Source organism: Myxine glutinosa, chromosome 10, assembly GCF_964187855.1.
Source record: "Myxine glutinosa chromosome 10, kmMyxGlut1.1, whole genome shotgun sequence".
Lineage (NCBI taxonomy): Eukaryota > Metazoa > Chordata > Myxini > Myxiniformes > Myxinidae > Myxine > Myxine glutinosa.
Window position 1 is genome coordinate 106,999,910 of NC_136270.1, and position 144,179 is coordinate 107,144,088.

Consider the following 144,179-nt stretch of genomic DNA (forward strand, 5'->3'; position numbering starts at 1 on the left):
TCGACACCTCTTATACGTGTCACCCTCCCTTCAGTTATATCAGAACAAGCTGATTCGTCACAGGGTCACGGATTGTTTAACACCAATATTTCAAATTCAAAATTTCAAGTTCAAAAATTACGTATTGCAATTTTTTTTGGAGGTACCTACCGTGCGTGCTGACAGGCTTGATTAAACCTTACTAATATTTTTTATTCGACATTGATTCTATTTTTTGCGGTTTCTCATTGTAACACTCGACCTAAACAAATCTGACACACAAACCCGGGCAGTGTATAATCGGCAGAGGCGCAGGCCAAATGTCTTAGGCCCAACAGAAAACCAAAAAGGCGGCCATATTATTTTGTCTGGGTGCCATAATGGGTGGAGTCAGGCAACAAATGTGGGTGCAGTCCAGCAGCTGTCTGACCAATGGGTGCACAATTCAAAAATCTACCCCCAACAAGAACCACAACAACATCAACAACAACAATGCGCACTTCTTGTAGACTTGCGACATATTGCAGGTAAAAAAACATAAATGGTAGTTTAGTACTAGTAGGGGTAACTGTGGGATACGTTACCATTAACATTGGGGGCACCAATCCTAGAACCAAACCCTGCCTTATACTATTGAAGGAGGACTAATAATAATAATAATAATGAAAAGATGATGAAGAAGTCAGGCCAGGATTCAGATTAGAAATCACCGAGTGATACTCATATGTGATGAGGCAGTTGAGGGTCAATCATGGAAACGTCGCATTAGATGGAAATGTAACGAATGATGGTCTCCACAAAAGTAGATTTCATGATTAACGTTACAATAGCGAGTGACCAGTTTAAGCAGATGTCAAAAAACCAACAGACACTAAGAGTCAAGAGAAGAGACGTCATCAACCGTAAAACACACCAATTTCATTGTCATGGTTACTAATGTCAAAGTCAATTGGCCGTAAGGTGATATTTCACCCTTCGAGGCAACGGAAGAGTTTCGCTTTGAACTAACTGAGGCTGTAGGCAATCTTGTTCTTTTAACACAGTAATTTTGGCTCCTCATTTTGTGAAGTCTTTGTTAATTAAGAGTTAATTAGCTATATCTGATGAGAACATTTATTTAAATAATTAAAACTTTTAACATAGAGCTACCCACTTCATATAGTGAGACTGGTGGATTAAAGGTTAGAAGTAAAGGTCTTGCTTTTTGAAAAAAACATATTTGGCTTCACCTTTCTAAGCCATTCTCTCTTGTCTTATTTTAGCTATTAGATGAGAAGTATTATTAAAATTAGATTAGAAGAAGAAGAAGATTCCATTTTCACTCTTGTTCCGACCATCTTATTTGAAGTAATGCTGACCCAAGACCTGGTAGTGAAAAGGAAATAATGAAAAATCACTCATAGAGCGACACTTGGCAAAAGCAAACGAAGTAGAATGGCACTCAGTCGAGCATCCCTTTGACCTCACAAATAATTTGTGGTAGAATTCAGTGACCTGATATGCAAATCGTCTTCAAAGTTTAAGTTAATTGGATGAAAATTGACAATTTTAGAAATTTGGCCTGTGTTGACCTTTTGGCCTATGTTGACCTCAAAAATAGTTGGTGGTTGGTTTCAGTAAGCTGATATGCAAATCCTATTCACATTTCAAGTCAATCGGATGAAAATTGAGAATTTTAGATATTTGAAAAAGTTTGGTTTGACCTTTGGCCTATGTTGACCTTGCTATCTATGTTGAACTCAAAAATAGTTGGTGGTTGAATACAGTAAGCTGATATGAAAATCCCATTCAAATTCCAAGTCAATCGGATGAAAATTGAGGATTTTAGAAGTTTGAAAAAAGGGGTTGACCTTAGGCCTTTGTTGACCTTTTGACCTTTTGACCACAAAAATAAATATGATTCTGTCGAACCACCAGCTCTACCATTTAGTGAAGTTTCGTGAAGATTAGTTAAAAATTTACTGGTACTTTTTGCAGGTATCAAGGCGCCTTCGACTCTGCACCTAAAAATCATTTTATTTGGACAATAACACTTAAGTCTAAGCTACAAACACAATTCACAAACACAAGCTTTTCCGGTGCAACTTTTATAAAGATCAATTTCAACCCCTTCACACTTTACAACGTACAAATGGATAAAAAGGGAGAAAAAAAAAGGAAACCACCAGATATCAAATGAATGGCCAATTGAAGGAGCCTCACCGGGCCACTGAACTTCTCATTTGCACCGCGAGGCAGGAAAAAGGGCTTCCTCCTCCCCGGATGTACAGTCAAAACCTGCAAGATAAAACAAATTAATTTCACAACAATGACAGTCAAAATAATGATAGTTTAAAGCAATTATGTATTGTGCACGAATATACTCTACAACTACTTCTTTAACAGCCTCAATTATTTCCACATTCTTGTGGGGTCAGCTGGAACGAAAGGCCAAATGATTCACGTATCGACTGGCCAGGCCTGAAGATGAACTGAAATGGCAGGAATTTGGAATTTCGCCAGGATGCAGGCGGGAACTCAACTACCCTTTGTGAAGGACATCGTGCGATCTTTAACGTCCACCAATTATGACAGCAGATGGATCATCCAATTAAATGTTCATCCAAGGGACGGCGCATTTTGTGATGCAACTGCCTGCAAAGCACCAATCCGACAGTTTATCGTCAGATTGAGACTGAAACCCAGAGAAGTCAGCTTAGAGGTAAACACGCTATTTCTGCAACATATTATTCTCCCCTCTCCCTTAGGGAGCACTCTCAGGACACTTACAACAAAAATGAACACTTAGGGCTCACAGAGTTAATGAGCTAATCAGTTATACCCTAACTGCATGTTCAAGACAGGCATATTGCAAACCCAGATTTAGGTCTGCCAAAGAGTGTTCAGCAGGGCCTGCCCCCCTCACTCCCCCTCAATTAATCCCTTTGTATCTTTCACTGTCAAATTTTAGAAACATGAAAAAAAGGCAGATGGTTTGGCGGATGTGTTGGTTTGGCGGATGTGTTGGTTTGGCGGATGTGTTGGTTTGGCGGATGTGTTGGTTTGGCGGATGTGTTGATTTGGCGGATGTGTTGATTTGGCGGATGTGTTGGTTTGGCGGATGTCTTTGTTTGGCACATGTGTTGGTTTTGGCGGTTGTGTTGGTTTGGCGGATGTGTTGGTTTGGCGGATGTCTTTGTTTGGCACATGTGTTGGTTTTGGCGGATGTGTTGGTTTGGCGGATGTGTTGGTTTGGCGGATGTCTTTGTTTGGCACATGTGTTGGTTTTGGCGGATGTGTTGGTTTGGCGGATGTGTTGGTTTGGCGGATGTGTTGGTTTGGCGGATGTGTTGGTTTGGCGGATGTGTTGGTTTGGCGGATGTGTTGATTTGGCGGATGTGTTGATTTGGCGGATGTGTTGGTTTGGCGGATGTCTTTGTTTAGCACATGTGTTGGTTTTGGCGGTTGTGTTGGTTTGGCGGATGTGTTGATTTTGCGCCTGTGTTGGTTTGGCGGATGTGTTGATTTGGCGGATGTGTTGATTTGGCGGATGTGTTGGTTTGGCGCATGTGTTGGTTTGGCGCATGTGTTGGTTTGGCGCATGTGTTGGTTTGGCGCATGTGTTGGTTTGGCGCATGTGTTGGTTTGGCGCATGTGTTGGTTTGGCGCATGTTTTGGTTTTGGTGCACGTGTTGGTTTCGTGGAGGTGTTGGTTTGGCGCATGTGTTGGTTTGGTGCATGTGTTGGTTTGGCGCATGTTTTGGTTTGGCGCACGTGTTGGTTTCGTGGAGGTGTTGGTTTGGCGCATGTGTTGGTTTGGCGCATGTGTTGGTTTGGCGCATGTGTTGGTTTGGCGCAGGTGTTGGTTTGGCGGATGTGTTGGTTTGGCGGATGTGTTGGTTTGGCGGATGTCTTTGTTTGGCACATGTGTTTGTTTGGCGGATGTGTTGGTTTGGCGCATGTGTGGGTTTGGCGCATGTGTTGGTTTTGACGGTTGTGTTGGTTTTGACGGTTGTGTTGGTTTGGCGGATGTGTTGGTTTGGCGCATGTGTTGGTTTGGCGCATGTGTTGGTTTGGCGCATGTGTTGGTTTGGCGCATGTGTTGGTTTGGCGCATGTGTTGGTTTGGCGCATGTGTTGGTTTGGCGCATGTGTTGGTTTGGCGCATGTGTTGGTTTTGGCGGATGTGTTGGTTTGGCGGATTTGTTGGTTTGCCGGATGTGTTGGTTTGGCACATGTGTTGGTTTGGCGGATTTGTGTGTGTTTGGCACATGTGTTGGTTTGGCGGATGTGTTGGTTTGGCGGATGTGTTGGTTTGGCGGATGTGTGGGTTTGGTGCATGTGTTGGTTTGGCAGATATGTTGGTTTGGCGGTTGTGTTGATTTGGCAGATGTGTTGATTTCGTGCATGTGTTGGTTTGGCGCATGTGTTGGTTTAGGCGGATGTGTTGGTTTGGCGGATGTGTTCGTTTGGCGGATGCCTTTGTTTGGCACATGTGTTGGTTTTGGCGGTTGTGTTGATTTGGCAGATGTGTTGATTTCGCGCATGTGTTGGTTTGGCGGATGTGTGGGTTTGGCGCATGTGTGGGTTTGGCGCACGTGTGGGTTTGGCGCATGTGTTGGTTTGTTTTTGGTGCACGTGTTGGTTTGGCGGAGGTGTTGGTTTGGCGCATGTGTTGGTCTGGTGGATGTGTTGGTTTGGTTTGTGGCAAACCTGCCACAAAAGAAGTTGTGTTCTGCAGCTTAGTTGACTGTGTAAAAACACACTGTCGTCACCGTGAACAACGCCAGATGGAGATACTGCACGTCACTCAACTACTGCGAGAAAACCACTACCCAAATACATTTATCAAATCTTGTCGCCGGAAACCCAACCACATCAGCAACAGTCCAGCCACATCAACACACACGTTGGTGCTTCCATACATACAACATGTTTCCAAAACCACAAGACGCATACTACTTCAGTACAACGTTAACATCACCCACAAACATCCTTACGAGCAAAACTGTCAATGCCTAAGGACCACGTGAACAAATTTGACAGCAAGAACATCATCTACAACATACCATGTGAAGATTGTGAAGTCAGGTATGTTGGCCAAACATCCAAACACAACCACACGGCTAACCAAACACCAATGTGCTGTGAGGCGACAAGACAGGCTGTTCTTGGTTTTGACACATGCCCACACAAAACACAGAATGACGGCATGAGAGAGGTGGCATGACTTGCCGGTCGTGCCGGCTTCCTCTCGTCGGGTAGAGAAGACTACAAGGAGCTGTGTCGAATAGATCCGTTTTGAAGAGAGTAAAGACTGACCTGAAAATGGCAGCTTTGATGGGACTGGATGCTAGTCAGTGTCATGCCATTCGACGTGCGTTTGGGCGGCCTGGGTCTGTAGCTTGCTGGGACTTGTGGGCCCCTTGCTACTGGGTGGGAGGGCTTGGGATTTGATGGACCTCATGTATTATTTTACTGCACAGTGTGCTACCTCTTCCTAATACATATACAGTCACGTGAAAAAGTAAGTACACCCCATGTAAATTTTTGACTTTTTCAACATATTTCAACATACAGATATTTGATCTTCATTTCAACAATATTGATAGATAAAGGTGATATAATATAACAAATATCATGAAACATTTGCATTTTGCATTTGCAGAAACAAAGTACACCCCGACATTTATCACCACTTCAAATACCTAAAATTAGAATCAGGTGCACCAGCTCAGGTGCAAATGATTAGAACATCGTGAGAGAGGATCTTGGAGGAACCTGTCTTATTTAAACGTCAGACATTCAGTTTGGTTTGCTCTTTCTTGTTGAAGTGTGCGGCGTCACCATGCCTATATCAAAAGAGGCCTTCAGAAAGGCCTGAGGCCTTCAGAAAGAAGGTTATAGATGCCTACGAGTCTGGGAAGGGATTAAAAAATCTCCAAACAATATAAAAATCAATCATTCGACTGTCCGGAAGATCATCTACAAGTGGAGAACATTCCAAACAACTGCCAACTTGTTCAGGCCAGGCCGCCCCAGCAAGTTCAGCCCGAGAGCAGACCGCAAGATGCTGAAAGAAGTCTCTAAGAACCCCAGAATGTCACCACGGGACCTACAGGTAGCTCTTGCCACTGCTGATGTCAAAGTGCACGAGTCTACCATTAGAAAGAGGCTGCACAAATTTGATCTACATGGGACGAAACTTTTGCTGTCCAGAAAAAACATCAGGGCAAGACTAAAGTTTGCCAATGAACACCTTGGCAAAGACCAGCACTTCTGGAACAATATGCTCTGGACAGATGAATCAAAGGTAGAGCTATTTGGCCACAGTACCACAAGACATGTTTGGCGAAAACCAAAGACAGCATTTGACCACAAGAACCTGATACCAATTGTAAAGCATGGTGGTGGAAATATTATGGTTTGGGGCAGCTTTGCTGCATCAGGGCCTGGGCAGCTCACCATCATAGAATCCACTATGAATTCTTCATTGTACCAGAGGGTGCTTGAGGATAATGAGGCCATCTGTCGGAAAGTTGAAGCTCAACCGAAGGTGGACCTTGCAACATGACAATGACCCTAAACATACCAGTAACTCCACCAAGGAATGGCTGAAAAGAAAGAAATGGAGGGTTCTGGAATGGATAAGTCAAAGCCCGGATCTAAATCCCATCGAGATGTTGTGGGGGGATTTGAAACAAGCTGTGCATGCAAGAAACCCCTCAAACATAGCACAGCTGAAAGAATTCTGCATGGAGTGGGCAAAGATTTCTCGCAGTTGATGTCAGAGACTGGTAGACAGTTATAATAAACGCCTACTTGAGGTTGTTTCTGCCAAAGAGGGCAATCCCACCTATTAGAGCCAAGGGTGCACTTCCTTTTTCCACATGCGAAATTTGCATTTATGTTTATTTAAATTATACAATGGACTACAAAATGTAAATGTTTCATGATATTTGTTATATTATATCAGCTTTATCTGTCAATATTGTTGAAATTAAGATCAAATAGCTGTATGTTGGAATATGTTGAAAAAGTCAAAACTTTACATGGGGTGTACTTACTTTTTCACGTGACTGTATAAATATATATGGAGTAATACCCCGGCCTACATCATTAATTGGTTCCATAAGCCGTGACGTAACTCGGTTTTTGACGTAAACCGGGCGTAATGTCTTAAAAATGCCTTAAAATGAAGACAAACACCATAATTCGTAAAACTAGAGTAAATAACTGGAGGAGGCTGCGGCTTTGTCCTGAATCTTTGCCGCGCCCCCGTCGGGAGTCCCTCCGTTGTTTTCTATCGGTCGGGTTTTCTCCTCAAACGGGGTGACTGACACAGAAGTGTCGACCGTGAGCTGGCTTGTGTGCCGAGTGGCTCCACGGCCCGCTTCACCACGGCGTGCTTTACCCAACGTGGCCGAGCAGTTTCACCGGTGGTCGTGTCGTGTCGTCTGTGACGAACGAACGAGCTCAGGGTTCCGTGAACCTGGCCGCCCCGGGGATCGACGCTCGCCTCCGAGTTGCAGGCGTGCCCCGTCTTTCCTCGAGCGGCCGAACTTGCGTGCTTCTTTTTTTTTTGGACGATGCGATATATGCAGAAACGACGACGTACAGGCAGGCATTTGCAAATCCATGCACATGTGCACATGCACATGTCGATTGGTTCTTTACAAGGATATGCATCAACAACTTGCTACTCCCTGCACCACAGATGTCAATTTCCAAACAATTTGCCTACTCCCTCTACCTAACTTTAAACTACCCTCCCCGGGTATTTGCGAAGGGGGTCCATCCTCCCCCATCCACTCCTTCACACCATGCACTCCACACCACTCAATCCACACTACTCACTCCACACACCATTTATTCCCACACACCAAGTATTCTCTCCATTTATCCACTTGCACCCCATGAAAGTCAATCACTCAACACCATTACACATGTCCTCAATACACCACTCATACACTTTCTCCAGTCATCCCAGACCATTGCCTCATTTCACCAAGTTCAACGATAACCAGATTCTCACACACACAACCATTCTCGACCAATGCCTCATTTCACCAGGTTCATTCCAAAGACCCTCATTCAATTCCTCATTTGCGCCTAAAGCTCATCCTCATACTCACACACATGATACACCAAGATACACCAAGAGCGGCTTCAGCTTGAAGTCGCCGGTGCAATTACCCCCAAGCATTAGCGTTAGCCGCTCCTTCGCGACTTTGTAGCCTGGCATGGTCTTCTCCTCCTTCGAGATAAAGGAGATGATGATGTAGGAGTGACGTAAAGTCGCACATAATGACGTTCGCTGAACTGAAATTTACTCTAGAAGAGTGGCGTAAAGTCGGATTTGACGTAGGTCGAAATGGCGTAAAACGGGGTATGACTGTATATGTATACATATATATTGTTGCGGTTCTCCTCGCCAGCTTTCTACCCTTATAAAGGGGGGATTAATCCTCTTGTCGTTACTGCCCTGGCGGAACCGAGACTTATTACGTCCTTTCCGGGCGAGCACAAAATAGGGTTTCGGGAACAAATTCTCGCTTGGACCTAAGTACTCGCGCCGCCACGGAAACGAGGTAGCAAGCCTCGCACGAACCATGTGAGGTTGGAGTACGCCGAGCGGTTTGCGTACACGTGATCCTCGCAGTCTCAATTAATGGACCCCGATTGGAGCGATCTTATTCGTGCCATGCTTATTCAAATGGAGAAATCACGGGAACGATCGAATCAAGAAGAAAGGAAGAACAGATGGGTTTAATGATTCCCACACATATTTACAGTTCCAGGACGAAGAGACACAGAGAAATCCTTATACAGTCTTAACTTATCCCTCGACAACGGGCCCGTCTCACTCACACTCACACAGGGAATTGCAGATGTCGATGTTCACCAACGCGCCGATGTGGTCGTCCAGGATTGGCCCCGTCCGGCTCTCCGTGGTCCATGTGCGTCCCGCGAAGATGGTGATCGGCGAAGACAGGGACTCGTAGCGCGTCTCTCGAATGAAGGAGATATATCGGGTGGAACGGCAAGGGGCGGACTTTTACGGCAAAGGGCGGACTTTTACGGCAAAGGGCGGACTTTTATGGCAAAGGGCGGTTACTCAGCCGTTCTCATGCAAGTGCGGCAAGGCGCATCAAGCTCATAGCACCGCACGTTCTGGCTGTAAGTTCTCTTTAATGTCTTCCTCCCTCCCGGCAAGTCCTTTGTTCATTTCTCTCACGCAGCAAGTCCTCCTCTGCAAGTCCTTCCGAGGGCTTTGTGCATCGGGTTATATCGGTACGCCCCGCGAACCTTCTGGAACTCACCAGACTCTTCTCACCACGCCCTCTGATGCCACCACCCTCAAGCGCTGATTTGCGGCTCATGCTTACCATCATTGCTCCTGCCGCTCCGCCTCGACTCCGCCCCGATCCTCCTCCGCCTCCCTCGTGTTAACTCGCCCAAAATGAACCAACGTTAACAAACTGTATTGAGGTTACGGACGTAGGATGATCGGTGGCAGTAGGGCCTTTTTTCCTGGCTTTACACAATGCAGAACTAACATAGGAAATGGCCTATTCTCACACATACTAAGAAATAACTATACTACAAATGAGGCTACATGTTGCTTGTGTGACTATCTATGGGGGGCAAACCTTTAACATTTATTGAACTCACTGTACAAACCTCAAAACTGTAACACTGCCCCCCCCCCCCTCCCTCGTCAGACTCGTCCCCGAGTCGAACCAACTAACACTGGAACGACCGGTTTTGAGAAAGACTTGGGACTAACTTTTAATTATGTGTGACATGTAGGTGTGGTTCCCCCTAGCGTTTAATCTAACCCCGTGTATGCGAAAGTTTTACAACACTAGATATGTCCCACCTACTGCGTTGTGTAACTAACTCTAACAGACTCACGCCCACAACTAACCGAATTGCGGAATTATCTTCAAACTACACATAAAGCCGGTGGGCAGCATCTATTATTTACAAGCACAAAACCTACTTATTTACAGTTCTATAACCCAGGACCTGTTATTTGTGGAAAGAAGATTGGAGGGGAGAGAAAGCACATCATAGCACCAATACACAAAACACATTTCAAAAAGTTCACATTTGCTGCTGTTGGTGTCTGCATCTTCTGTCTTCCTGCATCTTCTTGCTTCCTGCATGTCGCATCTTCTGTGTGCAATAGAACTTACTGTTCTTCTTTCCTGGCACACCAAGAATAAAATGTACAAAAACCCGTGTTCGTTTTATTAATTCCTGGCCAAGCAGGGCCAACCTTATGTGGTCCGTCTGCGTGACATTGACGCCACTCCAAACACGTGGTCCGAAGATGCAAGGTAAGTTTGCAGCAAAGTACTGCACAGCAAAGTGTAAGGCCACACAACCTGTGGTCCATAATGTGTAATGTGATGTGCAAAGTGTTTGTGGCAGCAGGGTGCTACACACGTGCCGCACAGTCACAACAAAGGATAAGGAAACGGCAGCAAAGTGCCGCGCCGTTCAGCTGCACAGGTGTAGCAAAGTGTAGCAGGGGTGCTGCCAGTTGTAGCGAAGTGCAGCAGAGATGCTGCACTGTTTGATGTTTCTGCACAACTCCACCTCCAAAGTGGGTCCATGGGTGGGGAGGAGAGACAAAGCACAGTCAGCAAACGGAAAGGGCGCAAAGGTACACATTAACACAAGGTAATGCAACGCGAGGGGCGCGTAGGAGCGAGCAGAGCAGACTCGTCCCTAACGTCCGTGCCCCCCAACGTCAGCTTACACGACCCTTGCCCTTCCCTGTATTTACAAATTCGTCACTATTTTGTCTCCCATATCCCCCTCTAATTCCAAATTCGTCTTCCAATCCCTCCCAGGAAGGAAGAGATGGAACCAACACAATGTCACTCTACGTCGTGATGCGTCTTACTCACTCAAACAGTTTCAAAGCCCTGGTGCGGAGTTCCGTTTCCCTTGGTGAATGGATGTGGATGGCATGAAGGGAATTATCTTCCTAACTACTCTAATGACATTAACTCACTTACACTACCCAGGGTCATGCCCTGCCAATTGGCCATCTTTACACTATGTGGTTATAAAAACCAATTCCCATTGACCACTCTGCGGCGCCCCTGAATTTGGGTCTCTCCCCAATTTTTCACACTGTGCCCTTGCACAATTTCAGGGCTGGGTTGTGTGGCTCCACTAGCAGGTCTACCTACCTGAGCACCTCCGCCACTGAAGTCGCCACCCGAGTCGCCACCTGCTCCTGCGACTACCGAAACCAGGGAAGACCCCTCCTAGCACTCTACCCCTCTGATGCCCTCTCTGGCATTGGGCTACCCGGGTCCTTCTCTTGGATCCTCGGGCCCCATTGAACAACTACTCACAACTCTAACTGGCTCCCGGAGCCTACCTGCAGCCTCACCTGGCCGACAAACTACCAGTGGCGGAGTGCTCCAATAACCATACGCACCAACAAAGCCCACACGCCCAGCCATTTCATAGACATGCACCCAACCAAGCACTTCTTGCTACTTCCCGCACCACAGGTGTCAATATCCAAACAATTTACCTAAGCCCTCTACCTGGCTTTAAACTACCCACCCTGGGTATTCGTGAAGGGGTCCATCTCCCCCCATTCACTCCTTCACACCATGCATTCCACACCTTTTACTTCACACCAAGCATTCCACACCAAATTTTCTCACACCACTTATCTTGCACTCCACGTCTCTCGCACACCTCTTCTGCTTACACACCACATATCTGGCACACCTCTTGTGCTCACACTCCTTCTGTCCATACACTCCAAACACATTTCCATTTATCTCAATACAAGTCCTCGTTATTCTTAATCAATTCCTCATTTGCTCAATACCATCCTCACACACCTTTCTCAACCAATTCCTCATTTGCTGAATACCATCCTCACACACCTTTCTCAACCAATTCCTCATTTGCTCAATACCATCCTCACACACACACAGCATCATCTAGCTAACTACTTCCCCTAAAACACGTGCTTCCCCATCTTCCCTTACACTAAGCACACCCTCGTCATTATCATCCATCTAATCTAACTACGTCCCCTCTACATGTACAAATGTCTCGACTTAAATCTTGTCATCTACTGTCATTTCTAAATCCCTAGCAATTAACCTAGCCCGCCCTTGGTGAGCTTTCACTGCCATCCCCCTACTCTAATGCTCATGAGCCCAAATGTGAGGAATGGTGAAACTTCCATTCCTACACGCAGGGTACCATTCGCCAACACTATCGCTATTCGTCCACTCCTGTACTCGAGCCTCCCCGTGCGGAAATACATTTTCACAGCTCGGCTTCGAAAAGCCGAGCGATGCATGCGGGTGGTTGGTCACCTGTAGGTTGGGTCCGTCCGGCATTTTCGATTCAGGGGAGGAGGCTTGCTTTGGCCAAGGTTCAAGGTGCCATCTCTGCGCGATGCCTTGTGGTCCCACGCACGATGGCCCAACCGCCCATGGTCGGAGCACCGCAGCCGCCAGGGGGTGCGGCTCCGACCTCTCCTACCCCCCCTTGAACCGTGCCGATTGCCTCTTTCGCCTCGGCCCGGCACCGACCATACAGGGCGGGGCCCGGCGCGAACCATGCACAGCGCTCCTTGTGAGACCGCCGTGCAAACGATCCCCGCAGCACACAAAGCACACCACACACCGAGGGCTCGCATCGGCTATACGTCGCGCTAAACGCTACCTCAGTCTGCGTCGATGCTTGGGCCGCGTTCTCACCCCACGTGACCTGTTCCTCACTCGCACAACGCGGCGCTCCAGCGCCTCCCATACACTCCCTGCATTATATTACAGCACTCTCCCGTGCATTCTCTTCCCTTACACACGCCGTTACACAATCGGCCATCGCACACCCTCGCGTACACTCTCCCGTTACGTACTCCGTAACGTCCACGGGTGTGCACTCTTCTGGTACACACCCAATCACGCGCTCTGGTGTGTACTCCTGCACACTCTCTACAACACGCTCCGGCATGCATCCTCTCTCACTCTCCTCGGCCATCGCACACTCTGTTTCACACTCATCTCCGACACACTTTTCCCACTCACATTCCGGTGTACACTTCTTTCTCACACGCGCGCCAGTCACCCTCACACATCGGACCTTCCACGAGCGCCCGGGCTCCGTCTACACCCCAAGCGCGCCAAAAATCTTTTCCCGCCATACATATTCCTGCTCACCTTAGGGACCTTCTTCCGCGGCAGCACCACCTGCAAGCCTTCATTGGGGTTAGCAAGCCCGACATCATGGTGCAAACACAGACTTTGGGTACATTCCATTTCTTCCCTCTGCGCTATATCCTCTATTCCTGCCGTCTCTTCGGCCCCAATTTCAACGATAATTTCTTTTTCCTCGACGACCGCCGGCGCCCAAAAAATTTTGTCTTTCAATTCGACCTTCCCCGGCGCTCCTGACATTTCTTTATCCAATTTGACGATCGCCGGATTTCCTACACCCCGAGTCACGATTTCTATCCCCTCGGTCAACCTAGCCACGCTCCGCTCTACCCCGCTCTCCACGCGTTCCTCGCACCGTGTTAGCTCGTCGCATACCAATGCGACCTCTTCGCTCAACATGTGCCCAATGTTCTCACCCATTTCTTTTATTCCCCAGATGTATTTGTCCACCATTTCTTTCAATTGGTTCTTTTGAGCATCCATTTTGTTTTCCAACCGCTCACTCCGAGCTTCCATCTTATGCTCCGACTTTATCATATAGGCCCTCATTTGTGCCATGAAGATGCCCATATAGGATTGCATGTCCATAATCCCCACTTGCGCAGCGGGCGCGGCCCTCGTCGCCACGTGCGAGGCGCCACCATTTTCTTCCCCTGCTGCCGGCCCCTCGTCACTGTCCTCCTCTTCTCTCAATTCTTCCCGTGGGTCCTGGGTCATTGATTCTATCTCCTCATCTATCTCATCTTCTATCCCCACCGGCATTCGATCGCTTTGGCTAGCCATGGCACGAACTTAAAATTTTTGATTTTAAAAACGACATTTCGGTCGCTCGTAATTTTGGAGTGCATTAAGCGCACTTCGGGTCCTATCCCAAACTCCTGACACCAATTGTTGCGGTTCTCCTCACCGGCCTTCTCTCCTTATCAAGGGGGGATTAATCCCCTTGTCTTTACTGGCCTGGCGGAACCGAGACTTATTATGTCCTTTCCGGGCGAGTGCAAAATAGGGTTTAGGGACCAAATTCTCGCTCGTACCCAAGTACTCGCGCCGCCAAGGAAACGAGGTAGCAAGCCTCGCACAAACCACGTGAGGTTGGAGTACAACGAGTGGTTTGCGTACACGTGATCCGCGCAGTCTCAATTAATGGACCCCGATTGGAGTGATCTTATTCGTGCCACGCTTAGTCAAATGGAGAAATCACGGGAATGATCGAATCAAGAAGAAAGGAAGAACAGATGGGTTCAATGATTCCCACACGTATTTACAGTTCCAGGACGAAGAGACATAGAGAAATCCTTATACAGTCATAACTTATCCCTGGACAACGGGCCCGTCTCACTCACACAGGGGATTGCAGATGTCGATGTTCACCAACGCGCCAATGTGGTCGTCTAGGATTGGCCCCGTCCGGCTCTCTCTGGTCCACGTGCGTCCCGCGAAGATGGTGATCGGCGAAGACAGGGACTCGTAGCGCGTCTCTCGAACGAAGGAGATATATCGGGTGGAACGGCAAGGGGCGGACTTTTACGGCAAAGGGCGGACTTTTATGGCCAAGGGCGGTTACTCAGCCGTTCTCATGCAAGTGCGGCAAGGCGCATCAAGCTCATCAAGCACCGAGCGTTCTGGCTGTAGGTTCTCTTTAATGGCTTCCTCCCTCCTGGCAAGTCCTTTGTTCCTTTCTCTCATGCAGCAAGTCCTCCTCTGCAAGTCCTTCCGAGGGCTTTGTGCATCGGGTTATATAGGTACGCCCCGCGAACCTTCTGGAACTCACCAGACTCTTCTCACCACGCCCTCTGACGCCACCACCCTCGAGCGCTGATTGGCGGCTCATGCTTACAGTCATCGCTCCTGCCGCTCCGCCTCGACTCCGCCCCGATCCTCCTCCGCCTCCCTCATGTTAACTCGCACAAAATGAACCAACGTTAACAAACTGTATTGAGGTTACGGACGTAGGATTATCGGTGGCAGTAGGGCCTATTTTCCTGGCTTTACACAACGCAGAACTAACATAAGAAATGGCCTATTCTCACACATACGAAGAAATAACAATTCTACAAATGAGGCTACATGTTGCTTGTGTGACTATCTATGGGGGGCAAACCTTTAACATTTATTGAACTCACTGTACAAACCTCAAAACCGTAACAATATATACAGTTATGTTAACGTTCTGACTGCCCAATGTTTTTTGTCTTTTGTATGCAGCTCCAGGTTGCAGGTAACAACACTTGCTGGGAGTACAGCTCTGCCCATGATTCAGTGCCTCCTGTAGGTTTCAGCAGGAATTTGGGATTTGGCCAGGATGCCGGCCACAGTTCGCCAACACTTCGTGACAGACATTCTGGGATCTTTACCGTGCACCGCTTAATTCTTGCAGTCAGGAGTCACAGTTTAACATCCCTTCCTCCAAGGGATGGGCTTCACAATGATAAATCACTCTGTCTCAGAATCACCAAGGTGACAGTTTATAGCTGGATCGAGATTCAAAACTAGGCTAGACAGCTCAGAGGTGAGTGTACATACCTGTCTGCTATCTTGTCAGCCCCAAAACATCCAATCTCGCTCAATATTACAGGTATTCCTAATTCATCAGATTCTTTGATCAGGAATGTGTAACTACCTTTCTCAATGGCCTCCCTTGTATGTTGTGCTCCCACCATTCTCATGCCACACTTAATACTACAAGGGTGAAGAACCAAAAAGTTGGCACGTTGCTCGTTCTTCTTGTGCATCGCCTGCATAAAGCAGTAAAAAAGATTCTGACATAATTTACAGTTAGTGTGAACATGCTGGGTTGTTGAAAGGCAGGTAGAATATGAAGGTCAGCGAGCTATCGGCTGTTCCAAGCTGGCTGCAAATAAAGGAATTCAGCACCCAAAGGTATCAAGCTCCAAAACAGTCATCACCAAATTGGTAAGTGGCCAACACAAACTCGTTTTTGAGGAGCGAAGGTTAAATGAGGATTCTAATGATTGATATTTTGCCAACATGCATCTCAGAAACACAATGCATCGTGCCAGGTGCACCAATATATCTATGCAGACTCTTGTAATCAACATCTGCTTGCCAATCTGCAGGTATACCTACATTGCCAAAGCACAGGCTGGAAAGACTGGCAAAGTGTCAAGGTTATTGGCTCTGGATCAGTTGAGCTTAATGTAATGTTTTCAGAGGAGTCCCTGGAGACATCCAGAAGAGCTGTACCTGTACGAGCTGGAATAACTGCAGGTGAACAGAACTTAATCATTATCAAGGAGAGTGATGTGGCTGTGTTATTAAAGAAGAACATACTTCAACCAGATGCTGTGCCATTCGGAAGACATAATAGACACAAGTACATTTTCCGTAAGAATGCACGAGCCCACTGAGCTGTGCTTGGGAGATTGTTTGTTTCGACAAATGGCATTCACACACTTTAATGTCCTGCAATGTCTCCAGATCCATCTCCAATGCAATAACTCATAGTGTGGTATGAAGTGTAATCCCGTGCGATTTGCGTGCTAAAATTGATTTTTTTGCATTGTTGGATTAATTTCGAGGTCAAAATATTGAAAAATAATGGGGTTCAAATTTTCCGACCCCCGGACCCCCTTTTATGGGGTGTTTTGTTTCCAGTGACCCCCGGGACTGACCATGCGACTTTCTCCCCTAACAACTGAGAGATTTTATCGATCTCGGGGTCGTTAGAGAGGTTTTCGATGACGCTAAATCCATTTATGATACTTTCGAAGCGACCGGAAGTGGCGATCCCAGATTTCCGTTCACCAAAGATGCTAAGGTCAAGGTCATTTCAATTGTAGCAATAAACTTAGGCATGTAATACCTCTTTTTTTATGGTTTTCAGGCACAGGAAGACGTTTGGTGCAGTTATTTTTGCGATCTAGATGCCCTGTCGCGAGATAAGGACAAAAAAATATTGGTAAAATGCTCAAGGCTTTTTTTTGTTTGTTTTTCAGAAAGAAGGCTGACAGAGACTAGTACAAAACCATCTAGAGGTCATGTCTGAGAAGAACAGCATGTGCATCATCTGCAATGAGGGAGCTACATCAAAGAAGAGACTGATAAACAATCCTGATATGATTGGCGAACTTATTTATTGTGCTAACGAGCGACTGTCTTTGGGTCAGGGTGATATTAAGCGACTTACAGATCAGTTAGCTAGCTTAGGTGAATCTGAACGGAAATCAGTATGGTATCATAGCGAATGTCGAAAACCCATCGTCAGCACAAGCATGATTGAACGGCTAAGGGTTAAACGAGTCCGGTTTGATTCTCCTGCATGCCCTGCGCGTGGGCCTGGATGACCTTCCGGTGTGGCTGACTCTACCCGACCTAAAAGAACAAAAACCATCCCGAAGGAAAAGGTGTGTCTGTTCTCGTCATGTAGCTTTTGTTCTAATAACATATCAGAACCTCTCCATCGCGTTTACTCTGACAAGATGGGTGAAAACTTCCTCGAGATAAAGCTCAAGACTCAGGATGACCGCATCAGAACTTGCGTGTCCGAGTTAGAAGATGCTGGGGATGCCTCTGCTCTTGAAAAATACTATCAAAGGAAATGTTTACGATACGCGCAGCGCACTTTAACGCGAAAAGATCGTAGTAATACCCAGCTTATTGGCTCTCTATGTGATGAACAGTTGCTTCTCTCCGTCCAAAATACTCTTACGGTGGACGATCTTACTCTGAACATGGCTGAAGTGAATGGTGCATATTTGTCCATTTTGAAGAGGTATAATGTAGAGATCAATCAGACAACCAACTACCGCAAGCATTTGAAAAAGCTCATTACTGAACGGCTTCCGAATATCCAGTTCGTCCAATCACTACGCAAAAATGAGCCCGACAACCACGTTCTTTCACTGGCGGTTAGGAAAGCCATGCAATTGAGGTCTGCACAGCTGGATAACGACGACACAGTTGGCAACTTGAAGAACATGGCAAACATTCTAAGGGAAGAGATAATGCAGCATCGAAGCTGGTCGTTCAGGGGAATGTTTGAAGACTTTGAGAATCCTCCACTTCTCCAGTTCTTCCTCACTCATCTCCTATTTGGCCGTCATGTTCTCAAAGTTTCTGAAATGCGCAATGCACAAGTGGACAAAACTGTTGATGTTGCTTGCCAGTTTCTCGTCCAGAATACTCGAACCGATCGCCAGGTAAAGCATCAGCCAAAACAAAACGAAATCTTTCAGCAAACTGCCCAGACGCCCCTCTCAATAGGCTTGCTGCTCACCATTCATTCCAGAGTTCGTGACAAAAACCTCGTCAATAACATATCAGAAGTTTACATTGGGAGCGACTACCAGAGGCTCCTTGATCTCGAAAAGCGCATAGAGCAAGGCGTTCTTCAGCGAATGAAGGAGGCTGGTGGATTTTGTCTGCCTGATTTCATCAAGAAGGGATTGAACATCTGGTTCGCTGTTGATAACATCGACCTCTTAGAAGACACACCGACTGGACAGAACACATTCCATGGCACAGTGATCGTGATCAACCAGCGAGCAGAAGATGGCGAGCCCATCAACCAACCACTTGTCATCCCAGAGAAACTTCTCACACCGGCACCACTCGCGTTCGAAGTCAAGTACCTGCAAGAGCCAATCATTAAACCTAAACCAATTCGATTTGAGGTCTACCATCTAGAAAAGCGGTGGAGTAATATTTCCAAAGACTTCACTCACACCTGGGCGCTTGCCAACTACTACGGTACTGATGACAGAGGTGGTGAAAAGCTAAATGACCAACGTGTGGAGAATATAGAGCAGCAAGAGACTGAAGAACTGCAAGATCAGACCGCAGGTCAAAACCCCAGATATTCCGACGATCCTATTCTTTCAGTGACAAAACGAATCCTTAAAGGTAAGGAGTTAGCAAAGGAAGAAGTTATGCCAACATGGGGTGCTACTAAATCTCTTCTGTTATCACGCTCCTGTCAGAGTCTGAGCCCGACTAACACAGAAGTGATCGCTCTGCTATTCAAGACTTCTCCAACGGATTACTCGACCCTCTATACTGTTCTGATGTTGACGCAGGGCATATCTGCTTTTGTGGTTGGTCCTGAGAGAAGAACCCTCATAACGCTCGATCTTGATCTTTACAGCCGCGCCCTCAAGATTCAGCAGTCAGTGAATAACACCAACTGGATTCTCCGAGCGGGCGTTCTGCATATTGCGTTTGCTGCCCTGCACGCTCTTGGCAAAACAATCGACGGAAGTGGCATTGACACGTGTGCGATTGAAAGCGGCACATACACTTCTGCAGGTCTTCGTGGGGTCTATGGTGGCAAGGCATACAAGCGAGGAGTTGAGTACCACATCACGACTAGCCTGGCGATCATGATGATGAAGTTTGACGCCATTTTCTCTAATCATCCACCTGAACCACTTCGTGACCAATGCGTTGCTCTCAATAAAGCTCTCCATGACCGTAGCCAAGACATGGTTGATATCTACAACGACATCCGGTCCTCGTACCCAGAAAATCCCCATGAGAAAGAAGATGACAACATCGGCGAGCTCGCTCAATTTCTCAACCAGTACCTCGAGCAAGTGGAAAGTCTTTTGCATCTCATAGGTGCCTGCCGTTCAGCTGACTGGGAAGGTTACTTGGCTGCCTTAGAGAACCTCATCAAGTATTTCTTCGCGCGCGATCTCCTGAATTATGCTCGCCTAATGCCAGTCCATCTTGCACAAATGAATGCTCTGGAAGAGGATGATCCAGTTACGTGGGAGGCCCTGAAATCAGGAGACTTCGTTGTGGCAAAATCAGAAGTTCCCTTCACTCATCTTTTCACCGACCAGGCCCTGGAGCAAGAGATCAAAGGGTTGAAGCGTCACGGCGGGATGGTTGGATTGAGCCAAGACGAAGCTGCCCTAGACCGACTTCTTACTACCACACCTCACCTCACTCGTATAGTGAAGCAGTATCTCAACAGTTTCCCTCAAGCCTCTAAATCTACTGAGCGAAGTGAACATTACCAGCTTTCGGGACAAGTTGCAGCGAGATCGAGAGAAAACGCTCTGAAGATCCGTCACTCCATCGAGTTGCATTGCGCGGGCAATCCGTTTACAGTAAAGCCTGCTTTGAAGAGCCTGGTGTCTTCAGCCCTTGTTCCAGAAGATGCGAAAGATGATATCTTGCGATTTTCAGGGAAGGGACAGAAATGTTTTAACGATTTCGTTCAAGACAGATTACTGCCCACATCAACACTTTCGGTTTGGGACCCAATGAAGAAACTGAAGCTAAAAACCTTTTCGAACTTGATGGAGAAAACTAAAGTTCGCGTTGGTGATAAGGTCATCAAGTTGCGCGAAGATCGTGAACTGCTCGGCAGATTTCTTATCATCCAAAGAAGCCGGCCTCAGCTGGTGCCAAAACTAGAAGAGACAATCGCGACAGAGCATCTAGATCGCAAAAATAACTGCACCAAACGTCTTCCTGTGCCTGAAAACCATAAAAAAAAGAGGTATTACATGCCTATGTTTATTGCTACAATTGAAATGACCTTGACCTTAGCATCTTTGGTGAACGGAAATCTGGGATCGCCACTTCCGGTCGCTTCGAAAGTATCATAAATGGATTTAGCGTCATCGAAAACCTCTCTAACGACCCCGAGATCGATAAAATCTCTCAGTTGTTAGGGGAGAAAGTCGCATGGTCAGTCCCAGGGGTCACTGGAAATTCAACACCCCTTAAAAGGGGGTCCAGGGGTCGGAAAATTTGAACCCCATTATTTTCGAATAAATTGACCTAAAATCAATCTAACAAAGCAAAAAAATCAATTTTAGCACGCAAATCGCACGGGAGCTGTTTTTCATGACACCTCATACCACACTATCAGGTGCACCAGGTATGCAGAATGGACATTGGATTTATCTCGGTGACCGGCTGGGGTAAACCTTCAATACTGCCGCTGTATTTGCGGATGTTATGATAATGGCACTGTAGGGTCAGTACAAGCCAACCAATGCTTTCTCAAAACATTATAATCTATCTATAATTCCAGTAATCTCTGTCTGTCTGTCTGTACGTTTGTTTGTTTGTCTGTGACCGCTGTTTCTCGACAACTACCGGTCCGATATACTTGAAACTTGCCAGGTATATTGCTGGGGACCCGAGGATGTGCCTTTTCAAGGTTTCATATTAATCGGACAATTACTTACCGAGCTATGTCCAAAAAACGATTCAACCAATCAGAGAGCAGCGAACGATCGCGTGTGCCGAACGTGGCGGACACACTCTGCCTCGGATGGCACATTTGAGAGCGTATTCATTTATTTCACGTTTGCAAACTATGTTGGCGTTAAACTATGTTTTAATAAAGTTTTAAAACTAATAAAAACGAATTTGCGATTCATTCGCTTTCCTGCGCGTTTGTGCACGCGATGGCGATTGCTTTACCAAACTCCGGAAGCCGTTCGCTTTGGACCAAACCATTGCATGTAAATAGAGGGGGGGGGGGGTTCTGTGGTCGTTGCGAATGGACCAAACCATTCATGTAAATAGAGGGGGGGGATTGTCACTGTACTCGCAAGCCGTTCGCCGTTCGCTTTGGCGTTGCGAATGAACCAAACCATTTCATGTAAATAGAGGGGGGGGATATAATTTTAGATAGATATATAGTACGGGCATATATATAGTACGGGCATGCCCTAGTCTATCTATAATTCCAGTAATCTCTGTCTGTACGTTTGTCTGTGACCGCTGTTTCTCGACAACCACGGGTCCGATATACTTTTAACTTGCCAGGTATATTGCTGGGGACCCGAGGATGTGCCTTTTCAAGGTTTCATATTAATCGGACAATTACTTACCGAGCTATGTCCAAAAAACGATTCAACCAATCAGAGAGCAGCGAACGATCGCGTGTGCCGAACGTGGAGGACACACTCTGCCTCGGATGGCACATTTGAGAGCGTATTCATTTATTTCACGTTTGCAAACTATGTTGGCGTTAAACTACGTTTTAAAACTAATAAAAACGAATTTGCGATTCATTCGCTTTCCTGCGCGTTTGTGCACGCGATGGCGATTTCTTTACCAAACTCCGGAAGCCGTTCGCTTTGGACCAAACCATTGCATGTAAATAGAGGGGGGGGTTCTGTGGTCGTTGCGAATGGACCAAACCATTCATGTAAATAGAGGGGGGGGATTGTCACTGTACTCGCAAGCCGTTCGCCGTTCGCTTTGGCGTTGCGAATGGACCAAACCATTTCATGTAAATAGAGGGGGGGGATATAATTTTAGATAGATATATAGTACGGGCATATATATAGTACGGGCATGCCCTAGTATCAATAATGAGCTATGCTACATGGAATATGAATGCAACAACCTATCAATAATGAGCTATGTTATATGGAATTTCAATGCACCAACATATCAATAATGAGTTATCTTAAATGGAATTTGAAAACCATGTAATTCCATGTAATACCGGTGTGTACCCTGGTTAGAATAGGTACACCGTATCCCTGCATGTCGTAAGAAGCGACTAACAGGGTTGGCGTCAGGAAGGGCATCCGGCCAGAAAAAACATTTCCTCAAAAAGAGAACCATGACAATTACAACTACATATGGGCAGGGTACAGCCCGACGTGGAGATCGGTTTCTGAGGTTTGGGACATGGAATGCAGGGACAATGACAGGGAGATCAGGAGAAGTGGTGGAAGTATTGGTCAGAAGAAGAGTGGACATATGTTGTGTGCAAGAGACGAGATGGAAGGGAAGTGGTGCGACAATGGTGAAGGATAGGCAGGGACAGAAATACAAGTTTGTGTGGCAAGGGTGCCTGGAGGGCATGAATGGTGTTGGTGTCCTGTTTTCTGAGGAGTTTGTAGACAGTGTGGGGAGTGTGACGAGAGTGAGTGATAGGTTGATGATGGTGAAAATGATGATTGGAAAGCTCTTGGTGAACGTCATCTTGGGATATGCTCCACAGGTTGGTCGGAGCGATGAAGAGAGGGGCGAGTTCTGGTATGCAATAGAGAAGCTGATGGAAAACCTGAAAGATGAGGAAGTTGTTGTGGTATAGTAGGAGGAGACCTAAATGGACATGTGGAAAGGAGTATGGATGGTTTTGAGGGAGTTCATGGGGGGTTACGGATATGGTGTGAGAAATGGAGAATGTGGAAGGATTTTGGAGTTTGCTGATGGAACTGGTTTGTTGATTTGTAATACTCAATTCCAGAAAGAGGATAATAAGCTTGTTACATACACGTCAGGTGGGTCGACGACAAGCGTTGACTACCTGATGGTGCGTAGGCGAGATAGGGGGCACTTCCGGGACACAAAGGTGATCCCGGGGGAGGAGGCTGTTTCACAGCACCACTTGGTTGTCTGCGACATAAGGGTGAAAGGTGCGAGGAGAGCTCGGCGGGTGAAGTACCAACCGAGAATGAAGGTGTGGAGGTTGAAAGAGGTGACAGTAAGGGAGGGATTAAAAGAGAGGCTGAGTAGGGTAGAGGATGATGTGGTTGCGCTTGAACGTGGTTGGATGTCAATGAAAGATCGTCTGTTGGGAGCCGTTGGTGAGGTATGTGGATGGACAAAAGGACCACCGAGGCACTCGGAAACATGGTGGTGGGATGAGGAAGTTGGAAAGAGTATTGACGAGAAGAGGAAGAAGTTCAAGTAGTGAAAGAAGTCGAAGGGTACGGGAGCAGAAAAAGCAGAGCATGAAAGTTATAAGGCAGCCAGGAAGGTTTTTTTTTTTTTTTTTTTTTTTTTTTTTTTGTATACAAGATCGAGGCTCGTGAAAGAGCGAACATTAATCACACAGAAAGACAAACCGACACATAAAACATATAACATAGGGAGCGGTAGACAAGATGGGGAGAGAGGGGGAAGGACACAAACACAACATTTGAGAGCAGGGACCGAGAGACATGGAGACATCGAGAGATCTGAGAGAGGGCGAGTGCTTTGGGGGGGGGGGGGGGGGCGTGGGAAGGGGGCAGTGGGAGAGGTATAAAACATATGGACACTGCCAGGACTTCCAGGAAAGAAGTTGGAATTTCAAACAAGGTGGATCTGGGGCGAATTAGCGGGGGTAGAAAATATCAAGGTTTTGGATGGGGGAAGATAAGAGATGGTGGTGAACAGCTGTTTTAAAGACCTGGAGGGAGGAGTGGGATTGAAGGGAGTGAGGGAGTTTGTTCCAGAGGCGGGAGAAAAGAGGAATGAAAGAGTGAAGGTGAGCGGAGAGCCGAGATTTCGGCAGTTTAACCATCAGAGGGTTGCTGGCAGATCTTGTGCGACCTGTAGGAATATTTGGGGGACAGAGCACAGAGAGAGCTGGGGGTGCAAGGCCAGAGAGGAGTCGGTAGAAGACAGAAAGACCACCTACCTGCCTGCGGTGAGTGAGTGAAAGGCCCTCAGAGATAGCTTCATCGCGGGAGATTCCAATAATTCTGAAAGCTTTGGTTTCAACAGCGTGAAGCCGAGCTAGGTGTGAGGCAGGAGCACCGGCCCATAGGGGAGAACAGTATTCCATTGAGCTGCGGATGAAAGCCTTGTATGTGGTGAGGAGCTCAGGTGTGCCGAGGAAGGACTTCGCACGACGGAGGATGCCCAGTCGGCGACTGGCTTTGGAGGCCAGCTTGGAAATGTGGTTTTCCCAAGAAAGATCATGGCAGATATTGAGACCCAAAATCTTGAGCGACAGAACTTCTTGGAGAGGATTGTTGAGAAAGTAGATGGGAGGGTTGTCCAGTCGATCTTTTCGGAGAGACATAGTAAGAGTGTGAGATTTGTCAGGATTGAAAGACATGTTCCACTTGTTTGACCAGTCTGTGATTTTGTCCAGGTCTTCAGAGAGTGAGGAGGCAGCAGACTGCCGATCTGAGGGAAGAGGAATGGAGCGGCAGAGAGTGGAGTCATCAGCAAAGAGATAGAGAGGATTTTCGAGAGAGTCAGAGAGATCATTGATGAAGACCAGAAAAAGCACGGGGCCCAGAACACTGCCTTGGGGAACTCCAGCCTGAACAGGAAGAGGAGATGAGAGAAACCCATTCAGGGCCACACGTTGACGACGACTAGAGAGGAAGTCCGCCAGCCATGCGTGGAGATTTCCATGGATACCAAAGTAGGAGAGTTTGGTGAGCAGAGCGGGGTGCCAGACCGTGTCGAAGGCACGTGATATGTCGAGGGAGACAGCTCTAATTTCCTGTTTGGCATTGAGGACCTCCATCCATTGTTGAGACAGCAGAAGCAGCATGTCCAGAGTAGAGTGACCTGGTCTGAAACCAAATTGATGATCAGAGATCAAGCCATTGGAGAAGAGGAAAGATTTCATATCAGAAGCAATGATGGATTCCATGACTTTGCTGATAATTGGGAGAAGGCTGATTGGTCTGTAGTTGCTAGGATCTGTTTTTGCACCTTTTTTGTGCAAAGCGGTGATGTTGGCTGATTTCCAAGCAGATGGCAGTTGACCTTGAGCAAAAGAGAGGGTGAAGAGAACAGAGAGAGGGTGAGATAGAGCAACAGAGCAGGATTTTAGGACCCGTGGGCTGATGCCGTCGGGTCCAGTTGCAGAATCAGAGTCGAGGGTTGACAGAAACTTTTCCACCTTGTCAGGAGGAAAGGACACGGAGTCCAGGAGCAGCAGGGTACGACTGGGTATGGTGGGTACAGAGAGGGATGGGTTTGGGACACAAGATTTAGAGGCAAACACAGAGTTGAGGCATTCAGCTTTTTCACGTGCGGAGTCAGCTGTGTAGCCGTTTGAGGTAAGGGAGGGGATGGAGGGGGAACAAACACCAGAAACGGATTTGACCAGACGCCACCAGGATTTGGAAGAGGGAGACAGATAAGAGAGTTCGGTCTTGAGAACGGAGAGATATTGTTTCCTGGCTCTCCTGAGGGTGGACACACACTTGTTTCGGGCTTTGTGAAAGGAAATGAGATTTCCTTCTGTTGGATTTGCTTTCCAGGAGACGAAGGCAAGTTGTTTCTGGGCAACAGCCTCACCACAAGATTCCGTGTACCATGGACGGGAGGAAGGGTATGACAACTGAAGGCTGCAAAGAAAGAGGTAGCAAAGGCGCAGGAGGCATGTCGGAAAATGTTCGGAGAACGCTTGGATTCGGAAGAGGGTCAGAGAGCGGTATTCAGGATTGCAAAGCAGATAGCGAAAGAGAGGTGTGATGTGATGGGGGTGAGCTGCTTGAAGGATGAAGTGGGACAAATCGTTGTGGACCCAGATGGAATTAAAGGAAGATGGAAAAGATATATGGAAATGCTGTTGAATACAGAGAATGAATGGGACGGCAACATAGAAAGTAACCCAGTTTTAGGACCGGCAGAGAAGATAACTGAGAAGGAAGTTGAGGAAGCGATAAAACCAATGAAGAGTAGAAAAGCGGGAGGGCCGACGGGAGTTGTGCGAGATATGTTGAAGGCAGCAGGAAGTTGGGGTGTGAAGAAAATGACAGAGATCTGTAATCTGGTGGTGAAATAAGGCTGCATTCCAGTGGATTGGGAACTGAGTACCCTCGTCCCTCTATACAAGGGGAAAGTTGACCCTCTGGAGTGTGGCTCGTACCGAGCGATAAAGTTATTGGAGCATGGAATGAAGGTATTGCAAAGGGTGTTGGAGAGGAGGATAAGGTATAAGGTGAAGATCGACGAAATGCAGTTTGGATTTATGCCAGGAAGAGGAACCACAGGACGCGCTCTTTATTGTGAGGCAGTTGCAGGAGAAGTACATGGAGAAGAGGAAGAAGTTGTTTCTTGGGTTTGTTGATTTGGAGAAAGCATTTGATAGGGTTCCACGCGAAGTATTGACATGGGCATTGAGGAAGTTAGGAGTGGAGGAATGGTTGATCAGAGTAGTGATGGCAATGTACAAAAGAGCGCGCACAGCTGTAAGGATGGATGACGGGAACAGTGGTGAGTTTGAGGTGAAGATGGGAGTGCATCAGGGGTCAGTACTAAGTCCACTACTATTTGTAGCTGTGATGGAGGTCCTGGCTCAGAACGTAAAGGAGGGTTTACCATGGGAGTTGTTGTATGCAGATGATCTGGTGTTTATTGTGGAAAGTATGGATGGACTGAAGGAAAAGATGAACAAGTGGAAGGAATGTATGGAGCCAAAAGGTCTGAAGGTGAATATCGGAAAGACGAAGGTGATGGCAAATGGTAAAGCATGTGGTGAGGTGGAAAGAACTGGGAAGTGGCCATGTGCTGTGTGCAGGAAGGGTGTCGGAGTGAACTCCATTCAATGTACAATGTGCGCTGAATGGGTTCATCAAAAATGTAGTGGTCTGAGAAGGTCATTAACCAGTGTGGCAGCTACATTCAAATGTAAGGTGTGCACAGAGGGAGCTTCAGATGGAGGAAATGTTGAGTTGGATCTTGGAGACGGCATGAAGCTGGAAGGTGTGAAAACATTTTGCTACCTCGGAGACATGCTGAATGGAGAAGGTGGATCAGACTCGGCAACGGTTGCTGGAGTGAGATGTGCATGGAAGAAGTTTCGGGAACTGAGTGGCGTGCTGACGAGGAGGGGAGTGTCGTTGAAGCTGAAGGGAAAGGTGTATGCTGCATGTGTGAGAAGTGTTATGATTTATGGGAGCGAGACATGGGTAATGAACGTAGAGCAGCAACGAAGGCTGGAAAGGGTGGAAATGCGAATGTTTCGGTGGATGTGCGGAGTATCGTTGAGAGAGAGGAAGACAAATGATGAATTGCGAAAGATGATGGGAATAGAGCCTGTGATTGATGCTGTGAAGAGGAACAGGTTGAGATGGTTTGGTCATGTGTTTGGGAAGGATGAAAGTGACTGGTTGAGAAGAGTGATGGAAATGAATGTGGAAGGAAGTAGAGGACGGGGAAGACCAAGAAAGACTTGGCTAAAGATGGTGGAAGAAGAAATGCGGGCAAGGGGGTTAACAAGGGGAGATGCAGAAAATAGGGCAAAATGGAGAAGATTGTCATGGGGACCGCAAGGCTAACCCCCGCTCTCGCAGGGAAAATGGCCTTAAAATGCATGTTGTTGTTGTTGTTGTAATTCCATGTAATGTTTCAACATCACATGGAATTTTCATTGTAACAACATATCAATAATGGGCTATCTTCATTGGAATTTCAATGCAACAAGATGTCAGTAATGAGTTTTCTCACATGCAATTTCAATGTAACAACATATCAACAATGAGTTATCTTACATGAAATTTTCAATGCAACAAGATATCAATAATGAGCTATCTTATATAGAATTTCAATGCAACAAGATATCAACAATGAGCTATCTTATATAGAATTTCAATGCAACAAGATATCAATAATGAGCTATCTTGCATGGAATTTAAATGCAGAAGAAGACCATCAATCCCATCAAAGCCATGATTACCAATTAATGGGTGTTTGTCCGAAATTTATCCTTTATAAATGATGAGGTTCAAGCAAGGACACAACATATATGTATGACAGCTCAGCATCGAACCACCAACCTCCCATATACAGAGTTTTATTGAAATAAAAGGTAACCGTGACGTCACCGGGTCTGGCTGATATTATTCGACCTGTTAGGTCCCTTCATCGGAAACATACAAGGGGTGATCAAAAGTTATCGGAACAAGCTACTCATGGAAGTCCAAGGAACGAGAAAAAGTTGCTATTATTTGGTTGATTGCATCTTGTGCCGATGATTTTTTGAACGTCTCAAGTAAATAGCATCTCATTTGTGGGCATGTTTTCACGCGAGAATTACTCGACTTTGCGGTGTTTAAAACAAGAAAAAACCTCTGTAACTGTGACAATGAATATATAACATCCCCACATGGTGAAATATGATAAACCATTTTTGTACAGGATGATACCACAAGGGAACGAAACATGTCTGAAATTGAAAAAAAAACTAACCAAATCAAAGCATTACACAATTTACAAAAGAAATGTACTCGTCTTGTATGTTATTCTTAATCAACACCCTTTAAGAGCTTGTCAAATGCTACAAATTTCCTCGGTCACCAAGATACGAGGATGAAACTGCGAGAATAACTTGAATCAATGCTTTTCCCATTCCAATAAATGCCGTGGTGGAAGTGGTTAATCAAATTATCATGCGAATCAACAATCATGCACAAATTATGTCGTGCATAAACAAACTTTATTTTTGTATGCATCGTTGATGCTCATGGAAGAGCTACAGGATGAGTCATAAGTCCCAGGACATGTAATGGTTTGAGCTGCTTATACAAGATTTGTTTATGCAGCACCCATGTATTTATACTGTTTTCTTTTTCCTCAGATCATACTAATATACGCCATTTAGTGTCTGTCTGTCAGTCTGTCTGATGAATGTTGACGCCAATACATTCCGTCGTTACTTATCCAATCTCAGCCAAACTTGACAGGATGACGAAGGGTTACATCATGAAGGTTGTAGCGCATTCATTTGACCCCCTCCCCAAGCGGGTTTCCCCCCCCCCCCCCCCCCCCCTGAGCGGGTTTTCCCCGCCATTGCCGTCAATGGTGTTGAGGTGTTTATCAATGTTAAATTAGCTTTATTGTGGCGTTTGTCCAAAGAAGAATATTTATCGTGGCGTTTTTCCAGACGCTTTTAATAACAAAATTAATGATAATCGCATATTGTTAATGTTATTACAAAACAATATTAATACTAATAATGTCCCAATTCCCCAAGGCGTTTTTCCTGCAGTGATAACGTGTATAAATAGCTTATCTTACTATAATTCACCAAATGTCTGTCCGTCTGTGTCCGTCCGTTCGTTCGAAGGTACCTCAAAAATGGCTGAACCGATCGCAACGATATTTTGGGTGGGTAATCCTGGGATCCCCTAGAGTAAAATAGGCTATATTGTTTTTCCAATTTCAGCTTTGGCCTCCAGCATTTTAAGGTTTGGACTCCCGCATAATGTTATTTTCCCGGGTGCAGCACAAACGGCTGCACCGATCCGACTCAGTGACCTCGGACGAAGACGTTTTATAAGGAAATGGGTTGAATCCCTGATTGAAAGAATGCCAACCCCCTCCACGCCATCACGGTCGTCTCTCCAACTCACAATCCCATGAGACATGCGGAAAGGACGACCCAAAACCAATTATCTTCTTCGTATATAAACATCATTATAAGTAAATAATGACCTAGGCCAAACTTCAAACGACGTCAGTTTAATCTCTACATGAGAGAATTCCACATAGCTATTTGGGCGGTGAATACGCTTACAGATCGCCGTCTCCATCGATCTTGCCAAGGCCGTAACACCTATCGGCTCAAAATCCTTTTAACTGTTGACTTGGTAGTTTTTACAATGAAGGAAACACGTATGGGGAGTACATACGACATAGCGATTGTGAATGTGACAGCTCTGAGGCGTCTTTCACTTCGCATCGCAGTGACGGCGAGCACCAACATGGCGGCTGTAAGATTAAAATCTGGCTTCAAGCCCCCTCACCGCCCAAAGCCTTCAACCAGACATATTAACACGCTCCTCCCCCTTCATTCCCGTTCTTCAAAGCAAAGCGGTAAAAATTGTTGTATCACCATTATATATTACGAGCAACAGTACCGCCCTAAGGGCGGGGCTTCAATTGGGAGGCGTGATTTATATAAACATCCGTTAAATATCACACACAAATCATCAAAATCAAAACAGTATTTTTAGAATTTCAATTTTAAAAAACCACTGTTCATATCGGTAAATATTATTCCATCGTGTTTCAAATCGTGATATGAACTGTACGCTTTTCTTTAGGAAAACAACCGTTACGCCTAGGTCCCCCGTCGGTGAAGTGATGCGAGTTGACAAAGTGGAAGATGCAGAAAACATGGAAGAGTCGATAATATTTGTGAGTGGGTTGGAGACGCACCCACACACCAGATTAGAAGTGAGTAGTTGGTTTCTTTTTCAAGATATTCCGCTCACAAGGTTCAGACATTTACTTTTCTAGATATCACGCTCACAAAGTTTGGATATGGTGACAGCCATCTTGGATTTTGATGTGGCGACCTAATTTTCAATAGGGTTCTGCCATATGCCCAGTTGCACCCACACACCAAATTAGAATTCGGTCCTTCGCTTACTTTTATAAAGATATTGCAGTGCACGTACGCACGCACGGATGGACGGAAGCACGCACGGATGCACACACGGACGCACACACGGACGGAGGGTAAAACCATAGTCCCCCTTTTGCTCTGCGGTGTGATGGGGGCCAAAAAAAAAGGAATGATTTTGTACCTCTTCTTCAGCTTAGAACTTCAGGATAGACGATATTGCTGATGAAAGTTCCTTTTCTCTCTTTGAAGTTCTTGGCAAACATTTTTATATTGTCACTGCTGCCAACGCGACGCCATGGCATTATTCATGACATTCATTCATTCATTCATTCATTTAATGATCATTAAACATTATTCTTACGGTCATTAAACGTTCATTTAACATTAAACGTTCATTAAACGATTACAAAAATAAAAACAAAAAATATTACGAAATTACGTTCACACCATCACATCAAACACTACCGTGAACACAAACATCGTCACAACATGGTCACAATGAAAACATCGTCACAAACGTTATGTTACGTAATTCAAACCGTGAACACTTCGAATATTGGAGAGCCCATTGCCCAAACGATTTGTTTTCTCTGGTACGTGTTTCTGGGCGGGTACCGTTTCAGATAAACCGGTAAAATGCCTCCCAAACGGAAAGCCTCATTAACGAAAACGTCCAAGGAAGCTGTTGCAAGAAAAAAGGCTAGGCTAGACGAGGACTATCGGAAGCAGGAACAAGGATGTAACACAGCTGCACACCAGTCTCGGAGGCAGTCCGAGGGGCGATTGTTACCTTTCCCGCGTTAAATTCAGCAATTGTCGAAAATCATATGAAAACGTAGAATTATAAAACAACATATATGTCACAACAACAAAACATGATAATGCTTATTGTTACGACCTGGCCCTTGTGTGAAGGGCTAGGGGTACTGACCATTGCTCCGGAGATCCTAATCGATGTGCACAGGAGACCAATACGTTCCCCATGGGTGGGTCGCGCCGTATGAGCAATCAGAAGTGACCGAGCGAAACTACCATCGAAATGCTGACGCAATTTTACACCCCCCCCCACCCCCCAATCTTCAACGCACAGTATGCAATTCAGAAATGCAATGCAAATTCAAAACAGGGAAATAAATGCAAATACTTTACTCAAAATCAAGAAAAAACACAGCGTACAACACCAAGGAAAAGCTAAACCATAAGGAAAAGAAATCCCGCTGATATGCAGTGGCAAAGATCATGTAATTAAAAGACAGACAGGCGCCAAGACAAAACAGACAAGACAATTAAACAACCCACCCGGTATCCCGAGCTAATCCCAAACGGGAGGGAGAGGGTAGCAAAATAACAAAGAAATATTCGCCAGGATATAAAGGGAAATAAAAGGTAAAATAAAACTGGGAAGGGAGGAGGGGAGGGGAGGGGAATTCAGGCCTGTTTCAGATGGCGTCCTGGCTGCCTCGCCCCAGCCACGTGTCCCGAGGGTGGAGCCTCCCCTCCACTCTTCTCTTTCTCAGTGGGTGTCCTCAAACTCCACGAACGACTTGCCCAGAGCAGTTCATGCAAAACCATGAAGCCGCACGTTGCCTCCGGCCGGCTCAGACGAAACTTGATGAGGAGCACAAGGCTTCTGGCTCCCTCTCCCACTTCCTCACGATCGATCCCACGTGCACCGAGAAAAGCCTCCTCCACCCAAATCTCTCCTGCACCGACTGTCCCTCCAACAGGCAGCCCTCAGAGAGATTAATCAAAAATCCTCAAAAAGCTCACAAAGGCCGAGTTTCTCATCAAAACTTGGACCGTACGTGCTGCGTTCGGTTTTCGCCTTTCTCCACCGATCTGACGCACTCTTCTGCCTCCTCCCTCTCCTCTTCTTTCTTTCTTCCCAAAGGTTCTTTCTCTATTCAATTATGTGGAGCTCCGGTGGGAGGGAGAAAGTCGATAAGGAAGATCTTTGTTTTTCTTTTAACAAAAGAATAAAAATAAAGTCGATAGGGGAGGAAGAAAGAAAAGGGCAAATCTGGTTTCACAGCCGGCCCGGAATTTCACATTAGGTACACCCCAACGATTACAGCTTCTCATCATTGCAAGCCCAGACCCATGAGTGTACAATCATTAAACAATCCACCCCACGAGTGTAACACTGCTCCCATCCTTCTTCCAGAGCCGTCCCGGCTCGACTATATAATCGAATCTAAGCAAATGCGGGTTCTCTACTCTGCACCCCTGTTTAGTCCTATAACACAGAACATATATACTTACACAATATAATCAAAACATAGGGAGCATGGTCCTCCATCACAATAGTCGCATGGCACAGTTAAAAATAATACTAGCCGTTCGCTTTGGACCAAACCATTTCATGTAAATAGAGGGGGGGGATTGTCACCGTACTCGCAAGCCGTTCGCTTTGGACCAAACCATTTCATGTAAATAGAGGGGGGGGGGGGGATTGTCACCGTACTCGCAAGCCGTTCGCTTTGGACCAAACCATTTCATGTAAATAGAGGGGGGGGATCTATAATTCCACGGGTCCGATAAAAAACACCGTACTCGCAAGCCGTTCGCTTTGGACCAAACCATTTCATGTAAATAGAGGGGGGGGATTGTCACCGTACTCGCAAGCCGTTCGCTTTGGACCAAACCATTTCATGTAAATAGAGGGGGGGGATATAATTTTAGATATATATATAGTACGGGCATGCCCTAGTAATAATAATAATAATAAACAACAACAACAACAAAAAAAACAACTGTTGCATCCTGATGGTTTACAGGATTCAAGCGACAGCAAGCAAGGTAACCAACTTGCATCCCTCCCTCTCTCTTCCAAGCTTGAGGCGAAGATGGGGAACGCCACGCAGAATATTGCCAGTAGCTTCCGCCGAATCTAGGGGAGGGAAGTGGGGAACAAGGACAACAACCCCTCCCGATAGACCTATCCCCACATCCTCTCAAATGAAGTCATAGTCGTGGAGATAACCTGGACGCTGAACATTGCGTTTTCCCCTTCCACTTTGGCCGGCCAAATTGTTATTACCGATTCCATCCCCTGGGTCATGCTGTTGTGGGGTGCAGTTATTTGGGGTGTGGGTTTTCAGTCTTTTCTCCAACTTCTTTTGGCCGAGTCGTACCCACTCAGTGATGGAGTCCCCATTATATTCCCTCAGCCTGTTCCGGTGGAGGACGCGTGGCGCAACTCGCTGTCCCTGCCGCACGCGATAAATGACGTCATTTTCTTGCTTCATCACTAGACACGGACCCTGCCAACGATCGGCAAACTTGCGACAGAGCCCTCTCCGCCGCCTCATGTTGCTCACCCACACCAGGTCTCCCTCCTTAAGGGGGCATTATACCATTGAAGGCAAAAAAAAAACATTTTTTTACAAATATACAAATGCATCAATTAAAATGTTTGTTTCCTAGTATTGTATATATGTACCAAGTTTGAACGTAAATGGACTTGTCATAGAGAAGATATAAGCTCCCCATTACACTGAACACAGTAAAAACAACACTGAATCACAGTAATGCACTTTTTGATAAAATGTCTTGATTGAAAATATGCAAAACTATATATGTACATGTTGCTTGATATATGAACATTACATTGGTATACATTACATAGCATTATATTATGCATGGTTACCATGGTAACCAGATGCATACAAATGATGAATTACCACTTTACAGCTTATATCTTCTCTATGACAAGTCCATTTACGTTCAAACTTGGTACATATATACAATACTAGGAAACAAACATTTTAATTGATGCATTTGTATATTTGTAAAAAAATGTTTTTTTTTTGCCTTCAATGGTATAATGCCCCCTTAAACTGCTTTCCCCAGGCTTGTGTGTCGTACCTAGTTTTCATGCGCTGTCCGGAGCGCTGCAACCTGTCCCAAGCAAACTGATGCGCCTGTTCAATATCACGTTGTAGGCCTTCGACATAGTGGGGCCAGGTCTGGACGTGTTGATAGGGTGGTCCTCCGTAAATCAAATCTGGGGGGAGTCTTAATTCTCGACCATACATCAGGAGTGCGGGTGTGCAACTGGTGGCTTCGCTCACCGCCGCTCTGCATGACAGTAGAATCAGCGGTAACCCCTCATCCCAGTCGGTGTGAGTATCATTCACATACATTGCCAGCTGGGTACCTAGGGTTCGATTGAAACGTTCTACCATGCCGTCGGATTGAGGATGGTAAAGAGTGGTTCGAGTTTTCCGTATACCTAGAAGATCGCACATTGCTCGAAAAACCTCAGACTCAAAATTGCTTCCCTGATCTGAATGTATCTCAGAAGGGATGCCGTACCGGGTGAAGAAACCGTCCACAAGTGCCCGCGCAACTGTATTCGCATCTATACTTGCAAATGCATAAGCCTCGGGCCACTTCGTAAAGTAGTCCATAGCGACTAGGATGTACCGGTTTCCCCGGGCGGTTTCTGGAAAAGGTTCTGTAATATCCACGGCTACTCTCTCCAGGGGTGCGCCCACTTGGTATAATTGCAACGGGGCTAATTCTTTCCTCGAGGGGCCCTTCTTAGCAGAACACTTATCACAGTTGCGACACCAGGCCTCCACGTCTCTTTTGCAATGGATCCAATAAAAAAATTTCCGAATCTTCTTTAGCGTTTTATTTACCCCAAAGTGACCCAATGCCTTTGGTCCGTGATAGTGCCCCAATATTTCAGACTTCTTCCGCTGTGGTGTTACCAGTAACCACACATACTTGTTCGTGGCACCCACTGCCCACCTCCGGTAAAGTATTCCATCACCCAAGCAGAGACTGTCCCATTGTCCCCAGTACACTTTCAAGTCTGGCATAAGAGTTGGTACCTCTTCCCAGTCCGGTCGTCGGTTCGCCTCCTTCCAGGTAATGACCATGTTCAAGTCAGAGTCTTCTCGTTGTGCCACACCAAAGTCTGTCAGCAAATCATTATCACTCTCTATGGGTTGCACACGTCCACGCATTACACACACATGGTCATTCTGGTTGTTCTCCTCCTCATCCTCCTCCTCCTCCCTCTTGTCCTTTCTTTCACAATAGCGGCAACCTTGCTCAATGCACGGTCTTCTAGACAAGGCATCGGCGTTGGCATGAAGCCGACCCGGATGATGCACAATGTTGAAATCAAAAGCCTGTAACTTTTCTAACCAGCGGGCCACCTGACCCTCCGGCGACTTGAAGTTCATTAGCCATCTTAGAGACGCATGGTCTGTGCGAAGCTCAAATTTTTTCCCGAGAAGGTACAGTCGGAAGTGATCAACCGTGGTCACCAACGCCAGCAACTCTTTTCGCGTCACACAATAGTTCCTTTCTGGTTTAGACAAAGCCCTGCTGAAGTAGGAGATTACCTTCTCTGTGCCCCCCTGCTCTTGGGAAAGTATGGCGCCCAGGCCCAAGTGGCTCGCGTCTGTATCCAGGATAAACTCTCCCTCACTTTCAGGGAATGCCAGTATGGGGCTCTCTGTCAATGTATCCTTTGTGGCTCTAAACGCATCCTCACAATCATTGGCCCAGACAAAATAGGTGTTTTTCTTTTCTGTCAACCTGTGTAGGGGTCGTGCGATGTCTGCAAAGCCTTTTATATATCGTCGGTAGTGCGAGCATAACCCAAGAAAGGCCCGTACCTGCCGTACATCCGTGGGAGTAGGCCAATCTTGCACTGCTGAGATTTTGTCCGGGTTGGTCGACACATCCTCTCGACCGATAATGTGTCCCAGTTAGGCGACTCTCGCCCGAAATAGTTGGCACTTCCCGGGGTTCAATGTTAACCCCGCCTCCCGAAAGTGTGAAAAACCTGTTCCAGTTGGGAAATAGCAAGGTCAAATGTTTATGAATGGACTAGAATGTCATCCAGATAGACGAGACAGGATTTCCAATGCCACCATTCCAAAACTCTGTCCATAAGCCTTTCAAATGTGGTGGGAGCATTGCACAGACCAAATGGCATAACCTTGAATTGCCATAGACCTGTTCCCACTGAAAATGCGGTCTTTTCACGACTGGCTGGGTCGACTTCAACCTGCCAGTAGCCACTCTTTAGGTCCAAAGTGCTATACCACTTTGATCCAGCTAACGCATCAAATGTCTCATCGATTCGAGGAAGAGGGTATGAATCCTTTCTGGTCACATCGTTCAATTTCCTGTAATCCACACAAAATCGAACTGTCCCATTCTTCTTCTGCACCAGGACCACTGGTGATGCCCATGCACCATCAGAGGATTCAATTACATCCTCGGCATACATTCTGGCAATTTCCTCCTCAGCAGTGTTCCTTTTTCCAAATGGTAGCCGTCTTGGCGGTTGCTTAATCGGTCTTGCCGCCCCCTTCTCAATCCGATGGTTTACCATTTTCGTGCGGCCCAGCTTCTTACCCGCTAGCATGAACAAGTCTCAGTTATGGGCAATTAACCAGTGGACTTGTTTGGCTTGATCTCACTGAGTCCTGCAATACTGCATTGTTCCAGATCTGCAAGTTCTTCAGGCCACTCACCATCATCGCGCCCTGTGGGATCCTCTACTCCGGGCCTCCCATTACACTCTACCACGTCTATCCCCGATGTCCAGGTAGCTAGCTGGGTGCCTGCTCTCACAACCCTTGGCTGATCGGTGGCATTTAGCACCTGTACTGGTACCCGTGTTCCTTCGGACCCTGCTAACGTTCGTACTACTGCGATTCCGTAAGTCATTGGCTCTTCCATCGGTTCCACTAGTCCCAACGGGGATGATTCACACCTGATGACAGCTCGCTGAGCGATGATCAGCATTTCTGAGTTTCGTGGTACAGTACAGTGACAGACACAGGCGCAATTACACTTGCATCCTTTGGATCTTTTTCTCTCTGCTCCTCAAATAGAACCATGTCCTTTCCAATCTTCAAGCACATCCGATCAAAATCCAACTGGCAACGGTTCTCGGCCAGGAAATTCAGTCCAATCAAACAAGGGTCACAGAGTTTCGCCACCCACACCTTTGTGTTATACTCCATCCTAGCCAACCGCAAGTTGATGACTCCACTCCCGAGTATTGGAACTGTCTCCCCATTGGCCAATTTCAGATGATACCCTGCTCCAGGGGCGAGTGGTTTCCATCCCTTTGTGTGTCGCAGCATGTCCGGATGTACAACGGTTGCATTCGCCCCCGTATCCACAATTGCTCGAATCTGTTTCCCCTCTACTGTACAAGAAACTGCGACATTCTGCAGCTGTTCCCCAACTCCACTCAAACCAAGCACTATGACTGAGGCTTCCCCATTCACAGCCGGCTGTCGCCCCCACACGACCGGCTACGTCCGTTTTCCCGAATGGCTAGCTCCATCTTGTCTTGGGGCCTCTGATCTCCCTTCTGCGATATGGCTTAACGCCCCCCCCTATCGGAGCAACTGCCATGGCTGTTTCATTTACATCCCGTCTCGGTCCCCTTCCTCCTGTGAACTCTTGTTGACGTCCGTGCCACATACACTCCGACTGCAAGTGGCCCCGTATTTCGCACCACCAGCATGTGGGGTCCCTTCCCCGGGGATCAGAAAACACCCCGTTTCCTGGTGGTCCCCCCCCCCCCCCCCCCCCCAAGGTTGCTTCCCTAAGGCCCCAAAACCTGCTGCATCACCTCACGAAGCCTCTGCACATCCTGTTTGGTGGCGTAACCTTCTCCCCTTTCAATACCATCAGCTGGTCCTTCATACCGCTTGGGAGTCTCCACCTCTTCAGTTCCTAGGTGATGTGCCTGACAAATTACTGCCCGTTGCGTATGGGGCGACTGCTGTGTATGAATGATCCGCAATTCAGAGGCAACCTCCGCTGCCTGATACAGACTCTGAGGCCGTTGTAGACGAACTTGTGATTGCAATTCCCCACCTATGGCTGCTATGAAATACTCACGAGCCAGATTTTCAAATCCCGGTCCCTTCACCTCCGGGTAAACCAGCTTTACTAAGCATTCAATGCCACACAGATTCTGGAACATCTCCGGGGGTCGCCACTTCCGCTGCGTGAGCTGTACCCGTGCCAACTCAACCTGATGTGCTGTCCCGAAATGTCTTGCGAGGCATTTTACCACATCATCATAGCCCAGCGGGTCTTCTAGCTGGCCATTCAGTATCCCCAATGCCCTTCCTCTCAATGACGCCACCAGCATAGCCGCCTTTTGACTAACTGTCCAACTGTTCAACGCACTCAAATTGTGCTAAATACGCCTCTAAGTTTTCTTCCCCATTATAGGGGCCACATGCGATGTCTCGACTGCATGCGTTACCCGCCATCGGCCCCATGGTAACGGAAGCATTAAGCCCGCTTAGCCCTACAGCAGATTTGGAGGCAGTCCCGGGTTGCGATATGTCCCCCATACACCACATATTCTGTTCTTTAATTTTATCTGTCCTAATCCCTTCCAACTTCCTCTCCATTACTTGGAAACGAGTTTCCATTTCTTCCTTAAGTCCAGTCATCTGTCCTTTCATATTTTTGGCCTCAGCCCTCTGAGCATCAATCTTCTTGGTCATTTCAGCTCTTTGAGCATCCATCTTCTCATATATTTCGGCTTTCTGACTGAACATCTATCTTCATATTTATTTCACTTATTTCCACTCTCTGAACATCCATCTTCTCATTTATTCCGGCTTTCTGAACATCTATCTTCTTATTTATTTCACTTATTTCCGCTCTCTGAACATCCATCTTCTCATTTTTTTCAGCCCTCTGAGAATCCATTTTCCCAGTTTACATCCCCAGTATGGCCAAAATGGAACTCAACTGCTGGCCGATGTCCATTTGGCCGACACTCATTTCCCAATTTGGGCTAAAATCCCACTCCTGACACCACTTGTTACGACCTGGCTCTTGTGTGAAGGGCTCGGGGTACTGCCTATTGCTCCGGAGATCCTAATTGATGTGCTCGGGAGACAAATACGTTCCCTGTGGGCGGGTCGTGCCGTATGAGCAATCAGAAGTGACAGAGCGAAACTACAATCCAAATGATGACGCATTTTTACACCCCCCCCCCCCCCCCCCATCCCCCCCCAATCTTCAACACACAGTATGCCAATTCAGAAATGCAATGCAAATTCAAAACAGGGGAATAAATGCAAATACTTTACTCAAAATCAAGAAAAAACACAGGGTGCAACACCAAGGAAAAGATAAACCATAAGGAAAAGAAATCCCGCTGATATGCAGCGGCAAAGATCAAGTAATTAAAGGACAGAAAGGCGCCAAGACAAAACAGACAAGACAATTAAACGACCCACCCAGTATCCCTAGCTAATCCCAAAGGGGATCGAGAGGGTAGCAAAATGACAAAGAAATATTCGCCAGGATATAAAGGAAATAAAAGGTAAAATAAAACTGGGAGGGGAGGAGAAGGGAGGAGAGGGGAGGGGAGGGGAGGGGAGGGGAGGAGAGGAGAGGAGATGAGATGAGAATTCAGGCCTGTTTCAGATGGCGTCCTGGCTGCCTCGGCCCAGCCACATGTCCCGAGGGTGGCGCCTCCCCTCCACGCTTCTCTTTCTCAGTGGGTGTCCTCAAACTCCATGAACAACTTGCCCAGAGCAGTTCCTGCAAGACCATTAAGCCGCACATTGCCTCCGGCCGGCTCAGACGAAACTTGATGAAGAGCACAAGCTTCTGGCTCCCTCTCCCACTTCCTGACGATTGATCCCACATGCACTGACAAAAGCCTCCTCCACCCAAATCTCTCCTGCACCGACTGTCCCTCCAACAGGCAGCCCTCAGAGAGATTAATCAAAAATCCTCAAAAAGCTCACACAGGCCGAGTTTCTCATCCAAACTTGGACCGAACATGCTGCGTTCGGTTTTCGCCTTTCACCACCGACCCGACGCACGCTTCTTCCTCCTCCCTCTCCTCTTCTTTCTTTCTTCCCAAAGGTTATTTCTCTATTCAATTATGTGGAGCTCCGGTGGGAGGGAGAAAGTCGATAAGGAAGATCTTTGTTTTTCTGTTAAGAAAAGAATAAAAATAAAGTCGATAGGGGAGGAAGAAAGAAAAGAGCAAATCTGGTTTCACAGCCGGCCCGGAATTTCACATAAGGTACACCCCAACGATCACAGCTTCTCAATATTGCAAGCCCAGCCCCACGAGTTTACAATCATTAAACAATCCACCCCACGAGTGTAACATTATTTTTAAACAGTTTTACATGATTGTAAACAGTTTTAAATCATTTTAAACGTTATAATAATGCGAGTTATAATAATGATACATGTCAACGACAGCTCTGCAGCAACCCCGATACCTTTGGTCCAGCAGCATGTTTTGCTGGGGACGTGATACCTTTGATACCTGATACCTTTGGTCCAGCAGCATGTTTTGCCGGGCAGTCATACCTGCAGGTAAAAAACACAAGGACACCAAGGTCGTCCAGGACAGAAGTTGGTATTTCAAAAAAGTGGATTTGGGGTGAAATTAGCGGGGGTAGAAAAGATCAAGGTTTTGGATGGGGGAAGATAAGAGATGGTGGTGAACAGCTGTTTTAAAGACCTGGAGGGTGGAGTGGAATTGAAGAGAGTGAGGGAGTTTGTTCCAGAGGCGGGAGAAAAGAGGAATGAAGGAGTTAAGGTGAGCAGAGAGTCTTGATTTTGGCAGTTTAACCATAAAAGGGTTGCAGGCAGATCTTGTGCGACCTGTAGGAATATTTGAGGGACAGAGCCCAGAGAGAGCTGGGGGGGCAAGGCCAGAGAGGAGTCGGTAGAAGACGGAAAGACCACCAACCTGCCTGCGGTGAGTGAGTGAAATGTCCTTGGAGTTGGCTTCATCACGGGAGATTCCAATGATTCTGAACGCTTTGGTTTCAACAGCGTGAAGACGAGCTACGTGTGAGGCAGGAGCACCAGCCCAGAGGGGAGAGCAGTACTCCATTGAGCTGCGGCTGAAAGCCTTGTATGTGGTGAGGAGCTCAGGTGTGCCAAGGAAGGACTTCGCATGACGGAGGATGCCCAGTCGGCAACTGGCTTTGGAGGCCAGATTTGAAATGTGGTTTTCCCAGAAAAGATCATGGCAGATAGTGAGACCCAAAAGCTTGAGTGACAGAACTTCTTGGAGAGGATTATTCAGAAAGTGGATGGGAGGGTTGTCCAGTCGGTCTTTTCGGAGAGACATCGTAAGAGTGTTAGATTTGTCATGATTGAAAGACATGTTCCACTTGTTTGCCCAGTCTGTGATTTTGTCCAGGTCTGCAGAGAGTGAGGAGGCCTCAGACTGCCGATCTGAGGGATGAGGAATGGAGCGACAGAGAGTAGGGTCATCAGCAAAGAGATAGAGAGGATTTTCAAGAGAGTCAGAGAGATCATTGATGAAGACCAGAAAAAGCACAAGGCCCAGAACACTGCCTTGGGGAACTCCAGCCTGAACAGGAAGAGGAGATGAGAGAAACCCATTCAGATGGGTTTCAGATGGGGAAAAAGAGGAACAAATGAGTGGAGGTGATCAGTGACCCTGCATTTAGGTAGTTTCACCACAAGAGGGTTGACTGTGGACCGAGTATGTCGTGCAGAAACTGGGGGGAAAAGTACAGAAAAGAGCAGAGGGTGCAAGACCAGAAAGGAGGCGGTAGAAGACAAAGAGACCGACCTGTCTGCAATGGCGAAGTGATAGGCTCATAAACTCAGCTTCATCGTGGAAATTCCAATAATATTGAAGGCCTTGGTGTCCACGATGTCAAGCTGAGCAAGAATTGAGGCAGGAAATCCAGCCCAGAGGGGAGAGCAGTATTCCATCAAGCTGCTGATGAAGGCCTTGAAGATAGATAGGAACTCAGGTGTGCCAAAACAGAACTTTGTAAGAGAGAGCATGCTGTTTTTTTTGTTTTTTTTTGCCCAAGAAAGATCATGGCTGATAGTGAGACCAAGTAGTCTAGTAGGAAGACTAGGTCCCCCTGCACCCCCCGGAGATATACTTCTAATCAGTGTTTCTAGATTGGACAAAATGTGTAGAAAATGACTAGCTATGGCCCCAAGCTGAAAAAATGTCCCACATACCATTTTTATGCAAATTACTGCTGCAAATTTTATGCAAAATTATGCAAATTTTATGCAAATTTTTGATGAGGAGTAGAGTTGAGGGGTCTTTGAGGGCTTCATCGAGGTGCTCTCGGTTGCAAGACTGGGTCATTCTGAGAAGCACAGCAGGGTCAGAGATCATGATGTTCTCCTCCTCAGTGAATCTCTCCATCAACAGCCTCTCCATTGCCTCACACACTGTTTTGAGGCAAAAGAGGGACTTTGCGTAGGCCTTTCCACTGAGAACACCTTTGAGAGATCCACTTGTTACTAGTTGTGCCTCAAAGAGAATCTCTGCATATCCAGAACCACGCATCTTGTGTCCAGTGAGCATCCCGATGTAGTTCATGGATGTGTGGAAGGGTCCAATCGTTACTACATGACTAGCAAATTCATTTGGCCAGCGCCAGATGATGGGAAGGGCTTTCATGCAGACACCCAGATCAAATGTATTCAGGACCCATCTCTGACCCACCTCAGCAGTTGCTGCCTCGGAACGCTTCAGTAGCTCACGAACAACTGCGTTGTCTGTGATCGGTCTGTGCCTGGTGCCTGCATGGCATGGCAATGGCCTGCAGCCTGTGCCTGGGCTAGGGGGTTTCACCTCTGCAACTGGTTCTCCCCCACCCAGCAAATCAACAGTCGACTACTGCACGCCTATCCACCAACCGATCACAGACAACGCAGTTGTTCGTGAGCTACTGAAGCGTTCCGAGGCAGCAACTGCTGAGGTGGGTCAGAGATGGGTCCTGAATACATTTGATCTGGGTGTCTGCATGAAAGCCCTTCCCATCATCTGGCGCTGGCCAAATGAATTTGCTAGTCATGTAGTAACGATTGGACCCTTCCACACATCCATGAACTACATCGGGATGCTCACTGGACACAAGATGCGTGGTTCTGGATATGCAGAGATTCTCTTTGAGGCACAACTAGTAACAAGTGGATCTCTCAAAGGTGTTCTCAGTGGAAAGGCCTACGCAAAGTCCCTCTTTTGCCTCAAAACAGTGTGTGAGGCAATGGAGAGGCTGTTGATGGAGAGATTCACTGAGGAGGAGAACATCATGATCTCTGACCCTGCTGTGCTTCTCAGAATGACCCAGTCTTGCAACCGAGAGCACCTCGATGAAGCCCTCAAAGACCCCTCAACTCTACTCCTCATCAAAAATTTGCATAAAATTTGCATAATTTTGCATAAAATTTGCAGCAGTAATTTGCATAAAAATGGTATGTGGGACATTTTTTCAGCTTGGGGCCATAGCTAGTCATTTTCTACACATTTTTTCCAATCTAGAAACACTGATTAGAAGTATATCTCCGGGGGGTGCAGAGGGACCTAGTCTTCCTACTAGACTAAAGGAGTTTAAATGATTGAACTTCGTCAAGAGAATTGTTAAGAAAGTAGATAGGAAGGTTTGCCATACAGTCCTTTTGGAGAGAGATAGTGAGAGTGAGATTTTATGGCTTTTCTTCCTCATGAACGTTATTTTCTTGCTTTTTCTTTGCCTTTATTTTTATCTTCTTTATACTCCGATAAAGCTCAGTACACCCCACGAGTGTAACAGGACAGACAGGTTCCAATTTTTCGTACAGATCCAAAGTTCGATGAAGTCCACACAACAAGTTGTTGAATGTATCAGCTGAGTTTTCATTCATTTTTAAGGTATGGTGGAATATAAATGCATTGTGGATATCTAAAATTATATTGAGAAGAAGAAGAAGAGTACTCATTTTTTGCATCTTCAGATACATCGGGCTGCTGAAGCAGTTTCTTGGCTATTGGGCACAATGGGTCACCACCCCCAACGCAGGATCTTCAAATGGCTAATTCATCCCAATTAGGTCATCCAACCACGGAGGTATATAATATGGAGAGCCAATTGGCCACCTCGCAGCATTAGCCGCCGTGAAGCCACCGGAAATAGTCTGGCGGCCATATTGGGAAGCCGATTGTTTTGTAAACAAAGCCTGTCAAAGCAAACGCGTGGCGCACTGATGATGCAGCTGGAGCGAATTTTAGGACCGCCGACTATTTAATTAATATAGAATACTAATATTTGAACTGATATTCGGGCTCAGAATCCCGTTCTTTAAGGAAATGGTGTTCATTAAGTTTGAAGTTGGTTCTAGACGCATTTTTCCTGGGGAATCCAATGGTTTAGAGCTTGTTTGAAAAAAAAGTGCCCAAAATTACCGCTCGGTGTTCTTTATCGTCCTTCTCATGACCCAATCACCCACTAGTAGGAATAAGAATCCTGACATGTTACACCCCTGTTTAACTCCTGTCTTCACCTTGAACCATTCTGTTGTTTCACCTTGGTCGACGACCGCACATTGAAAGTCTTGGTAAAGGGCTTTTACAAGGTTCACTAATTTTCCAGGTATGCTGTATTTCTTCATTATGACCCAGACTTTCTCTGGGCAAGGAGTCGAAAGCTTTCTAGAAATCTATAAAATTGAGGTACATCGTTGTTTGCCATTCTTTGGCTTGTTCTATAATATTCCTCAATATAAAGATCTGATTTGTTGTCATGTTATATGATGTTACTTAATTCAGTCATTATATTGTAACTAAGATGTGTATGTTTCTATTACCGAGATGTTAGAAACCAGTCACATAAATGACATGAAACGCTGTCATGTAGTTAACCCACACAATTCTTGGGTTTCGGAAGTTTTTGCTATTCATAACATACAAGACTTACATGTTGCAATGGAACGTTCAGCAGGACATGGTAATTGTTACATGAATAATGGAGCGGAGATATAGACATCTCATGCAACACATCTTTTACAGTTTAAATATTTACATGAAGTGTTGGTGAACTCGCCATATCAGACAAAGGGCAACCCACTTGCCGACTTGATGTCATGTCGCATCAAGAGGCGCTTATATGCGGCAACAAACTGCCGGGCCGTTGGGTTATTCCCACTTCCACATGCAATGCGGACCGCTCCAAAGAAAAGTTCAATGTGGTCTTGGCTCATTTTGTACGTGAGCAGGTATCGCAGGGGAGATGAGGCAGGTTTGACATATGTGAAATACAAAATTGTGACACTCTCTATGCAGATCATGAAACCAATGAAGGGGGTTTTCAAACGCGTATTGGTCATAACTTGACCATTCATGTTTTTGATGTTGGACAAGTAACTGTAGGCAGTATCCAGGAATGGCAGGAAAAGTCCTTCTCGTGATGTCATGAGTGGTGCCTTGTAGTTTCGTGCCAATGGATTGCGAGAATTTAGAATGTCAAACAGTTTGTCCAATGTTTCAATGTATTGGCAGGTAGCCTCACTGCCCTGAAATTCTGATAGTTGCAAAGTGTCCCTGCAAAACCGAATTGCATCTGCCACACTAGTGCTCAATGTCTGAGCGGCTGTGTCCACCTTCATGACATTGCTCTTCCACTCGATGTGTTTCCGGGAGAGCTTATTCCCCAGACGCAAGCCTTCCCTCTTCTGCAGATCAAAGAGTGCCTGGATGTATTTCCACGCGATGACTTTTTTGTTGCCATCCTCCATCATTTTCATGGATCCAAGACAGTTTCTTGCAAGTTTAAGCATGTGACATGCATCGAGTACTTCGAGTACTTCGGCTTCAGTCGGACGGTTTGACCAGTCTTGTCGAAGTCACTCTCATTGAAGTGATCACTGCACAGAACTGTGGTGCCTGGGGTGGGGTAGAAGGACTCCCTTCTCAGGGCAGATGTCCATCGAGAGCACAAGTCCTTATCCTTTGGAAACCTTGAAACAAAATACATTGTGGTCACAAAATGTGGTTGCGGGTCAAAACCTCAGAGGGCAGTCAAAACATCTGAGTCAAAACGACTCCATATCAAAATAATATTTTGAGTTTCATATGTATAGTTAAATACAACTTCATCTGCTAATGTTTGCCATGTGTCGGACTTTCGTACCTTCCACAAGTAACCCCCATTTGCTCTTTCTGCTCACGAGTGACACAGGAGGGCATGGAAACCCTGACAGTAGTAGACTGGACAATTAAGTTAAGCTCATCACAAATTAAATCACTTGACAATGATCACGAGCTGACGAGTCAATCTCGATACTTCAATCTGAATCAATGAATGAGTCAATCAGACATCAGTCTGACATACTCACATAGCCCTAGTGAATACACAATACAGTTATATTTGAGATCTGTGTCGTATTGCACACCCTGCGGTGGTCTAACATCATCAAATTCAAACACAGTGTTCAAACTTCATTGAAACTTAATTGCCTAGCCCCACCACCGTGACCACGCCAAAAACTGAAAAAGCAGAACACCCGCGATCGCGGTTTGTCACTTACTTGTGAAATGTGCATGTGGAGGCCTTCCCTGAGGTATTTGTGCAGTCAAATGCAACACACTGTGGCATTTTGAAACAGCACGTTCACAAATAAGACTCCTTACAGTCGGTAAGCATCCAAAATGAATCAGAAATTGTGAGATCAGCTGATTGTGAGATCAAACATGGACGCAGACACAATCGGCTTCCCAATATGGCCGCCAAGCAACTTCCGCTAGCTTCAGCCGACAGCCATCATTGGCTCTCCAGGTTTATTATATACCTCCGTGCATCCAACCTGGTGGTAATTCAATGGGTCTATGAACTCAGGACCCTGGGATTTTAAGCCAGCCACCTTAACCCTCAAGCCAACACATTTAATCATATTAAGCATGGCTCCAGCTGATAAACCGACCTGTTTCTTTGCTTTATAAATGACTAGCAGAAGTACCCGGCATTGCCGGGCGGGGGAGGGGAGGGGGAGGGGGAAGGGGAGGGGGAGGGGGAAGGGGAGGGGGGAGGGGGAGGGGGAGGGGGAAGGGGAGGGGAACGGGGGGAGAGCGAGCCCCTTGGTAAAGCGAGCGATTTTTTTTTTCATAGCGTCATAGCGTTCATAGCGTTTCATAGCATCTTTTTTTTTCATAGCATCATAGCGTCATAGCGTCATAGCGTTCATATCGTTCATAGCGTCATAGCGTTTCATAGCGTCTTAGCGATTTTTTTTTTCATAGCGTCATAGCGTCATATCGTTCATAGCGTTTCATGGCGTCATAGCGTCATAGCGTTCATAGCGTTTCATAGCGTCATAGCGATTTTTTTTTTCATAGCGTCATAGCGTTCATAGCGTCATCACGTGATCGCTCTGAGCGAATCAGCGCCCACCTGCTCTGATTCCGTGCGCTGAAATGCGCTGAGGTAAATATGAATAGAAAATATGGATCGTCAAATATTTTGAGTTCGGCCATGTTCGTCCCAGGCTCAATGGCCATGTCTATGCGAAATATCAAGTACGTAAGCCTCTCCGTTTAGGAGTCTATCGGTAACATTACACACACACACACACACACACACACACACACACACACACACACACACACACACACACTGTGTTTTATATATATAGATTAAAAATAACTTTTCCTACTATCATGTCATTTATCTTGTCTGTCCATAAACTCAACCACCCATGTAAAGCTCAAGATCTCATTCATGGAATATAATATGCAAAACAATTCACTAATTACACGAAGGACAAGACACTTTTTTCATAATGAACTAATTCATGTTTGCAATTAAATAAAAGCTTCTATTTCGAGGAGTGGAAGAAGTCAATATATGATATCTATAGATAATTTCTAAATTACTTTGTTGACATACACATTCCACTCATACAATCTTGACGATATTGTTACAGACACGACTTTGATGTTAAGGTGGGCCGAGCGGAATGGCCGTCGTGTCCGCACAAATTACCCGACTATACTCGACGTTGACGAAGTCGCGCTACGCTGGCTCAATAAGAAAAAGAAGACACCCGGCTGGATTACAATAACACAATACGACACCAAGGGTTCAGTTCTCAAGACCTCCGGAGGAGATTATATTCGTACGGAAAGGTCAGATTACAGGGGCTAGAGTTATAATCACAGAAAGACAGGCACTTAGACACACTCTTATATTAACCCCGGACAGACGACAGACAAACGGGACAAGGCTGACTCACACGGGGGTTGATGAAAAGGACAGCGGGTATCGATGGCTCAAGGTGCACTCTTGGCTCAAAGCAGAATCGACTCGGTCCGGTCCAGAGATGCAGGGAGGTCACAGCGCTCGGAAGGCGACGTTCTTTCTCCAAGCTGAGGCGCATCTGACGTCACATCCGGCGCGGGGCCGCGTATATCCGGCGGGGAGTGACACGCCCTCGGCTCGTTAGCTCCGCCTCGTGGAATCGGCACGTTGCTTCTCATTGGGTGCGTGCGGGGGGCGTTACTGGCTCCGCCCCTGACGAGGAGCTGACAGCCAGCCCCTTCGGGGTAACCCCGTGGAGCGCATGGTCTGGAGCTAATCGAGCCGGTGTGAGGACGCATCCTCCCCCGCTCCGCCGCCATCTCCTCTGTTGTTGTTGTAATTGTTGTTGTAGTTGTTGTTATTGTTGTTGTTTGGGGAAGAAGATGGGAGGAGGTATGGGAAAGGTCCTAAACTCACTACTGATGCCATATAATCACATTCTGGTGCAACGAAGAGTCATAATTAATGGAAACGAGGCCTTAACTGACATAGATTAAGAATAACTAGGAAGATGTCCGAAAGTTGTCTACCTGTGGTGCGGTGGACCTGGGCACGACATTTAATGGGGGAATAAGGGGAAGGTCGGCTCTACTGATTGTTATTTACATGCAATGGGACTAGGGAATGGGGGATCGGGGAAAGTTGGGGAGTATTGGAGAAAATAGGGGAATATTTACAAGCGGATATGGAGGCCAAATTCCATATTCGCAACATTGCACCCTTCTCTACCCTCGGGGCGTCCCGACCCGATAAATTTTTACCTACTTTAGTGTGGCACGCAATGTAGTTCCCTCTACTATTAACTCTACCCTGAGTGCGACAGTTTTACAGATATTCACAAATGAGTAAATATGTCCCCCTGCGACGTTGCACCCTTCTCCTCACAGAAACACACCCACAGGATAACCGAATCCGGAAAGAATTCTCAAACTAAACATACAGCCGGTAGGGAGCATTATTTACAAGATTACGCTGATATCTACACTACGATCCAGGACCTGTCTTTGGAGGAACACATGCAGATGTTATGCATAGAGAGAGCGCGCTTGCCAGCATCGATACACCAACCCACGAGTGCTCTGTGGCCGACGGCCTTTAATAACGTGCAGAGCACCCTTTCCCAGCATCAAAAGCACCACCCCACCACCAATCGGTGCAGTCACCATTGTTCATTGGAATAAAAATAAATTCGACAACCCCTAACCCTGCAGGTGTCTCTTGCTCTTCTTGTGGTGCACTTGGTGGTGTTAATTAACAGTGGTTCACCTTTATGGCATAGGTGCCACGTTGACCCATAGGTCCATCCCCGGGTGGTGCTTGGCCGCAAACGAACTGCGGTCCATTGTGGGTGGCCACAAACATTGCGGTCCATATGGTGTACCGATCCAGGCAGCGAACAGCGAAAGTGCAGGCCCACAACTGCGTAGCCAGCACCTCTCTCTCCTCTCTCTCCACCCCAAAGCCAGATCCTCGGAGGTGGGAGACAAAAGAAGAAACAAGTGAGTAAGGTGGTAAGGGCGCAAAAGTGCACGCAATGTAAGGTGATGCACACTGGGGGCACATGGGAACCAGGTGAGACAGGTACGTTCCTATCGTACGCCCCCCCCCCCCCACCAGGTAACCTACATGGCCCCTCCCTTACCCCTTACTGTATCCACAAAACACAACACTACCCATAAACATCTACTTTACAAATCAACAGACATCCCTACCGTCTTCCCCGTTCCTCCCATAAACCAAATTCGTCTTCTCTCCCTCCTAACCAATCAAATTTGCCATTTCCAACTCTCATCAAAATTTGCCATCTCCAACTCAACATCAAAATTTGCCATCACCAATTCATCATCAGTCCCTCCTAAGGAGGGAGAGATGGAATCACCCCAATGTCTCATCCACGTCGTGATGCGTCTCACCAATCCTCACAGCAATTCTCATTTCTGCGACACAAACAAAGAAAACACAGGTGTGGAGTCATCATCATCACCACAGGTAAGTGGCTGCGTATGGTGCGACAGGTTCATCAATCCTAACTATCTCCTAAATGACTTTAACAACTTTACACTACCCGGGGTCTTTCTCCGGCCAAACCATTGGCCCTCTTACACTATGGGTTCTAAAAACCAATTCCCATTGGCCAAACTGTGGTGCTCTTCAATTTGGGGTCTCACTCCCCCCGATTCATCTCCCGGTGCCCTCGCACAATTTCTGGGCTGCGACGTGTACCTCTCCCAGTGGGTCTACCCACCTGCACACCTCCACCACTGCAGTTGCCTCCGAGCTTACCTGCTCCTTACCCTAACCTAACTACCAGGGGAAGGCCCTCTGGCTCTCTCCCCACTCCGTGCCCTCTCTGGCACTGGGCTGCCCGATCCACACCCGGGATCCTCAGGCACCCACTCACAACTACCGGCTCCCAGAGCCCACCTGCGGCCTCACCTGGCCGACATCCTCACAGTGGTGGAGTGCCCAACCAACTACACACACTAACAGGCTACACGCCCAGCCATTTCCACAACACTAATGCACCCATTCACAACACCATTCTGCAACCGCACCACAAATGCCAATATCCAACCACAATTTACCTGTACCCTCTACCTAACACTTACACTACCCGCCCCGGGTACTCGTGAAAGGGGTCTACTCTTCCCCCATCCACACCTTCGCACCATGCACACCACTCCGTACCACTTACTCCAACTCTCTCCACACACCTGTACCTGCACACCTGTGCTCTCACACCTGGTGCCACCTGCACCCTTCTCTCCCCAAGCGCATTCGCGCTGATCCACAACACTCACTACTCATACACTGCTCCACACACCTGTCCAGTTGCACACCTGTGCAATCACACCTGTTCAATTCTCACACACACAGCATCATCTCAGCTAACTACTCCCTTCTGAAACTTGCGCTTCCCAGTCGTCCCTTTAAACTATTGCGCTCCCACGTCATTAGCATTCATACTAATCTACCTGCGTCCCCACTACAGGTATCAGTCACTAACTAACCTTAACGTTACCTAAGGTCATCTTCTCTAGATCCCTACACACAATATCCTAACCCACCCGGGCTAGTTTTCACTGCCATACACCCCATAATCTAGTGCTCCTTTGCCCCACCATGGGAAGGATGGTGGATTTGCCATCCCACCACATCGGGGGTCTCTCACTACCAATTTTGCACATCAAATTTCAACAAATTAAAAATTTGCCAATCATCTGCCAATCACTGTACCATTACCAATCATCACTCTGCCAATCCTTTGCCAATCATCAAATTTCGCCTTTTTCTAATTTCGGGGCCAAAACACTAACCTCATCACCCAGTCTACTCACTAATACCTCTCGGTGCGCCAATCCCTGTCCAAAGCCCGGCTTCGTAAAGCCAAACAATGAATGCTGGTTGTTTTGTGCCTGCGGCTGGATGCGTCCGGCACTCGGTGCAGGGACGGGGGCTTACCCGGGCCGAGATCCCACGCATCACCTCGGCGTGGAGCCATCCAATGTCCCGATCTCGACCTGCCGGCATGCCTCAACAAAACGTGGTCGCCATGACGACTCTTTCTATCGGGCCGCCCGCTCCGCCTAGTGGAGCACGGACGTGGCCGTTCAAAGCGAGGCCCGGCACGCACCGAGGGCCTGCTTCGGCTAAAAGTCGCTCTAACCTCTAACCCGTGTAACGTCGATGCTTCACCTGGACGCTTACACCCCGCAGCCCGTTCCTTGCTCACACATCCAGCCGTGCCCATGCTCCTCGTACCTTTCCTTACACACCCAGGTACACTCATTCCACTCACAGCCTTGGTCACACACCTGACCACCGAACATTTTGGCACACATTCGTTGGTCGCACACCTCACCAATACACCGCTTCGCACCCCCTCCTCGGTCACCTCCTCTGTGACAATCACAGGTGTGCCCTCATTCGCACACCCAACCACGTGCCTCACCACCAATTCCAGCGTGCATTCCCACTCACGCTCTACCATTCCAGGTGTGCATCCTTCCATCCCAGGTGTACATCCTCGCTCACCTGTCACAACTAACTCACGCTCCATGTCACTCTCACTACTTTCACCTCCATTCCTGACAGCGCACTCACCCTTACTCTTGACAGCGCACTCTTTCCTCATGCACCTGTCCGTCACACACCTTTCTCGCGCACACTCCTGCGCACACTCTCCCGTCACACCCTCTGTAACACTCACCACACCGCGCTTCCACGTGCTCCCTCGCACACACGCTACGACCGACTCACTCTCGCCAGCACACTCACTCCTTGGCACGCACTTTTTCCTCACACACCCCAGAGTCGGATTTTCTCGCACACCTCCTTTTTCGCACACCAGATCTGTCGCACACTTCACCCACGGCCTCTCACGAACACCCGGGTCCATCTCGACCCCCAAGCTTCTTAAATCCCCTGGCGCATCATACGCACGACCATATTGGTCACCACTTACACCGGGTCCTCTTCCTCTTCGCTTCTCCTCCATCACCTGCGAATCCCTCATCCGGTTAATGAGCACATCATCACGATCCAAACACAGACTTTGGACCAATTCTTTTATCTCCTCTTTTATCTCTTTCTTATCCCCTCTCCGTCGCTTCTGAATTTCGCTCATCCCTTCTTCCACTTCTTCTAATTTGTGCTTCACCTCTTTTATTCCCCGGTACGTCTCCTCAAGCTCGTCCTCCAAGGCTACCTTGACCGTTTCCATGTGCGTCCTTACCTGTCGGTCCTTCGTCTCCATTACCTCTATCACCTCGTCCAGCCTCGTTGTCAGTCCCTCACGTACCATCTGACATTCTTTTTTAATTACCCCTACGTCCTTTTTCATCTCCTTCTGTGTCGATTTTAAACCCTCTATTACCGCTGTGTTCTTCTTTACCTGGCCCCCCAACTCCTTTTGTCCCACTGTCAGTTGTTCTACTCCCAGCGTCAACTCCTCTATACCACCTTGCAATTTTACAGTCCCCTTTCTCACCTCTTTCTCCATGCGCTCCTTACAGTGCCTCACCTCCTCGCGCACTCCTCCGACCTCCTCACTCACTCCTCTTCTGATCTCCTCTCCCATCACTTGCATCTCCTGCCCAGATGCCACCCTCATCTGCTCCATTTCCTCCCTGTGAGCATCCAGTTTGGTTTCTACCCCCATTCTGACCCCCTCTATCTGCTGCTCCATTTGTTTAACTTCCCTTTCCGCTTGGTCCCTCATGTCCCTCAATTTGCCTTCCATACTGTTTTCTAACCCCTCTAACCCAGTTTTCACTCCCTCTATTTGATTCTCTTGAGCGGCCATTCTGTTTTCCACCCCCGTTAACCCATGTCTCACCTCTTTTATCCCGTTGTCTAACCCCTCAAAATTATTGTCTAACTTCCCAAATTTCTTGTCTAACTCCTCAAAATTATTGTCTAACTTCCCAAATTTCTTGTCTAACTCCTCAAAATTATTGTCTAACTTCCCAAATTTCTTGTCTAACCCCCCGATTTGATTCCCTAGTCGCTCCCCCATTCTGTTTTCCATTTTCTCCATTTCCCTGGCTCTTTTTTCGTTGTCGCTCTTCGACTCTGCCATGTATTCGCTAAACCGTGCCATGAACTGCTGCATGTCAAACGGCTGCATGTTAAAGCCCGCTGATACAGCCGGCTCGGCTACCGCGCGCTCGTGCGAGGCGCCTTTTTGCGCGCCCGCTACTTCGTGCGTGACGGCGCTATTTTGCGAACCTGCCGCCCTCACTGCTTCGCTCTCCTCTTGTCCCTCAATTTGGTCCTGGACCGACCCTGCTTCACTCTCCCCTACCGGACCCCAGCCGTCTTGATCCGCCATAGCGCGACTTTCAAAATTCGAGTTTCGTAAAACAAATTCGAAATTTCGCCGTTATACTTTCGTCGAGCGCAGTACCCGCGCTCCGGATCGATTTTGTCGAGCGCCGTACGCGCTCCGGATCGATTTTGTCGAGCGCAGTACGCGCTCCGGATCGATTTTGTCGAGCGCAGTACGCGCTCCGGATCGATTTTGTCGAGCGCAGTACGCGCTCCGGATCGATTTTCCCTCCCAAAATTTGGGCCTAACTAATTTAGTCCCGGGTCCGAATCTCACTCCTCGACACCAATTGTTACAGACACGACTTTGATGTTAAGGTGGGCCGAGCGGAATGGCCGTCGTGTCCGCACAAATTACCCGACTATACTCGACGTTGACGAAGTCGCGCTACGCTGGCTCAATAAGAAAAAGAAGACACCCGGCTGGATTACAATAACACAATACGACACCAAGGGTTCAGTTCTCAAGACCTCCGGAGGAGATTATATTCGTACGGAAAGGTCAGATTACAGGGGCTAGAGTTATAATCACAGAAAGACAGGCACTTAGACACACTCTTATATTAACCCCGGACAGACGACAGACAAACGGGACAAGGCTGACTCACACGGGGGTTGATGAAAAGGACAGCGGGTATCGATGGCTCAAGGTGCACTCTTGGCTCAAAGCAGAATCGACTCGGTCCGGTCCAGAGATGCAGGGAGGTCACAGCGCTCGGAAGGCGACGTTCTTTCTCCAAGCTGAGGCGCATCTGACGTCACATCCGGCGCGGGGCCGCGTATATCCGGCGGGGAGTGACACGCCCTCGGCTCGTTAGCTCCGCCTCGTGGAATCGGCACGTTGCTTCTCATTGGGTGCGTGCGGGGGGCGTTACTGGCTCCGCCCCTGACGAGGAGCTGACAGCCAGCCCCTTCGGGGTAACCCCGTGGAGCGCATGGTCTGGAGCTAATCGAGCCGGTGTGAGGACGCATCCTCCCCCGCTCCGCCGCCATCTCCTCTGTTGTTGTTGTAATTGTTGTTGTAGTTGTTGTTATTGTTGTTGTTTGGGGAAGAAGATGGGAGGAGGTATGGGAAAGGTCCTAAACTCACTACTGATGCCATATAATCACATTCTGGTGCAACGAAGAGTCATAATTAATGGAAACGAGGCCTTAACTGACATAGATTAAGAATAACTAGGAAGATGTCCGAAAGTTGTCTACCTGTGGTGCGGTGGACCTGGGCACGACATTTAATGGGGGAATAAGGGGAAGGTCGGCTCTACTGATTGTTATTTACATGCAATGGGACTAGGGAATGGGGGATCGGGGAAAGTTGGGGAGTATTGGAGAAAATAGGGGAATATTTACAAGCGGATATGGAGGCCAAATTCCATATTCGCAACAATATAATCTACTAGCAGGAGTACCAGGCGGGGGGGAGGGGAAGGGGAAGGGAGGGGAAGGGGAAGGGAGGGGAAGGGGAAGGGAGGGGAAGGGGAAGGGAGGGGAAGGGGAAGGGAGGGGAAGGGGAAGGGAGGGGAGGGGAAGGGAGGGAGGAGAGGGAGGAGGCAGGAGGGAGGAGCGGGAGAGGGAGGGGTGAGGAAGGGAGTGGGGGGGAGTGGAAGGGGGTTCATCACCTTTTCGTTGAATATACAGTAAAACTTCCTCCAATGCGGGGGATACGTTCTGGGATAACTTCGTGTTGGAGGAATTCGCGTTGGAGGAATCATTAAGCGTATGGGGAAATTGGGGATATGTTCCAGGCTCCCAAAAAACTGACCCGAAAACAGCCTTTCTTGCATTTTTTAAACATGTTTCTTTGTATGGAATGGTGCAGCATTATTAAATAAACATTAAAATAAGTGTTAGTATCATAATAGTACTGTATTATTGCAAAATAACACCTTATTGTGAGGTGGTTGTTGTTGGATGGTGTTGAATTGCTGGTGGATGGTGTTGAATTGCTGGTGGATGGTGTTGAATTGCTGGTGGATGGTGTTGAATTGCTGGTGGATGGTGTTGAATTGCTGGTGGATGGTGTTGCGATGGAGGCTCCTGCACGAACGCTGCAACGGATTTCATCTTTGGCCTTCCGTACCGTCCTAATGTAATGGTCGATTCATTCACGCCATATTGCCTGGCCAAAGATGAAGCAGAAACTCATGATACGTCAATTTCAGGATATCAAGTTTGATCTCCATGGTCATTGTTTTCCTCCTCTTCTTGTCTGGTTGGTTCAAATTGGGTCTTTTGGGAGCCATAATGATCGACGTAAGCTCACTTGATGGCGGCAGGCGGCAGGTTCGGAGATGGCGACAGGTGGCAGCTCGTGCCGCGCGTGTATATAAATTAAATAATAATTAAGCAAGCTAATGAGGAATAAGGTGAAATAATAAAATCTTTGTGGAAACGCCGGCCGTTTTGTCGCAATTAATCCAGAATGTAAAATCGAACTGCGAGCGATGACGGCAGGTGGCGACTCGTATCATCGTATGCATAAATTAAATATTAATTAAACCTTGTCCACACAATGGGGGTCTTTTTAGCCTTGTATTTAGCCGAAGAATACCTGCCTTGTGTGTACAAGTTGTGTGTACAAGGCAGGGGCGGATCCAGGAATTTCAAGACGGGGAGGTGCATGAAACTATAGCGCCGGGGGGGGGCACAGGGGGGTGTGGGGGTCCTCCCCCAGAATTTTTTAAAAAATTGATCTTCAGAAACGGCATTTCGTGCGTTCTTGGAAGTTTCTGCAGTTCCTTGTGTTCTTCCCTGGTCCAACAATTCAGTAGATTCGCGATGACTAATGGTCAGATAGAGGAACTGGTGAAACGACTTGCCCAGCTGTTCCTTCTGCTATAAATTGATGAATTGTGTGTGTGTGTGTGTGTGTGTGTGTATATGTATGTGTATGTGTGTGTGTGTGTGTGTGTGTGTGTGTGTGTGTGTGTGTGTGTGTGTGTGTGTGTATATGTATGTGTATGTGTGTGTGTGTGTGTGTGTGTGTGTGTGTGTGTGTGTGTGTGTGTGTGTGTGTGTGTGTATATATGTGTGTGGGGGGGGGGGGGGGCATGATTTTGTGTAGTTCTACTGGAGCTTTCTGATATGGAATTTCTGATTTGTGTTGTTCTCGCGAAATGATTGTTCTGATCTCCTGAGTTAATTCGGCTCATTAACTACAAAGAATCCAGAAGAATTCCCATGTTTCTAAACGCACGCCATGTTAAGGTGTATAGAGCAGCTTAATAGGTCCTTCCACGGCATGTCATTCTCATTACTAAATAAATAACAAAAACAATGATAATATTTTACAAAGCATTTATTCCAACTCGAGCACTACAGCAGGCGGGTATGCTGCAAGGCCATGAAAGCCGATGAAAATTTGGTCCATTTGGACCAACGGGCTCACCAGTAGTTATAAGACCTGTGCACTCCCATAGTGTGAAATGATGGCGATGACAGACTGTGTGCTGGTCAAAGTCCACGTTGTGAAGCTCAAGGCAGGGGGTTCTCCCCACAAAAGAGATCAGATAGGTCAGCGGAATGTGAATTATTATATTAATCGTACATTTTGCTATTTTGTAATAGACGGCGCTTGTGTTTCTGAATGAAAATGTCACACACATCATGTGGGGATATGGTGACGTCATGGTGTATGTTCATGAGGGCCAGAGATGCCATCCGACTTTCTCCCATGGAATATCTTAGGTCGGTCTTCAGACGACGCAGGCAAGAAAATGAGCGTTCGGCCTCACAGGAGCCTCCAGGGAGGGTGCATCCAATATGGAGTAGGACTTTGATGGATGGAAATTCGTCTCCATCTACTGCGCAGAAACAATCCATGAATGTGCTTGGAAGCGTGTTGTTGGGCTTCCTTCTCCAAAACATCTGCCAGTCTCTAAGCTCATTTATCAGTCCTGCGGGATGTTCCATGTCGTTTTTCCAACGCAACAGCTTCTGATGTCGGGCTGGAATGTCGCAGGTATCGGCGATTATTGCGGATGGCATCAGCAGAAACAGATCACGACCTTCTCGATTTTCAGCACAGAATCGGGTGTCCATTTCCGGGTGTCACCAACAAAACCCCCTGCACCCCCCCTGGATCCGCCCCTGCATGGGTTAAGTAAAGTACAGTACTGTAACAAGGAATAAGAATAATATAAATCTTTGGGAAAACACCAGCCACGATCGCGTAAATGCGAAACACATCCTCGCGTTGGGGAGGTTTTGATGCATTTAATTCAGCGCGGAAATTGGAAACCGAGTTGGAGGAAGTTTTACTATATGCTGGTGAATGTGCCGTTCATGACGTTTGAGTTAAGTGTGATACCGACCAGGAAGAAGAAGAAGAAGCCGTACTACCAACTTCGTCCACTTCCGGAATTGTTTGATTTATTTGAATTCAAATGTCTGGTGATTGTTTTGTATTTATTTATACGAATGTGTACTTGTATATAACTGTCATTAATTTTAAAAGGTTTAGGCCTTAGAGCTTAGAAAAAGGCTTAGAGCGATTTTTTAAACTAAAAAAAAACGAACCTTTTTTTTTTTCAAAAAATGCTTTTTGCCTGAAACACTCCCAGGCACTCACTGATGAACCTATGAAAGTTTGACGAAGATCCTTGAGCCATCTATCTCTGAGAAAAATGGCGACACATACAGACACACAGGCACACACAGACAGACCAACAGCTCTCTTATATCGTAGATTACCTGTGTACAACAAAGAAATATTTTTTTAAACACTATTTACCTATGTTAGTCATTCCTGTGAACAAAAATATTGCGCACCTATTCCCTTTTGAAACAATGGAGATTATCCAAAATGCAAAACATTGGGAAAGATCGGATTAATCAGTTCAATTAACATGCAATCAAAAAATGGTGAATAAATTCGTGTATTTAAAGTGTTTAAAAATGACAAAATGATCATTTCAAATTGGTCAATGAATAGAGATTAACTTTAGTTGTATAGATATGTTGTTATAAATTAAGCTTCAAATACGAATAACATGACATACATTTCAGATCGAGCTATTCCATGAGCCGAGACTTTTCAGAACCAAGGGTGTCTGTGTGTCTGTCTGAGTGCCTGTCTGTGTCTGTCCGTATGTCTGTCCGTCTGTGTGTCTGTCTGTCTGTGTGTGTCTGTCTGTGTGTTTGTCTGGACCATAACGTTTTTACCATTTGAGCTTTTGTCATAAAATTTTCAACAAACATTTATTTGGAGAATATGGAGAAGGCAAATTAATAATCATACTAAAATATGCCATTTGTGTCTGTCTGTCTGATGAATTTTTGACGCCAATACATTCTGTCCTTACTTATCCAATCTCAACCAAACTTGACAGGATGACAATGGGTTACATAATGATGGTTGTAGCGCATTCATTTGTCCCCCTCCCCAAGGGGGTTTTCTCCCCCGAGCGGGTTTTCCCCACCATTGCCGTAAATGGGGTTGCATGTTGAGATGTATATCCATATTAAGTTAGCTTTATCGTGGCGTTTTTCCAAGGCCGCTTCGAATAACAAAACTAACGATAATAGCATAATATTAATGTTATTACAAAACAATATTACAACTTATAATGTCCCAATTCCCAAGGGGTTTTCCGGCGAGTCAACATATATAAATAGCTTATCATGGCGTTTTCTTGGGAGCAACCACGGAGGTATATATAGAACCTGGAGAGCCAATGAGATGCGGCGCAGCATTAGCAGCCGTGAAGCCGAGCGGCGGCCATATTGGCGGGCCGAATGTTTTGTCAACAAACCATTGCGCCCATCGGTGACTAATACTAGTAAAAGCCTCGACAGAAGAAGTAAAATTTAAAATTGTGCAGTTGAAGTTGAAACCAGTATATCAATGGTCATTGAAGAGAATGGAATACTTGTTGCACTTTTCTTTTTGTCTGTTTATTGGACACATTAAAGAATAATATATTTACAATGATTATGTCACACTGCAAGTCACTGCCTGAAGCAAGATACTTTTCAATGTAAAATCTGTCAATAGTTTGTGTATGAAAACAAATGATACCAACCAAAAGCACCTTTTTTTTTAAATTACAAAAAAGGCATACAAAACATTGTACAATTTACATCAAAGTACATCAGCTGTTATAATATAGTTCCTCTTTGGAAAGTATCAACTAGGAGGGCAATGTGTAGGCTACAACTGATACACACCCACCTGCAAACCCACAATTATTACAATGCACCTAACAAAAATGAGCACAAATCCTGACAAATTATAAATAGTACCAAGTCAATAGGTTGAAGACAGACTTGCAAACAGAATGTTGACAGCTTTTTCTGAAGTGAACACTGCTTTAAATGTATGTGGTCATAATTACCCAATGATGAACAGAGGCGTGGATCAACGGTTGATTCACTGGTGAGCAAACAGTACCAATTTACTGTATTTCTTTCTGATCTGCTTGTCCTTTACATCCTCATTCATCATTTTGACCACGTGATGGAAGCGTATCTTGCAATAACATTGTGAGACAGAGCGAATCAAAGTAAAGATATGGTTGCTGTCATGTCATGTCAGAATGTCACGTCGAGCATTTCAGCGCAGTTGTCCGTGACCAAGCCATTCTCTTTCAGGTCATGCACAATGGTCTTCAGTGACTCCACCTTCCTGGCTAGCCTTCTGTTACACTGGTGGCTCAACTTTAATTTCTTTTGAAAATTGTTGAGTTTGGCACTTGCATCATCCAACTTTCGTTTCAGTGAACGTGGGCTAGTGACAATGGTGTACGAGTGATCCTCATTCTTACATGAAGGTCCCTTCTTGGGATGAGTGTCTTCAGTCTTTCCTAGTTCATCCTCAGTAGGGGCTGGCTCGTATTGTTGAACAATTGACCTTGCTGCTGGTGATTCCCTCTCAACTGTAGCCTATTTGCAAAAATATAATTTGACACATAAGTGAATGGTTCATACATTTGAATAAATTGATAAATTAACGATTTAAAGTATGTATGCATGCATGCACATGCATTTGTATGAATGCTGTGTGTGTATTTGAATAGCACAACAATAAAAATAACTGTCACTTATGAAAAACGTGCTTGAGATTATTAAATAGCATGATTTTAAAACATCAAAACAACTTGGACTTAATTGAAAATTGTTCGAATATCAATGTATACCTTTGTCAAATGTGCTGGGAAGTTGAAACAGCTTGGGACGGTGTTTGGCTTGAGTCGAACTGTTTGACCTGTTCTGTCAAAACTGCTGTCTGTGAAGTGATCACTGCACAGGACTGTGGTGCCTGGAGTGGGCTGGAAGGACTCTCTTCTCAAAGCAGCACTCCATCTGGAGCACAGGTCTTTGTGCTTTGGGAACCTTGAAATAAAAACTTCACTGATTAGTTCCAATTCACTGTTTTGACTATTTAGGTCGATGAGTTGCGACACAAACTAGTTTATCCAAAACTTGAATTTGAAATGTAAATGAAGGTTGTAGATTTCGAAATTGAAAACAATTTCTGGCAATGCTTCAATTTTTCACAGAAAGTCAAAATTTGGACTTATAATTCCAGTTTATTTCACCAGAACAAACTTTTGTTTGAGCTCAAACACTTAAATGAACATCCACCATCCACAGAGGCATATATGTGGAGTGACGTAAACAAAATCACATCTGACTTACAAACGATGTACACAAAAAATACTGTGACACTGCCAATTAGCCAAAGCCAGTGCCGGATTAACAATGATACGAATGGTACGTTCGTACAGGGCCCCCACAATTTGGGCCCCCCCCACAAACACCTAATATTTTGTTTTAATGTTGGTGCTTACGACAATAGAAGAATCTCGAGGTTTTCCCAAATGTGTCTGACGTTGATGATAAGTAACTGTAGAGAGGAGAGTTCAGGCTCTAAGGTCTAAGCGATCAGAGATGACCATGTGTATATCGCTCTACAATGTACGTAACAGCAACATTTCACTGTGCTTAGTTCTCCGATTTCAGTGCTGCTAAAACGAGAAGGGAGTGTTCATAAATTATGTAGTGGATGGGGCGGTGAATTGGAAGTAGGTCAGCGTAAAACTTTCGTGACCCCCCATGTACCAAGGGCAAACTTTTTCTCCCCCACCCATCAGCAAAACTTTATTGCCCAACCCCCTCACCTAACTTAGTTAAGAGTATCCCTAACCCTAACCCTTCACTGTCTCGTATATTGTATATACTAGGGCATGCCCGTACTATATATAAGCGAGGACGTGCCCGTACGTGGGTGCCCGTTCCTTGCCAAAAAAAAAAAAAAAAAAAAAATTTGTGTAGGGGTGTGTGTGTGTAAACATCCTAGGGCGTGCCCGTACGTGGGTGCAAAAAATCATGCGTGCAAACAACAACAACAAAAAAAAACTTTGAAACCACGTGGCAGTAACGACCACAGAACCCCCCCCTCTATTTACATGAATGGTTTGGTCCATTCGCAACGACCACAGAACCCCCCCCTCTATTTACATGCAATGGTTTGGTCCATTCGCAACGCCAAAGCGAACGGCGAACGGCTAAATCGCCATAGCTCGGTAAGTACTTGTCCGATTAATTTCAAACCTTGAAAAGGCACATCCTCGGGTCCCCAGCAATATACCTGGCAAGTTTCAAGTATATCGGACCGGTAGTTGTCGAGAAATCGTTGTCGCATACATACACACAGACAGACACACAGAGATTACTGGAATTATAGATAGATATATGTGTTTTAATCAAGCTGCCTTTTAATATGTGAAGTCTTTTTTGTGTCATATACTGACTTAGTTAAGGCACTCAAATTTACGTTAAATGACACACAAAAAAAGACTACACAGATTAAAAGGCAGCTTGATTAAAACAAAAATATATGTATTTAATATAAAAACATTGAAGGGTATTTAGTAGATAAACTCTTCAAATTTGAATAATTCCCCCCCCCCACACCCCCTGCCCATACCGAACATGGAAAATTTCATGATATTGACCCCCTGCCCAAAACTTTTTGTGCCCCCCCTACTTGACGACTTTCAGCAGTCCGTGGCACTGCCCATCCCCCCCTACATAAATTATGAACACTCCCTAATAATTGTATCACCGCATAAAATAGATTTGTCTCGCTGTTGTAGTCACTAGCCAATATTCTAGCTTGGTGGCAAATATTGATTGATTTTGTGCATTTATAATATATTGTTGCGGATTCGGGGGTCGGTGCTCCCCTTATCAAGGGGGGGTTAATCCCCTTGTCTTTTAAGCTGGCCGTCCCCCAATCCTGGAAGCGATGACGCTCCTTCCGGTCGGAATTAGCTAGGATGATTGGTCAATGAAGTCCCAAATACCTACTTACTAAACCGACCGTAAAACAGGGAAATAACTCCCGCTCGAACCATGGATAAGATGGAATATTGCCGAGCGGTTAGCAATCCGCGATCTGAGCCGTTCACAAATGACTAAACCCGATTAAAGCGGTTCCGAAATCGTGCCACAGGTACTCAATCGAGAAAAGACTAAAACGATCGGATAAGAGGAAACCAGAGTAAGGGAAGAAAAAAGAGTGGGTTTATTAATTATTTACAAGCCAAAGAAGAGGAAACGAAAGCATGTACAAGAAGAAGAAGAAGCAAAAGGACACAGGGCAGGCTTACCTATACAGTCTTAACTTAACGACCCCAGATGAAAAGACACACTCACACGGGATTGTAGTGGTAGGGGAGGAAGGTCCAGGCAGATGGTCAGGCTCCTCGTCCGGTCCCGACCGTGGTGGTGATGGAAGCAGGCCGGCAGCGCGCCGCGTGTCGTTGACCACAAGCGGACGTTACATATATCGGGGGGACTGGGGTGCAGCGTATGTAATACGTATAGCATCCCAACGCTCTCCCTCTCTCCCAATCAATGTTCATATCACAAAACTCTCTCTCTCGGCGCAGTTTGTGCAATCAGCGCCTTTCCTCACAAGTCCGTATCATCGACGGTCCCCTGCGCAGTCCGTTACAATAAGCAGTTCGTGGCGCACTTCTCATCAGAATGTGCTCGCTGGCCAGACCTCCGCGCAGTCCTCGAAAGAAATCCTTGCAAAAGGAGGCCGCCGAATGAAGTCCCCGCATGAAGTCCGTTACAATCGATGGTCCCCTGCACAGTCCTATACAATCAGCAGTCCATGGCGCATTCCTTATCAGAATGTGCTCGTTGGCCAGACATCCGCGCAGTCCTTCAAAGGGCTTGGCGCGTGTGCTTATATAATGCGCTCACAGATCAATGCGTGCTTCATCAAACCACGCCCGCCGGTAAGCTCACCTCAGCCCTGGTTGGTTGGCAAGGGCTCACCGTCACCGCCCTTGATGGCGAGTTGACAGGGCCACGCCTCGTTCTTGTGTCCCGCCCCCTTTTTCCTCGGCCTGAGACCGCATGTTCAATGGTGTTTGGAGCGAGCGCTAAGGCGTTGGCGAAGGCTCAATGCAGCGAACGCAGCTGGCAAGCAGAGGCGCGTAATAGAATTGGGAGAGAGAGGTTGGCAAAATGGCTGGAATGGATTGGGACCTATTCTTATTTAATTGATACAACGCAGATTCAACTATTGGGAACACAGCCTTATCTGACACATAATAAGGAAATAACTAAAGTTACTATGGGGGCCTACGTGTTGCATATGGACTAACTAAGGGTGCAACCTTTAACCTTTTAAATGATGGAATATTATTTACAAGTATTTACAAAGTGAGGGGTTCTCAAAACCGCAACACTGCACCCTCCTTTCCTCCAGGCCCGGCCCGGGCCGAAACAACTTCAACTTAGTGTGACATTTAGGTGTGGTTACCCTCTACTTTTAACCTCACCCTGAGTGTGACAGTTTTAACACTAAATATGTTCCGCCTGCTGCATTGCATCCTACCTAACAGACTCATGCCCACAGACTAACCGAATTGCGGAATGGTTCTCAAACTATGCATTTAAGCTGGTGGGAAGCATTATTTACAAAAACACTAATTTATTTACAAACTGTCACCCAGGACCTGTCTTTTGTGGGAAGAGAAGAACTTTTGAAAAGGAGAAATGCCATTGCCATGCACTGCACTGATACACCATACCATATGCACCAATAATAAGAATGCACCACTAAGCACCAAAAAGCATCAAAAATAGTCAATGCACCAAAAGCACCATGAATGAAAAAGGCACAAAAACAAACATTTTTAAAATAATAAATGATGCCTTGTGATGTCTTCTTTGCTGGGCTGATGCTTCTGGTCATCTTCTTGATTGCTGTTATTTATAATAAAAGGACACACAACGCGTCCGCTTTTTATTACTCAGGGCCAGCAGGGCCAACTCCGGTGGTCCACCTGCATGGCATGGAGGCCACTTTGAAAACAGTGGTCCGCAACCAGATACCGCTGGCAACCATGGTCGGTCCCAGCAGAGACGCCAGGCCACAGAACATGTGGTCCATGAGTGGTGCTAGGCCACAGAACGTGTGGTCCATATGGTGCATCAGTGCAGGCCGGAGGCAGCAAAGGTGCGGGCGCACAACTGTAGTAACCTGCACCCCCCCCCCCACCACTCCCCCTTCCCCCCTGGGCACAAAAGAACAATGGTCCGTGAGCGGGGAAGGAAGGACAAGCAGATCAGCGGGCAGGGGCGCAAGGGTACACATCAATACAGAGCAATGCAACATGAAGGGCGCGGGAGAGCGAGCCGAGAAAGCTCGTCCCTAACCGTTCGTCACCCCCCATGTCACCTACTCTACCCTTGCCCCTCCCCATATTTACACAACCTACAAATTATAAATCCGTCGCTACATCTTGTCTTTCCCATCCCCTCTAAACCAAATTCGTCCCCAATCCCTCCTAAGGAGGAAGGGATGGAATATTAAACAATGTCTCACCCACGTCGAGATGCGTCTTTCATTCCAAATGCTTGCCAAAAAATGTGGTGTGGAGTTATTTCACCTTGTTAAGTGGATGCGGATGGTGCGAAGAGATTTTCTCCTATCTACCTTCTAAATGACATTAACACTGTACACTACCCGGGGTCTTACCCTGCCAATCCATTGGCCATCATTACACTATGTGGTTCTAAAAACCAATTCCCATTGAACATACTGTGGCGCTCTCCAATTTGGGGTCTCACTCCCCCGAGTTTTCAACCTGTGCCCTCGCACAATTTCAGGGCTGGGACGTGTGGCTCACCAGCAGGTCCGCTCACCTGCACACCTCCGCCACTGCAGTTGCCACATGAGCTTACCAGCTCCTCACCCTAACCTGGGGAAGGCCCTCTGGCTCCCTTACCCCACTAATGCCCCCTCTGGCATCGGGCTACCCGGGTCCTTCTCTGGATCCTCGGGCCCCATTGAACTCTAACTGGCTCCCAGAGCCTACCTGCAGCCTCACCTGGCCGACAGACTACCAGTGGCGGAGTGCCCATTTAATCATTCTCACTAACAGGCCACACGCCCAGCCATTCCACTTTACTCATGCACCAATCAAACAGTACCCTGCTACTTCCGCACCACAGATGTCAATCTCCAACCACAATTTACCTACTCCCTCTACCTACTTTTAAACTACCCTCCCCGGGTACTCGTGCGGGGGTCCATCCTTCCCCCATCCACTCCTTCGCACCATACACTCCACTCCACATATTCCACAATCCCACTCACCACCATTCATTCCATACTCCATTTACTCCAGACCATCTATTCCATCCAACCATTCTCCCTTGCCACCATGCAAGCCAATCACTCAATGCACAATCACACACATCCTCGATACTCTGATCAATACACTTTCTACACACACACACATCATTCACGAGCAATTCCTCTCAATACCTCATTTCATCCAAAACTTAAAGCTCATACACACACATACAGCATCATCTGGCTATCTATTGCCCTTCTAAGATTAGTGCTTCCCTGTCACCCCTTATACTATTGCACATCCCTCGTCGTTATCAACCATCTAACCTGACTACGTCCCCACTACTTGTACAATTGTCACTACTTAAATCTTGGTCACCTATAGTCATCTCTAGTTCCCTATACATTATCCTAACCCTCCCGGGCTAGTTTGTACTGCCACCCCATAAACTATAGCTCATGTGCCCAAAAAAATGAATGGTACAACTACCATCCATCACCACTGCTATCATTAATCGTCCATTAAACTTGAGCCTCTCGTGCGGGAATACATTTTTCGCAACTCGGCTTCGAAAAGCCAAGCAATGCATATGGTGGTCTGTCTCCTGCAGGTTGGGTCCGTCCGGCATTTACGATTCTGGGGAGGAGGTTTTGTCGGCCCGAGATTACATGGTCCATCCCGGAGCGGAGCCTTGCGGTTTCCGGCCCGATGACCCAACCTCGCCCGGTCGGTGCACCGTGCCCGCCAGGGGGCGCAGGTCCGACCTGGGCCTTCTCCCCCGGAATCGCGCTGATCGCCTGAACGACGCGGCACCGACCATACAGGGCGAGCCCCGGCCCGAATCGTGCACGGCGCTCCGTGCAGGAGCGACGCGGCTATGATCCCGGCTGGCCCCCGCAGCACACAAAGTGCACCACGCCCCGAGAGCTCGCGTCAGCTAAACGTCGGCCTAACCGCTGCCCCGGTCAACGTTGATGCTCGATTCTCTCACCACGTGTTCCTTTTCTCACTCGCACATCCAGGCGTCTCCATACACTCCATGCATTCCATGCATTCTGTCAATTCCGCCACCGCACTCTCTCGTGCACACCACCCAGGCACACTCACACACTCCGTTACACACCTCTCTCGCCCACCTTCTTGTGCACACTCTCCCAGTACGTACTCCATACCACTCACGGGTGTGCACTCTGTTGCACACCCACTCAGCGCACACATACCCATGGGTGTGCACTCTGTTGCGCACCCAATTACGCGCTCCCATGTGCAATCCAGGACACTCTCCACAACCAACTCAGGTGTGCATTCTCGCACACTCGCCACAACCAACTCACTCTGTATCACACTCACCCTCACACATACACTCCGTCGTGTATTCGGTTTCACTCTCTGTAACACACCCGCGCTTCGGCGCCATTCGCACACGCGCGCCATTCACTTTCACGCAGCGCACAAAGGACCTTCCACGAACGCCCGGGTGCCGTCTGGATCCCAAGCGCGTGAAAAATCCTTTCGCGCCAAACACTTTTCTGCAAAATCTTTTAGCACCATATACTAACCTACTCACCTTGGTGCTTCTTCTTCTTCGCTCCTCCACCACCTGCAAACTTCCATTTTGGTGATTAAGCACAGCATCACGATGCGAATTCAGACTTTGAGTACATTCCATCTTTTACTCCCGCGAGTGCTTTTCTACGTTCGTTGTCTCTCCAATTTCCACTATTGCTTCGGTTTCTTTTCTTAGCCCAACGACCGCCGGCGAGCTCAAAAAATTTTATTTTAATTCTGCGGCCATTGGCTTTCCCATACCATGGGTTGCGATTTTTACCCCGGTCCACGTGACTTTGCCATGCTCATCTTCACTTTCCCCACGCTTCTCAGGTCGCGCTACCTCGTCGCGTACCCCCGCAACCTTTCCACCCGATCTGCGGTCAATGTCTCTCCCATATTTTTCTATGTGGCCACCCATCCTGTTTTCAAACCCCATTAACCCATCCTTCATTCTTTTCATTTGATTTTCCCGGGTGTTCATCTTGCTTTTCACCCTCGTTAACCCCTCGTTCATTTCGCCACTCACGTCCTCCAATCGGGCCCCTAATTTACCTTCTAACCACCCTATTTGGTCTCCCATATCATTTCTCAATTGTTCCCTGGGGTCCTGGGTTGCCTCTAACTCTTCCTCTACCCCCTCATTTTCCCCCACCGGCATCCGATCGCCTTGATCATCCATGGCACGATTTTAATTTGGTTTTTAATACTACATTTTGGCCGCTCGAAATTTGGACCAAATTTTTCAGATATATTTAAATTTGGTTCGGGTCCAATCCCACTCCCAGACACCAATTGTTGCGGATTTGGGGGTCGGCGCTCCCCTTATCAAGGGGGGGGGGGTTAATCCCCTTGTCTTTTAAGCTGGCCGTCCCCCAATCCTGGAAGCTATGACGCTCCTTCCGGTCGGAATTAACGCGGGTGATTGGTCAATGAAGTCCCAAATACCTACTTACTAACCCGACCGTAAAGCAGGGAAATAACTCCCGCTCGAACCACGGATAAGATGGAATATTGCCGAGTGGTTAGCAATCCGCGATCCGAGCCATTAACAAATGACTAAACCCGATTACAGCGGTTCCAAAATTGTGCCACAGGTACTCAATCGAGAAAAGACTAAAACGATCGGATAAGAGGAAATCAGAGTAAGCGAAGAACAAAGAGTGGGTTTATTAATTATTTACAAGCCAAAGAAGAGGAAACGAAAGCATGTACAAGAAGAAGAAGAAGCAAAAGGACACAGGGCAGGCTTACCTATACAGTCTTAACTTAACAACCCCAGACGAACAGACACACTCACATGGGATTGTAGTGGTAGGGGAGGAAGGTCCAGGCAGATGGTCAGGCTTCTCGTCCGGTCCCGACTCGTGCCGTGGTGGTGATGGAAGCAGGCCGGCAGCGCGCCGCGTGTCGTTGACCACAAGCGGACGTTACATATATCGGGGGGACTGGGGTGCAGCGTATGTAATACGTATAATGTGCCAACGCTCTCCCTCTCTCCCAATCAATGTTCGTATCACAAAGCTCTCTCTCGGCGCAGTCCGTGCAATCAGCGCCTTTCCTCACAAGTCCGTATCATTGACGGTCCCCTGCGCAGTCCGTTACAATAAGCAGTTCCGTGGCGCAGTCCTTATCAGAATGTGCTCGCTGGCCAGACCTCCGCGCAGTCCTTCAAAGGGCTTGGCGCGTGCGCTTATATAATCTGCTCACAGATCAATGCGCGCTTCATCAAACCACGCCCGCCAGTAAGCTCACCTCAGCCCTGGTTGGTTGGCGAGGGCTCACCGGCTCCGCCCTTGACGGCGAGTTGACAGGGCCACGCCTCGTTCTTGTGTCCCGCCCCCTTGTTCCTCGGCCTGAGACCGCATGTTCAATGGCGTTTGGAGTGAGCGCTAAGGCGTTGGCGAAGGCTCAATGCAGCGAACGCTGCTGGCAAACAGAGGCGCATAATAGAATTCGGAGAGAGAGGTTGGCAAAATGGCCGGAATGGATTGGGACCTTTTCTTATTTAATTGATACAACGCAGATTCAACTATTGGGAACACGGCCTTATCTGACACATAAGGAAATAAATAAAGTTCCTATGGTGGCCTACGTGTTGCATATGGACTAACTAAGGGTGCAACCTTTAACCTTTTAAATGATGGAATATTATTTACAAATATTTACAAAGTGAGGGGTTCTCAAAACCGCAACAATATTTTCACATGTCAAACTTTAATTCGATTTTATTTTTACAATAATTGCATATGCAAATTATGTCATATATTTTGTTTCTGTACTTTATTTTCACCAGCATTTCCATTTCATTTGTATTTTTTTTAGCTATTTAAAAACAATAGAATTAAGCAAATGTTCCACTCAGACATGCGTTGGTGAACAGTGTATCTGCATAGAAGCATGCTATGATTTTGGTCTCTCAAAATAAAAGGCACCCAACAAATAATTGTACCAGGCCCCCCACAATGTTAATCCGGCACTGGCCAAAGCCACTCCCCCACCCATACACCTATCATCTGGTTTTCCCCTGACGACTCGTCGTAAATAAGACACTTTTTTAGTACCAGTAATATAATTTATCAATTATAATACATAAATATTCATAAAATACGTGTCAGACGGAGGACACGGCAGGAAAAGTTCGTTGCAAAACAATCACTAACTTCCCCAGTGACAAAAAGACGAGTTGATCGCAATTTGCAGTATTGGATAATCTAATTTATCAATTATAATACATAAATAATCATAAAATTTGTTGACCGCAATACCACAATTCGCGGTATTGAATAATCTAATTTATCAATTATAATACATAAATAATCATAAAATACGTGTCAGACGGAGGACAGTTTGGTATTGAATTTGCGGTATTGGACTGTCCTCTGTCAGTAGTGGTAGTGGAACTGTCGGTAGTGGAACATTTGCTGTCCAATTTGCGCAATTTGCGGTATTGGATAATCTAATTTATCAATTATAATACATAAATAATCATAAAATTTGTTGACCGCAATACCGCAATTTGCGGTATTGAATAATCTAATTTATCAATTATAATACATAAATAATCATAAAATACGTGTCAGACGGAGGACACGGCAGGAAAAGTTCGTTGCAAAACAATCACTAACTTCCCCAGTGACAAAAAGACGAACACATGCTAAACCTTTCTCGTGTCTCTGTTGTGCAATAATCTGTTGTGCACAATATTATTCCACTTCCCTATGAAATGATACATTGGAGCTCTTCCCTGTGGCATTTGTGCAACCAAATGGAGCACATTGAGGCATATTTTCAGCGTGAGACTTATGCAGAACTGTCTGTGTCAAAAAGTTCGAAACAGCTGACAATCGGCCCTCCAAGATGGCCGTCTCATTACTTCCGGCTGCTTCAAAAGAGAGGCTTCATTGGCTCTCCAGATTCTATTTATAACTCCGTGGGGAGCAACGGGTTTACCAGAAGTAATGAACATCAATGAACAGTAATGAATATTATGAACCACAAACACGTATGATTAACTTTTTAAACAGTCGCTAATGCTGTTTATAACACTAAATGAAGAAATTTGGAGGAATCCCGACATGCGTGAGGTACGTTTTACTTACAGAACTGAGTGAAGATCTACTGTAATCTAGATTATACCCCACAAGTATTGGAGGTGTGTTCATTTACCAAGCAGCTAGCTCTTGCCAAGCCAGCCGTTCCTTAACGGTTTTGAATGGAGTGCTTGCTCGAATGCTTAAAACCACTTGGCGATCTCTCCACAAGGCACTTGGTAAATGAACACACCCAATGTTCTTGAGACCAGACCATAGATCGACTGTAATCTATGTACCCCAAAGAGGAATGACCATTTCTGCCCCTCCCGTAGTTAGCGGGTGTACTAATTTGGTAAAAACGTCAAAGGTCAACGTCACGTAATATCGTCAATTTTCATCCATTTGAACTGAAACTTTAAGAATTTGCATTTGGGTCACTGAATTGGTTCACCAATCAATAGCTAAAACCCGATTGTTTTTTTATCAAAAGGTCAAAGGTCAAGGTTGCATAAAATTCCAATATGTCAGTGACTCAATATGAACCAATTCCTCGTGTGAACCAATCTCACACAAGCATCTGGCTCCAATCATGGCTGACTTCATTGAAAGGACAAAATACAGCCAATCTCATTCTTCATTCTCAATCGAGTATAAATTGCAATGTTGATCCAATTCAGCTGTTCCTGGTAGATTGATTTTTATATTGGATAATCTATTAGCACTTCTTTAATGATTCCAACTAATCCAACCTTCTGGTGAGGTTGGTCATGGGGGAAGTTTGGTCCAAGCCTGTCATGAACTGGCTTGCCATGCCCAAAGTTTGACTGGAGCCCATTTGGGCAGGGATTTGAAATGCACTACGATAATGGTTTTTGCGTCATCAAAAGGACGTGAAAGGGACAGGTGAACAGGTGTGAGGAAATCTGAGTGTAGTTTTATCCATCGCACTGATGGTGCTAAACTAACTAATTGTGTGAAATGTACCATTATGAATACTAGTGAGATACCCGTGCTATGCACTGGTGGGAGGCCAGAAGCAAACAGGCAATGCAGATACGGCGAATTCCAAAGCATGAAACCAATAAATTCCACATTCCTGTAGCACCCTCAGTCGCACGTCAGACATGGACAGCAAGTTCGTGAAGGACTTCCATGAAAAACGTACCCGTTCGCAAACAAACGGGCACGTTCACATATTGAAACATCGATCGTGGGTCCGTGGTGAATCTGCATATGGCGATCCGCGAAGTTCACGTTGAGAAAGTAGAAACCATCACGGCATGTCGTCATTTACTTGAACTTGATATCTCTTTTTTCATTCCAAACAACATAACTCCAATCACAAATTAATCACAAAATAAACTTTTAACAACACTATTGATGTTTCCTTCATTGTAAAAACTACCAAGTCAACAGTTAAAAGGATTTTGAGCCGATAGGTGTTACGGCCTAGTCAAGATCGATGGAGACAGCGATCTATTAGCGTATACACCGCCCAAATATATATGTGGAATTCTCTCATGTAGAGATTAAACTCACGTCGTTTGAACTTTGGCCGAGGTCATTATTTACTTTTAATGATCTTTATATACGAATCAAAAAGAAGATAATTGGTTATAGGTCGTCCTTTCCGCATATCTCATGGGATTGTGAGTTGGAGAGACGACCGTGATGGCTGGGAGGGGGTTGGCATTCTCTCAAGCAGGGATTCAACCCATGTCCTTATAAAAGGTCTTTGTCCGAGGTCACCAAGTCCGATCAGTGCAGCCGATCGGTGCAGCTGTTTAGCGATCGGTGCAGCCGTTTGTGCGGCACCTGGGAAAATAACGTTATGCGGGAGTCCAAACCTGAAAGTGCTGGAGGCCAAAGCTGAAATTGGAAAAACAATATAGCCTATTTTACTCCAGGAGATCCCAGGATTACCCACTCAAAATATCGTTGCGATCGGTTCAGCCGTTTTTGCGGTACCTTCAAACGGACGGACAGACAGACGGATGGACATTTGGTGAATTATAGTAAGATACTACACATCTGATAAAAAAAAACAAATTTGAATTCAATGTGGAGGAAATTTACCGTTGTTAATTAATTCATTAAAAATCCTCAAAGTCAAACATGTTTTCATTCAATAAACTTTAAACGCTATTGACCAATTTCTCAATGGTGCTGGATTTTGGACATCCTGATGTAATTAAGAACATTTTGGTAAAAATCTACATAATAAAAAATTGTTAAATCTGAATCAGCAGCACATAACATTAAGGTGGAAAATAATTGGAATGGAGATTTTTCTTACTTTATACTCGTAGTTATTCTTGTATTTACTTTTTAAAATAATGATATTACCAAAAGTGTTGGGACTATCCACCATATAAAAGACAATGTCAGTTTGTGTGTTTGTACAGATGTCTGTCCCCCTTCGAAAAAGGACGATTTGAGTCGTGTTTTAAAGGCAAATCTTTTAACACGAATGTTTGTTCACTACGGTCTATTTTTGTGGATAAAACAAACTTGTAAAACATTTTCCATAAAAGAGTAATTATGTCTCTTTTATTGGAATTGTAGACGGTGGCTTGCAAACCGAGCCTCAAGGGCGGTGTACAAAATCGTTTTTAAAAATAACAATAAATACAAAGCGCAGGGAGGTGAAATTTGTTGCACGTGATGTACAATGCACGCAGAGTAAAACAAGTGTTCATTTACATCCGTATGATGTCTAATAAATGAAAAAAGATATAAGCACACCTGACACTAGGCCGAGGCTTCAGACTTTGGCACTCTCACGAAGCTGCACTGTCGAATAAACTGTTCCAACCCGTCAGTTTTGACGGGCTTTATATTAGTAAGGAAAGATTATTTCATGGCCGTTTATTGGATTTTTAATAAGGTGTTGTCACAAACTCCACACAAAATGTTGGTAGTTGTCACATTTCATTATAGCACAATCTCTCCTTCAAAGCAAGTGCAAGTTCAGTGATTATGTTGTTTTCTGTTTATTCTGGCTCTCAGACAACATTTCTAGATCTCCCAAGTACATTCCATTGGTTTAAGTTTCATTGTTGGGCTGGCTGATGCAGATTTTCAACATTGGTGTCCTCAAACCAATTCCTCAATGGCCCATAGCACGAATAAGAAAAGTGAGCTTTCTTGCTCTTCATCGTAGTATTGAATTAAAGCTGGTCGTGCGGCAATGTAAAAAATGGCAAAAACATCTCAATAAAGCACATGCTGCTTTGCATCATGGGAAAAATATGCCCCTACAACTTTCGAGGGGTCATTTAAAATGTGTGTGTACTGCCCCATTACTTTTAGGTCCGGTGTATAAAAGCCTACAGTAAAAATGGGATAGCAGCTCTCTCTTTTGGACAAGAACATAAATGTTTTACATTGGAATGAAGTAAAATAATTTAGCACATGCATGACATGGTAAAGAGCATGGTATACTGGTATAGACTGTAAAGATAGTGCGCTTATCTTTGAGCTGTCTAGTCAGGGTTTGATTCCGGATCAGACTATAAAATTTCCATAGAGTCAGAATGTGATGATGATTAGGAAAGGGGCTGGGCCCAAGACACTGCCTTAGGGCACTCCAGCCTTCCCAGGGAGAGGAGATGAGAGGATCCTGTTGAGAGCCACATGTTGGCTACGAGAGTAGAGAAAGTCAGTAAAAACCATGAGAGGAGGTGACCTCGGATACCATAGGTAGAGAGTTGAAGAGCAAAGGCGGGATGTCAAACTGTGTCAAATACTCGACATATGTCCTGAGGACATGTTGGTGAAAGAACCTTCTGGTATGTTTCCCGTTTGTAATGATTGTAGTTCTTCAGTTATTACAATTTATTCAAATGTTACGGTCAATAGTATTCGCCAAAAGGATCTTTGCTAGCGCACCCGCTAGCTAGGCCGCAATGGGTTTTTACTAATAAATGTGGCCAAATGCATTTTTCAAAACAAATGATGCATCTCATCACATGTCTGACCTGTGTAGCAATTCGATTATACAAGGATGGCGTGTTGCATGTATGGCTTATAATTTGTATTGTGGGACGAAATATGTTTGAGAATGAATTAATGCGTTTACATTTGTTATTTTGTATGCTTAGCTATGGTACAGACTTGTGGAAGTCCTAAACAATGATTTATTCACTTATATAAGGCTTGAGGTGACAAAGGCTGACAAATGAGATAACAGAGCACGGAAAGTCACAGATAAAAGGTGGATGACGTGAGACATCCCTATAATGTGGCAGTCAATGGCTAAAGGAGTAGAGCTGGATGGATTGGGGCAGTCATTACGTAAAATGAATGAGAGAATAACTGATAGGATCTGAGCTTAATAGCTTGAACATAAAAAGGAGATCTAGAGCAAATCTTTAATTTATGAGATCCTCAAACATTGGATTGCTGCCTATGATGTGGGCCCCTTTGTTTAAAGATGGCCATAAATGATGCAACTTACACATTACATGCGCCAAAAAAACGAGTAATTGTAACTAGAGGGCGAACGTAAACATCCACCCTGTGTTCCTGTGGTCGTGGTTGGTTCTTTGCAATGCCCATGGTAGCCCCAATGCTCTGTGAGGAGTGTGGGCATACCACGACCTTCACTTCTGTGGATTGTTTCACTGTGTGTGGCTTCAATGGGTTTTATACAGGTGTGGCAGATTGAATGGTTGGTTCATAAATGAATCACTGTGCAAAGTATAAACATGTGTTCCGGGGATGTGATAGGGGTAAAAAAAAAAAAAAAAACCTTTAGAGGCCATTTTTCCCCGCAATGCGGGGGTTGGCCTTTTTCGGGAACCGTGGTTGTTGTTGTTTTTCGGTCCCCTTTTTGAAAGCAATGTTTTACGGCCGGATGCCCTTCCTGACGCCAACCCTTTTTGCCGCCTTTAACGACAAACAGGGAATTACCAGTGAACTGGTCCTCAATTAGCCGACCTCGGAAGGATGACAGGCTGAGTCAACCCCCCTGGCATTAATTCAGCGATCTACTGGGATTACGAACCTAGGATCCTAGGATCCTAAGCCGGCACCCTAGCCGCTACACCAACACCAGGCTAACAGGTATAAAATAGATTAGTTATGCTATTAGTACATGTTCAGCATAAGTGTGGTTTCTGTATAAAAATGATGTGTTGTGGATTGTTCCGAAGGTACTAATTGTGACCCCTTCTCTCTGTAATGTGTCTACAAGCTTTCCTCATCGTCGTGAGGTAAGAATAAGCGACGCGTGGGGATAGGTCATGGGAGCTCTGGATGTTGAGTTAGGTATAGAGTTGAGTGCGAGTATCGTGGTGAACGGAAATCTTGTGATGAGCAGCTCAAGGCACAGATTAGCAGGAGTGAGACGGGGTTCAGCGACACTAAACATATGCACAGCCCTGAAACACTACGAAGCTGGATGCGGTTACCTGACCATCTCCTGTCTAAGGTCCGCCACCACAGCTCTCCCCTCTCGAACCATACCACCGACCCCATGCAAGTGTCGTATGGACACAATATTTACTTTGTGTGTTGTTACACCTGCCTGTCTGAATATCTATCTTATGAAAAAGATAAGGTAACGCGATAAGTCAGCCAATCTCGTGGGCAGGTGAGATTAATTGTATAAGAGTGATAACTATATTTATGTTTTCTCCTCATTCTCCCCATTCCTTTCCAAAAGATTTATTAAACCTGTTACCATGCTCAAAGTGGAAGTTGGATGTGGACAGATTCTCACAAAACTATGTGGATGAGTTGGGTAGGTGACAAGAACAAGCCGATTCGATTTTGGTTCAGGTCCGAATCCAGATCCGGCCTATCAGTGGGATGCAAAATGTAAACAGTTCAGCCTGGTGGAAGTTTGCGCTCTACCGAGTGCCGATCTAGTTCATTCGTGTCTTTGTCAAGGATGACGTCAGTGGTGGCTCACCAGTGAATTGTGGCTTGGTATTTGGCATGCTTGACATGCAGGCACAGTGTTCTTCGTAGGTGGCAAAGATCGATCATTGACTGGGTGAAGGCAGAACAACTTATAGTCAGGTTCACTTTGTTTTTTTTCGTTCAAAATTTTTGGAGATTAGCAAAACTATACATTTTTGGAATACTCAGAGCATGGGGAATCCAAAAATTAATGTTTACATTTGCGAAGACACCTTTGCGAAAATGACACTCAGGACAGTGATGAAGATCTGTAAAAGCATATTCCTGAACGGTATAGACCTCGTAGATCCTGTGTATAAATAAAAAAAATAACCACCTTTAGAGGCCATTTTTCCCTGCAAGCGGGGGTTGGCCAACCGTGGTTGTTGTTGTTTTTCGGTCCCCTTTTTGAAGCAATGTTTTACGGCCGGATGCCCTTCCTGACGCCAACCCTTTTTGCCGCCTTTAACGACAAACAGGGAATTACCAGTGAACTGGTACTCAATTAGCCGACCTCGGAAGGTATGAACAGGCTGAGTCAACCCCCCTGGCGTTAATTCAGCGATCGACCGGGATTTCGAACCCAGGATCCTAGGAATCCTAAGCTGACACCCTAGCCGCTAGCCCAACACCAGGGATAATCCTGTGTATAGGACTTATAGTTCAATCTGATACTACCTATAACTTCCTATAACAACTTATAACTTCAAAGGACTTGCAATATCATGTATTATGTAATACAGTTATATCACAAATATAAAGACAATGGTTTTCAATTACCTTTGTTTTTGTTTTTCTATAATCCTGAGCACTATTTTGAGGCCTTTATTGGATTCCTTGACCCAGAAAACATAGGATTATCATATTTAACTAAGTTTCTAAGTTGACTAGAAGCCGAGATCGCGCAAAATATGTATTTTATTGTGGCCATTAAAAAAATCCAAAATGGCGGCCATGCAGGTGTCTGTGCAAATGCCAACATTGATTTTCGGATTCTCCATGCTCTGATGATTCCAAAAATGTACAGGTTTGCTAATCTCCCAAATTTTTGAACAAAATTATATTTGTTAACATAGTGAACCTGACGATTACAGCAAGCCTCGCTCACGTCTTCCCACTTGCAGTTGTACAGTTCGCAAAAAAAAGGCTTCCAAGCCAACCACAACTTCCGTAGGTAAATAAAAACTAATCAGCCTCAAAAACATAACCTTTTAATTGCTCATTGGCCTACACAATGTCCGAAGGCTTCCTTTTCCCCCTTACCATGATACACACTTATAGTGTCACACCCATTGAAGGTGTGCAAGCCAATCAGGGCATGGCACATTTAAACACCAATACTGGTGGCTAGACTGTTGAGAGTTATGAGACAACTGTTCCCTCTAACTAACACCAGTTATTACAGTGCCTTCAGAAAGTATTCGCACACCTTGATATTTTTTCATGTTTTTTGTGTTACAGGCTGAATTTAAAATGGATTAAATCGAGATACTTTTGGCACTAATCGGCACATAATACCCCATAATGTCAAAGTGGAAGTTGTTTTCTTAAAATCTTTCACAAATAGAATAAAAAATAAAAAGCTGAAAGATCTTGAGTCAATAGGTATTCAAAGCCTTTGCTATGACACTCCAAATTGAGCTCAGATGCACGCAATTTCCTTTGATCAACCTTGAGATGTCTCTACAATTTCGTTAGAGTCCATCTGTGTCCAATTCAATTGAGTGGACATGATTTAGAAAGAAACACACCTTTTTTTTTTCTTTTTTTTTCTTTTTTTTGTATACAAGATCGAGGCTCGTGAAAGAGCTAACATTAATCACACAAAAATACAAACCGACACACAAAACACAAAAAACAAGGGGAGCGGCAGACAAGATGGGGAGAGAGGGGGAAGGACACAAAAGAGAGGGGGAAGAGGGGGAAGGACACAAACACAACATTTGAGAGCAGGGACATCGGGAGGACTTGGGGGGAGGTGGGAGAGGAATAAAACATATGAACACTGCAAGGACTCTGGGGTGAATTACCGGGGGTAGAAAAGATCAAGGTTTTCGATGGGGGAAGATAAGAGATGGTGGTGAACAGCTGTTTTAAAGACCTGGAGGGAGGAGTGGGATTGAAGGGAGTGGGGGAGTTTGTTCCAGAGGCGGGAGAAAAGGGGAATGAAAGAGTGAAGGTGAGCAGAGAGCCTAGACTTTGGCAGTTTAACCATAAGAGGGTTGCAGGCAGATCTTGTGCGACCTGAAGGAATATTGGGGGGACAGAGCACAGAGAGAGCTGGGGGAGCAAGGCCGGAGAGGAGTCGGTAGAAGACAGAAAGACCACCAACCTGCCTGCGGTGAGTGAGTGAAAGGCCCTCGGTGTTGACTACATCGCAGGAGATTCCAATGATTCTGAAAGCTTTGGCCTCAACAGCGTGAAGCCGAGCAAGGTGTGAGGCAGGAGCACCAGCCCAGAGGGGGGAACAGTATTCCATTGAGCTGCGGATGAAAGCCTTGTATGTGGTGAGGAGCTCAGGTGTGCCAAGGAAGGACTTCGCACGACGGAGGATGCCCAGTCGGCGACTGGCTTTGGAGGCCAGCTTGGAAATGTGGTTTTCCCAAGAAAGATCATGGCAGATAGTGAGACCCAAAAGCTTGAGCGACAGAACATCTTGGAGAGGATTGTTGAGAAAGTAGATGGGAGGGTTGTCCAGTCAGTCCTTTCGGAGAGACATTGTAAGAGTGTGAGATTTGTCAGGATTGAAAGACATGTTCCACTTGTTTGACCAGTCTGTGATTTTGTCCAGGTCTGCAGAGAGTGAGGAGGCTACAGACTGCCGATCTGAGGGATGAGGAATGGAGCGGCAGAGAGTAGAGTCGTCAGCAAAGAGATAGAGAGGATTTTCAAGAGAGTCAGAGAGATCATTGATGAAGACCAGAAAAAGCACAGGGCCCAGAACACTACCTTGGGGAACTCCAGCCTGAACAGGAAGAGGAGATGAGAGAAACCCATTCAGGGCCACACGTTGACTACGACCAGAGAGGAAGTCCGCCAGCCATGCGTGGAGATTTCCATGGATACCAAAGGAGGAGAGTTTGGTGAGCAGAGCAGGGTGCCAGACCGTATCGAAGGCACGTGAAATGTAAAAATCTTTGTATATACCTTTGTATATAAAGTCCCACAGTTAAGAGTGCATGTCAGAGCAGAAACTCTACCATGAAGTCCAGGGAACTGTCCGTAGAACTCTGAGATGGAATTGTGAGGAGGTATACATCTGGGGAAGGGTATAAAACAATTTCTCGTGTTTAAAGTTCCCAAGAGCACAGTGAGCTCCATCATTAGTAAAAAGAAAGAATATGGAACAACCCAGAGTCTTCCTAGAGCAGGCGTCTGACCGAACTGAGCAAACGGGCAAGAAGGACCTTGGTCAGAGAAGTGACAAAGAAACCAATGACCACTCTGACAGAACAATGGAGTTCCTTGGCTGAGATGGGAGAACCTGCTGGAAGGACAACAGTATATTCAGCACTTCACGAATCTAGGATTTATATGAGAGTGGCCAGATGGAAACCATTCCTGAGAAAACGGCACATGACAGCATGCCCGGAGTTTGCAAAATGGCACGAGAAAGAAAGACTGAGAGCACAAGGCAAAATATTATGTGGTCTAATGAGACGAAAATTGAACTCTTTGGCCTGAATGCAAAGCGCTATGTCTGGTGGAAACCGAGCACAGCTCATCACCCATCTAACACCTTACTGTGAAGCATGGTAGCAGTAACATCATGCTATGGGGATGCTTTTCAGTGGCAGGGACTGGGAGACTTGTAAGGATCGAGGGAATAATCCCTGAGTAACAATCCCTGAGGAGAACTTGCTTCAGAGTGCAAAAGACCTTAGACTGCGGCGAAGATTTACATTCCAACTGACCCCAAGCATACAGCCAAAGCAACATTGGAATGGCTTCAGACCAAACACGTGAAAGTCCTTAAATGGCCCAGACAAAGCCCAGACTTGAATCCCATTTATAATCCATGGAAAGACTTGAAGATTGCTGTTCACCGACGCTCCCTCCTCCAACTTGACAGAGCTTGAGCAAATGTGCAAGGAATAAAGGAAGAAACTCCACAAATCCAAATGTGCAAAGCTGATACAGACATACCCAAGAAGACTAAAAGCTGCAATCGCTGCCAAAAGCCCTTCTACAAAGTAATGACTCGGAGGGTTGACTACTTAAGTAAGTTTGATATTTTTGCAATTAATTTTCAATTGTTTTGTGAAGATTTCTAAAAAAAATTCCACTTTGATGTTCTGCCATGTAGATCAGTGACAAAAAATCTAAATGTAATCCATCAGAAATTGACGCTGTAACACAATTTTTTTTTGGAAAAAGTCAAGGGGTGTGAATACTTTCTGAAGGCACTGTCGGCCCAAGTGGCATGGAAGATTCTTAAGATGTGCAAGGATTAACACAGCAACCTCTGTGTCTGGTGTTTTTATGACAGCATCATCATCCAAGTCTGATGCATGCTTTGCATGAAGAAAGGTTTTGGTATGAGCATCTTCATGGTCGGAACAGAGTTCTTCAACAACATTCATGTATTTTTTGCTTTTGACGACAAATACACTACATGGCCAAACGTATGTGGACACCCGAACATCACACCCATATGTGCTTGTCGAACATCCCATTCCAAAATCATGGGCATTAATATAGAGTTGCCCCCCCCCCCCCCTTGCTGCTATAACAGCCTCCACTCTACTGGGAAGGCTTCCCACTAGATGTTGGAACATTTCTGCAGGGATTTGCTTCCATTCACCCACAAGAGCATTAGTGAGGTCAGGTATTGATGTTGGGCGATTATGCCTGGCTCGCAGTCGGCAAAACAATTCATCCCAAAGGTGTTTGATAGGGTTGAGGTCTGGGCTCTGTGCAGGCCATTCAAGTTCTTCCACACCGATCATGACAAACCATTTCTGTATGGACTTCGCTTTGTGCATGGGGGCATTGTCATGCTGTAACAGGAAAGGGCCTTCCCCCAACTGTTGCCACAAAGTAGGAAGCACACAATCATCTAGAATGTCATTAAGATTTATTTTAATGTAGCATTAAGATTTCCCTTCACTGGACCTAAGGGGCTGAGTCCGAACCATGAAAAACAGCCCCAAACCATTATTCCTCCTCCACTAAACTTTACAGTTGGCACTATGCATTCGGGCAGGTAGCATTCTGGCATCCGCCAAACCCAGATTCATCCGTCGGACTGCCAGATGGTGAAGCGTAATTCATCACTCCAGAGAACGTATTTCGACTGATCCAGAGTCCAATGGTGGCGAGCTTTACACCACTCTAGCCGATGCTTGGCATTGCGCATGGTGATCTTAGGCTTGTGTGCGGCTGCTCGGCCATGGCAACCCATTTCATGAAGCTCCCGATGAACAGTTGTTGTGCTGACATTGCTTCCAGAGGCAGTTTGGAACTCGGTAGTGAGTGTTGCAACCGAGGACAGACGATTTTTACGTGCTACGAGCTTCAGCACTCGGCGGTCCCGTTCTGTGAGCTTGTGCAGCCTACCACTTTGTGGCTGAGCTGTTGTTGCTCCGAGACGTTTCCACTTCATAATAACAACACTTACAGTTGACCGGGGCAGCTCTATCAGGGCAGAAAGTTTTGACGAACTGACTTGTTGGAAAGGTGGAATCCTATGACGGTGCCACGTTGAAAGTCACTGAGCTCTTCATTACGGCCCATTTTACTGCCAATATTTGTCTATAGAGATTGCATGGCTGTGTACTTGATTATGTATACCTGTCAGGAATAGGTGTGGTTGAAACAGCCTAATCCACTAATTAGAAGGAGTGTCCGCATACTTTTGGCCATGTAGTGTATCTTAAGGTAAAACATGCCATGGGAGCTATAGAGATAGCTTTGTTGGAGCATTGCTCCATCACCAGTTTTCCATACCTTGTTTGTCCCACTGGATAGAACATTTTTCCCCTGATTGGTAAGTTTTTGGTCCGCCGTATATTACTTGAACATTTTGGGGTTGTACTATTCCACCGCAACCTCTCTGCAGCTTTGATACTCACAGCAGGATAGTGATCACATACAAAGTCAATTTGAGTATGACGTCCTCATTGAGATTGACAAACTACGGCGCATAAGGCCGGAAATGGCAAGGTCACCAAACATGCTGGGAAGACTTTTTGGAAGGAATTGAACGCGTGTGAGACCATCAATGATCAGGACACTCCTGTCTGGCGTATTTTCCAACATTGTGTAACCTCCACTTTCCATGGTTTTCACCAGAGCAGCTTTACATGTATTGGCTAGAGTGCCATTAGCTGATGTTAGAGGCCCAATTGAATAGGACAGTATGTGACAGTATAGGTCTATGTCCATTTTCTGGCAATCACAATCTTTTCTTTTTTCCCGGCAAAGACTTTTCCAGACCTTCTGATCATCGTTTTCTTCCCTTTGGAGGTTGTGGTGGTTACTTTCTGATGGTGACAACATTTCTAGGCACATCTTCTTTGTGGATCATGGAGATTGCTTTATTGAATCATGAAAACTGGTTTAACTTTAAATGAGGCTGGTCTCAATGAGAGATGCACAGGCTTGCTTTCCCAACTGATGAGCTCTTTCTTGATCAGTGGCAACATCACCTGTCAATACTTAATCAGTCAATAAAAATATAGCAAATTTATACTCGAAATACAAATACATTCACATTTCAAACAACAAAGCTTGTACATGCAATTTCAGCAAATCAAAATCTCCGTTGCCATGTACGACACAAAACTGATGAATTTCCATCCACTTCATCCAAGACATTAAAAGTGAGCGCTTTCCGGACAGGCACACATGTGATGTATTGGTGGGGAAGATCAGGAGAAGATTCAAATATCGTCGAAGATTAATTAACACCAATCTCCAGTAGGAGTAATGAAGTTATGGCCGCAGAATGAATAATGTGGCAGATCATTTAAGTCCATTACGTGAGTTTGGATCAGAGGAATGAGAAACTGGAAAGATTGTTCGTGACTCCGCTTCTTTCTAGTCTAAAGGGTGTTGCTATAAGTCAGGTGGTTTCCAATGAGTTACCATTTTCCAATGAAATGAGTTCAGGCAGGAAGGCAAAGCCGGAAAAAGAAGTCGCATTCCTCATCTTTCTTGCACTGGAAGTCAACATTTTGAGTAAAATTGAATATGAAAATGTCAGCATTTAGGAGACTGATTTTACAAATGCAAGGATGCTTCTCAGAAGCTTTGCTCAAATTGTTGTTTTTTTAAATCATGGGCACGATGCCCATTCGCTTGGCTGGGGCAGAAACTGTGAGCCTGCAGTAATGAGAGTCTGGAAGCACAACTCATGTGGAATTGTGCATATCGGATGGCTTGCGCAGCATCGGTTAGTTGTTGTTCATTTATCTGCATTGCGACTCTGGCCTGCAGGTACGAAGCATAGCTAGCAGCAGCATCATTTTGAGCTCATTAGGACTGAGCTCATTAACGCACGTGGGTTTAAAGAAAGGCTGGAAAAAACCCCTGACTCGTCACATTCGTTAGCAATGGCCATCATTTTGGGAAATTAGAAAATATCCCATTAGGAGCAGCTTGTTGCAAAAATAGAGTAATTTCTATGGAAACCACCTTTGGTAAATAGGAACAAGAACAGGGTACCGCAACACCTATGAGAAGTGTCTTCGTGACCGTCTGTCCGTCACAGCGAGCCAGTTCTGCTCGTCATTGTCAGGATTGTAAATCCAGGATATCGGGTTCTGTAATTTTCCAAAGAAAGCTTCATGGTGTGGGCATTCGGTCCACAGGTCTTGTGTGACGAATGGCCTTGGCTCTGGGGGCACATGCTGCTCCACAAGTGAATAGAAACGGTGCTCATGGCAACATGCACCATCTGTCCTCATGTAACCAGGACTGAGTCCACAACCTGGAACATGATTTGACAAACATATGTTCCACTCCAGTGACTTTATCATGTTATGTTGTTGGTTTCTGAAATGCCACAGAATAACAAGGCTTGTTTTAAGGACAGGCTCACAGCATTAGTTCACATCCGAAAATCACGTGGAAAAGGATTGGATATAACTCGAGACATTCCACCTGGCAGCAGGTATCACAGACTGACATAATAAAAGCAGAAACAGCTCCCAAAGACTAGGACAGCACTCGGGACAGCGCATACTCTGCCAGGCTGGTTTATGTTTTGTATTCTACTGATATACCGGATCTGGATCTATACCTGAACCAAAATCGAATCGGCTTGTCACCTATCCAACTGATCCACCATGTTTTTTTTCCGAATCCGTCCATAACTTTTTGAGATATCATGCTATATCTCTCAATGGTGAAGAAACACTTAAAACACATGCAAAATTTTTCGTATCCGGATCCAAATCATCACCAAAATCGAATCAGTTTGTCCTGTTCACCTACCCAACTCATCCACCAAGTGTTTTTCCGAATCCGTCCATAACTTTTTGAGATATCATGCTATATCTCTCAATGGTGAAGAAACACTTAAAACAAATGCAAAAATTTTCGTGTCCAGATCCAGATCTTCACAAAAATCGAATCAATTTCCCTTGTCCCCATCGCAACCCATCAACCAAGTTTTGTCTGAATCCGTCTATATAACTTTTTGAGATACCCCGCTATATATCGTTTTTGGCTCTATCTCCCAATAAAGAAGAATCACTTAAAACAAATGTAAAAATTCTCGTGTCCGGATCTGAATCTTCACCAAAATCGAATCATTTTGTCCTTGTCACACACACCCAATCTGTCCACCAGGTTTCGTCGGAATCCGTCCATACCCTTTTGAGGTATCATCCTCACAGACAGCAAAACAGGGGTGAAAACATAATCTCGTCCACCTGTGGCAGAGGTAATAGTAATACCAAATTTCGGAAGCCTAATTAATGGCTCAAATAATGTTTCAGTAAAAGTTGAACTTTAAAGTGAAACTAAACTCAAAACTTCCAAAGCTGACAATTACCAGATGTGATCATTATCAAGTTTATCTTTAAAAATTACCTCCTTACGTGTTTAATGTGGCTTCGTGAATTCCCCAGTAATTTATCTAGAGGTGATGATGTATCTTTCCTTTGTGAGTCCCTGGTTGGTTGTGAAATGTATATTCCTGTCACAATGTGACATTACTATCTTTAGTATCTTTTCAAATTAATATGAGAAATTCTTCTTTTTTTTTGTCTTTCTCTTCATTTGTGACTACCTGTTATCCCACCCACATCTTTTCAGCTTTTGGTTTCTCACTTCCAATGGCCATGGTAGATCATATGCCAATGGTTTCACAGAGCTTGTAGATCTCCGTATTGCTGGATGAGCTGGTCCATTTATTGTTACAGCTCATGCAGGTGAAAGCTCGAAAGGAGCCCGGGATGATTTACTAAAAGCCTACCACTCATGGTAATGGCAATTGAATGAGTCACCGAGTAAACTAGGAGGTATGGAGGGAGCAAAGGAGGGTCTAAAGTCATGTCTAAGCAAACAATATCTTAGACAAAAACACCGCAGCCAATCAGAAATTTCTTTGCAAACAATATCTAAGACAAAAACACCGCAGCCAATCAGAAATTTCTTTGCAAACACTATCTTAGACAAAAACACCGCAGCCAATCAGAAATTTCTTTGCAAACAATATCTTAGACAAAAACACCGCAGCCAATCAGAAATTTCTTTGCAAACAATATCTTAGACAAAAACACCGCAACCAATCAGAAATTTCTTTGCAAACAATTATCTTAGACAAAAACACCGCAACCAATCAGAAATTCACCCACAACCTAGAACATTGATGGCAATCAAAAAATTAACATGGGGCAATACCCCTGGCGCTCACCTGGTAGAATTAACAGTATTGCAGGAGTTGCGGATAACGAGAGGGCGAGACACTTCGTGGCTTGATCAAAGCTCCTTTATTCCAACAGAACTAAACTCATACCGGAACTCACGCATCTTTTATAACACAACTCACTCTTAAGGGGGCGTGGCTCCAACAACCGAGCGCACGCCACGCCCATACAATCAATAGCCCCACTGGTCCCGTGCCTGTGGATTATGTCCCATTGTCCCAATGGGGTAACCCCCACAGTATACTGCACTGACTAAAGGTATTTTAAACCAATTTCAATGGTTGCTTGAAGACAGGGCAGCATGTAGAATCATACTAACATAATCATAACACTTCAAACAAACAAACAAAAAAATACTTATTTTGGGGGGCAACTCCCCACCCCCTTCCCCAACCCCATATACCTCCTCAGACCCCAATTTTTCTAATGCCTTGAACAAACATTGGTACATCACGGGTGGTGAAGGTTGTGGTGAAGTTTCATCGAAATAGTGTGTGTAGTTTCAGAGAAGAAAGCAAACACCTATTTTGGGGGGTCAAACCTGGACCCACTTTTACCCTCCGTAAACCTCCTTAGACTTTGATTTTCATAGTGCTGTGAACAAGCTTCGGTACATCACGGGTGGTGAAGGTTGTGGTCAAGTTTCATCGAAATATTGTGTGCAGTTTCAGAGGAAAAAGCAAATTCCTTTTTTTGGGGTCAAACCTAGATCCACTGTGACCCCGGTAAATCACCTTACACACCGATTTTTTTTTTTAATGCCGTGAACAAACTTCAGTCACAACACAACAAATACAATTTGTGCCAAGTTTGGTCACAATCCCATCAGCGGTTTCGGAGAAGAAATTGCAAGTGTTTACGGACGGTATGACGGACGGACGGAAGGACCATCGCAAAAGCACCCCTAAACTTCGTTCCAAGTGAGCTAAAAATCGGGAATAAAAATCCGTCCAGACATTTGGAAGCACGCTGACCGAAATTTTGGCTGTAGGAAATTATTATTATTATTTTTTTTTCCAATATTCTTTTCAAGGATAATTCAACTATAGTTTAATGATAATTTTTCAATGATAATTTTAAAAGATCTATTGATATTCCTCTTGAATTGAGGTAGGTTGGGGTAGAGGGGAAAGCAGGATGCAGGTAAACTGTTCCAGAGTGATGATGTATGGGGGAAATAGATAGAAGAATACCTCATAGTCTTACTCCTCGGGACAGATCTAGTGTATGGATGGGAAGAAACTGCCAAACGTGAAGAGCGACTGAAGGTATGCTCAGGTGGAACAACCTGTGATAGACCATCAGGGCACATTCCGTGGTAATATCATATGAATTAGCTTACCTTTCACCAAATATGGATGTGTTTGGGCCAGGGTGGTGTTAGGGTCCGGGGGATTATACGTTCGTTATTATTACTGCCAAATTATACTACTATTACTAGTACCCTACTGCAAAGCCGCAATGAGCCGGCGAAGCCAAAGTCTCTTGCCACTATTTTACCCATCACTATGGCATCAGTAGGTTAGGTAGTTGGTAGTAGGTAGGTGTAGTAGGTACCGTACCTGGTAAGACTTGGTAAAAGAGAAGAGCAGACAGTCCTCCCCAATGGCAATACCTGCATACAATAAATGTCACAAGAAGCTTATGGAAGTAACTATACGATGTGCCAGCTTAGGGCCTATTTTAAGAAATTTTAACTGGGCTTAACATACGTTTTCACAGTATGTGTGTCGTCTTCTAACTTCAGTCGCTGTCAGGCGCCAGGGCTGGTTCTCTGACTCTCCGGGCACTGCGGCTTCCTCCACCAGAAGAAGTTAGCTTGCAGTGATTAATTCGGTGAATTCCGTCTCAACTTCGGATATTTCCGGCCGTGAAAAACTATCCGTATTTCTAAACTAAATATGTAAACCGCTTATACCATATTTCTGGCCGTGAAAAACTATCCCATACGGCCGCGAGATTTCTAAAAAATAATTCTTCGTCAATGTTAGAATATTTGACGCCGTTTTCACCCTCCGAAACGCGTAATAATATTTTTTCAAATGCTCGAACTTCATTGGTTCTGGTGTTTGATGACGATTTTCGTTGAAGATAACGAGGTTGGTCTTAACGTATTTTAATTACTAATTAGAGGTTTCATTAGATTGTGAATCAAAGAACGACGGGTGAAACAAACTCCTATTGAACTTTTTCGCAATTGTTTTATGCAAACTTCCGCATCCGGTCGATGGCGGCCACCATTGAGTGATTTCATTTTAGAAATATTTTTGCAAATGCTCGACTCTCATTGGGTCCGGTGTTTGGTGACGCGTTTTGTTGAAGATAACCAGGCCCGTGCGGGCCGATGTTGGTCTTAAATTATTTTATTAATACATTGGAGGTGCATAAGATTGTGAATCAAACGATGACGGGTGAAAGAAACTCCTAATGAACGTTTTAAATTTGTTATGCATACTTCCGCATCCGCATAATGGCTGCCTCCACTGCGCTTCGGATTCTCGAGCCAAGGCATAATCAGGTTTTCAACATAATACGTACTCGTTTATTGACAACACCGGCTTCGCCGGCTATTAAATTTGTTATGCATACTTCCGCATCCGCAAGATGGCTGCCTCCACTGCGCTTCGGATTCTCGAGCCAAGACATAATCAGGTTTTCAACATAATACGTACTCGTTTATTGACAACACCGGCTTCGCCGGCTATTATAGTTTTTAATATTATTAGTATTAATTAATATATGCTTTGTCACAACGTTATCAATGTTTTTATTTATTTTGTAATTAGAATGCCATGCCTTGGCTTCCGGATTATTTTTCGTTAATTAGCCTAATCAACTCAGAGGGTCATAACGATCATTTTTTTTATCATCTGAAGGTTCAAGTAAAACTCCACAAAAAACATCACACACACACACACACACACACACACACACACACACACACACACACACACACACACACACACACACTGGTGGATATTATAATGGTGGCAAATGTGAAATGGGGCACCAGATCTTGACCGTACCAAACAATTGAGTGAATAAAATGTTTCTTTATGCAGTTTCTCTTTTAACAAATGAAAATAACTGACTGACATGGTCCAAACTTGGTAATCTGTGCTGTTCTTACTAAAATAGCATGGTATGAGTATCCGTATGATGGAGCGATGAAGGAAGACTGTGGAGTAAATCATGCGAGTGAGTGCTGTATCGGTGCTTATATAGTGAAATCCGCTATTAAATAACGCCTCGAATAACGCTCGATTTGCTATCCATGATTCCCCGGTATTCACCGAGGGGGATCACACGACAATATAACTCCTTCAACTCCAAATCTAAACGATATGGTATTCATAAAATACTTACCCTGCGCAGTCAACTTGTATTGGTGTGAGGCAACTCTTCTGTTTTTGAACATTTTAAAAATTTGATCCAATATGGCTGCCAGGCGTGAGCGAAAACATCATAAATTTATATTCTCTAATATAAGTGTTGCATAGATGTGGCGTTAGTTCATGATGCCAAGAACCACCTCAATGTGGGGTTCATGGTGCTGAGAACCAGTCAATGTAGGGTTCATGGTGCTGAGAACCAGTCAATGTGGGGTTTATGGTGCCGAGAACCAGTCAATGTGGGGTTTATGGTGCCGAGAATCACGTCAATGTGGGGTTCATGGTGCTGAGAACCACCTCAATGTGGGGTTCATGGTGCTGAGAACCAGTCAATGTGGGGTTCATGGTGCTGAGAACCACGTCAATGTGGGGTTCATGGTTCTGAGAACCAGTCAATGTGGGGTTCATGATGCAGAGAACCACCTCAATGTGGGGTTCATGGTCCTGAGAACCACGTCAATGTGGGGTTCATGGTGCCGAGAACCAGTCAATGTGGGGTTCATGGTGCCGAGAACCAGTCAATGTGGGGTTCATGGTGCCGAGAACCAGTCAATGTGGGGTTCATGGTGCTGAGAACCACCTCAATGTGGGGTTCATGATGCCGAGAACCACCTCAATGTGGGGTTCATGGTGCCGAGAACCAGTCAATGTGGGGTTTATAGTGCCGAGAACCACGTGAATGTGGGGTTTATGGTGCCAATAACCAGTCAATGTGGGGTTCATGGTGCTGAGAATCACGTCAATTTGGGGTTCATGGTGACGAGAACCAGTCAATGTGGAGTTCATGGTGCTGAGAACCATGTCAATGTGGGGTTCATCGTGCTGAGAACCACGTCAATTTGGGGTTCATGGTGACGAGAACCAGTCAATGTGGGGTTCATGGTGCTGAGAACCATGTCAATGTGGGGTTCATGTTGCTGAGAACCACATCAATGCGGGGTTCATGGTGCTGAGAACCACGTCAATGTGGGGTTCATGGTGCCGACAACCACCTCAATGTTGGGTTCATGGTGCTGAGAAACAGTCAATGTGAAGTTCATGGTGCTGAGAACCACGTCAATGTGGGATTCATGGTGCTGAGAATCACGTTAATGTGGGGTTCATGGTGCTGAAACCCAGTCAATGTGGGGTTCATGGTGACAAGAACCAGTCAATGTGGGGTTCATGGTGCCGAGAACCACCTCAATGTGGGGTTCATGGTGCTGAGAACCACCTCAATGTGGGGTTCATGATGCCGAGAACCACCTCAATGTGGGGTTCATGGTACTGAGAACCAGTCAATGTGGGGTTCATGGTGACGAGAACCAGTCAATGTGGGGTTCATGATGACGAGAACCAGTCAATGTGGGGTTCATGGTGCTGAGAACCACCTCAATGTGGAGTTCATGGTGCCGAGAACCACGTCAATGTGGGGTTCATGGTGGTGGGAACCAGTCAATGTGGGGTTCATGGTGCCGAGAACCAGTCAATGTGGGGTTCATGATGCTGAGAACTACCTCAATGTGGCATGGAAAGTGGTGCTGAGAACCACGTCAATGTGGGCTTCATGGTGGTGAGAACCAGTCAATGTGAGGTTCATGGTGCCGAGAACCACGTCAATGTGGGGTTCATGGTGGTGAGAACCAGTCAATGTGGGGTTCATGGTGGCGAGGACCAGTCAATGTGGGGTTCATGGTGCTGAGAACCACGTCAATGCAGGGTTCATGGTGCTGAAAGCCAGTCAATGTGGGGTTCATGGTGCCGAGAACCAGTCAATGTGGTGTTCATGGTGCCGAGAACCAGTCAATGTGGGGTTCATGGTGCCGAGAACCACCTCAATGTGGGGTTCATGGTGCTGAGAACCACATCAATGTGGGGTTTATGGTGCTGAGAAACACGTCAATGTGGGGTTCATGGTGCTGAGAGCCAGTCAATGTGGGGTTCATGGTGCTGAGAACCACGTCAATGAGGAGTTCATGGTGATGAGAACCACCTCAATGTGGGGTTCATGGCGCTGAGATTCTGGGCACCTCCATGAGGTTTCATTTTTCTATTTTTATTTTTATGAATGTTTAGGGCGGGGCAAGAGGAGGGGAGGGGGGAGAGGTAAGGCCCATGGGAAGGATGAGGGAAGTCCTGTCTATACTCCCAGTTCTCTACTACTACACGAGCCTGGGAGGGGGCGGACCGTTCACTGCCCGAATCAAGTGATTGATATGCGCGCTTTATATAGCGGAGAGGCGGACCTCGTAGAAGACATGCTCTCCTGATGCATCCCAACATTTGTGCTTTCTTTCCCTCTCTGTACCGTCTCCATCCCTCCGTTAAGCGTCACATCGAGCTCACTCGAGTTTCCCTCATTGCGGATTTATTTGAGTAATTCTCCAAAAAGGAATTATTCGAAGAACATTCCTTTAATCATCTTCAAACAGCCTCAAAAGTTGTTAAAATCACAACTCGAATCAGCCGTTTAACACTTCGAAGGTATTCTGACCTCGTTCCTTCCTCTCGATCAAACCACCTCTGTTTACATATGATATTTGTTCCTTTTGAAGGACGACACAACTCACAGTTAAGCAATTAATTGGACGTTTATAACTTTCACTATTTCATCGATTTCGACTCATTGCGAACACAACTGAGCGAGGGGCGTGGCTTAACCATTTCAACGCAGTCAGCGAGGGGCGTGGCTTTCCCGTTTCCAGGCAGTCTACGCGTCCTTAACAACCAAGCTTTGGAACATCATGTATTTGCCATGAGCAATAAGCTTGGTATCGCTTGCCAAGCCAGCCGTTCCTTATAAACCGTTTCTTTTGAGTGCTTGCTTGAGTGTTTAAAATCAAGGGAGCCACTTGGTGAGCGCTTTACAAGCTTATTGAGTTATGGAACACTTCTGCAGACCTATGGGAGGGTCACAGCTCACAGAGCGTTTCCAAATCCTTGTTCTATAAACTACTTTCGATTACGATGGAAACTGCAGAAACGAGAACGGCACTCAGTGGAGAGCGTACCTCCACCTGGTTGGCCATATCACTCAATGGTGAAGTATCAGTTAAAAAATTAAATAATCCTCATGTCCGAATCCATATTCAAATCTTCACCAAAATTGAATCGAATCGTCCTTGTCAGACACCCAACCGGTCCACCACGTTTTGTCCAAATCCATCCACAACTTTTTGAGATATCCTGCTATGTATCGTTTTTGGCCCTGTCTCCCAATGGTGAAGAATCAGTTTAAAATTCTCGTAGCCGGATCCGGATCTTCACCAAAATCGAATCATTTCGTTCTTGTCACATACGCTACATCTCTGCCAAATTTAGTCCGAATCCGTCCATAACCTTTTTTTGAGATATTTTGTTCACAGAAAAACGGACAGAGAAACAGATTGGGGTGAAAACATAACCTCCGTCCACCTTTGGTGGCGCAGGTAAAAATGTTCTCATCTCTCAAACGAATTCACACTGAAACGAAATGGCATGATTCACATCTGTAAACTGCCATTTACGAGGGCAGGTGGTGGCACCTATCATGGCCACAGTTGTGCTCTCCAGTTTCAAAAAACATGAATGCGTGGAATTACCTGCTGCATGGCACCCCCTCCCTCCCCTATTAATATCCCATCTTTTTATTGAGGTTAATGTCGTGAGCAAAAGGACACTCGGCCATGACTGAAACCATTAATTGGTTCACGAGTTATCAAACAGTGACCACTATATTCGTCATGGGTGTGTGTCTGTCTGTCCGCAGAATAACTACCCGATGATATCATCCGATCTTGATGAAACTTGTGTGGGAGGTTGATATCATGATCTAGTTGTGTCCTGCCTGGAGTGGGCGTATTGCGCCCATTGTGGGCGGAGCGACGCCAGAAAAAGATGTGTTTTTCGGGGGTAATCGAGTTCAAGCTACATCTTCTCCGAGGGGTTTGGTGGAATCTGACAGGGATTTCGGTATTTCGTTCGGCCAATGTCACGTGTCTAGCCCCACGGAGCTCGATTTTTCATTTTCGCCCCAAGGTCACAAGGTCACGAAATTTAGAAAAGTCGATGATTTTTTATGGTTTTATTACATTGTTCGCTTCCTGATAGGGTGAAATGTCGTACATGATCTTATATTATCACATACATCATGAAATACAAGTTTACCAACAAATTTCAGAATCTTCGCCTTTTGACCTTTGAAGGTCACAAAGGTCAAATTTTCAAAGTTGTCGGAATCGAACCGAATTTTCGGTATTGTGTAGCTAACTAACCGCATAACTGATTATACATTATTTTCTATCTCATTTCAAGGTCAGTAACCTTCGTTTTGACATTTCCAGGCCAGCACCACACACAATTACGTACAGCTGGCTCTTAAAGGCCTGCGCACGCAGCGCATTGGGACCCTTTGCAAATTGGCATGTACACCGCATGTCGGGGGCCGACATCTGCCACGTGGGTCCCCGACCCTCCAGTTCGGACCTGTTTCGGTTATAGTCCGTCCTTTGTCATTGAATACCGCTCGCTCGTGAACCATCGGTGTCTCCTGACTTGTTTTTTTTTGTACACAGGATCGAGGCTCGTGAAAGAGCTAACATTTATCACACAAAAAATCAAACAGACACACACAACATATAATAAGCGGAGCGGTGGACAAGATTGGGAGAGAAGGGGAAGCACATAAACACAACCATTTGAGAGCAGGGACATCGGGAATGTGTGGGAGGGAGAAGGCTTGGGGGGAGGCGGCGTGGGAATGGGGGGGGGGGGTGGGGTGGGAGAAGTATAAACACAGTACACCAAGGACTTCCAGGAAAGAAGTTGGAATTTCTAAAAAGTGGATTTGGGGTGAAATTAGCAGGGGTAGAAAAGATCAAGGTTTTGGATGGGGGAAGATAAGAGATGGTGGTGAACACAAGAACTATGACGGCATGATTATCATTATAATATTCTGAAGGAGGATGCGCTCCTATGGTGAAAATTTCATGTCCATCAGAGCAACAGTTGCTGAATTTTTTTTTCATAATGATCGGATGGATAAGTGTTGTATTTGTCGAATTATGACGTCATAACGAAAGCACCGATAACATCATCATTAACATATCTTATTCCCCATGGTGAGTACTTGACAATGAGCCATCTTTCCATTTTTTCCAGAGAGCGGTTTTGGAGATATAGAGGTGCAACGTTTTTCAGTTTTTCCAAGATGGCGCCTGTAACACGTGACCTATGACGTCATGATTATCATTATAATATTCTAAAGGAGGAGGCACTCCTATGGTGAAAATTTCATGTCAATCGGTCCAACTGTTGTCGAGAAAATGAATTTTAAAATTGCTGACACGGCACACACTTTACTTTACTGAAATGCAGACACAAATGTTATATTTTCGTCAAAAATCGTCAGAATTTCGCCAAATCTGTTTTGATCTTGTGTTAATATATGATGTGATCGATGTGAAGATCCTCAGCGATTGACAAATCTGCAATCAGAATTTTATTTGAAGTCAAAAAGACCCCGTAAGGTCGCTCCGTACTTTGCCTGCTGGTCATGTGCAGAGTGATAATTAATTCCATGACCACTCTAGAAGACTCTTCTTCTTCATGCAATAACAACTTCTAGCTTCCAGACCGTACATCCAATCATCTTGAAGTTTTGCACACTTGTTACATTTCATTGCCTCTACTATAATATAAAGGTTCACGTCGATCAATGAAGCGGTTCAAGAGATATAAATCTTTAAATAATTTTGTTTAATTATCTATATCTGCCAAACACGTCACCTATCGCAAATTCCAAAAGGTCATTTTAGTACACTGATATGCTGAACACATCTGTGAAGTTTCCCTTCGATAGGATCAAATATAAGAGGAGCTAGGTTTTAAAAGTTTATGCTTAAAAACGTCATAACTCCGAAACCATGTGATGCATGATGTCATGCTCACTGACTTTTTTGTTCGTCATGGGAATGCGATTCTGCCTGCAGTTTGGCCTCGATCTGTTCATTAGTTTTGGAGAAAATTGGATTTAATGGCTTTTCAGGCCTTTCACTCAAAACAATATGGCGGCCGAACCACGTGACCTGTGGCGTCATTATAATCATATTTCTGCATCAATTTATACCGAGAAGATGCTCAAGAAATTTCATCCTGATTGGATAAAGTTTTTTACTTGTCAAATGATGACGTCATAACGGCGGCACCTATGACGTTATCATTCACATATGTTATTCCGCATGGAGAGTTCTTTGCAATGAGACCTGTCTCAATTATTTATGTACATCGCTTTTTGAGATACAGAGGTGCAAAGTTTTTTGGTTTTTCCAAGATGGCGCCCATACCACGTGACCTATGACATCATAATATGCACTAAAATATTATACAGGAGGAGGCCCTCCTATGGTGAAAATGTCATGTCAATCGGACCAATGGTTGACGAGAAAATGATTTTTTTTAAATGCTGACACAGCACACACTTTACTTTACTGAAACGCAGACATGCACGTACGTACAGTCACGTGAAAAAGTAAGTACACCCCATGTAAAGTTTGGATTTTTTCAACATATTTTAACATACAGCTAGTTGATCTTCATTTCAACAATATTGATAGATAAAGGTGATATAATATAACAAATATCATGAAACATTTCCTTTTTGTAGTCCATTGTATAATTTAAATAAACATAAATACAAATTTCGCATATGGAAAAAGTAAGTACACCCCTGGCTCTAATAGGTGGTTTTTCCCCCTTTGGCAGAAACAACCTCAAGTAGGCATTTCTTATAACTGTCTACCAGTCTCTGACATCGACTGGGAGAAATTTTTGCCCACTCCTCCATGCACAATTCTTTCAGCTGTGCGATGTTTGAGGGGTTTCTTGCATGCACAGCTCATTTCAAATCCCCCCACAACATCTCGATGGGATTTAGATCCGGGCTTTGACTTGGCCATTCCAGAACCCTCCATTTCTTTCTTTTCAGCCATTCCTTGGTGGATTTACTGGTATGTTTAGGGTCATTGTCATGTTGCAAGGTCCACCTTCGGTTGAGCTTAAACTCTCCGACAGATGGCCTCGCATTATCCTCAAGCACCCTCTGGTACAATGAAGAATTCATAGTGGATTCTATGATGGTGAGCTTCCCAGGCCCTGATGCAGCAAAGCTGCCCCAAACCATAATATTTCCACCACCATGCTTTACAGTTGGTATCAGGTTCTTGTGGTTAAATGCTGTCTTTGGTTTTCGCCAAACATGTCTTCTGGTACTGTGGCCAAATAGCTCTACCTTTGACTCATCTATCCAGAGCACATTGTTCCAGAAGTGCTGGTCTTTGCCTCAGTGTTCATTGGCAAACTTTAGTCTTGCCCTGATGTTCTTTCTGGACAGCAAAGGTTTCCTCCTGGCACACCTCCCATGTAGATCAAATTTGTGCAGCCTCTTTCTAATGGTAGACTCGTGCACTTTGACATCAACAGTGGCAAGAGCTACCTGTAGGTCCCGTGATGACATTCTGGGGTTCTTAGAGACTTCTTTCAGCATCTTTCGGTCTGGTCTCGGGCTGAACTTGCTGGGGCGGCCTGGCCTGAACAAGTTGGCAGTTGTTTGGAATCTTCTCCACTTGTAGATGATCTTCCGGACAGTCGAATGATTAATTTAAAATTGTTTGGAGATCTTTTTAACTCCCTTCCCAGACTCGTAGGCATCTATAACCTTCTTTCTGAAGGCCTCAGAGAGCTCTTTTGATCTAGGCATGGTGAAGCCACACACTTCAACAACAAAGAGCAAACCAAACCAAATGTCTGAGGTTTAATGAAACAGGTTCCTCCAAGATCCTCTCTAACGATGTTCTAATCATTTGCACCTGAGATGGTGCACTTGATTCTAATTTTAGGTATTTGAGGTAGTGATAAATGTAGGGGTGTACTTACTTTTTCCACATGCAAAACTTGCATCTATGTTTCTTGAAATTATACAATGGACTACAAAATGTAAATGTTTCATGATATTTGTTATATTGTATCACCTTTATCTGTCAATATTGTTGAAATGAAGATCAAATAGCTGTATGTTGAAATATGTTGAAAAAGTCAAAACTTTACATGGCGTGTACTTACTTTTTCAAGTGACTGTACGTACCCGAATGCTTAACCCTGCCTTTCGCTTCGCGAGCACAGGGTAATAAGCCAGAGAGACAAAAGATACTTACTCAACCTCAGACAACAGCTGCTCCTGTGGTGGCACTCATGTTGAGACTGGCCAGAAAATATTCTTTGACCCAGGCCCTGATGAGGCTTTATCCGACACTGCATATTATCCACCACCCGGTAACCCGGGTTGCCCCGTGATTTTTTATCATTTTACATAATTAATTAATCTATTTTAGGGGGAATGTAACCTGGGTTCGTGTGATAGGAAAATCCTTTGTGTCACAAACAACACATGTGTCACAAAGGATTTTCCTATCACGCGAACCCGGGTTTCACTGCCCCTAAAATAGATTAATTAATTATGTAAAATGATTAAAAATCACGGTACAACCAGGGTTACCACGTGGTGGATCACATACTGCATGTATGTATTTTTACCCTGATCAAATTTGCAATTCCCTCACATAGACCGGCCCTCCTGCCTCGGAGTGGACCAGCCCACCGGGCATTTGCCCAAACAGTCCAATGGCCAGTCCGGGCATGCTCACCACCATACATTTTCACCATGAAACAACTGCTAAAGATCATCTTGCTACCTCCACCACCGAAGGTGGGTGGAAGTTATGTTTTCACACGTTTGTCTGTCAGCTTGTGAACAGGATATCTCAAAAAGTTTTGGACGACTTATGATAAAGCTAGGTGGATGTTGTTGTTGGTTTGGTGACAAGAACAATCAGATTCGATGTTGGTTCAGGTCCGGATCCAGATCCGGCTTATCAGCGGGATATGAAATGTAAACTTTTCAGCCTGATGGAGGTTATGCGCTCTACCGAATGCCGTCCTTTCACTGTTTCTTGAACTCATTCTACAGACTGCAGTATCTTCAGCTCCAAGACCTCATCGTCCGGATATGACCTGTCTTCGAAGGACCAATTCTTTTTCCCAACTATTCGCTTGTTATCTGTTTGCTTACAACTTGTCATTTGACTATTTCAAATCTCGTGACCTCAAAAGAAAAGAAAGAAGAACCTGAAGAAAGTACCGAGCTCATCACAAGGTGCATCTTGATGCAATATTAGCTTGGGATCCATGCTCTTATACGTGTATGTGCACCAGTGAGTATTCTGTGCAATTATTGTCATTTCCTCAATCGAGTTTTGAATCTCACTTGCTATCTCAAATCAAATCCAAAGGACAAAGGGCAGAATCATGAATCTCAAGTGTTGAGTCTTGAATCAAGACCAGACCCTCAAGGGACAAGTTTACAGTATTTTAATCCACATCTTTTTATGTCTACTTTTCCTCTTACCCACCACCATCATCACCACCACCACTCATGTTGGCACCCTTTCTTCCACCTTTGTCTATTCATTTACTTCATCATATATTCACAACTAGCAAGGTAACTATGCTACGCAGAGGTGGTAGCCCAAACATGGAGAATGATCGGTGTCGTTCAGGTGGAAATGCAAAATCTGAATTGTATTGAGATATCACCGATCCGGTGAATGTTTGCCCATGCAGTAAATGGTGAAACTGCTAATACCTAACTGTTGAATAAGCTTACATGCGGAGAGAGAGAGCAGTTTCGTATGGGTGTAAACTCCAAATCAAAAATTGTATTGCGAAATTTATGAAACCTCCCACCCATCTTAGGACACCTGCTGGGACCCCAAAAGGTTCCACAGAACGTTTGGCTGGACTAGCTCCAAAACTGAGGGAGTAGTTCGGTGACGGACAAACAGACAGACAGACAGACAGTCCTGGTTTTATTATATAGATAAACACTATTTTTAACAGCATGCAGTGAAACCAAAATTACTTGATTAAGTCGTGGGATTCAAGAATTGAGTCTAAACGTCTAAAGTCCCTGATCCTAACAAGTATTCAGCCTCCTGATTGTCATGTTTAAAATAAATGCAACTAAATAAATGAATAATTGAGTCTGAGTATCTGGCTCAAAGACGACATCATCAGTAACAAACATTGGCAAAACAACCAGATTGATTATTTATTTAAAATGCTCGTGACCTAAAAAGGAATCCAGTGCAAGACGGGCGGGCCTAGTGTTTCTCTTGAAATAGTCATAAAGAATGATGAATATGGTACCTGCTAAGAGAATTTAGTGAAAACAACGAGGAAATAATGGACGATGAGAAATCCAAACCTGACAAGTGAACACAAGGATAAAAAGGCACGACCAGTGAAAGCATGTGTTATGATGCCAATGAGCCGTGACCGTCTCACTGTCTATCTGCAAGCAAGTGATGCCCCCCGACGCCATTACCCCCATCAAACCATCCTTCCTTCTATCCACCCTCCCTTTTCCCCCAGAGGGTTCCCCCCCCCCCCAAACAGTTTCTATACTTGCTGGAGGCTTTTCAATATAATTTAATATAAACTCTCCTAATTACATGCTTTTCTTCACAGGCAACAAGTGTTACCCAATCACAGTCAGAAAGTACAGATCGCTTGTTGGCAAAGATCCTGGGGATGTCACTGTAGAGAAGATACAGGTTGAGCTAATTTGGTTTCAGGTTGTATTTGTACTGTAGGGAGGTAAATTTGAAATCAAAAGAGGTAGTGTTATCACCACCCACCAGACTTGGTGGTGTAACGGTTATAGAGTGTCCGCTCTGAGTCTGGGACATCGGTACTTCGTATCCCGGCTGAATCATACTAAAGATTTTTTGGTACGTGCTACTTCCTGGCTTGACACTCAGAATTTAAAAAGGTTTAGAGCACGGAAAAAAAAAACCCATAAGTTGGTAATAATAGTGCAGGATTTGATAGGCCTAATGGCCTCCTCCTGCATTGAAGTTCCTTGAAAAGGAACTCATATTATTAACTCTGTATATAGGAGTTTAGTGAGGCTTCATATGGAATATTGTGTACAGTTTTGGTCATCACATCAGAGTCAAGACGGAGCTGTCATCGAGAGGGTTCAGTGTAGGCCTACTAGATTGATTCCGGGCCTATAAGCTAGACTAAGCTATGAGCGGCAACTGAAGGAGACAATACTTTTTACATGACAAAGGAGGCAATTACGAGGGAATCTGATAGGGATATTTAAGATCATGAAGGGTATGGACGGATAAGTGCAGAATATTTTATAAGCAGAATGGACACCAACAGGATAAGAGGCCACAGTTTAAGAGTAACGACGAGGAGAGTTGGGACGGTAATAAGGCAGGAATCTTTTACTCGGAGAGTGGTGAATGCATGGAATGATCCTCCTGCAAGGGTAGTGACGGTAGAGTTCGTGTTTCGTTTTAAAATTGAGTTGGATAGATATCTGGAAGTAGTGGGAATGCAGAGCGGGGGGCTACTGTCGGCACTATTGTGCAGGCCCTAGGGCCTGATGGCCTGGCTCCTCTTGCATTGAAGTTCTTGTAAACTACACTTGCTTTAAATCAGTATGTCGTGTCTGCAAAACAATTGTCGATTACATTTTTTTTAAAGTACAATAGCTTAAGCCCCGTACATGTTGAAGAGCTGGACCCCCACTCCATCTATACAAGACAGGTGTACACAGTAATGGGATTTCATTTCACCAACAAGGTGCAGGTTGAGGTGAGAGGTTTCTTGTTACCATCTATTCATTTGCTTACCTTGTTCTAACTGCAGTATTCTTCGCTGTGAAGTTTTTTGACAAAAATGTAAGGGTACCCTATCATGATGGTCTTTCAAGTTGTAGGCCAAAGGCATCTCGAGGAGCGTAATAACTTGAGCTTGATGTGTTGTATTCTTTGTCCCACAGACGTTGGTGTGATCAGTAATCTCATTAAAAAGTGAATGACATTTCTGTAAACTTGAGACAGAAATTGTAAGGTGTTCAGATGTGTAAGTGTGATATTAAATTCTCTGGAGGTGAGCATATTGTAAGAATATATTTAACGATTTTTTAATCCTAGCTTCTTCGTACAAAGATCTGCTCCTTCACAGAGCTTCATGGGTACATGTGGGCAATTTGTCTCACCTACATGGGTCATTTCAAAAAGGTTTTGTGCAAGACGTTATTGAATGCAATCTATGGAAAGATGAATCCTGGCAGAGGTGAACGAGATGGCCTCAACTCTTCCACATCTCCACCCCGAGGTGAAATGCACTTTTGATGGCAATATGGCAGGTGATTGTTTGCATCAAAGCAGGTAGAGATGAATGTAGGAGATGCCTGCACAGTATCGGTGATCTCGTACAAATATCCTCGCAATGGTCCACCTCGTCTTTGAATAAAGGAAGTATGTGCTAAGCGACAGGTCGTGGTAATGGCGAGGCTATGGGAGTAACTTTCAATGCGACTCCTGCGGTAAGAATTGCACGTCAGGCTGGCGATGAAGCATTGCATTATATTGCAGGGAAATCATGCCATCCCAACAGCAATTCAAGTTGCTTTTACAACACAGCACTTGACACGTGATTTATTTTGCATCAGTCTCATCTTAGGGACATGGGATGATTGAGCACAAGGCCGTAGTGGGAGAAGAATATGAAATGCATCACCTTCAGTGCTACCTGGCTGCAATGAGCAATTTCTTACTTGGAGACTGCGGTCGGTAACTGCCATTCAGCATTTTGCCTCTTCGACTGAATATATTCGACTGAATATATGTAAAAAATGTCATCCAATGTTTCATCCACCCTCAGGATGTGCTTCAGATGCATGTCAAGTTGCCAACTCCGCAGATGAGTAGTGCACATGAACACGCACCTCATCATCGATCATTGAAATACATGGGGAATATATTTTGCACAATAATCTTCTTCCATGAATTTTTTTTCAAGCAGTATGGCAAATATGCATGCAGGTGAACGACCTGCAATATAAGTGAAGGTAACACCTCAATTCCACTGCAGGATGGTGTAAAACTTCTGAACGTGTCCCTCGTCGGTCGCCATAGTTGATACTTGTCCACACGTGGTCGGAGTCGTATAAATCCCCAATGAATGAATCAATGAATCAATGAATTCGCCCACTTCGGATGGTTTCATATGAACAGGTATGGTCTCTTAAAGCCTCCACCATAAGCTGATGTTATCCCCTGTGGGGATCTGCCCAGCAGAAAAGGGAATTTTAGAATCACACTCAGTTGAGTATTATGCACCAGAGTGGCGACCAATCAGAAATTGTAACTCCAGCCAAGAAAATGCTTCAGCAGAACTGATGCTTTCGACCAAGCATATGGTCCATGATGATATAACGATGATAATGAATCGTTTCTTTGATTGATATCTACTAGTGGGTTCACCCTTGGGAATCCCACGGGCATGGAGGTGTATCGTTGCAATCGGTGCAGCTGTTTTTGCGGAACCCAGGACAATAATGTTAGGCGGGAGTCCAAACCTGAAAATGCTGGACACCAAAGCTGAAATTGGAAAAACAATATAGCCTATTTTACTCCAGGGGGTCCCAGGATTACCCACCCAAAACATCGTTGCGATCGGTTCAGCCGTTTTTGCGGTACCTGGGAACGGACGGACGGACAGACAGACAGACGGACGGACATTTGGTGAATTATAGTAAGATCATTGGTTTTATCCTCTATGTTCGTACCACAAAAGCAACGTGTCAAATAAATCCCACTTTGGCAATTACCTGTTCCTGGCTTCTTCAATTTGGAATAAGTTTGTTCAGTTAACAGTACCAAACTAGAACGGCACTCGGTGTGGAGCATACCTCCGCCAGGTTGAACAGTTTACGTTTTGTATCCCACTGATAGACCAGATCTGGATTCGGACCTGAACCAAAATCTAATTGGCTTGTTCTTGTTGCCTAACCAACTCGTCCACCAAGTTTCGGCCGAATCCATCCAAAAGTTTTAGAGATTTTTTTTTTTCTTTTTTCGTGCTGTCTATCGTTTTTAGCACAATCATTCAATGGTGAAGAATCACTTTTAAAATTCTATGAGCCGGACCCGGATCTTCACCAAAATTGAATCATTTTATCCATGTCACACACCCAACCTCTCCACCAAGATTCGTCTGAATTCGTCCACAACGTTTTGAGATATCCTGTTCACAAACAAACAGACAGCCTGAAACAGACGGGTGAAAAGATAACCTCCATTCACCTTCGTTGGCAGAGATAATAATATTATTATAAATGGTGTTGTAGTTATGTAACAATATATTGGTACCGTAATTAGCAATATTATAATTTCAAATCAATCAAAAACGCAATCTTGGAACAGCATGGTTTTGATCTGTGTTGCTTTTGATCTCCAAATTAGTTTGTGCCACTTGAGATTATTTCATAACTGAGCTCTTCGGTTATGGAGTTTGGTGAGCGGCCCACGTGGGATTCTAGTATGAAACTTTTGCTCATGTATCACTGGGTAGGCCTACGTGACAAAACTTTGGTGTCAGGAATTTTCCACCAGAACAAATTGGTTTCTACAGTTGAAAAGCAAAGTTCAAACACGATAAAATAATTGCAGACGGAGTTACGGGTCAGTTGGTAATTTAACAAAAACTAGATAAGTTTATCAAACAACTTTTAATAACAATTCTCCAACAGAGATGATAGCTGCCTCCCCTAGAATGCTGCCAATGGAATATCCCCTTCCTTTAGTAAACGCCTCAAGTATGAAGAAACTTAAGTGAAGTGATGGAGCATGAAATAGCAGAATTAGATAAAAGAGTTAAGAGATAATTAGTTTCCTTTTACATTAATACAGATGCGTTATGAATATAAACCTCCTGTGAGTGCAGTCCAGAGTTTCCTCTATAAAATGCTCCGCTTGTTCCTGGGAACTGCATTGCTGGGTCAAATAGGGTAGGAAAAGCTATGGCCCACAAAGCAAGGGATGACAAAATCAATTCACTCTCAAAAGAGCTCCTGTGAGATTGCTTGCTCAACATGACGATTATTACATCTACCATACGAGAGACATGCTGAGTGGCAGCTCTGAGAGCCAACATGTGCGTGAAGCCACTGGTACATCAATGTCTTTGTGAACTCTGACCCACAGGATTATTTTTGAGCACACCTGTATACTGTAACATGAAAATAATTTTTTGACAAAAACGTGGCAGCCTCTTCATTCATCTTTCAATCTGCAGCACAATTCATACGTAAATGACCTTTGAAAGGTGAGATGCGTCGTTTGTATCAGTAAGAGAAAATGGTTCGGGGTGAAGCTCATGCTGTCAGCTAAAAAAGAGACATCTGCAACATTGCAGAAATTTATTTTCAAATTCAGGGTGTTCCAAAAAGACCTCGACAACTTTGGTTGTTAATATTTTTAGTACCACAAACGATACAACGATACTCTGTTTTATATGATACAGAAACTCAATGTTTTCTTTATTTTCAGGTCTGGTGATTAATGTAAAATAAAATGGTGTCTCCACAGAAGAAAGTTCAGTGCGTCGAATCGAGATCAGATGCGACACGCAAGTTCAGCATAATTTCCGTACAAGGAATGGAAGGAATCCGCCATCTTGGACTAGTGTCAGGGAGTGGTACAAAAGGAATAAGGAGATTGGAAGTTGTCATGAACAGAAAAGTACCGGTCGACCAAGCACAAGTGCAGCAGATGTTGAATGAGTGTGTGAATCATTTCAACAAAGTCCCAGAAAATCAATCTGACACATATCCAGAGAACTGGGACTACCAACCACCACTGTACACAGGATTTTGCATAAAATACTGAAGCTTTATACCTACAAGGTGCAGATTCTGCAGGAACTCAAAGCAAATAACGGACCCAAATGCAAGACGTTTGCCATGCAAATGGTCAGTCGCATAGAGGATAATGATTACCTGACAAAGGTCATGTTCACAGACGAAGCTTGCTTTCATGTATCGGGGAAGGTCAACCGGCACAATGTAAGGATCTGGGGCTCTGAAAATCCTCACGTGGTTATTGAACACATACACGACAGTCCAAAGGGCAATATGTGGTGTGGCCTTTTCCATGACCGCTTGATGGGTCTGTTTTTCTTTGCGGAGGATACAGTGACATCAACAATTCACATGAACATGTTGGAAGGATTCTCCTTCACACAGATTGAACACCTGTAACTTGATATCATTTTTCAACAGGACAGCGCTCCCTTCATTGAGCCTTAATCGTTCGATCCGTCCTGAATGAAAAATTTCCAGGTCGGTGGATTGGCCGGGACCGACCAACCGCCTGGCCCCAACAATCACCAGACATAACCCCCTTGATTTTTTTTTCTGTGGGTATTTGTCACATATGTTGTCGACAACACTAAGGTGGCAAACTTGCAGAATCTTCGTTCTGGGATCACAGCTGCATGCAAACTGGTGGACGCAAACATGCTGAGCCAATCATGGCCAGAACTCGTGTACCACCTTGATGTCCTGCGCGTGACAAACAGAGCTCACATTAAAGTGTATTGAAGGCACAAAACGTCATGAGTTTCTGTATCATATAAACTAAAGGGTATCGTTGTATCATTTGTGGCTCTAATTATATTAACAAGCAAAGTTTCCCAGATTTTTTTGGAACACCCTGTATTTTTTCATGCGATTGTGTTTTGGTGGATCAAGACCTCTCTTTCACACAATATAAACTAATAGATGCCCAAGTAGATAAATTTGAATCAGGTGCACTATCAGCCATGTAGTCCTCCAGTTCATACGCAAACCAACAGTTACTTGCCATGCCAGCGGGAATTTTCCCACCAATACAACACAGGAATAACGCAAACTTACATACATGCTAAACAATTTCATAACAACAACAATAAAAACCCAATGTGTTTAATCCATTTTTACGCACACATGGGAGGTCTAAAACCAAAGGAACTTCGGACATAACGGATATAAAACATGCACACCCATCGTCTTACAAAGCATCCCACTACTGTCATAGATCCTTTGAGAGTTAGAGGAAGGTCTGAGAAGGTGTGTAAGCAAAGAAAGACTTTCGGTTTGGGGATTTTTCACGTGTTGGTGAAATCTGAGGCTGCCGCTTCCACCTCATTAAAGCAAGGTTTTTCAAACCAGAGCTGTCGGGTTTTTCTGTTTATTTCTTTCCGAATCAGTCCACAACTTTTTGAGATATCCTGCTATATATTGTTTTTGGGCCTATTTCTCAATGGTGAAGAATCACCCAAAAAATGGCAGTCTACAAGTGAATGGTCCGGATGTCGTGACGTCACAGAAAACTATCAATTCCTAATCTTCATCAATAATCTCTGAATCTCTGGAAAATCTCTATCTCTTTACTGATGAATTCATCCTCTGTCGTCACATCCATCATCCTTCAGAGAGGTAGGAAACAGTCTCTTCCCTCTGTTAGACCTTAATCGAATCACGAGCTGGTAAAACACTTGGAATATGTTTTTCAATGCTGACAAATTTCACACTCTCACTCTGTCTTTCCGAAAGGACCTTCTGATGAACCCTCCTATCTACTCTCTTCATAGGTCTTTCCATAGAATTGCATTAGAATTACAAAAAGATCACAAAAACAATGACAATATTGTAACAAAGCATATATGAATTACGAGTAATAATATTAGCAATAATAATAGTAACATCATTTGGTAATAATCCTCTACTCCACTCCATCCTCCATTCCCCACCCCCTCTCCCACCCCTTCCCAACCCCTTACCCATCTCCCACCACCTGCACTGGCCCAAGTACATCTGGGCTTGGTGGAAGATAATATACTCAAGCAATACGGCAGGCAGGTATGCTACAATGCTGTGAGGACCAATGAAAATTTGATCCAATGGACCAATGGACTCATTAAGCATAAGCAGACCCATGCATCAGTAATGTAGGCTAATGCCCTAAAAATATTCACCTCATCCAATAATTTTTGAACCAACCTAAATTAGAATATGCAGCATTTGCAAATGACAAGAGATATATCCTGCTAAATGCAGGTAATATCGTTTTATCACTCAAGGTCATACTGTGCTGAAACACCTATCCTGAACATGTATTTTTAGCAGAAGTTGCAAAAACCATTTGTAGTGAATATTTTGTATTTGCAAGACAGATTTTTCGAACAACAAGCAGCAGAAAAACAACCCACGTAAACAGAATTTAATGCACTCCGTTTCCTTGATATGAAAATCTCGTGCAAATAAATATACAAGTAATGCAGCTACTCTTTGTGGCTTCTATGGTTTGGGAACAGATATGGAACAGGTTAATAACATTTGACATATAAATTTATAATATGTTATATAACAAGTGTTTGAAGCCTTCGTAATGCATACTGTTATGAAATCAAGCCGAGACCTCGTTTCCCAGATATGAGGCTTTATTGAAATCTATCTCCACATCCCCTATATGCACAGAACAAGGAATAATATCAGAACTACAGCAAAGATTATACTAGCATTTCATTGTCCATAAGCAAGCAAATAATTCATTCCTGGTCATACCTTTCTCGAGCATCCGCTCACAAAAGTCAGATACAAAACCAAAACTCCTCCTTTCTCGTACAACCCGTTATATTCCGTTCTCAAGGCTATTCCATTTGAATCCTCTTTTTTTTTTTTTTTTTTGCATACAAGATCGAGGCTCGTGTAAGAGCTAACATCAATCACACAAAAAAACAACAAAAAACGGACCCACAAAACATACAATAAAGGGAGCGGGAGACAAGATGGGGAGAGAGAGGGAAGCACACAAGTACAACAGCAGAGAACAGGGACAACGGAAGATCTGTGGTAGGGAGAGGGCTTGGGGGGAGGAGTTCCAGGAAAGTTCCAGGAAAGAAAGAAGTCAGTATTTTTAAAAAAAAGTGGATTTGGGGTGAATTAATGGGGGTTGAAGAGATCAAGGTTTTGGATGGGGGAAGATAAGAGATGGTGGTGAACAGCTGTTTTAACGATCTGGAGGGAGGAGTGGGATTGGACAGAGTGAGGGAGTTTGTTCCAGAGGCTTGAGTAAAGAGGAATGAAAGAGTGAAGGTGATTAGAAAGTCTTGATTTTGGCAATTTCACCAGAAGAAGGTTACTGGCAGATCTTGTGCGACCTGCAGGAATATTTGGGGGACAGAGCACAGATAGAGCTGGGGGAGCTAGGCCGGATATTTAATCACATTCATCACATCTTCTTCATATTTCATCACATTAACCCTCCGTTAAAATACAAGATAGTGAACAAACAAGTAAGCAAAGCAACAGTAACAAAGCAAAGCTCTACCAACCAAAACGAGTTGGCGGTTGGCACAATCTTCCAGCACGAGTTTGATACTTCCCCTCAGTTCCAGGGTCACTGGATTCACAAAGAGAATCTTCCTCATCAGTCTGCCCCTTATGATATCTCCCCAACTCCAACAACGACTCCAACCTTGACATTATCAAGCATTGCTATATCCCCGGTCGACCCTTGCTACGACTCAGCTTTGACGGGTGAACCCGAGATTCTGTTTCCCGTGTCGTCAACAACATGCTCATTTCCCTCTCCGCAAGGCATGAGATGGCAAACAGATACAGTAGTCTCATGTCCCTCCTGCAGCCTCACATGAGCATACTCTGGATTTGCTTCTAGAATTTCTACGCGATCCGCCAACGGCTCGTATTTACTTTGTCTGACTGCTCTTCGAAGAAGAGCCAGTCCGGGCCCGGCCAACCAAGAGCGCAACGCTCACCCGCTATCACTACGTCGTCGCTGAAAGTGAAACATTCTTTCATGTGGAGTTTCATTAGTAGCGATACACAATAACGACCGGATTGCGTGCAGTGCGTCAGGCAGTACACGTTCCCACTGCTGCAAATGTAAACCACACGACTTCAAGCTCATAGACACAGCTCTCCAGATAATCCCGTTATAACGTTCCACCAAGCCATTGCCTTGAGGATTGTACGCCGTGGTACGGCCAGTGGAGCCACCTCAATCCTGGAGAAACTGTTTAATCTCTCGAGACAGAAAAGCTGTACCTCTGTCGGAGTGAATGAAAGCAGGATATCCGAACATTAACAACAATTGCTGCAAACATTCAATCACCGTTGCAGAAGAATTGCCAGCGCACAGAAAAGCAAATGGAAATATGGAGTAATCGCCAACAACAGTAAGAATGTATCGGTGCCCCCCCCCCCCCCAGCTGCTGGCAACGGACCCTTGAAATCAACGTTCAAATGCTGCCACGGCCGTCCGGCATGAATCAGCATCCCCATAGACGGTTTATAAAAACTCGGTTTTACTTTGGCACACATGGAGCATGTCTTGCAAAAACGTCTGACGTCGTCTCTAGAAAAAGGCAAATTCCTGCTTCACACAAAATGAGCCAATCGAGTCAACACAGGGTGACAGAGCAAATCATGAATATCCCATAAATTGCCAGTGGTCATTCCCAAGGAGGCAGGTCAGGACAGAGCATCGGCAGCCAGATTATCTCGCCCCGGCCTGTAAATGATGTCGAAACTGAAGTCAGCTAATTCTACGTGCCGGTGAGCGATTTTCTCATTTTTAATCTTCTGCGTATGGCGTCTGTAATACATGAATGCAACGGACTGCTGGTCCGTGATTAATTGGAAATGTTTCCCTAGAAGAAAATGGTGCCACCGTCTGACGGCTTCCATGATCACGAAAGCTTCCTTCTCGATAGCGGAATGACGTTTTTCACTATCAGACAGTGTGCGAGAGAAAAAGGCGACCGGCCTTCCCGCTTGATTGAGGTTAGCCATGATAGCACAGTCCGAGGCGTCTGTCCTGATCATAAAAGGAATAGCCTCATCGCTCGAGGTCACAACAGCATTAGCTATGTCTGTTTTCAATAGCTGAAAAGTAGCTACATTCAGTGGAAATATTTGGCATTCCACCAAAGGCCTTCTTTTCTCTGAGAACCTGGGTATCCACTTGGAATAATGCGTGAACAGCCCCAGTACTCTGCGTAAGGCTGCACGGTCAGAGGGAGGGGACATTTCGAGCAAAGGTTGTAGCCGAGTGGCGTCAGGTCGTATCTCCCCTCTGGTCACGGTGTACCCCAAAAGATCCACTGTTTGGACGGAATAATTACACTTTTCTTCATTGAAGGTCAGTCTGTATTTCTTCGTGACATCCAAGAACTGCCGTAAATTCGATTCATGTTCTACCTGATCGCGGCCACATATGGTGACATTATCGACATACACAAAAACATCTTTCAGTTGTGCCCTGGTTAAAATGTCATCCATCACCCGTTGGAAACAGGACCCCATTTGTGACTCCGAAAGGAATTCTACGAAACTGATACAGCCTTTGACCAGATTTGAAAGCGGTGTCAGGTCAATCATTCTCCCTGATAGGTATCTAGTGGTACGCACTTCAGAGGAACAAGGTGCTGAATACCCAGTAGGTATATACCTCTCTGACCATGTCATCCATCTTGGGTAGTGGGTAGGCATCAAGTTGGGTAAAGCGATTGATCGTCTGAGAATAGTCAATGACCATATACTTCTGGTGATTAGGGTTATTGCCAACGAGCATTTGAGCTCTCCTCGCAAAAGAAACATTTCCCTGTCATCGCAGCAGGAGTAGTGGCTGCCGTGGTAACCAAACTGCTCTCCTCTGCATCTAGATTCTCGTCGAGAATATCCAGGCAAGCGGCGTGTGACGGACAACTTGGCTCTGCAGCTGACACCGCGTCCGAAAGTTTCTCGGCGGTAGCAGCGTTCGCTGTCAAATAAGGTCGTCCGTATGTCTCCGATCGAGTCTTGCCCAGCTGCAAAACTCGGGCCCGTGCATACGCATCCTGAAAAGTCATAGTCTCGGTCTCTAGCAGCCGCTGACAGATGGCCGGATAAAAGAGACCAGTAATGAAAGCATCTCGCATTCGATCATCGAGGGCCGTCTGATCCAGCACTCCATAGTCCTTGCCGAGTTGTCGTAACTACTGTGTATACTGCTCCAAAGTCTCAGTAGCCTCTTGCCTGCGTGTAGCGAGGAAATGTCGAGGGTAAATAGTGCTTTATGGTTTTACATCGAGAGCTCGCAGGGCCGCTACAGAATAGGCATAGGTTTCACAGTGGGAGAAATAGTCATAGACATCGCTGGACATGTTGCAGGTGAGAACCTCCATCTTCTGTAGGTCCGCGTCTTCATCCGCAGCCTCGGGCAAGGCTCACATGTAGAGCTCTAGGGATTTGAGCCAGTGTGTCCAGCATCGTCCAGCATTGCTGGCAATGGGATCGCCATCAAACCTCTCCGGTTTGAGATACTTGTCCATGGCACTCGAGAGGTGATATGGATTTCAATAAATTGTGATGAAGTCAAGCCGAGACCTAGTTTCCCAGATATGAGGCTTTATTTAAATCTATCTTCACATACCCTATACACACAGAACAAGGAATAATATCAGAACTACAGCAAATATTATACTAGCATTTCATTGTCCATAAGCAAGCAAATAATTAATTCCCTGTCATACCTTTCTCGAGCATCCGCTCACAAAAGACAGACACGAAACCAAAACTCCTCCTTTCTCGTACAACCCGTTATATTCCATTCTCAAGGCTATTCCATTTGAATCCTCCTCTTCATATTTCATCACACATACACTACCGGTCAAAAGTTTTAGAACACCTCAATTTTTCCAGTTTTTATTGAAATTTACACAGTTTAATGTCTCAATGTACTCTGAAATTAAGCATAGAACAAATAAACAATTGGAGATAAAAAAAAGAAATCATAGAATCATTTTGTTTAACAAAATTTAATTTAAATTTTTGACTCAGCAAAGTAGCCACCTTTTGCAGATATAACTGCCGAACACACTCGTGGCATTCTTTCTACAATGGAAATCAAATATTGTTCGGGAAGTTCTTCCCAACACTGTTGCAGAAGTTTCCACAAATGTGTTGCACTTGTAGGTTGCTTTGCTTTCACCTTTCTGTCCAGTTCATCCCAAACCAGCTCGATGGGGTTTAAGTCTGGAGACTGTGCTGGCCATTCCATGATTTGAAGCCTACCGTCTTGTTCTTTTCCTCGAAGGTAGTTTTGACATAGCCTGGAGGTGTGTTTAGGGTCATTATCTTGTTGTAGGATGAACCCCTGACCAACTCGGCGTATACCAGAGGGTATTGCATGGCGCTGCAAAATGCTGTGGTAGCCCTTTAGGTTCAGGGTGCCAGTCATTCTGTGCAAGTCGCCGACTCTGGATCCAGCAAAAGAGCCCCAGACCATCACGCTTCCTCCTCCATGTTTGGCAGTTGATGTCACACACTGAGGAACCATCCTGTCGTATACTCGACGGTGTACAAAAACCCTGCGTGATGAACCAAAGATTTCAAATTTTGATTCATCGGTCCATAAGACCTTCTTCCAGTTTTCAGTAGTCCACTGGCAGTGCTTCATGGCACAGGCAAGCCTCTTTTTCTTATTTTGCCATCTTAGCAATGGCTTTCTTACTGCCACTCAACCTGTCAAACCTGCAGCTCGAAGTCTTCTCTTCACAGTTGAAACTGTGGTTGCCTATCACGCAAGCTGTTAGCAACGGCTTTCTTACTGCCACTCAACCTGTCAAACCTGCAGCTCGAAGTCTTCTCTTCACAGTTGAAACTGAGAGTTGCTTACTTCGACCAGTGTTAAGCTGTGCTTGAAGTTGTTGTCCTGTGAGCCGCCTATCACGCAAGCTGTTGACTCTCAGAAACTTGTCTTCTGATTCTGTTGTGGCTTTGGGTCTGCCAGACCTCTTTCTGTCAGAGTTTCCTCCAGTTTCCAATATACTACTTCCTGCAGTGCAATATTGTCCAAATAATGCTTCAGAGGGTGTAATGACAGTCTGTTCCAATACTGCTTTTATACAGACAGGGGGTTTGTAATCAAGTAATCAGCAGATGTTGGGACACCTGTAGGAATTGTTTGCATCAACTTTCAAGGCTTAATTTACTTACATTGCTGCAGAACAGCTGTAAGTTGTTCACCCATTACTTGTTTCCTGAAGAAGGCCTTTTTTTTTTTTTTTTACAATATAACTGTGCAATTTACATTATTTTCCCTTTTTGCTCACCTAAACTTTTTTTTCAACCTCGAGCAGTTTACCACTTACCTTTGTACCATTTCAGGTTATTTACTGGACTTGAATTGCATAAATTTCAATAAAAACTGGAAAAATTGAGGTGTTCTCAAACTTTTGACCGGTAGTGTACATCGGACAAACTGCTATTATCCTTGACAGACAGTGTACTCTCGAGTATCTCACTTTGGGTATTGCACGAGAAGATGTACACCTGGTAAACTAGAACGGCACTCGGTAGAGAGCATCTCTCCGCCAGACTGACCCGTTTACGTTTTGTATCCCACTGATAGGTCAGATATGGATCCGACCTATCAGTCGATCTATGAATTTCCGACTAAATCAGTCGATCTATCAATTTCCGACCAAACGATATTCTGTCTTGCTCTCGAATTCATTTCGCACTTGTCACATACCCAACCTCTCCACCAAATTTCGGCCGAATTAGTCCACAACTTTCTGAGATATCCTGCCCAGAAATAGACAAACAAGAAAGGCGTCATACACTAATACTTGCAAAATCCACTCCCAGGGCCCCCCCAAAAACGTTGCCATGGATACAAATTGCCCATTTCATTAAAATTAAAATTGACGATCTTAATCATAGCATGGGTCAATTGGATGACAATTGACTATTTTTCAAATGAAAATTTATGATTTTAGAAGTTTGACCTTGAGGTTTTGACCTTTCACCTAATGACCTCCTAAATAGTTTATTTTCCAATTCAGCGATGCACTATGCAATTGCTGTTTAATTTTCAAGTTAATAGGATGAAAATTGACGATTTTGTCGGATGTAAATTGATGCTTTTTCAGATGAAAATGACGGTTTTTCAGAGGAAAGTTGATTATTTTATATGTTTGACCTTGAGTTGACCTTTGACCTTTTGACCTCAAATATAGTTGATTTCCCAATTTAGTGAATCAATATGCAAATCCTGTTCAACTTTCAAGTCAATCGGAAGAAAAATGACAATTTTAGAAATTTGACATCAGGATGACCTTTGACCTCAAAATCAATAGGTTGCTCAGTTGTGACGACCTCTACAACTTCGTAAAGTTTCATGATGATTGGTTTAGAATTGTGACCTATAAGCGAGTGACAAAGAAAATCAAATCAGACAGAATAACAAAGTCGACCAACCAATAATGCAATATATACTGTACTTAAAACAAGACCAAAAGTCTAACAGCGGCGTAGCCGGGCTTGTAAAATATTATAAACCACAAACATATATTAATAGCTTTTCAAACCGTCACTAATGCTGTTTATAACATTAAATAAAGAAATTTGGGGGAATCTCGACATCCATGAGGTAAGTTTTACTTACAGAACTGACGGAAGATCTACTGTAATCAATATATCCCACAAAGGTTGGAGGTGTGCTCATTTACTAAGCTGCTAGCTAGCGCTTGCCAAGCCAGCCGTTCCTGAAGGGTTTTCAATGGAGTACTTGCTCGAATGCTTAAACCAAATGGCGATCTCTCCACAAGAAACTTGGTAAATGAACACACATCCAATGTTCTTGAGACCCGACCATAGATCGATTGTAATCTATATACCCCAAAGATTAATGGCTCTTCATGCCACTCCCGTAGTGAGCGGGTATACTTGGAAATTAAAATGTCGGTTGGTGCTTGGTGGAGTCGGCCGTCGTAATGACCTCATAGACGTAATGACGTAACGGACACAAAACTGATATATTTTCACTTCTAGTAAGTTTTCAGTCACTACGAATGGATTAGTGTCATGATTAGATTTACTATAATATTAACGTTACGTTATCATTATTTCGAAAATAATATTACTATTAAAAAAACCGAGGCGAATTCCTTACTTCCTCGGTTATTAATATTAGTGCCGAACAACGCTCATCACTGATAATGAACCATACACCGCTTCAATCCATAAACCTTCAATTCACGACATTTGGATTAAAGTATTCAGGTTATATTTACTATATTATTGTTATTATTACGAAAACGATACTATTGAAACGATACACTACTGTATTAAGAAACCTGGGCTAAATTTGTCCGAAGCTGTCCAAGGATGAGTCATAACGCCGAAGGCCTCGACGTCCCATGTTGTTGGAAGAGACAGAACGCCGATGCTTTCGATATTTGATGATAATTTTAACAATCGATTTGTTTGTGTTTCACACTGAATGAAAAACATATAGGTAGAGCATGGCGATTGTGATATATGACAAGTTCGACGATATCTTCGGGATGAACCTGAACGGCATATAAATCAAAATGGCGGTGTGTGGAGCGCACCGCCGTCATGACATCAGACGTAATCACATCACCCTGTCATGTGACCAAATTCTCAGTTCGGATTGGTATACGTTTGAGGGGACATACATACATACAAACATACACACACACACACACACACACACACACACACACACACACACACACACACACACACACACATACATACAAACATACATACATACATACACATACATACATACATACACACACATACATACACATACATACATACATACATACATACATACATACACACACACATACATACATACATACATACATATTGTTACGGTTCTCCGCCGCCCTTCTTACCCTTACAAAGGGGGGATTAATCCCCTTGTTCTTCCTGGGCTTAGAGGAACCGAGAGACTTGAAACGCCTCTTCCGGGCAAAACGCAAGGTAGGGTTTCTGCACCAAGTCTCGCTCGTACCTAAATCCCTGCGCCGCCACGGAAGCGAGGAAGCAAGCCTCGCATGAGCCACGTGTGATCTGGGTACACCGAGCGGATCGAGTACCACGTGGTCCGTGCAGTTTTATGTAGTGGAACCCGATTCGAGCGGTTCTATTTGTACCACGCTTAGCCAATGAGGAAATCACAGGAACGATCGAATGGAAAAAGAAGAACACAGGTTTAATTATGATTCCCACACGTATATACAGTGATCGGTGGACGCAGAGACACAGAGAAGCACTTAAACAGTCTTAGTCTTATCACCCAGACTCGGGCCCATCACACTCACACAGGGAATTGCAGGTAGGTTGATGTTCCAGCCAGACGCGTCGACGTGGTCGTCCAGGAACGGCCCCGTCCGGCTCTCCACGGTCCCAGCACGTCCCGCGAAGGTGGCAAGCAGGCGGTGGAAGGGTCCTCGTAGTGCGTCTCCCGAACAAAGGCAGCCGATGAGGTAGAACGGAAAATACGTGTCTCTCAGCGTGGCTGGCGGTTACACAGCCGTTATCACTCACGTGACTTAATGCACTGTACGCGGCTCGGCCTCCAGCTCAACTGAGCGTCACTTTATAATAGCGCGTATTCCGGTTCATGCGCGTTTTCCTCCACTTGCGTATCTCTCAATTCCTGCTCATCAACGAGTCCTCTCATCAGTCCTTCAGTTCATCAGCCAGTCCTCCCGCGCTAGTCCTCCTGGGGGCTTTGCGCGATGGGTTATATAGATACGCCCGAACCTTCTTGAACCCTCTCGAACCTTCCAACCATGCCCTGTGACGCAGTGCTGCCGCCACAACCTCTGAGCCCTGATTGGCGGCTCGTGCTTACCGTCAGCTCCTCTGCCGCCCCTCATTCGGCTCCGCCCCGACCCTCCTAGGCCTGCCTCGTGTTAATTCGCCTAAAATGAACCAAAGTCAGCGCAAAGGGGCATGAGGCTCGGGAGGCTGGAGAGTCAGTAGAAGGAGGACCTATTCTCCTGACTCTACTCAACGCAGAACTAACATAGGAAAAGGACTAAGCTCACAAATACTAAGAGATAACTACACTATCGCGAGGCTACATGTTGCTTGTGTGACTAACTATGAGGGGGAAATGTTAACCTTTATTATACTGACTGTACAAAACTCAAAACCGCAACAATACATACATACATACATGCATACACATACATATATACATACATGCATACATACATGCATACACATACATACATACATACATACACATACATACATACATACATACATACATGCATACACATGCATACATACATACATACATACATACATACACATACATACATACATACATACATACATACATACATACATAGACACATACATACATACATGCATACACATACATACATACATACATGCATACATACATACATACATGCGTACACATACATACATACATACATACATACATACATACATACATACACATACATACATACATACATACATACACATACATACATACATACATACATACATACATGCATGCATACATACATGCATACACATACATACATACATACATACATACATACATTCATACATACATTCATACATACATATATACATACATTGATACATACATACGGACGGAGAAACACTGTTCTAGATGGCTCTGCCTGATGTGCTGCGCCGTAAAAATGTTCGATTTTGCTGAAAAAACTATATTATCGCAAATCTTCGATTTTTCAAGCACCAAACAGACAGGGGTGAAAACACAACCTCTATCCGCCTACAGTGGCGGAGGTAAAAACAGATATATTTAACAAAATTCATAATTTGATGCTGCAGAAACCATTTATCCAGTTAGCATTTCTTGCTCTCTGAATCATCAATCGAGTGATAGTTATTAAATCCCCTTCTCGTGAGTGCCTGCACCGATTGGCACTGCAACAGTCATCCTGGAAGCATTCATGGTGGCATCCCTCAATCCGTGTTTTCCTCGTCATCTACTTGTGTGCGTGGGTGCCAGTGGCAGGCAGAACTCCTGGGGACATCAGCATCATGTTGCATTTCTAGAGAGAATGGTGTTAATTACTTCGACAGCACCTGCCATCACATGAAAGAAAAGCCTTCTGCATCAACGAAGGACAATTCTCGATTAAAGCATGTGGCATCTCAAATATTTTTCTCTTTCTTTACAATATCTTATTAATAATTATTTCTGTCCGGGCTGATTATTTATTGTGTGGCCTAGCATGGGCAATCCCGCCCCTTCGGGACATCCAGCTAGATGCAGGTAAAATCGTTTCATCACTCAAGGTCACACTGTGCTGGAACACCATTCCGGGCAGGGGTGTCCATCTTGGCCTCCATTTGGTGGGCAATTTAATGTGTTGGTATTTCCACAAAATGACAAAGTGATACTTTCTTCTGGTACACAATGTACACTTGAAAAAAATTGGGATATACTGCAACTATGTTTGGCCTTGCTGTACCACACTGTGATGTTTTTGTGTTATAAAATGCAACAGAAATATAATTTTCCGCAAAGTGATGTTTTCAGGGACACACTGCACCTAAAAATTATTGTTGACACATACTGTAATCATATTTGGCCTTGCTGGATCACACTGGAGTTTTTGTGATGTAAAACGCCATGTGACCAAATTTGAAATTTTCATCATATATATACCAGCGTGACTCGGAGCGCTCCGCAGGCTTCACCACACGTCGTTTCAGAGGGATTAGTAAGGGCATTTTATGAGATATTTCACAAATCTGTTAACTAAATTGTTACCAAAAAATTTCTTCACCAATATGTTTGTAAAGGTGTGTAATAACATGTGTTAAAATGTTGAAGTTCAACTCCCGTGGGAAACCCAGAAAAAAAGCTGTTGAATTCGGGTACCGAAAAATTATTTTCGAGAATTTTTATTTTTTTAAATCGGCCCTTAAGTAACTTATGAGGGGTCAAATAAGGGTTTTTCATGATTCTGAGTTGATTGTTAACACTTATATTTTCACTTTTACATTTACACACAAAGTAGCTTTTATTTCACATACATATATAATACTCAAGAGTTATTTCTCATTCACAATGTCAGAAGTTTCAACAGTCATTGTCTATGTCTTCTTCAGACTCAACAACATCATGACTGCAGTTTCTGCATGTAATGCCATTACAGACTCCACAGGCCGAGATGCACGTGACCCCATTCTTCTTGCAGCTGCATCGCCGGTTGCTGCAATCTCCATGACAATTACAGCTCGTGAACTGCAATAGCTCCTCAGGAGCCGTGGGGGTCCAGTGTTGGAACTGGCTCATACCCATGCACACCTATTGTCCATCCATAGTCACTGGGGTTCAGAGACATGCTCTGTAGAAGGATCCAGTCCCGGGTCTGCAGGTAGGCACGGAGTGAAAGTTGTGCAGCTGCACCCTCTGTTGGAGGTAGAGTCTCTGGTTTGATCACCCACCCCGCTGCCCAGAGTCTGTCACCTGGAGTGAGGAGTGGCTGATCATGAGCCAGGGAGGAGGAAAGCTCAGCAAGGGGGAGAAACATGATCGCGTTCGTTCCTATCTGTTTCCTGTTCGTAAATGGAATAATCTTTACTTCAGTTCCTCTCAGGATCTTAGCTTTGTCGAGTGCCTTCAACTTCACCTGGGGGAAAGCTGCTGTTGTCTGTGGATCTGGCAAAGGTGGTGCCGGAGAGGTGACTTCGATCCAACCCATTGAGTGAAAGGGAGTGTTTCCGTGAATAGAGACAATGTTTAAATCTATATTGTCTCCAACAAACTGAGTGACTGCATTGTTTGTTTCCCCAACCTCCATAAAGACCACCTGATCATTACTTGACAATTCACTTTCACTGGCTGGCACTTTGGCTGTCATCACTGATTGATCCTCAAGCGCAGCATCAACCGCAACCTCATCATTGATCTGTTCATCGGTTTCCTCCACAATGGTGTCAAGAGTGCCAGAAGTATCTGGAACATCATCTCCACTCCTACTATTAAGGAAGCAGTATTTGTAGTTTTGTGTCTCCGTGTAAGACTCAGTGTATCCCAGCCGGTGGAACTTGTTGAGAATCCATTTTGACCCAAATCTATGATCAAGTTGTATGGCAAGCCCCATTTGGTGTGGCAATACTCCAGACCGAGGTCGACAGGCCTTAATAAAATTCTGCCCCCAAACGGCAACTCTTTCGTCTGTCTTGACAATCGGTCTCAAGAACATCTGAAGGCTTGCAGGAACAAGTGTCAGCTGACTATCGATGTCAGTCATACTGTGTGTGGTGGGGTATGACTTTGGACCTAAATCAATCAAGGCAATATCATTGGATATGAACTTGAGTGCCGTCTTTATGATCTGAGTCTTCTCATCTCCATGGTCAAGATTAGCATGATGCGCTCGCAGAATATTGTCGGTGCCATCTTTGAGACAGAGTACATCTGCCCTTCTTTCCTGTGTTGTGAAATACAAGGTGTCTTCGTATTTCTCTAGAAGTTTTATCTTTAGCCAATGCTTTGAATAAGAAAGGCTCTTCTCTGGTGATTGATCAAACTCCTGCAGCTTTTCATGGACTTGGTCCATGTTCATTACCCCATGCTCTAATTCTGAGTCTAACCATTCGCAGAATTCAATAAAAACTGCCTCTCGCTCCTCATCAATACTCCTCTGTCCTCTCTTCCTTTTTCCTTCCTCATCAGTCTTGGACAAACTGTCACCTCTCGCAAACATAAGTTTGCATCGCAAATGGTACAGTGTTTCTTCTGCTACCAAGTCGTTGATCCCTTCCAGGCGTCCAGTGACTTCAGTGCCCCAGTCATCCCCGCGACTCCGTGCTGTCTTCAGCAAGCTTGCCTTCAGTGTATCTGCAGTCAAATTATCTGGCACTCTGTATTTCTTTCTAGCTTGTGCTGGATTATTTTTGTAGAGCTGGGCTGGTTGGTTGCAAAGAATGCATACATCCTTATACAGGAGGTCAACTGACTGTGATCTTCTAGAACTGCAGCCAGTTGATGAACTGAACTCACAAGTAGTGCGTCTTCTCTTCAACTTTGATGACTCTTTCTCTGCCTTTGATGCTTGAGCTGACTTCTTGGTGGTTGCAACAAAGTTGTTGTACAGATCATTTTTACACTTCTGGTGGTACCTCAGTTTTCCTTCCTTTTGAGCCTCCTTCATACGTCCCACAACAGTAACATTTTCGACAGTTTCTGCTTGTTTCAATAAAGTTGAGTATCCCTTTGGAGTTGCCTGTATGAGCCTTTCAGCTGGTGTATCCGAGCGTGCACAGATGAAGCAATTGAGCACAGGTGGAGTAACGTCTTCATCCATATTGCTAGACTCCATGTCCTGCAAAGTAGAAAATGAGATATATTTAGAAATTATTTTTCCACAAAGGAGTGTCTGTGGTGAAATATAAATGTTAACAATCAACTCAGAATCATGAAAAACCCTTATTTGACCCCTCATAAGTTACTTAAGGGCCGATTAAAAAAAAAAATTCTCGAAAATAATTTTTCGGTACCCGAATTCAACAGCTTTTTTTCTGGGTTTCCCACCGGAGTTGACCTTCAACATTTTAACACATGTTATTACACACCTTTACAAACATATTGGTGAAGAAATGTTTTGGTAACAATTTAGTTAACAGATTTTCATATGTTTCCCTTACTAGATAGGCATCTTTGACCCTGTCTGCTTTCTCAGGGAGTAAGGGATGGCAGGAATGGTGCAGGGGGTTGGTGGTGGTAATGGTGGATTGGGGATCGTGGGGGGGGAAGTGGGGGAATGGTGGAGAGGAGATGGGGTGGATGGTGATGGGAGGATGATGGGGCAGAGCAGCCAAAATTGGGTCTTCAGGGACTTTTGGGTATTCAGGGCATTTTTGAGTCTTTTGGGTCTTCAGGATCTTTTGGGTCATTGGGGTATTTTGGGTCTTCTGAGTCTTTAAGGGTCTTTTGGATCTTTGCGGTGTTTTGGGTCTTCAGAGTATTTGGGGTCTTTAAGGGTCGTTGGGGGTCTTTTGGGTCTTCAGGGTATTTAAGGATCTTCGGGGTCTTTTGGGTCGTCTTTGGGGTGTTTTGGGTTTTCAGGGTATTTTGGGTCTTTTTGGTATTTGTGGTATTTTGGATCTTCAGGGTCTTTAAGGGTCTTCAGGGTATTTTTGGTATTTTGGGCCTTTGCGGTCTTTTGAGTCTTTAAGGTCTTCAGTGTCTTTAAGGGTATTTTGGGTATTCAGGGTGTTTGGGTCTTCAGTTTGTTTTGGGTCTTCAGGGGGTTTTGGGTCTTCGGGATGTTTTGGGTATTTGGGGTATTTTGGGTCTTCAGGGACTTTTGGGTCTTCACGGTGTTTTGGGTCTTCAGGGCCATTTGGGTCTTTTGGATCCTCTGGGCCTTTCAGGGTATTTTGGGTCTTTGGGGTGTTTTGGGTCTTCAGGGTATTTGGGGTCTTCGGGGTCTACAGGGGCTTTTGGGTCTTAAGGGTCTTTTGGTTCCTCTGGGTCTTTAAGGGTATTTGGGGTATTTTGGTTCTTCAGGGTGTTATGGGTCTTCGGTGTGTTTTGGGTCTTCAGGTTTTGCATCCTCTCGGCGTTGAAGGGTATTTTAGGTCTTTGGGGTGTTTTGGGTCTTCGGCGTCTTTGGGGTATTTTGGGTCTTCTGGGTATTTTGGGTCTTCATGGGCTTTGGGGTCTTAAGGGTCTTTTGGTTCCTCTGAGTCTTTAAGGATCTTTGGGGTATTTTGGGTCTTCGGGGTCTTTCAGCTCATTTGTGTGTTTTGGGTCTTTGTGGTATTTTGGGTCTTTGCATTCTTTAAGGGTATTTTGGGTCTTCAGGGGTCTTGGTGGTGTCAAGGGTCTTGGGGACCTAAAGGGTCATCAAAGGTCTGAGGGGTCTCAGCAGTGTAAAGGGTCAAAAGGTATATTCCAACAGTATGTATTGTTATTTGAAGAAGAAGACGTTTTGGTCACAAACAAACATACAAACATCACCATATACGTTTGCTCTATCTATTATCTATCTATAATTCCAGTAATCTCTGTGTGTCTGTGTGTGTGTCTGTGTGTTTGTCTGTGACCGCTGTTTCTCGACAACCACGGGTCCGATATACTTGAAACTTGCCAGGTATATTGCTGGGGACCCGAGGATGTGCCTTTTCAAGGTTTCATATTAATAGGACAAGTAGTTACCGAGCTATGGCGATTTCTTTACCAAACTCCGCAAGCCGTTCGCTTTGGACCAAACCATTGCATGTAAATAGAGGGGGGGGATTGTCACCGTACTCGCAAGCCGTTCGCTTTGGACCAAACCATTTCATGTAAGTAGAGGGGGGGGATTGTCACCGTACTCGCAAGCCGTTCGCTATGGACCAAACCATTTCATGTAAATAGAGGGGGGGGATTGTCACCGTACTCGCAGGCCGTTCGCTTTGGACCAAACCATTTCATGTAAATAGAGGGGGGGGGGATATAATTTTAGATATATATTTAGTACGGGCATGCCCTAGTCTATCTATAATTCCAGTAATCTCTGTGTGTCTGTGTGTGTGTCTGTGTGTTTGTCTGTGACCGCTGTTTCTCGACAACCACGGGTCCGATATACTTGAAACTTGCCAGGTATATTGCTGGGGACCCGAGGATGTGCCTTTTCAAGGTTTCATATTAATCGGACAAGTAGTTACCGAGCTATGGCGATTTCTTTACCAAACTCCGCAAGCCGTTCGCTTTGGACCAAACCATTGCATGTAAATAGAGGGGGGGGGGGGGGGGATTGTCACCGTACTCGCAAGCCGTTCGCTTTGGACCAAACCATTTCATGTAAATAGAGGGGGGGGATTGTCACCGTACTCGCAAGCCGTTCGCTTTGGACCAAACCATTTCATGTAAATAGAGGGGGGGGATTGTCACCGTACTCGCAGGCCGTTCGCTTTGGACCAAACCATTTCATGTAAATAGAGGGGGGGGGGGGATATAATTTTAGATATATATATAGTACGGGCATGCCCTAGTAATTATAATGATACATACATATATATATATATATATATATATATATATATATATATATATATATATATATATATATATATATATATATATATATATATATATATATATATAATTCCAGCAATCTCTGTGTGTCTGTGTGTCTGTGTGTCTGTGTGTTTGTCTGTGACCGCTGTTTCTCGACAACCACGGGTCCGATATACTTTAAACTTGCCAGGTATATTGCTGGGGACCCGAGGATGTGCCTTTTCAAGGTTTTAAATTAATCGGAGAAGTACTTACCGAGCTATGTCCAAAAAACGCTTCAACCAATCAGAGAGCAGCGAGCTATCACGTGTGCCGAACGTGGCGATCAGACTCTGCCTCGGACGGCACATTTGAGAGCGTATTCATTTATTTCACGTTGGAAAACTATGTTGCCGTTAAACTATGTTTTAAAACGAATTCAAACTGCGATTAAATTAAAACGATTCATCCTAACTGCGATTTGCGACCTTCCGGACAGTGAAGACTTCACTTCCGGCAGCCAATCACAGAACGCTTTGTTGCGTAGGCGTGGCCGATGTGAGAGCGAGCGGAGCTGAGCGCGTTACGAGCTGACCGCCATTACGGTTCGTAATTCGATTTCTTATGCGCATTATTTCTCCCAATTCAGTCAGAGCGAAGGGCGGAAGCGAAGAGCGTTGTTTTTTTTGTTTACGGGCATACGGGCGGGGTAGAGCGTACGGGTAGCGTTTTTTTTTTTTTTTGGCAAGGAACGGGCACCCACGTACGGGCAATGCCCTAGTATATATATATATATATATATATATATGTATATATATATATATATATATATATATATACAGGGGGCTGCAAAAGTAGGTATACAGTAAGGATTATACCAGAATTACCAGTATTACCTTTGTGCCAGAGTGTGCATGGGTGTTCATGTTCACACTCGACTAGTGGAGTGTGTGAATGCCGGGGGCAAACAGTTTGAACATTTGAGGGATTAATATGTTTATTATTGATATGTTTATTATTGATATGTTATTATTGATATGCTTGTATAATCAATAAAATACGTTTTGTGCGCACGTTTTGTTTTTCATTACTGTATACCTACTTTTGCAGCCCCCTGTATGTGTGTGTATATATATTGTTGCGAATATGGAATTTGGCCTCCATATCCGCTTGTAAATATTCCCCTATTTTCTCCAATACTCCCCAACTTTCCCCAATCCCCCATTCCCTAGTCCCATTGCATGTAAATAACAATCAGTAGAGCCGACCTTCCCCTTATTCCCCCATTAAATGTCGTGCCCAGGTCCACCGCACCACACGTAGCCAACTTTCGGACATCTTCCTAGTTATTCTTAATCTATGTCAGTTAAGGCCTCGTCTCCATTAATTATGACTCTTCGTTGCACCAGAATGTGATTATATGGCATCAGTAGTGAGTTTAGGACCTTTCCCATACCTCCTTCCATCTTCCTCCCCAACAATTACAACAACAACAGAGGAGATGGCGGCGGAGCGGGGGAGGATGCGTCCTCACACCGGCTCGATTAGCTCCAGACCATGCGCTCCACGGGGTTACCACGAAGGGGCTGGCTGTCAGCTCCTCGTCGGGGGCGGAGCCAGTAACCCCCCCCGCACGCACCCAATGAGAAGCAACGTGCCGATTCCACGAGGCGGAGCTAACGAGCCGAGGGCGTGTCACTCCCCGCCGGATATACGCGGCCACGCGCCGGATGTGACGTGAGATTCGCCCCCAGCTGGAGAAAGACGGACCTGCGAGCGCTGAAACAGATGCGCCCCCAGACTGGAGAGAGAAGCCACCGCCACCCCCAGCGCGACGATACCTCCCCGCATCTCTGGACCGGACCGAGTCGATTCTGCCTTGAGCCAAGAGTGCACCTTGAGCCATCGCTATCTGCCTTTCCTAGCCATCAAACCCCGTGTGAGTCAGCCGTTGTCCCGTGTGTCTGTCGTCTGTCCGGGGTTAATATAAGAGTGTGTCTAAGTGCCTGTCTTCCTGTAATATACCCCTAGCCCCTGTAATCTAACCTTTTCCGTACGAATATACTTGAGAATCGAAACATTGGTGTCGTATTGTGTTATTGTAATCCAGCCGGGTGTCTTCTTTTTCTTATTGAGCCAGCGTGGCGCGGCTTCGTCAACGTCGAGTATAGTCGGGTAATTTGTGCGGACACGACGGCCATTCCGCTCGGCCCACTTTAACATCAAAGTCGTGTCTGTAACAATTGGTGTCGGGAGTGAGATTCGAGGCCCGACCAAATTTTGAAGAAAAAAAAAAAAACGAATAGAGGAAAAAAAAAAAAAATTGGTCAAAATTTGGAGCGGCCGAAATTTGTTTTGTTTTACGAAACTCGAATTTTGCAAGTCGCGCTATGGCGGATCAAGACGGCTGGGGTCCGGTAGGGGAGAGTGAAGCAGGGTCGGTCCAGGACCAAATTGAGGGACATGAGGGACATGAGGAGAGCGAAGCAGCGAGGGTAGCAAACGCACAAAATGGCGCCTCGCTGGTCACCGCGCCCGCGACCGTAGCAGCGCCGCCGATGGATTGGGGCCTATTTATGGAACAAATAAAGGCGCTCATGGTCCAGACAAGTGAAGACCTGAGGAATGACTTGGGAAACCAAATGGGGGTAATGAGGGACGAAGCGAGGGGTACCGGTGAGAAGTTAGACAATAACTTTGAGGAGTTAGACAAGAAAATTGAGAAGTTAGACAATAACTTTGAGGAGTTAGACAAGAAAATTGGGAAGTTAGACAATAATTTTGAGGGGTTAGACAACGGGATAAAAGAAGTGAAAAATGGGTTAATGGGGGTAGAAAATAGAATGGCTGCCCAGGAGAATCAGATAGAGGGAGTGAAAAATGGGTTAGAGGGGTTAGAAAACAGTATGGAAGGCAAATTGAGGGACATGAGGGACCAAGCGGAAAGGGAAGTTAAACAAATGGAGCAGCAGATAGAGGGGGTCAGAATGGGGGTAGAAACCAAACTGGATGCTCACAGGGAGGAAATGGAGCAGATGAGGGTGGCATCTGGGCAGGAGATGCAAGTGATGGGAGAGGAGATCAGAAGAGGAGTGAGTGAGGAGGTCGGAGGAGTGCGCGAGGAGGTGAGGCACTGTAAGGAGCACATGGAGAAAGAGGTGAGAAAGGGGACTGTAAAGTTACAAGGGGGCATAGAGGACCTGACGCAGGAGGTGGAGCAGCTGACGGTGGGACAGACGGAGTTAGTGGAGCAGGTTCAAAGGAACACTGCGGTATTAGGAGGGTTAAAAGCGACACAAAACGACATAAAAAACGACTTGATAGCGACAAAGAGGGAATGTCAGATGGTACGTGAGGGACTGACAACGAGGTTGGACGAGGTGATAGAGGTAATGGAGACGAAGGACCGGCAGGTGAGGACGCACCTGGAAACGGTCAAGGTAGCCTTAGAGGATGAGCTTGAGGAGACGTACCGGGGAATAAAAGAGGTGAGGCACAAATTAGAAGAAGTGGAAGAAGGGGTGAGCGAAATTAAGAAGCGACGGAGAGGGGATAACAAAGAGATAAAAGAGGAAGTAAAAGAATTGGTCCAAAGTCTGTGTTTGGATCGTGATGATGTGCTCATTAACCGGATGAGGGATTCGCAGGTGATGGAGGAGAAGCGAAGAGGAAGAGGACCCGGTGTAAGTGGTGACCAATATGGTCGTGCGTATGATGCGCCAGGGGATTTAAGGAGCTTGGGGGTCGAGATGGACCCGGGTGTTCGTGAGAGGCCGTTGGTGAAGTGTGCGACAGGTCTGGTGTGCGAAAAAGGAGGTGTGCGAGAAAATCCGACTCTGGGGTGTGTGAGGAAAAAGTGCGTGCCAAGGAGTGAGTGTGCTGGCGAGAGTGAGTCGGTCGTAGCGCGTGTGCGAGGGAGCACGTGGAAGCGCGGTGTGGTGAGTGTTACAGAGGGTGTAACGGGAGAGTGTGCGCGAGAAAGGTGTGTGACGGACAGGTGCATGAGGAAAGAGTGCGCTGTCAGAAGTAAGGAAGAGTGTCCACCTGTGGTGAGTGTTACAGAGGGTGTAACGGGAGAGTGTGCGCGAGAAAGGTGTGTGACGGACAGGTGCATGAGGAAAGAGTGCGCTGTCAGAAGTAAGGAAGAGTGTCCACCTGTGGTGAGTGTTACAGAGGGTGTAACGGGAGAGTGTGCGCGAGAAAGGTGTGTGACGGACAGGTGCATGGGGAAAGAGTGTGCTGTCAAGAGTAAGGGTGAGTGCGCTGTCAGGAATGGAGGTGAAAGTAGTGAGAGTGACATGGAGCGTGAGTTAGTTGTGACAGGTGAGCGAGGATGTACACCTGGGATGGAAGGATGCACACCTGGAATGGTAGAGCGTGAGTGGGAATGCACGCTGGAGTTGGTGGTGAGGCACGTGGTTGGGTGTGCGAATGAGAGCACACCTGTGATTGTCACAGAGGAGGTGACTGAGGAGGGGGCGCGAAGAGGTGTATTGGTGAGGTGTGCGAGCAACGAATGTGTGCCAAAGTGTTCGGTGGTCAGGTGTGTGACCAAGGCTGTGAGTGGAATGGGTGTACCTGGGTGTGTAAGGAAGGGTACGAGGAGCATGGGCACAGCTGGATGTGTGAGAAAGGAGCGGGCTTCGGGGTGTAAGCATGCAGGTGAAGCATCGACGTTAGACGGGGTAGAGTTTAGAACGACTTATAGCCGAATCGGGCCCTCGGTGCGTGCCGGGCCTCGCTTTGAACGGCCGCGTCCGTGCTCCACTAGGCGGAGCGGGCGGCTGGATAGGAAGGGTCGTCATGGCGACCACGTTTTGTTGAGACGTGCCGGCAGGTCGAGATCGGGACATTGGATGGCTCCACGCCGAGGTGATGCGTGGGATCTCGGCCCGGGTAAGCCCCCGTCCCTGCCCCGAATGCCGGACGCATCCAGCCGCTGGCACAAAACAACCAGCATCCATTGCTTGGCTTTACGAAGCCGGGCTTTGGACAGGAATTGGCGCACCGAGAGGCAGTAGTGAGTAGACTGGGTGATGAGGTTAGTGTTTTGGACCCAAAATTAGAGAAAAACAAAATTTGATGATTGGCAAAGGATTGGCAGTAGTGATTGGCAGATGATGGGCAGTGATTGGCCAAATTTTTGATTTGTTGAAATTTGATGTGCAAAATTGGTAGTGAGAGACCCCCGATGTGGTGGGATGGCAAATCCACCATCCCTCACAGGGTGGGGCAAAGGAGCAATAGCTTATGGGGTGTATGGCAGTGAAAACTAGCCCGGGTGGGTTAGGATATTGTGTGTAGGGATCTAGAGAAGATGACCTTAGGTAACGTTAAGGTTAGTTAGTGACTGATACCTGTAGTGGGGACGCAGGTAGATTAGTATGGATGATAATGACGAGGGAGCGCAATAGTTTAAAGGGACGACTGGGAAGCGCAAGTTTCAGAAGGGAGTAGTTAGCTGAGATGATGCCGTGTTTGTGAGAATTGAACAGGTGTGATTGCGCAGGTGTGCAACTGGGCAGGTGTGTGGAGCAGTGTATGAGTAGTGAGTGTTGTGGATCAGCGCGAATGCGCTTGGGGAGAGAAGGGTGCCGGTGGCACCAGGTGTGAGAGCACAGGTGTGCAGGTACAGGTGTGTGGAGAGAGTTGGAGTAAGTGGTACGGAGTGGTGTGCATGGTGCGAAGGTGTGGATGGGGGAAGAGTGGACCCCTTTCACGAGCACCCGGGGCGGGTAGTGCAAGTGTTAGGTAGAGGGTGCAGGTAAATTGTGGTTGGATATTGGCATTTGTGGTGCGGTTGCAGAATGGTGTTGTGAATGGGTGCATTAGTGTTGTGGAAATGGCTGGGCGTGTAGCCTGTTAGTGTGTGTAGTTGGTTGGGCACTCCACCACTGTGAGGATGTCGGCCAGGTGAGGCCGCAGGTGGGCTCTGGGAGCCGGTAGTTGTGAGTGGGTGCCTGAGGATCCCGGGTGTGGATCGGGCAGCCCAGTGCCAGAGAGGGCACGGAGTGGGGAGAGAGCCAGAGGGCCTTCCCCTGGTAGTTAGGTTAGGGTAAGGAGCAGGTAAGCTCGGAGGCAACTGCAGTGGTGGAGGTGTGCAGGTGGGTAGACCCACTGGGAGAGGTACACGTCGCAGCCCAGAAATTGTGCGAGGGCACCGGGAGATGAATCGGGGGAGTGAGACCCCAAATTGAAAGGCACCACAGTTTGGCCAATGGGAATTGGTTTTTGGAACCCATAGTGTAAGGGGGCCAATGGTTTGGCCGGAGAAAGACCCCGGGTAGTGTAAAGTTGTTAAAGTCATTTAGGAAATAGTTAGGATTGAAGAACCTGTCGCACCATACGCAGCCACTTACCTGTGGTGATGATGATGACTCCACACCTGTGTTTTCTTTGGTTGTGTTGCAGAAATGAGAATTGCTGTGAGGATTTGTGAGACGCATCACGACGTGGATGAGACATTGGGGTGATTCCATCTCTCCCTCCCTAGGAGGGACTGATGATGAATTGGTAATGGCAAATTTTGATGTTGAGTTGAAAATGGCAAATTTTGATGAGAGTTGAAAATGGCAAATTTGATTGGTTAGGAGGGAGAGAAGACGAATTTGGTATATGGGAGGAACGGGGAAGACAGTAGGGATGTTTGTTGATTTGTAAAGTAGATGTTTATGGGTAGTGTTGTGTTGTGTGGATACAGTAAGGGGTAAGGGAGGGGCCATGTAGGTTACCTGGTGGGGGGGGGGGGCGTACGATAGGAACGTACCTGTCTCACCTGGTTCCCATGTGCCCCCAGTGTGCATTACCTTATATTGCGTGCACTTTTGCGCCCTTACCACCTTACTCACTTGTCTGCTTCTTTTGTCTCCCACCTCCGAGGATCTGGCTTTGGGGTAGAGAGAGAGGAGAGAGAGGTGCTGGCTGCGCAGTTGTGGGCCTGCACTTTCGCTGTTTGCTGCCGGGATCGATACACCATATGGACCGCAATGTTTGTGGCCACCCACAATGGACCGCAGTTCGTTTGCGGCCAAGCACCACCCGGGGATGGACCTATGGGTCAACGTGGCACCTATGCCATACAGGTGAACCACTTTTAGTTACCACCAAGTGCACCACAAGAAGAGCAAGAGACACCTGCAGGGTTAGGGGTTGTCGAGTTTATTTTTATTCCAATGAACAATGGTGACTGCACCGATTGGCGGTGGGGTGGTGCTTTTGATGCTGGGACAGGGTGCTCTGCACGTTATTAAAGGCCGTCGGCCACAGAGCACTCGTGGGTTGGTGTATCGATGTTGGCAAGCGCGCTCTCTCTATGCATAACATCTGCATGTGTTCCTCCAAAAACAGGTCCTGGATCGTAGTGTAAATAGCAGCGTAGTCTTGTAAATAATGCTCCCTACCGGCTGTATGTTTAGTTTGAGAATTCTTTCCGGATTCGGTTATCCTGTGGGTGTGTTTCTGTGAGGAGAAGGGTGCAACGTCGCAGGGGGACATATTTACTCATTTGTGAATATCTGTAAAACTGTCGCACTCAGGGTAGAGTTAATAGTAGAGGGAACTACATTGCGTGCCACACTAAAGTAGGTAAAAATTTATCGGGTCGGGACGCCCCGAGGGTAGAGAAGGGTGCAATGTTGCGAATATGGAATTTGGCCTCCATATCCGCTTGTAAATATTCCCCTATTTTCTCCAATACTCCCCAACTTTCCCCAATCCCCCATTCCCTAGTCCCATTGCATGTAAATAACAATCAGTAGAGCCGACCTTCCCCTTATTCCCCCATTAAATGTCGTGCCCAGGTCCACCGCACCACACGTAGCCAACTTTCGGACATCTTCCTAGTTATTCTTAATCTATGTCAGTTAAGGCCTCGTCTCCATTAATTATGACTCTTCGTTGCACCAGAATGTGATTATATGGCATCAGTAGTGAGTTTAGGACCTTTCCCATACCTCCTTCCATCTTCCTCCCCAACAATTACAACAACAACAGAGGAGATGGCGGCGGAGCGGGGGAGGATGCGTCCTCACACCGGCTCGATTAGCTCCAGACCATGCGCTCCACGGGGTTACCACGAAGGGGCTGGCTGTCAGCTCCTCGTCGGGGGCGGAGCCAGTAACCCCCCCCGCACGCACCCAATGAGAAGCAACGTGCCGATTCCACGAGGCGGAGCTAACGAGCCGAGGGCGTGTCACTCCCCGCCGGATATACGCGGCCACGCGCCGGATGTGACGTGAGATTCGCCCCCAGCTGGAGAAAGACGGACCTGCGAGCGCTGAAACGGATGCGCCCCCAGACTGGAGAGAGAAGCCACCGCCACCCCCAGCGCGACGATACCTCCCCGCATCTCTGGACCGGACCGAGTCGATTCTGCCTTGAGCCAAGAGTGCACCTTGAGCCATCGCTATCTGCCTTTCCTAGCCATCAAACCCCGTGTGAGTCAGCCGTTGTCCCGTGTGTCTGTCGTCTGTCCGGGGTTAATATAAGAGTGTGTCTAAGTGCCTGTCTTCCTGTAATATACCCCTAGCCCCTGTAATCTAACCTTTTCCGTACGAATATACTTGAGAATCGAAACATTGGTGTCGTATTGTGTTATTGTAATCCAGCCGGGTGTCTTCTTTTTCTTATTGAGCCAGCGTGGCGCGGCTTCGTCAACGTCGAGTATAGTCGGGTAATTTGTGCGGACACGACGGCCATTCCGCTCGGCCCACTTTAACATCAAAGTCGTGTCTGTAACAATATATATATACAGTGAAACCTTGACTTACGAGTGCACCAACTTACGAGTTTTCCGAGATACGAGCCGTCGCTCGGGCGGTTTATTGCTTTGAGATGCGAGCCGAGATCTGAGTTACGAGCTTACGCCACCCGCCACCAGGTGGGTTCCGGTCACGTGGTTATCTTGCCGTGCAAGCATCTCTGCCGTATATCGCTGCTGCTTTGTTTTCGCATTTTGGTTATTTTGGAAAATTTCTTAGTTTTAACCATGGGTCCTAAGAAATTGAGTGCCAAGGGCAGTACTGAGAAGAAGAAGAGGATGATGTGCTTGGATATAAAACACGCAATCGTCGAAAAACATGAGCGAGGTGTGCGTGTTGTCGACTTGGTGAGGCGGATGTGAAGGCAGCTGAAGATTTTATTATAACTTTTGCCGAACTGATAGAAGCCGAACGATACATCCCCCAGCAAATCTTCAACTGTGACGAGACAGGGCTCTTCTGGAAAAAGATGCCGAGGAGGACGTATATAACGGCAGAGGAGAAGAGCATGCCAGGCCACAACTTGTTCAGAGTGCCGGCGATAGCTCGCCTTCTCTTTGTGGAAAACACCGTGAGATCCTTAACATCCAACAACTAATGGGACGCAAACGGGGCGCCCAGTTTGGCGGTACACACATTGATGAATCACCCTGCCTGTGATTCACCCATGAAAGGTTATAGCTGGGTCGGGATTCAAACCCAGGCTGGACAGTTTAGAGTCAAGTGTGCGTACCTCCAGTCCAGGCCATCCTGCCAACTTGTATGCTGCATACAGGTGAAATATAAAGCGCGAGATATTTTTATATATACTGTATATTAAAAAAAAAATTGGTGTGGTTTTTGGCGGGCTGGAACGGATTAATAGCATTTCAATGCATTTTAATGGGGAAATTTAATTTGAGAAACGAGCAAATTGAGTTACGAGCTCGGTCACAGAACGAATTAAACTCGTAAGTCAAGGTTTCACTGTATATATATATATATATATATATATATATATATATATATATATATATATATTGTTACAGACGCGGTTGTGGATGTTGGTTTACCGAGCGGTTTGGTATGACCGCGTCTGCACGTTTACCCGATTATACTCGAACGTTGGCCGAGTCGCGCTACGCTAAATCAATTGAGGAAAAGGACACAACGGCTGGGGTAAAATGACACGACACCAAGGGTTCAGTTCTCAAGACCTCCGGAGGAGGTTATAATATTGCGGAAGATCAGATTACAGGGATGAGAGAGACAGCATAGTAAGATAGGCACTTAATTAAGGTCTTATAATAGCCCCGACAGACGACAGATAAACAGGACAAAACTGACTCACACGGGGATTGATGGCAAGGAAAGCGGGTAGTCGATGGCTCAAGGTGCACCTTGGCTCAGGGACAGAATCGACCCGGTCCGGTCCAGTAGATGCGGGGAGGTCGCTCAGCGCTCGGAGGTCGCGACTTGTCTCTTCTTCAAGCTCGGGGCGCATCTGATGTCACGTCCGGTCAGTCGCTGCGTATATCCGGCGGGGAGTGACACGCCCTCGGCTCGTTAGCTCCGCCCCAGATGGAATCGGCCCATTGCTTCTCATTGGGTGCGGGGGGTTACCGGGCTCCGCCCTTGACGAGGGGCCGACAGGCAGCCCCTTCGTGGTAACCCCGTCGGCGCACATGGGTAATGGCGGCTAACCGAGCCGGAGTGAGGACGCACACTCCCCGCGCCGCGCCGCGCCCCTCTGTTGTTGTAGTTGTTGTTGTTGTTGTAGTTGTTGTTGTAGTTGTTGTTGTAGTTGTTTCATGGGGAAGATGGGAGGAGGTATGGAGAGGTCCTAAACTCACTACTGGTGCCATACGATCACATTCTGGTGCAACGAAGAGTCAGAATTAATGGAAACGAGTCCTTAACTGACATAGACTAGGAATAACTAGCAAGATGTCCGAAAGTTGTCTACGTGAGATGCGGTGGACCTGGGCACGACATTTAATGGGGGAAAAAGGGGAAGGTCGGTTCTACAGAGTGTTATTTACAGGCAATGGGACTAGGGAATGGGGGATTGGGGATAGTTGGGGAGTATTGGGGAAATAGGGGAATATTTACAAGCGGATATGGAGGCCAAATGCCATATCCGCAACATTGCACCCTTCTCTACCCTCGGGGCGACCCGACCCGATAAATTTTTACCTATTTTAGTGTGGCACTCAGATGTAGTTCCCTCTACTATTAACTCTACCCTGAGTGCGACAGTTTTACGGATATTCACAAATGAGTAAATATGTCCCCCTGCGACGTTGCACCCTTCTCCTCACAGAAACACACCCACAGGATAACCGAATTGCGGAAAGAATTCGCAAACTAAACATACAGCCGGTAGGGAGCATTATTTACACAAGACTACGCTGATATTTACACTACGATCCAGGACCTGTTTTTGGAGGAACACATGCAGATGTTATGCATAGAGAGAGCACGCATGCCAGCATCGATACACCAACCCACGAGTGCTCTGTGGCCTTACGGCCTTTAATAATGTGCAGAGCACCCCTCCCAAGCACCAAAAGCACCACCCCATCACACAGTCAGCACCATCCGGTGCACCAATAAAGTGTCTATAAATCACGGTGTGGTGTCGCAGCCGGCCGATGGTCTGCCGCTGGTCTTGCCTTCGTGTGGTGCACTTGGCCTTCTTACTGCTTTCAAAAATAAAGAAAGGCGCCGACCGCGTCCATTTCTTTATTGTGGCCGTCAGGGGCCCAACTATAAGTGGTTCACCTGTATGGCATAGGTGCCACGTTGACCCATAGGTCCATCCACGGGTGGTGCTTGGCCGCAAAAGAACTGCGGTCCATTGTGGGTGGCCACCAAAATTGCGGTCCATATGGTGTATCGATCCAGGCAGCAAGCAGCGAAAGTGCAGGCCCACAACTGCGGAGCCAGCACCTCTCTCTCCTCTCTCTCTGCCCCAAAACCAGATCCTCGGAGGTGGGAGACAAAAGAAGCAGACAAGTGAGTAAGGTGGTAAGGGCGCAAAAGTGCACGCAATATAAGGTGAAGCACACTGGGGGCACATGGGAACCAGGTGAGACAGGTACGTTCCTACCGTACGCCCCCCCCCCCACCAGGTAACCTACATGGCCCCTCCCTTACCCCTTACTGTATCCACAAAACACAACACTACCCATAAACATCTACTTTACAAATCAACAAATGTCCCTCTTCCCCGTTCCTCCCATAAACCAAATTCGTCTTCTCTCCCTCCTAACCAATCAAATTTGCCATTTTCAACTCTCATCAAAATTTGCCATCTCCAACTCAACATCATAATTTGCTATCACCAATTCATCATCAGTCCCTCCTAGGGAGGGAGAGATGGAATCACCCCAATGTCTCATCCACGTCGTGATGCGTCTCACAAATCCAACAGCAATTCTCACTTCCTGCAACACAGAACAAAGGAACACAGGTGTGGAGTCATCATCACCACAGGTAAGTGGCTGCGTATGGTGCGACAGGTTCATCAATCCTAACTATCTCCTAAATGACTTTAACAACTTTACACTACCCGGGGTCTTTCTCCTGCCAAACCATTGGCCCTCTTACACTATGGGTTCTAAAAACCAATGCCCATTGACCAACTGTGGTGCTTTTCAATTTGGGGTCTCACTCCCCCGATTCATCTCCCGGTGCCCTCGCACAATTTCTGGGCCGCGACGTGTACCTCCCCCAGCGGGTTTACCCACCTGCACACCTCCACCACTGCAGTTGCCTCCGAGCTTACCTGCTCCTCACCCTATCCTAACTACCTGGGGAAGGCCCTCTGGCGCTCTCCCCACTCGGTGCCCTCTCTGGCACTGGGCTGCCCGATCCGTCCTCCGGATCCTCGGGCCCCACTGACACTAATGGCTCCCAGAGCCCACCTGCGGCCTCACCTGGCCGACATCCTCACAGTGGTGGAGTGCCCAACCAACTACACACACTAACAGGCTACACGCCCAGCCATTTCCACAACACTAATGCACCCATCCACAATACCATTCTGCAACCGCACCACAAATGCCAATATCCAACCACAATTTGCCTATACCCTCTACCTAACACTTACACTACCCGCCCCGGGTACTCGTGAAAGGGGTCCACTCTTCCCCCATCCACACCTTCGCACCATGCACACCACTCCGTACCACTTACTCCAACTCTCTCCACACACCTGTACCTGCACACCTGTGCTCTCACACCTGGTGCCACCTGCACCCTTCTCTCCCCAAGCGCATTCGCGCTGATCCACAACACTCATTACTCACACACTGTTCCACACACCTGTCCAGTTGCACACCTGTGCACTCACACCTGTTCAATTCTCACACACACGGCATCATTTCAGCTAACTACTCCCTTCTGAAACTTGCGCTTCCCAGTCGTCCCTTTAAACTATTGCGCTCCCACGTCATTATCATCCACACTAATCTACCTGCGTCCCCACTACAGGTATCAGTCACTAACTAAACTTAACGTTACCTAATGTCATCTTCGCTAGATCCCTACACACAATATAACCTAACCCACCCGGGCTAGTTTTCACTGCCATAAACCCCATAAACTATTGCTCCTTTGCCCCCACATGGGAAAGGTGGCAGGGATGCCAGCCTTACCCACCGGGCCCATCGCTCACTACCAATTTTGCACATCAAATTGCAACAAATCAAAAAATTTGCCAATCACTACCCATCATCTGCCAATCATTACTGCCAATCCTTTGCCAATCATCAAATTTTGTTTTTCTCTAATTTTGGGGCCAAAACACTATCCTCATAACCCGTCTACTTACTAATGCCTCTCGGTGCGCCAATTTACTTCTAAAGCTCGGCTTCGTACAGCCAAGCCATGAATGCGGGTTGTTCTGTGCCAGCGGCTGGATGCGTCCAACACTCAGTGCAGGGACGGGGGCTTACCCGGGCCGAGATCCCACGCACCATCTCGGCGTGGAGCCATCCAATGTCCCGATCTCGACCTGCCGGACTGCCTCAACAAAAAGTGGTCGCCATGACGACCCTTTCTATCGGGCTGCCCGCTCCGCCCAGTGGAGCACGGACGCGGCCGTTCAAAGCGAGGCCCAGCACGCACCGAGGGCCCGATTCGGCTAAAAGTCGCTCTAACCTCTAAACCGGTTACCGTCGATGCTTCACCTGGACGCTTACACCCCGCAGCCCGTTCCTTGCTCACACATCCAGCCGTCTCCATGCTCCTCGTACCTTTCCTTACACACCCAGGTACCCTCATTCCACTCACAGCCTTGGTCACACACCTGACCACCGAACACTTTGGCACACATTCGTTGGTCGCACACCTCACCAACACATCTCTTCGCGCCCCCTCCTCGGTCACCTCCTCTGTGACAATCACAGGTGTGCTCTCATTCGCACACCCAACCACGTGCCTCACCACCAACTCCAGCGTGCATTCCCACTCACGCTCTACCATTCCAGGTGTGCATCCCTCCATCCCAGGTGTACATCCTCGCTCACCTGTCACAACCAACTCACTCTCCTTGTCACTCTCACTACTCTCACCTCCATTCTTGACAGCGCACTCACCCTTACTCTTGACAGCGCACTCTTTCCTCATGCACCTGTCCGTCACACACCTTTCTCGTGCACACTCTCCCGTTACACCCTCTGTAACACTCACCACAGGTGTGCATTCTTCCATGCCTTTGACCGCGCACTCTTTCCTCATGCACCTGTCCATCACACACCTTTCTCGCGCACACTCTCCCGTTACACCCTCTGTAACACTCACCACAGGTGTGCATTCTTCCTTGCCTTTGACAGCGCACTCTTTCCCCATGCACCTGTCCGTCACACACCTTTCTCGCGCACACTCTTGCGCACACTCTCCCGTCACACCCTCTGTAACACTTACCACACCGCGCTTCCATGTGCTCCCTCGCACACGCGCTACGACCGACTCACTCACGCCAGCACCCTCACTCCTTGGCACGCACTTTTTCCTCACACACCCCAGGGTCGGACTTTTTCGCACACCTCCTTTTTCGCACACCAGACCTGTCGCACACTTCACCAACGGCCTCTCACGAACACCCGGGTCCATCTCGACCCCCAAGCTTCTTAAATCCCCTGGCGCATCATACGCACGACCATATTGGTCACCACTTACACCGGGTCCTCTTCCTCTTCGCTTTTCCTCCATCACCTGCGAATCCCTCATCCGGGTAATGAGCACATCATCACGATCCAAACACAGACTTTGGACCAATTCTTTTACCTCCTCTTTTATCTCTTTCTTATCCTCTCTCCGTCGCTTCTTAATTTCGCTCACCCCTTCTTCCACTTCTTCTAATTTCTGCTTCACCTCTTTTATGTCCCGGTACGTCTCCTCAAGCTCATCCTCTAAGGCTACCTTGACCGTTTCCATGTGCGTCCTCACCTGCCGGTCCGTCGTCTCCATTACCTCTATCACCTCGTCCAACCTCGTTGTCAGTCCCTCACGTACCATCTGACATTCCCTCTTCGTCGCTATCAAGTCGTCTTTTAGTTCTTTCTGTGTCGCTTTTAAACCTCCTAATACCGCAGTGTTCCTTTGAACCTGCTCCGTTAGTCCTTTTTGTCCCTCCGTCAGCTGTTCCACCTCCTGCGTCAGGTCCTCTATGCCCCCTTGAAATTTTACAGTCCCCTTTCTCACCTCCTTCTCCATGTGCTCCTTACAGTGCCTCACCTCCTCGCGCACTCCTCCGACCTCCTCACTCACACCTCTTCTGATCTCCTCTCCCATCACTTGCATCTCCTGCCCAGATGCCACCCTCATCTGCTCCATTTCCTCCCTGTGAGCATCCAGTTTGGTTTCTACCCCCATTCTGACCCCCTCTATCTGCTGCCCCATTTGTTTAACTTCCCTTTCCGCTTGGTCCCTCATGTCCCTCAATTTGCCTTCCATCCTGTTTTCTAACCCCTCTAACCCCTTTTGCATCCCTTCCATTTGATTCTCTTGAGCGGCCATTCTGTTTTCTACCCCCATTAACCCCTCCTGTATTTCCCCTAATCTATCGTCTAATTTCCCAAATTTCTTGTCTAATCCCTTAAAATTATTGTCTAATCCCTTAAAATTATTGTCTAATCCCTCACCAGTACCCCTCGCTTCGTCCCTCATTACCCCCATTTGGCCCTCTAATCGCTCACTATCAGCCCTCATTTGCTCACTCTGAGCATCCATCCGGTTCCCCATTACCCCCATTTGGTTTCCCATTACCCCCATTTGGTTTCCCAACCGCTCACTATCAGCCCTCATTCCCACCATTTGGTCTCCCATTTGTTCCATAAGGGCCCTCATTTGCAGGAGGAAAAGGTTCGAATCCACCAGGGGCGCTGCCACGGTCGCGGGCGCGGTCGCCGTGACCAGCGAGGCGCCATTTTGCGCGCCCGCAACGTCGGGCGCAACGACGCTATTTTGTGCGTCTGCTACCCTCACTGCTTCGCTCTCCTTATGTCCCTCATTTTGGTCCTGGACCGACCCTGCCTCACTCTCCTCTACCGGACCCCAGCCGACTTGGTCTGCCATAGCGCGACTTTCAAAATTCGGGTTTTTATATTTTGTAAAACACAATCAAATTTCGCCGTTATAATTTCGAGCGCGGGAAACGCGCTCCGGATCGAATTCTACCTCCCAACACCAATTGTTACCCTAGTGGTACAATTGGTGTTCCAAAATTTGGGCCTAATAAATTTAGTCCCAGGTCCGAATCCGACACTCCTGACACCAATTGTTACAGACGCGGTTGTGGATGTTAGTTTACCGAGCGGTTTGGTATGACCGCGTCTGCACGTTTACCCGATTATACTCGAACGTTGGCCGAGTCGCGCTACGCTAAATCAATTGAGGAAAAGGACACAACGGCTGGGGTAAAATGACACGACACCAAGGGTTCAGTTCTCAAGACCTCCGGAGGAGGTTATAATATTGCGGAAGGTCAGATTACAGGGATGAGAGAGACAGCATAGTAAGATAGGCACTTAATTACGGTCTTATAATAGCCCCGACAGACGACAGATAAACAGGACAAAACTGACTCACACGGGGATTGATGGCAAGGAAAGCGGGTAGTCGATGGCTCAAGGTGCACCTTGGCTCAGGGACAGAATCGACCCGGTCCGGTCCAGTAGATGCGGGGAGGTCGCTCAGCGCTCGGAGGTCGCGACTTGTCTCTTCTTCAAGCTCGGGGCGCATCTGATGTCACGTCCGGTCAGTCGCTGCGTATATCCGGCGGGGAGTGACACGCCCTCGGCTCGTTAGCTCCGCCCCAGATGGAATCGGCCCATTGCTTCTCATTGGGTGCGGGGGGTTACCGGGCTCCGCCCTTGACGAGGGGCCGACAGGCAGCCCCTTCGTGGTAACCCCGTCGGCGCACATGGGTAATGGCGGCTAACCGAGCCGGAGTGAGGACGCACACTCCCCGCGCCGCGCCGCGCCCCTCTGTTGTTGTAGTTGTTGTTGTTGTTGTAGTTGTTGTTGTAGTTGTTGTTGTAGTTGTTTCATGGGGAAGATGGGAGGAGGTATGGGGAGGTCCTAAACTCACTACTGGTGCCATACGATCACATTCTGGTGCAACGAAGAGTCAGAATTAATGGAAACGAGTCCTTAACTGACATAGACTAGGAATAACTAG